This window comes from Eulemur rufifrons, chromosome 6, assembly GCF_041146395.1.
Source record: "Eulemur rufifrons isolate Redbay chromosome 6, OSU_ERuf_1, whole genome shotgun sequence".
In the NCBI taxonomy this organism is placed as follows: domain Eukaryota; kingdom Metazoa; phylum Chordata; class Mammalia; order Primates; family Lemuridae; genus Eulemur; species Eulemur rufifrons.
In genome coordinates this window covers 16517182-16623872 of record NC_090988.1, presented here as the reverse complement: position 1 = coordinate 16623872, position 106691 = coordinate 16517182, and the positions used below count along the sequence as shown (strand labels likewise).

General features: G+C 47.7%; 7 protein-coding genes, 1 non-coding gene and 1 pseudogene across 20 annotated transcripts; 6 read left to right on the top strand and 3 right to left on the bottom strand.

The window, feature by feature from the left end:
- The first annotated feature begins 20004 nt into the window (after positions 1–20004).
- On the top strand, positions 20005–22355 carry UPK2 (uroplakin 2). Its single transcript, XM_069468865.1, has 5 exons — positions 20005–20134; positions 20571–20702; positions 20888–21026; positions 21251–21321; positions 21881–22355. Exons 1-5 carry the CDS (start codon positions 20059–20061, stop codon positions 22015–22017), a joined length of 555 nt encoding a protein of 184 aa, XP_069324966.1. The 5' UTR covers positions 20005–20058; the 3' UTR covers positions 22018–22355.
- Positions 22356–29913: 7558 nt separating this feature from the next.
- FOXR1 (forkhead box R1) lies at positions 29914–35001 on the top strand. Its single transcript, XM_069468864.1, has 6 exons — positions 29914–30074; positions 32495–32569; positions 32672–32919; positions 33157–33383; positions 34229–34467; positions 34930–35001. Exons 1-6 carry the CDS (start codon positions 30014–30016, stop codon positions 34956–34958), a joined length of 879 nt encoding a protein of 292 aa, XP_069324965.1. The 5' UTR covers positions 29914–30013; the 3' UTR covers positions 34959–35001.
- A 10196-nt stretch (positions 35002–45197) lies between these two features.
- On the top strand, positions 45198–60441 carry CENATAC (centrosomal AT-AC splicing factor). Of its 2 annotated transcripts, XM_069470804.1 has the most exons (12): positions 45202–45262; positions 45784–46345; positions 46464–46627; positions 47045–47143; positions 56439–56505; positions 56585–56647; positions 56991–57055; positions 57207–57312; positions 58317–58347; positions 59657–59746; positions 59829–59961; positions 60046–60203. In XM_069470804.1, exons 2-12 carry the CDS (start codon positions 46208–46210, stop codon positions 60107–60109), a joined length of 1020 nt encoding a protein of 339 aa, XP_069326905.1. In that variant the 5' UTR covers positions 45202–45262; positions 45784–46207; the 3' UTR covers positions 60110–60203. The 2 variants fall into 2 exon arrangements, with proteins under 2 accessions (XP_069326906.1, XP_069326905.1); XM_069470805.1 differs by having other exon boundaries at positions 45198–46345; positions 60046–60441.
- On the top strand, positions 51590–51654 carry LOC138385562 (U6 spliceosomal RNA; annotated as a pseudogene).
- RPS25 (ribosomal protein S25) lies at positions 60205–62156 on the bottom strand. Of its 2 annotated transcripts, none has more exons than XM_069470806.1 (5): positions 61914–61932; positions 61721–61842; positions 61092–61275; positions 60365–60463; positions 60205–60272 (listed from the first exon to the last, which is right to left on the bottom strand). In XM_069470806.1, exons 1-4 carry the CDS (start codon positions 61921–61923, stop codon positions 60369–60371), a joined length of 411 nt encoding a protein of 136 aa, XP_069326907.1. In that variant the 5' UTR covers positions 61924–61932; the 3' UTR covers positions 60205–60272; positions 60365–60368. The 2 variants fall into 2 exon arrangements, with proteins under 2 accessions (XP_069326907.1, XP_069326908.1); XM_069470807.1 differs by lacking the exon at positions 61914–61932 and adding an exon at positions 62067–62156 and having other exon boundaries at positions 60213–60272; positions 61721–61816.
- A 352-nt stretch (positions 62157–62508) lies between these two features.
- On the top strand, positions 62509–66194 carry TRAPPC4 (trafficking protein particle complex subunit 4). Of its 6 annotated transcripts, none has more exons than XM_069468860.1 (5): positions 62509–62736; positions 62897–62942; positions 64183–64286; positions 64954–65080; positions 65340–66194. In XM_069468860.1, exons 1-5 carry the CDS (start codon positions 62562–62564, stop codon positions 65416–65418), a joined length of 531 nt encoding a protein of 176 aa, XP_069324961.1. In that variant the 5' UTR covers positions 62509–62561; the 3' UTR covers positions 65419–66194. The 6 variants fall into 6 exon arrangements, with proteins under 6 accessions (XP_069324961.1, XP_069324962.1, XP_069324959.1 ...); XM_069468861.1 differs by having other exon boundaries at positions 62897–62964; positions 64238–64286; XM_069468858.1 differs by having other exon boundaries at positions 62897–63071.
- A 936-nt stretch (positions 66195–67130) lies between these two features.
- SLC37A4 (solute carrier family 37 member 4) lies at positions 67131–73582 on the bottom strand. 3 transcript variants are annotated; one of them, XM_069470801.1, is made up of 9 exons: positions 72001–73582; positions 70951–71183; positions 70374–70617; positions 69724–69882; positions 69372–69457; positions 68734–68847; positions 68460–68525; positions 67967–68105; positions 67131–67846 (listed from the first exon to the last, which is right to left on the bottom strand). In XM_069470801.1, exons 1-9 carry the CDS (start codon positions 72146–72148, stop codon positions 67680–67682), a joined length of 1356 nt encoding a protein of 451 aa, XP_069326902.1. In that variant the 5' UTR covers positions 72149–73582; the 3' UTR covers positions 67131–67679. The 3 variants fall into 3 exon arrangements, with proteins under 3 accessions (XP_069326902.1, XP_069326903.1, XP_069326904.1); XM_069470802.1 differs by lacking the exon at positions 68460–68525 and having other exon boundaries at positions 72001–73579; XM_069470803.1 differs by lacking the exons at positions 68460–68525; positions 69724–69882 and having other exon boundaries at positions 72001–73580.
- Positions 73583–77398: 3816 nt separating this feature from the next.
- LOC138385503 (U5 spliceosomal RNA) lies at positions 77399–77512 on the top strand. Its single transcript, XR_011233738.1, has one exon. It is a non-coding gene; the product is annotated as a U5 spliceosomal RNA (small nuclear RNA).
- A 14249-nt stretch (positions 77513–91761) lies between these two features.
- On the bottom strand, positions 91762–103408 carry HYOU1 (hypoxia up-regulated 1). Of its 4 annotated transcripts, none has more exons than XM_069470799.1 (26): positions 103341–103408; positions 102271–102368; positions 101954–102047; positions 101689–101767; positions 101389–101543; positions 101188–101264; positions 100718–100899; positions 100360–100475; positions 98980–99172; positions 98628–98762; positions 98412–98494; positions 98157–98289; positions 97789–97976; positions 97372–97510; positions 96770–96830; positions 96551–96630; positions 95994–96179; positions 95682–95854; positions 95436–95523; positions 95194–95316; positions 94903–95036; positions 94703–94787; positions 93818–94058; positions 93675–93725; positions 93378–93431; positions 91762–93251 (listed from the first exon to the last, which is right to left on the bottom strand). In XM_069470799.1, exons 2-26 carry the CDS (start codon positions 102359–102361, stop codon positions 93190–93192), a joined length of 3003 nt encoding a protein of 1000 aa, XP_069326900.1. In that variant the 5' UTR covers positions 102362–102368; positions 103341–103408; the 3' UTR covers positions 91762–93189. The 4 variants fall into 4 exon arrangements, with proteins under 4 accessions (XP_069326900.1, XP_069326899.1, XP_069326898.1 ...); XM_069470798.1 differs by lacking the exon at positions 103341–103408 and adding an exon at positions 103205–103334; XM_069470797.1 differs by lacking the exon at positions 103341–103408 and adding an exon at positions 103260–103334.
- Positions 103409–106691: the final 3283 nt, after the last annotated feature.

The window sequence follows — 106691 nt, the reverse complement described above, 5'->3', positions numbered from 1 at the left end:
TTGCCCCCTCTTCGAAGCCTGCCCCAGGGCCTGGCACCTGCCTCACACAGCCTGCTGTCCAGTTCTGCCGGCGTCCCGAGCACTACGTCCATCCCGGGGCGGGAGACGCCAGGGCCACCCTGGGGTCATGTCCTGGGATGGGGTCGGCGCCCTGCAGGTCTCAGGGTCGTCCTGAGGAGTGTGGCTCTACCAGCGCCTCTCGAGGATTGTGGGACCCACTTGGCCCCCTCCAACTTGAACTTGGAACTTGGGAGCCAGTAGAGGTGGGGCTAGGGGGCGCAGGGGCCAGGGTCAGAAAGGGGAAGGAGTTTAGAAAAGGTGCGGGGGCAGGAAACCGGAGGCTGGGAGAGGGGGCCGGTAGGGGCAGAGGGGAGGGACTCTTATCCTGACAGGGCTCCCGCCTTCCCCGACTGGAGGGTTTGGAAAAACTGAGCAGGCAGCCAAGGCTTGGCTGGAAATCCTGCAGCCCACCCTCCTGGGGACACAAAGCTGGAGGGCGGGGGCAGGGCGAGGGAAGAGAGCACGACCCCGGGGAGGGCAGGGCCTCTTTTGGGGCTGGGGGCCCAGGGGCCAGGTCCCTGGGGAGGGGGTTCCTGGCGCTGTCTCCCTGCAGTCTGCTTCCCCCTTCTCCTTCTCTGCCCCCTCCGCTTCCCCCTCCTCCCCCTCCCCGGCTCCAGTCTTGCAGATTGCGGGCAGACTTAACTCCTTGCGTGCCAGCCCGATGGACTCTGAGTGGTGACGCCGTGAGGGAAGGAAGGAGGGAGGGACTCCAGACCCCACTCTTACGCACGGTTTAACACTCTGTGGCCCGGAACGCAATCCCGGAACTCGGGCTGGTCAGATCTCTGAAAGGCTCTCTCGTTCTAGAGGAGCAACACGCAAAACAGGGCACCTGAGCGTTGCAGAATCCAGTCCCGTCTCTTGCCCAATCGTCGCTGTCTACCCTCCCCACCCCCATCCTCTGTGTCTCTCCCTCTACTCTTTGGCCATCCCTCCCACCCCAGGCTCACCCCCACACCCACGTTGCAGCCAAGGCCCTTGCCAGATAGAAGGCTGCGGGGAGCCCGGAAGTCTGGGTTCTGTAGCTGCCTCAGCATTCTGTATATCCCGCCTCTGAGGCCCAGCGCAGGTGACCACAGCCCATGTCTCTAGAGGGGCTCCTTAACCCACCTGAGGGGCTAGCTACCCAACTGAGGCAGGGAATGCTAGCCTCTCACAGCTCCAGCTAGGACAGGGATCTGAGTAGCTGGAAGCCCTGACTTCACCTCTACCCTAGCCCTCCCCTAGCCAACATTCCCTCCCCTGTCAGATTTGGCCCCCTCCCCCCCGCCCCAGTTCTGCTGTGAATGCCTCTGCCTCAGGGAGGTACCGCAAACTAGGCAGGAAGGGGTTAACGGAGCTACTGGGCTGTACGTGGGAGCCAGGTGAGGCACCGCCCATCTTGGCCTTCAGGTGTGTGTGTGGGTGGGGAAGGGAAGGGACACTGACCTTAAGGGCCGCTTTTTGCCCCCTGGTGGCCAGATTTGGCTTAGCAGCCGCTGGCAAAAATAAGCTCACGTGGGGATTCGCGGAAGAAAGACGTTGGTGACAGTACAGTGCTCCTCTTTCGGGAACAGCACCTTCCGAGGGAAAGAGATCCTTCTGGGAAGGCTGGTGGAAGGAGGGAGCTTCCACAGTCCCTACCGCACCATCGCCACTCACAGGCTGCCTCAGCCACTTCCAGATCCTTGCCCTAGTGACTCTGCTTATGGGTCCCAAGTGCCCAGACACCTGGTCCTCCCAGGGTCTCCATACAATAGAAGGGGTCAGTAGGAGGAAGCTGCCTGCACCTCGTTTTCTTTCTGTGCCCCAGGCCTTCCCAGAGCTCCCATTCCCTCCGGATCCCAGTGTCAAACACAAACATCTGGCTAGGCTTCAAAGCTTCTGCCAGCTACCCACCTCCTCCCCAAACACACCTTTACCTTCTCTCCTCTCCAGCCAAGCTGCCTTCTGGATTTCTCCCATAAAAAGACCCCACTTGAGCGATTCTAGGTGCTCACAACCACTTCCTCTTATCCTCAGCATGGCTGAGACCTTTCCTTCCGTCTACCCAGAAGCCTTCCCAGGTTAGCAAATCCAGCAAGCTGGAAGGGCTCCTTCCCACCCCCTGTGCTTTCAACTGTCTTACTTTTCTCCCTCTCTTCATTTCTCACTACTTTCCAGCCAAGACTGCCTTTTGCATAGGCAGTTCACCCAACCAGGGACAATTCTGTCCTCCTTGTTGGGTGTGATACTGGACTCAACATTTGCCTTTTTTGGTGAGCAAGGTGACACATGCCTGTAGTCCAGCTACTCTAGAGACTGAGGCAGGAGGATCACTTGAGCCCAGGAGTTCTGGGTTGTCATGTGATATGCCAATTGGGTGTCCTTGGGTATCCGCACTAACTTTGGCATCAATATATGGTGACCTCCTGGGAGCGAGGGACCACCAGGTTGCCTTAGGAGGAGTGAACCCACCCAGGTCAGAAATGGAGCAGAGAGGTCAAAACTCTTCATGCTGACAAGTATAGGATCACGCCTTTGGTTTGTTTTTTTATTTTGTTTTTGTTTTTTTTTTTTTGAGATAGAATCTCTGTTGCCGGGCTAGAGTGCAGTGGTGTCAGCCTAGCTCACAGCAACCTCAAACTCCTGGGCTTAAGCAATCCTTCTGCCTCAGCCTCCCGAGTAGCTGGGACTACAGGCATGCGCCACCATGCCCGGCTAATTTTTTCTATATATATATATTTTTTTTTTTTCTTTTTTAGTTGTCCAGATCATTTGTTTCTATTTTTAGTAGAGACGGGGTCTTGCTCTTGCTCTTGCTCAGGCTGGTCTCGAACTCCTGACCTTGAGCCATCCTCCCTCCTCGGCCTCCCAGAGTGCTAGGCCTCCACCACGCCTGGCCTCGGATCACACTTTTCAATAGCCACTGCCTACCACCAGCCTGGGCAACACAGTGAGACACTATCTCTTTTAAAAAAAAATTGCCTTGACTGGGGCACAGTGGCTTACACCTGTAATCCTAGCACTCTGGGAGGCCGAGGTGGGTGGATCATTTGAGCTCAGGAGTTCGAGACCAGCCTGAGCAAGAACAAGACCCCATCTCTACTAAAAATAGAAAGAAACTAGCTGGACAACTAAAATATATATAGAAAAAATTAGCCAGGCATGGTGGCGCATGCCTGTAGTCCCAGCTACTCGGGAGGCTGAGGCAGGAGGATTGCTTGAGCCCAGGAGTTGGAGGTTGTTGTGAGCTAGGCTGATGCCACGGCACTCTAGCCTGGGCAACAGAGTGAGACTCTGTCTCAAAAAAAAAAATTGCCTTTTTCAAGGGAAGCCTTCTCTGACCAACCCCACCTACTTATTCATTCAACAGATCTTTACTGAGGACCTGCTATGTGCCAGGCACTGGACTAGACACCAGGTATATGTTGGTGTCTACTCCAGTGATAAGATAGATGTGGCCCTTGCCCCCCCACAGCTTACAGCCTGGTCAGGGTCAAGTGAACAGGCGATTTTAATTCCGTGTGATGAGGGCTTGGGGCATGCTTAGGAGAGACAGATACCTATCATGGACTTGAGAGTAGGGGAAAGTTTGCTGCAGGGACCAACACCTGAGCTGAGACTTCCAGCTTCAGGTATGGTTCTGTCCAGGCAAACAGTGCATCTCACTGGAGGTCTAAAGATAGAACAGGATCCCCGCAAGGGAGCTCCACCGGATGTTCTGAGGGCCCTCTAAGGCTTGCATTCTCAAACAACCCATTTCTAATTCTCCAAGTCCTCAAAGAAAGAAGACTGGCCTGAAAGTCCAAAGTCCAGGACCTTGGCCTAGTCACTCCCTATCTCTGGGCCTCAGTTTCTTCAAATGTAAAACAAGAGGGTTGGGTGAATTTATCTCCAAGTTCTTCTTTATCCTGAAGATAGTGATTGAATAGCAGGCTTGTTGGAAGAAAAAGACCACAGAGGAAGGGGTGGAAGCTAAAATGAATAAACAAACAAACAAATAAGAGAGAAAAACACTCACTTAGCTCTGATCTGCTTGAGCAGAGCCGAGTTCATAAACCCAGGAGCGGCTATCAGAGGCAGAGCCCCAGAGAAAGCCGCAGCCAGTCACCTCCTGTTTCTTGCTGCCCAGCTGGTCTGGCAATTTTTAATTCTTGCCGTTAACTGAAGGGAAGAGCCCTGTGAGATTGTTGCTGGAGTGGAGAGCATTGGAGACAGCACTCGCAGAATATGTTTAGTTACTGCGTTAATTTGCTCTTATGTGTAGCACTATAGGACTGTTATTTTTAAGAGATGGAATGTTCTCAGGTGAGGAAACTGAGTGGTGAAGGCCCAGAGTGGTGAAAGGACTTTGCCTAAACTCACATGGCTGGGGAATGGTAGCTGGAAGAGGTACCCAGGCCTCCTAATTCCCCATCCAGACTCTTTCCACGACACCACTGCAGTGCTTGTTTCCAACTTTCCATTGGACTTCTTCCTGTGTCTGGCTCATTTCCCTGTGAGGCCATAAGATCTGGGAAGGCAGGCTTGGCCTCCTTATCTGGACATCCCCCAGAGCCTGGAAGGGTGCTCCAAACCCGCCCTCCCCCAGGCCCCCCTTTTCTCTCTCATCATGACCCTATTTATATTTATGTGGCGCTCTTACTCATTCCAGAAAGGCATCCCTGGATTGTGGACAAAGCCCTGGACCAGGCATAGTCCCAGTCCCAGCCAGACCTAAAATCTGCTCTGTGACTTCAAGCAAACTGATTAACTTCCCTGGGCCTCATGTTCTTCATCTGTCAAGACCCATAGCCTATTCTAATTCCTAGGGCATTTGTAATTCCAGATCTGAAATCTCAGATCAGGAAGTGTTTTCAAAAGAGAGCTCTGAGGTAAGGGAATAAGCCTCATGTTTCTGTCTTCCTGCGGGATCCCGCAGCCTCAGGACCACCTCTGCTCCATCCGCAGGGACTGGGGTGCTGCTTACTGGAGCACCTATACCCTGTCCCCTGGCACCATGCTGGGGTCCTGTGAAAATGACAGGACATGTAAATATATTCTGAGACCTTGCAACCCAAATACCAACAATAATTTCAAAAAGGAATTCCAAATTTTATATGTATCTCTTGAAGGTGATCCAACCTTCATAACCCACAGCAACACTTGTTTTTGGTTTGGTTTGGTTTTAATTTTTTTTTAAAGGCTGGTCAAGTGAAGCGGTGGGAGTGCAACACTTGTTACGATTTCCTTTCCTCTGCTGTTCTGCTCCACCTCGCAGCAGTTACAGTCACTCTGCAAACCCCAGATCAGCCCCTCTCTGTTCTCTGCGGTCCAAAGAACTTTTCTGCCTCTCTTTGTCCACTGCCATCTCTTTGTTGTGTGGATTGGAGTGGCCCACTCAGGTTTCATTATGTTCCTTTTTCTTCACCCATTACTCAGATTCTCCCTAACACACAGCAAGTTGCCCTGCTCCTGCCTCCCCAGTCTTATCTCTCACCTCCTGTCCTCTCAGTTCTGCCTCACAAAAGCCCTAGGTCAGAGCAGGCCAAGACAAGATTTCTAACAACAGGAGAGGGATAAAATTATCTTGGGGGCTGGGACCAGTCAATGATTGAGTTTTTCTCCTGTCATAGATAATACAGGTACCTGCCCTCAAGGGGCTTATAAGATGAGGACAAAGAAAGAAAAATAAGAGATGCTAAATAATTAAAAGATATTAGGCTGGTCCGATGGTAGTGGGTTATCAGAACTTATTAACATTAGTGTCACTAAAGTTGGTATTCAACCCCCCACTGCTAAATTTGACTAGCTTTAAAAAAAAATAATGATAATAATTAAAAGATATGAAATTTATGCAGTCAGTGCAGGTTGCATCTTCAGGTAAACCTGGTAGAGAAAGAGGAAACTAACTGGAGCCTGGAAGGACAGGCCAGGTACAGGGGTGCACAGAAGGCTTGGTGAGAGTCACAGAAAGAGCAAAAGCAGGAAGAATCACAGTTCTTGATGGGAACGGATCTCAAAGAGCACCACCTAGTTCAAATTCTTTCTGATGCTCACCTCCCTGCCAATATCTCTGGCAAGTGCATCAGCATCTTCTTAAACACCTCCAGTAATGAGGAGCTCACTACCTCCCATGGCAGCCCATTCCATTTAGGAACATCCGTTTTTCCTCCCTCTGAGCTGAACTCGATCTCCCATCTCCACTGTACTGAACTCCACTTTGAGCCGAACTCTTACCTCCTGGTGGCCCATGAACTATCTACCCAATGGGGTCACACAATGTAAGTCTAATTGTTCCTCCCCATGATAGCCCTTCACGTATTTGAGCTTTAGTGACTCCTGACTCTTCTCTTCTTTGGCCTAAAATTTCCCAGGTCCCTAAACAAATTACTCTCCTGATGACACCTGGCCAACTTATGACTAAAGCAGGACTAGCTATCTTTTCTTTTGTTCCAAATACTGTATCTCCAATAATATAATTTAAATTGAATTCACTCTTGGCAAAAACGTTATGCCGATGACTCAGATGGAACTTATGAAAACCCCTGACTCTTTTTTACCTGAACTGCTTCTAAGCCATGTCTGGCCCATTGTGCATTGCTGAGGTCTTACAGAGACCCCTGATCATTTTATCCTGTTAGGGTTACCCTCCGTCCTCCCCATGGACATGATTTTTTGGATCCTTATCCTGACTTTCAATGTTTACTGTCCCTCCAGGCTTCTATTTGTGAAATGTGATACTAGATTTTCATATAAGGCTGTTAATAGAAATATTTAACAAGACAGAGATGAAGACAAAACCCTAAAGCACACAAATAAACGTTCTTCTGGTTGAAACCAATCCATGTCACGTGGAAAAGGAGCAAGATGCATGGTTCTGTAGATGGGATGGAGTCAGATCATGAGCCTCAAAAGCCTAATGAAAGAATGAGAACACAGGAAGGTTCAGAAGGTGTTTGAGTATAACAGTCATGTGGGGAGCAATCTGGTATAGCAAAAAACAAAGCAAAGCACTAACTTTGGAACTCTACAGATCTGGATTTGAATTCCAGCTCCATTGGCACTAGCTGTAGAACTTTGGGCAAACTAACCACATGAGCACTGATTTCTTCTCCTATAAAATGGGATAATACCTACTTTCTAGATTATTGTGAAGATTAAATGAGATAACATATGTGAAGAGCCTAGTACATAATAGGTGCTTAAGAAATGAAGGAAAGGAGGAGAAAAAGAAAGCCATGTTTAAGACAAGTCTGGTTTCTGAAGAGGAACTGCATTTGTGGTAGCCCCAAGCGGAAGTCCACCTCTGAGGCTATTGCGAGGGGCTAGAATGACCTGCTGGGCACTTAGTCTAAGGTGACATATATGTAATGGCAAAGGGACAGAAGCAGATATAAAGGACATATCAAAAGAAGGACTGATACACCTTGAATTCTAGCTAGGTATAGAGGACAACAGAGAGGAGTCACAGATAATACCAAGGTTTTTACACTGAGGAGGGAAGTACAGAGAGGGGTGATGGTTTGGGAAAGATGGTTCATTCTTACAGAGGTTGAATTAGGCATGAATAGTCGAACACCCAGTGGGTATGACCAGTGAGGAGGTGGAGAGATTTGATTGGAACTTTGCTTTTTTTTTTTGTTTTTTTTTTTGAGACAGAGTCTCACTCTGTTGTCCAGGCTAGAGTGCCGTGGCATCAGCCTAGCTCACAGCAACCTCAAACTCCTGGGCTCAAGTGATCCTTCTGCCTCAGCCTCCCGAGTAGCTGGGACTACAGGCATGTGCCACCATGCCCGGCTAATTTTTCTATATATATATTTTAGCTGTCCATATAATTTCTTTCTATTTTTAGTAGAGATGGGGTCTTGCTCTTGCTCAGGCTGGTCTCAAACTCCTGAGCTCAAACAATCCGCCCGCCTTGGCCTCCCAGAGTGCTAGGATTACAGGCGTGAGCCACCGCGCCCGGCCTGATTAGAACTTTGGAGGGAGAGAAATCAGAGCCAGAGTTAGATTTTTGGGAAGTACCCCATGCTGGCGGTAGCTGTAGACACTGGGTGAAGTCTTTGAAGGTGAGTTGGGAAGTGAACTAAGGACAGTGCCCTGCAGGACACCCCAGAGCCATACCAATTCTGACCTAGGACTGGAGAAGAAATTGTCCAATACTGTTTTCCCTCTACACCATTCTCTGCCCCCTGGTCAGAGTTGAACAGATCAACCCATGCTGACACCCACTCACCCACCCACTGAGTCACTGAAGGCAGATCCCTGTCGTGAGCCCACTGGGACCCAAACCCTGTCCCTCCAGGACTCTCTGCTTCTCTGTCCTGATTTTGGAAGGGACACAAATTCTCATCTAACCAACAGACCCCAGCTTGTTGCTACAATTGTGGACTTGAAAAGGGAGAGCCAGGAGGGAAGCTGTAGAGAGAGAGATTTGGGCAGAGGCAGGCAGGGACTCATTAGAGCAAGAGAGAGGCAGCTAGGGATAGAGAGAGGTGCATGGGCAAGTGCGGCGAGTGCATAGCAAGGCAGACTGATACAGGGGGAGAAAAGAGAGGTTTAAGGAGGGGGCAGAAAGATTTGCAGAGAAGCTGATGAAGTGCAACTGAGAACACTGTTGCCATGGCGATGGGTCCAGAGGAGGGCGTAGGAATATAAATCCGATTATGAGTTGGGGGAGTCTGTGTGTGCCGGGGGGTGTTCAAGACCCAGAGGCAGTCCCCACATGCCAGGCCATTCCCCCCCAGACCTTGCACCCATGAGGAACACGTTCCCCAGAGGTCTACCCTGGGCCAGACCAAGGAATGCGGTGAACAGAAGCATTGGAGGGGCCCAGCGCTCCCTCCTTCCTCTCCCCTGTAAGCTGCAACAGAATAGAGCTGCACCCCCACCCCCAAGGCACCCTGTAGCCTCTTGGAGAGCTCTCTCCATGGACCCAGTTTCTCTCATTCTACCTCTTCATCAGAGCCCCAAAGAGGGGAGAGGGAGGGAAGTTGTTTTAAGCACCTACCATGTGCCAAATAGTGTTGGGCACTTCACACCTTGTTTCCTTTAGTCCTCACCAGGGCTCTGTGAGGTGGTATTACCTACCATCTCCACTTATAGACAGGAGGCAGATCAAGGTCGCAAGCTGGAAGGTAGCAGGCAGAGAGGGTGTAGCCCTGGCCCACGCAGCCGCTCTTAAGCCCATTCTTTCTCCTCCAAGCCCTCAGCCTGCCAACTGCGGGCTGGCTGTTCCTGCACCCTTAGGGCCTGCTGGGCCTAGGGGGACCCACTCTGGGGGTGGACTAGTGTGAGGCTCCTACTTCACTCTTAAGATGAAGAGAAACGGGGAGACCCGGGCAAATGTGCCATAGCCAGGGAGACTCCGGCCAAGGTGGGAGGCCCAGGGGACACTGAGCTCAGGGCTGGGGGAGAAGGGAGGAAGGGCTGAGGTCAGAGGCCCCGTGAGGGTAGGGGAAGCTCCCAGGCTGGGCCATTTCCGGCAGAGCTGAGGAGAAACTCCCAGGTGGGCCACGTGGGGAGCCAGGGAAATGGCAGCACTCTGCAAGTCTGCAAGTCTGGCTGGGGAGGGAGGGTGACAGGGCTTGGTATTTGCCTGCAGGTCCCTGCAAGTGGAAGCGGCTGGAGGGAAGAAAGAGGAGGGAGCATTCTCTCTTTCACCCTCCCTTTGGGCTTCTGTACAAATAACAGTTTTGCGAAGGGCAGGTATCTGATGTGCATATCAAACAGGGCCTGGGGAGGTGGCTCAGGCCAAGAGTTCAGAGCTGGGATTCTGAAGCATTCCAGCCCCTCCCGTCACACTTTGCTGCTCCTTCTGGTGGCCACCTTGAAATCTCTCTGTTCTCTCAGGGGATTGGCTTGAGCCACACCCTAACCCAGAAGTCCCTGTTGGTGGGTGGGGGATCTCAAATGGCTGGACTCTGAGAAGCGTTCAAGGTCACAGTGCTGCTGAGTCCTTTGGGCACTAGACTGGAGATGCAGGTCTTGGCCCCCCACCCTTCTAGAGAGAACTAGAGCTCCTTCCTCCCCAGGCCTGTAGGAAAGGGTGCTCCAGGACCAGCTCACTCTCACAGCTTTCATCTCCTCCACACTGCACCCATATCCCGGGAAGGCCCTTCTCCTCGCCCCCTGCTAGCAGAGATTCTTCCACTCACAGCTCAGGAGGGGCCCCAGCAGGAGCCAAAGGAGTCCAAGGAACTGTGTGAGGGGGCTGGGGGAGAGGAAGGCCCTTCCCTCTCCTGCCCTCCCTGAGCTGCCCAGTCTCAGCCTTTCACTAAGTCCTGGCCCCAACTCCACGCAGCCATGTAGTCCTTCAACGCCTTCTTGCCTAGCCCAGGCCCACGCATTCACACACCCTCCAACTGGAATAGATCTCCAATGACTCCTACTTGCCAAGTCCACGGAGCACATTTCAAATCTCTGCAGTTACCCATGGTCCTGATGCTGCTGAACCCGCCTCCCGCTAGTATCGTGGGGCACCTGGGATGCCACTCGCTCCTGGCTCTTTGCCTTTTTCCTTTAGGGAAGCTTCTTGGTCTCCTTTGCAGGCTCTTCCTTTGCCCATACGTGCTGGGATTCCCCAGGCTCTGTCCTTGACCTTGTCTTCTCAGTCGTGTGCTCTTCTCCAGAGCTTCAGCCTCTTCTGTGCTGGCAACCTCTTCTGTGCCCCAGACCACGCAACCAACCCCCTTTCACATACCTCCACCTGGGGGTCCTTCGGGCACCTCAACTAAGTAAGTTCCAAACTAAAATATCTCCACCCCAGCCCCTCCCCATAATCCGTTCCTCCCACCTGCACTGTGCTCCCCAGCTAGTGATAGTGCTGTCCTCCACCCTGCTGCCCAGGCCAGGACCTGGGAGGCATCCTCCTTAGTTCTGCTCCTCCCTCGGCCACAGTCCTCCCAGTCAAACCGTCACCAGGCTCTTCTGTCATCTTTTCCCTAGAATCTCATCTCAACAGCCTCTGAAATGTCTCAGCTGTCCATCCAACACAATCTCTACATTGCAGCAAGAGTCATCTTTATAAAATAAAAATTCAGTCATCACATTCTCCAGTTTAAAACCCTACAAGCACCTCCTTTTATCCTCAGGATCAACATTAAAATTCCTTAAAGGGACTTTAAAAGCCCTTCAGGCTGGGCACGGTGGTTCACACCTGTAATCCCAGCACTTTGGGAGACTGAGGAGGGAGGATCGCTTGAGGCCAGCAGTTCCAGAGCAGGCTGGGCAACATAGTGAGAACCCGTCTCTATAAAAAATATAAAATTTAGCCAGGCATGGTGGCATGTGCCTATAGTCCCAGCTACACGGAAGGCTGAGGCAAGAGGATCCCTTGAGCCCAGGAGATCGAGGCTGTAGTGAGCTATGATTGTGCTACTGTACTCTAGCCTGGGTGACAGAGTGAGACTCTGTCTCTAAAAAAAATAAAAGCCCTTCATCCAGTCCCAGCTACTTCTCCAGGGACTCCCAAGTTCCATTCTAACCTTGCAGTGGGTCCATTGTCTGACCCTGAGCCTTTGCAATTCTCTCAGCCTAGAACAATCTTCCCTCCCACTGCTCACCCCTGCTCAACTTTCAAGTCTCCACTAATTCATCACTTCCTCCAGCAGGCCCTTCCAGACTACCCAGCTCATGTAAATTGTCCCTTTGGTGAGGAGCCTCTGTGCCTTTAACTTCTCTGTGCCTTAGTTTCCTCTGTAATAAAATGAGGGTAATGACAGTACCTACCTCACAGAGCTTGTCATAGAGACTAAGCAAGAAAATATCTGTAAAGGACTTAGCACAGGGCCTGGCAGGTAAGCACTCAGTAAGTAATAGCTGTTATTATTGGTTCTTCTATCAAAATCCTGATGTCGTATAATAGGGGACCCTTCTCAGCGTGTTCCACTAGACCGTAACGTCAGTGAGAGCAATGTCTTACTCACCAATGAATGTCCAGTGCTTAGCATGGTGACTGGCACAAAAACATTTAATAAACATTTATTGAATAAATTAATTCATGTCATTTTGGTCCACTGTTATTTCTTGTATGGATTAGCTGTCCTTGAGGCCTGAGGACAGACTTGATGACCCCAAAATCAAGCCTTCACCTACTCTTAGAGTAATCTTTCTATAACCGAACTTAATTATCACTTTCTTGCTTAAACCCTGCCAGAGGCTCCTCATGTCTGCAGAAACATGTGGGCCTGGCCTTTCCAGGGCCATTGCTCCTTTGCCTCTTCCACCCCACCCCATTCCATTGCAATCCCTCCTTCCCAGGGCTCCGCTGGCTGGCTACAGTTGAGACCCATGTTGCTTCTAGAACCCTCCAGCCACTCTCTCCTCAGCCCCAAATATCCCTCCTTCTTGCTCACCCAGCAAAAAACCCACTCCCCTCCCAACACCTTGTCCCAGAGGGTACAACCTGGGGGCCATCTGATGGCAAAGCTGATCTTGAAAATGCATTTTTATAATGTGTGTTAGTTGCAAACTTGCAAATAAGGGCATATTGCCTAAAAATCGAGATTTCTATCCCTTAGAAAAATGAGGAGGAGCGGCCACACCAGGTCCCCCTTTCTGCAAGGCAACATTTCTGGAGCTGTGTGGGGTGGGGGGGCGTTAGACAGAGCTCATGCTGCTATACTCTCTCCAGCTGGCCTGGCCCCTGGAGGCAACTGGGTCTGCCGCCCCTGTCGTGACCTCACAATATTTTGATCCACCCATCTGCAGTGAGGACCTTGGCTTCTTCTCCTCAGCAGCCACCTAGCTGGCTGCCACTCTTGTGCCCTGTCCCCTTTCACACACTGCTGCTCTTCCATGTCTCTCACACCTTCCTTCTGCCCTGACCTCACTACAAACCCCCATCCCTCCGTGGCCCTCCCCTCACACCTGTCACTCCTGTTCATGGGTAGCCTAGATCTCTTTCTCCATCCCTTCACTCTTGGCAATACTCTCACCATTCTCTGCCTTGAGAACCCCAACCCTGAGTCAAACAACCTGACAGTTTGTTTGTTTGTTTGTTTGTTTTGTTTTTTGAGACAGAGTCTCACTCTGTTGACAGGGCTAGAGTGCCGTGGCATCAGCCTAGCTCACAGCAACCTCAAACTCCTGGGCTCAAGCGATCCTCCTGCCTCAGCCTCCCGAGTAGCTGGGACTACAGGCATGTGCCACCATGTCGGGCTAATTTTTTATATATATATTTTTTTAGGTGCCCAGCTAATTTCTTTCTATTTTTTTAGTAGAGACAGGGTCTTGCTCTTGCTCAGGCTGGTCTCGAACTCCTGAGCTCAAACAATCCGCCTGCCTCAAACCTGACAGTTTTATCATTTTATCATTTATCTTCACTCAGGCTGTTGAGTAATTTGAACAACTCCCAGTCTGTCAAGGTGGATATGATAACTATCACACCATTAACTAATTTTACGTGTCAGCTTAGCTGGGCCACAGTGCCCAGGCATTTGGTCAAACATTCTGGATCTTTCTGTGAAGGTGATTTTTGGATGAGATTAACATTTAAATCGGTGGATTTTGAGTAAAGCAGATTCCCCTCCATAACATGGGTGGGCCTCATCCAATCAGTTGAAGGCTCTACTAGAACAAAGACTTACCTCCTCAGAGAAAGAAGGAATTTTGCCAACAAACTGCCTTTGGACTTGAACTGCAAATCGTTTCTGAGTCCCTAGCTATCAGATTTTGGACTCGCCAAGCCTCCGCAATTGCATGAGCCAATTCCTTAAAATAAATCTCTCTGCATATACACATCCTGCTGGCTCTGTTTCTCTGCAGAACCCTGACTACTATAGTCGGTGCCCCTGCTGACCAGCGGGGCCATCACCGCCAAACACAGCCTTCCTCGAGGCTCCTTGTGCTGCTCCCTCTTCCCACAGGAGCTATTTCAAACTCTTGCCCCTCCTCAGCTCCCAAACTCTCTCCCCCCTGAATTTGCTATTTTGAAGAGAAATGCAGAAGTCTCTGAGAGGGAGCTCCCTTAACTAATCTCTTCCATCTCCCTACCTTTCCCATCCCAACCTCCTAAAAAACAGCATTTTTCTTTTATTTTCTTTCTTCTTCTTCTTCTTTTTTTTTTTTTGGAGACAGTGTCTCACTCTGTCACCTGGGTTAGAGTGCCATGGTGTCAGCCTAGCTCACAGCAGCCTGAAACTCCTGGGCTCAAAGCAACCCTCCTGCCTTAGCTTCCCGCGTAGCTGGGACTATAGGTGCATGCCACCATGCGTGGCTTATGTTTTCCCTTTTTTTTTTTTAGTTGCCCAGCTAATTTTTTTTTTCTATTTTTAGTAGAGACGGGGTCTCACTCTTGCTCAGGCTGGTCTCAAACTCCTGATCTCAAGCCATCTGCCCGCCTCGGCCTCCCAGAGTGCTAGGATTACAGGCATGAGCCACTGTGCCCGGCCCAAAACAGAATTTTTCTGTATCATTGTCCTGGTTCTTCTCTCTGCTGGGAAATGTCACTCCTACGGCCAAAGGCTAATACCTCCACCTCTGATGTGAACCCCAATTTCTTCCTCTTTCAGAAGCTTCTCCAAGACATTTGTGTTAGTTATCTATTACTGCATACAAAATTACCCAAATTTTAGTGGCTTATAAAAATGAACATTTATTCTGAGAGTCAGGAATCTGGGAAAGACTTAGCTGGGTGATTTCAGCTCAGAGTGTCTTACAAAGCCGCAGTAAAGATGTCCACCTGGGCTGCAGTCATCCGAAGGCTTGCCTGGGGCTGGAGGATCTGTTTCCAAGATTGCTCATCCACGTACCTATTTCCCGAAGCCTTAGTTCCTCACTGGTTGTTGGCAGGAGGTCTCAATCCCTTGCCACATGGACCTCCCCATAGGGGAACTCCTATGTCCTCCAGAGCAAGCAACCCAAGAGAGAGCAGGGAGGAAGGTGCACTGCCTTTTATGACCTAGCCTCAGAAGTGATGTATCATCATTTCTGCTGTATTCTGTTGGCCACAGACCGACCCTGATACAATGTGGGAGGGGACTACACAAGGTCACGGATTTAAGGAAGCAGGGATCATTGTGGGCCATCTTTGAGGCTGGCAGTCATAATACTTCAGACTCAACAGATCCACAAGTGAACTTTCTTCTCTCCACCCCTCCCTTCAAGTCTGCTCCAAGCCATAAATCTGGAAATCATTCTTGATGCTTCCTTCCTTAAACTTATTCTGCAGGCCGGGCACGGTGGCTCACGCCTGTAATCCTAGCACTCTGGGAGGCCGAGGTGGGAGGATCGCTTGAGCTCAGGAGTTCGAGACCAGCCTGAACAAGAGCAAGACCCCTGTCTCTACTAAAAATAGACAGAAATTATCTGGACAGCTAAAAATATATGTAGAAAAATTAGCCGGGCATGGTGGCGCATGCCTGTAGTCCCAGCTACTCGGGAGGCTGAGGCAGGAGGATTGCTTGAGCCCAGGAGTTTGAGGTTGCTGTGAGCTAGGCTGATGCCACGGCACTCTAGCCTGGACAACAGAGTGAGACTCTATCTCAAAAAAAAAAAAAAAATAAAAATAACTTATTCTGGAATCAGTCACTGATTCCAATCAATCTTTCCTTAAAATCGCTGCAGGCTTTCTGCCTCTCTCTACTCTCATGCTTACTGCCTGGCCACATCCTTTGCCACCAGGATCATTTTGCTTCTCACCTGGTCTCCCTGCTTTATGTCTTACCTGCTGCCAACCCATTCTCCACACTCTTGCCAGAATGATCTTTACACAATCAAAACTTCTCCAAGGCCTTCTGTTTTCTTTAGGGTAAAAACCAAGCCCCTTGGCATAGGATACAAAGCCTCTGGTCACCCAGCCAGTGGCTATAATTCTCACCATGCCCTTCTTTGAATACTGTGTTCTAGCCAAGCTGTGTCAGTTTCAGTTCCCAGAAGGCGGCAGCATGATTCACAACCCTGGGCCTTTTCATATGCTGCTCCCTCTTTTTCGAATATCCCCTTCCCCTTATTGAATCAGGCTAAGTGTGATTCATTCTTCAAAACTCAGCAAGTTGAGAGCAGAGATTGTGTCTTGTCATCTCTGTATCTCAGCACCTATCAGGGTACCTGCCACAGAGGATTGTTCGACAAATGTTTAATGAGTGAATGAATGACCAGGCAGTTCCTGTGTGCCTGGTACCCCCGTGGCATGCTTAGCACACAGGAACAGCAGACCCATGTCTCAGTCACTTTCCCCTTGGACTACCTTTTCCTGCCCAAACCTCTCCCCTTGCATTAATGACACGGCTGCAAAAACACATTCTGAATTATATCCCCCCTCATTCCCTATCTGCTCTGTGACCTTGGGAAAGTCATTTGTTGCCTCTGATCCTCTACTCTTCATCTGCAGTAAGGGTTAATAAAAAGGAGAGATAAGATGAATTGCTTAAATTAATATTTATTGAACCATATACTGTGCTAGGCACTTGTAAATAAATTAGCTTGAGTGATAGTCACAAGATCCCATTGAGACAGATTTTATACCCTTTCTATAGAAGAGGAAACTGCAGCTCACAGCAAGTCCCTAACTTGGCCAAGGTCACAAACCTGGAAGAAGATTTGGGGGGAGTGGTTATATTATAGCCTGCATTTTTTTTAGAAAAGGAGGATCCAGGTCCCTTCCAACCCTGAATGACTGGGATTTTCTAATTCTTGTTTTGGTCATCTCAGTTTCAGAGGGATCTTCTAATCCTTACAGGCTTTTCCAGCCTCAGCTCTTAAGGATAGAGGCACCACCACTTCCCATCAGGTCAACATTTGGTGAGCACTGCATCTTACCCCCAGGTCCAAACCCCCAGGGTTCCCCGCCCCCTCTACAGATTGTAACAATGATCTCCAGCATTTCTTCTACACCTTTATTTTAAAGCATTTTTACACCTGTCATGTCTTGTTAGATCTTCTGAGTAAGGAAGGAATGAGTCTTTCCATTTTAAAGGTGAGAACATTGAGGTTCAAAGCGACCTACCTGGCCAGGCAAGGTGGCTCACACCTGTAATCCTAGCACTCTGGGACACCAAGGCAGGAAGATCTCTTGAGGTCAGGAGACCAGCCTCAGCAAGAGCGAGACTCCATCTCTACTAAAAATAGAAAAAATTAGGCAGGCGTGGTAGCTCATGCCTGTAGTCCCAGCTACTCAGGAGACTGAGGCAGGAGGATCACTTAAGCCCAGGAGCTCAAGGTTGCGGTGGGCTATGATCACACCACTGCACTGCAGCCTGGGTGACAGAGTCAGATTGTCTCAAAAAATAAAATAAAATAAAATAAATTAAAAAAGTGATCTACCTAAAGTGCTATGGCATCTTATCAACAGACGGACAATAGTTGCCATCAGAGGCTGATGTGCCCATGGAGCCAAGTGGACATGTTTTTCTAATTGACTGGGAGCCAGAAGAGTGGCATTGTAGAAAGAGAACCATGGCATGTCAGACAGACCTGGGTTCTCATCCCAGGTCTTCTGGGTACAGAACCACTACAGTTCAAGGGAAATTTTAAAAAGTACCACAGTCCAGAAAGAGCAGTTTTGTTTTAGGAAATAGTCTTCTAGGCTGGGCAGGATAGAGCTATTAGGAATTCCTTGAGAGCAGAAACTTATCTTACCTTTGTATCCTTGGTGCCTCATACAGTTCTAAGGACATACTTGGTACTCGATAAATGTCTGTTGGCTTGAGTAGGAGATTTGGAAGAAAGGAGACAGGGGAGGGAACTTGAGAGAGTTTAGAATTAGGAATCCAAGGAGACAGCCTAGAAAGAGTGGGTCCAACAGAGAGACTCTAGGTATATGCAGCCCTGGTTCCCTTACTCCAAGTTACTGGGAAATCCTCCAGAGGAACAGGGTGCTGTGGCTTTAAATGACTTCAGCATTGTCAATGAATCTGCTCTGCTAAAAGAGTTATCCTCTTGCTCCTGCGCTTGGCCTCCCCCTCCTCTCAGTTCCCCAAACCCTTCTCGGCCGCTGTGATGGGATAATTAGATGCGAGAGCTCAGCACAGATGATGCTCCAGTTGCTTAGCAACTAATGGTTTCCATGGAGACCGCAAAGCACAGCCTCCAGAGCAGCCAGTGAGCAGCTCGGCAGGGCAGGGAGAAGACGCAACTCTCTGCTCCTCCAGAAACCTGGGGAGGGCCGGGGTGGGAAGGTGGGGGGGATTGGAAGGAGAAAGGAGGGCTTAAAGGCACAGGGTCCTCTTATCCCTTTAAAATGTGATCAGAGATTTGCCCTCCCCTTCCCTACTCTGTCCATCTCATAATTTCAGATAGGGATGGGGGCTTAAGAGTGGACCCAGTGCAACCCACCCTGCAATAAACTCTCCTCCTTTCTGCTTCCTGGTTGTGACTGAAATGGAGAGAGACACCTCTCAAGTCCAAGTGTAAACATCCTGTGGGGTGGGTGATGGGATCTGGGGAGTTCCAGGGAGAGGCCCTGGCCCTGGCATTCCACCATTAATTCTGTTCCTTCTCTCCCAAGTTCTCCTTAATGTGCAAAAGATCCTCTTTGAGTTTGTAGGATATGATCTAAAAGGTGCAGGAAAAGCAGAATCTAATTCTTCACCCAAAGGCAGCCTGTCCTGGCAGACTGGGGAAAAACACCTGCCCCAACTCCATGAAAGCGGATCCAGCGGTGGGGGGCAGGGGTACTAGTGCAGAGCAGCGGCAGCTCCAGGTGGGGGCCTCTCAGACCAGCATCATCAGCGTCCCGGAAGCGCGCGTGTTAGAAATGCAGAATTTCAGGCTTCACCTTAGACCCACTACCTCAGAAACCGCATCTTAACAAGATCCCTGGTGATTAAATTTGCACATTAAATTTGGAGAAACACTGGCCTAAGACCCTCTTACCCTCTGTTTGGGCCCATGAGTTTTGTCCTTACTGTCATTCCCCACTCACACCCCAAACTTTGAGCCTACCCTTCTCACCCTGGGGGTAAGGACACAACCTCCCTCACTTTCCTGCCAGGACCCTGGCCCTTCTCTGGGAGGGGCAAGATGGAACGGTTCAAGGAGCAAAGAGATGGGCAGCAACAGTCTCTGTGGAACTCTCAGCCTCTGTAGAGGTCTACAGCCTCTCCGGACAAAGCATTCTGCTTTCCACAGGTGACTCTGTCTGAGTCTGTTTCCACTTCCACACAAGGGAGCCAATGACATCTCCCACCCACGATGGCTTGTAGCACTAAGTGTGCTGGAGCAGGCAGGGCCCCTGCCCGGTGCCCAGAGCAGGAACTGACTCCACATCTCCCCTCCCCCTCTCTGCTCAGAACTTCTGAACTTCTCCACTTCTGTCTAATGGAGCCCAGGGTGTTGGGGGGGGGTGCATTTAGGGGTGGGGGATGTAGTTAGAAAATCGTGTCTCTTTTTCATGTTCTTTTACCAGGTCTCTTTCTTGTCTTCATGCTCAGTTCAACAAATGGTTGCTGCCCAAGGCTGACTGTGACCACCCCCACCCCTGCTGGCCTGGGTCAGTGTCCACCTCTCTGGTCTCTCTGGAAGTCTTCCCTGTCCTTCCTTGTCCCCACCCTCCAGGGGAATCTGAAGCCCTGTGTGCTCCCTGGCACCCCTGCCTCTCCCAGAGTGGCAGTACCTGGGCCTTAGTCCACACCAAGAACTGAACCCCTTGTTCTGCTGCCCCTACCTCTACTGCCAGTCTCTTTCTCTCCTATTCTTACCCAGCCAAGGCCCTTTCAGGACCTTCCTGGGAAGACCCCCACCACCTGGGAGAGCAGTCGCCTACAGGCCAAGCTCCAGACGCATGTGCACACAGGAACACTGTGCCTTACACGTGGGAGTCTCAGAAGAAGGGGTGATTTCTACCACCATCTTAGCTACCCTGCCCCCTGCAGCTGGCTAAGCCACCAGGATCCAGCCAGGGCATCCCCTCTCCTGGCCTGAAGGCTAGCTCCCCATCCTGAAAAACCTGTCTGCCCCCCTCCTTTGAGGCTATAGGGCCCAAGGGGCAGGTTGGACTGGATTCCCCTCCAGCCCCTCCCAGCCCCAGGACAAAATCAGCCACCCCAGGGGCAGGGCCTCACCTGCCTCAGGAAGCCCTGGCCTGCCAGCACCTGCTCCAGTTCCCAGGCCAGCATGGCATTGCTGCTGCCCATCCACACCGTGCCCTTGATCCTGATTCTGCTGGCTGTCTTGGCCCCAGGAGCTGCAGGTCTCTGCCATCTCTGGCAGGGGTGGGGAGGTGCTTGGGGGCCTGGGCAGGGGGCACTGTGCCTTCCAGGGTTCTCAAAGAGGAGCTGGTGATGGCATTGACCAGGCAACAGACACTAGGCTCAGGGCACACTTCTGGTCCTCTTCCAGACCCAGGAGGCAGAGAGGTGTGGGCAAGGATCCAAGGCTGCGGGTAGGGGTAAGGTTGGGCGCTGCCCGGCTCCTGGCATCCAGGGTATGGCTCAGGGCCGTTTGGTGGAGTGTGCAGCTTCTGCAGCCCAAGCCTGCCACCTGGTGGTCACACTAGCACAGGCCTGGCTGTTCTGACCACAGACTGCAATGTGCATCCTTAGCGATAGCCCCAGGGAGCGGGGCCAGATCCGATGGCCAGGAGTGGGGTTGATCCTCATCTGAACTCCCTCTTGGCCTCTCAGCAGACTTCAACATCTCAAGCCTTTCTGGTCTGCTGTCCCCAGCGCTAACGGAGAGCCTGCTAGTTGCCTTGCCACCTTGTCACCTTACAGGAGGCAACGCCACACTGATGGTGCGGAGGGCCAATGACAGCAAAGGTCTGCTACCCCCTCCCGAAGTATCCCCCATGTCCCTAGAGACCTCTTCCCGGGACATCCCCAGCGTCCCTTCCCCCATCCGTGCCTTCCTGTCAACCCCTCTCCTGGGGACAGGAGAAGCTGCCCCTTCTCCTTGGCGCCTCCAGAAACCTGACCCTGCCTTTCACCCTCAATTCCCTGCCCAGTGGTGAAGTCCAGCTTCGTGGTGCCTCCATGCCGTGGGCGCAGGGAGCTGGTGAGTGTGGTGGACAGCGGGGCTGGCTTCACAGTCACTCGGCTCAGTGCCTACCAAGTGACAAACCTCGTGCCAGGAACCAAATACTAGTAGGTACCCAGTCCAGGCCTGGGCCACCTGTGGGATGGGGGTGCAGGAAGAGAAGCTGGTTGGGGGGGTATGGTCAGCATGGGGAGAGAGTGAGGCTCAGCTAAATGGTGTAAGAACCGGGCCCCTCTTGGAGGAGTGTACATATGGCAGGCTGGAGCCCTCTTCCCGTAAGACCCAGATACTCACTGAGGGTCCTCTCCTCTCTCTTTCCCCACCACAAAAGCATTTCCTACCTAGTGAAGAAGGGGACATCCACTGAGTCCAGCAGAGAGATCCCAATGTCCACTCTTCCTCGTAAGTAACACTCCCACTCCCTTTCGCATCTCAGGGTCCACAAAACCTTCCCTGACCCCTCCCACCTTATCCCCCAGTCTGAGTTAGCTGTGCCTCCCTGTGCCTGTCCCCTCCACCACCCCCCCCCCCCCCCCGGCACCTTTGCTTACCTCTATCCTAGCACTGAGCTCTTGGCATGGCAACTGCCTGGTGACATCTGCTGTACTTCTAAACTAAAGGCTCCTCGTGGGTAGGGATGTGCCCTGTTAACTCTGTATCCTCAGTGACTGACATAGGAGATGCATAAAAGTTTACTTGATAGATGTTTGGATCCGTCAGTGGATAGGTGGATGGTTGATTGGTTGGCTGGTTGGTTGGCTGGATGGCCGGTTGGCTGGATGGTTGGCTGGATGATTCGTTGGTTGAATGGATGGATGATTCATTGGTTGGTTGGTTGGATGGATGGATGGAAGATTGGTTGATGGTTGGTTGGATGGCTGGATGAGGGCTAAGGTGTGACCCTTGAGCAGGCTAGGGGCCCCTCCTGCCCACAAAGGCCTCCCCCTCTCTCTTCTGACAGGAAGAAATATGGAATCTATTGGGCTGGGAATGGCCCGAACAGGGGGCATGGTGGTCATCACAGTGCTGCTCTCCGTTGCCATGTTTCTGCTGGTTCTGGGCCTCATCATCGCCCTGGCACTGGGTGCCCGCAAGTGAGGAGGCTGCCTGGGGCAGTGGGCTCCTCCAGGAAGTCTAGGGCACTGCCCATTTTTCTCCCCAGCCCACCTCTTCCCAGGCCTCAGTCACTGGCCTTTGGCTCCTTTGCTGCCCTCACCTCTCCCTTCCTGCCTCCTTCCCTTGAGCCCCTTCCTCCCTCTGTCCCCCTCCTTTCCCCCAATGACTCACTTCCAACACTCCCTATTATTCCCCTCACCCCACTGCTACCAGAGTTGACTTTCTTCCCATTTTACCATTTAACTCCACCCCCCCCATAACAATCCACCCCTCCTTCAGTGAAGTAAGTCCCTACAATAAAGGCTGAGGCCATATCTACCGTGTGTGTTTCCTCTTAGTGGGCTCCACTGTGGCTCAAACCTATAGAATCTACATCCAGGCTGCGGGTGCTCCCGGTCCTCTCTCTGCCCCAGAGCCCAGAGTTGCTTTTCCCATGAGGCAGGCAGGGGCCAGATGAGATAAGAACCCAGGAGCCAGAGTTCTCAGACCCACACCTGGGCTGTGGGTGTTGCACCCTCTACAGCACACAGCAGGCCACCCAACCAGGGGCCTGGGGATGGGGGCAGAAGCTGGAGGCCTGAGGGCCTGGGGGTGGGGGAGTAGCAGAGCAAGGGGAAGTGCTAGGGAAAAGAGGAGAGGCTCTGTCTGGAAGAAGACAAAGACAGGGCCACCTGGGTGAGGCCCAATGACAGGACACAGCTAGGGGTGGTGGTGGGGAGAATAGGCTACAGGGGCTCTAGGAGGTGAGAGCAGAAGTAGAAGCACCCTGGCAGGAGGGGGACAAGAATGTACAGCCTGGCGCAGAGCGGAAAGGGCAGGAGTGCTCACCCTCATTTACTTTTGTCCTCTCCAATATATATTCCTTGTAAGGATCAGGGACCTTTGTGTTACTCTTAGGGCAAAGACCTTCAAAGCCAGGCCTGACTTAACCCCTAACTGTTCTTCAGCTCTTACCACATTCAATGTCCTGTGTTCCCTCTTGCCTCAGGGCGTTTGCACAGACTATTCCGCATGCCCAGACAGCTTTTGTGACTGCCCCCCCCCCATTCCCATTTGCACAGTTAGCTCACTATCCCTTCTCCAGGGAAGCCTTTTCTGACCTCCATTCCCTCCCATTAGCTTGGGTTTCCCTATCCTGTCTTTCACTGCATTACAATGGTTTATATATCAATAATAACTACGTGTTTGTGTGATTATTCGGTTGTCTCTCTATCGGTCTATAAGTTCCCTGACAGCAGCTGCTTTGCTCCACAGCTCCACACTGGGACACAGTAGGTTCTCAGTAAATGCCTGTTGAATAAGTGAACAAATGCACCAAGGAATGAAGAAGCCCCTGAAAAGGAGGGGCTAGGAAAGTGCCAAAAATTATGTAAAAACAATCAGAAATGATTCGCAGAATAAGGAGTTAGAAGATGCTGGAACAATGGCTTTGCTGACCCCTTTCTAGAGTAACCCAAGGGCCTGAGAAAGGGAGGTATTGGAAACAGAGGACAACAATCTTCATCCCACAAACACTGTCTGAACATTTATCACGTGCCAGGTGCCACTGAAGGAGCCAGAAATAAACTGTGAAAAGACACTGTTCCTCCCTCACGCAATTAACACGGAACTTAGCAGAAGGAATAGAGGCCCCCAAAACGTGAACAAGTAAATACAAAATGTTACACGTGCTGTGAACAGTGGGAGAGAGGAGTGGCCTTTCCTTAGTCTGGGTGGACCCACGGGAGCTGAGGCCTAAAGTCAGGAGGGAGAGTCAGGGAGAATGTGCCCCACAGAGAGAAGGCTTTGGGAAGTGCTTCCTCTCACCCTAACTGTACCAGCCCAGGGAGGTTTGAAGCTCAACCTTCTTGTGTTGTAGAAAGAGCATCGGGCAGGAAACCAATGATGCGGCACATTAGAATCATCTAAGGGGCTTTAAAAAATCCTGATGACCAGGTCACACCCCATACCATTCATTAGGATGAATGGTAGGAGCCAAGCAGTAGTATTTTTTAAAGATCCCTAGGAGATTCCAATACGCAGCAAAGTTTGGGAATTACTGATATAAACATGTTTTTATTGTGGTAAAATATACATAAGATAGCCAGGCATGGTGGCAGGCATCTGTAGTCTCAGCTACTCAGGTGGCTGAGATGGGAGGATCATTTGAGCCCAGGAGGTCAAGACCAGACTGGGCAACATCGTGAGACCCTAGCTCTAAAATAAATACATAAATAACTTAAAAAGTACTATTTTAAAGCATACATTTCAGTGGCATTAAGTATATTCACATTGTTGGCTGGGTGCGGTGGCTCACGCCTATAATCCTAGCACTCTGGGATGCTAAGTCAGGAGGATCACTTGAGCTCAGGAGTTTAAGGCCAGCCTGAGCAAGATCGAGACACCCCGTCTCTGCTAAAAATAGAAAAACTTACCTGGCCATCTTTTTTGCGCCTTTCCTTTTGCTCGCCCTTTGCTGCAACAATGGGTCCAGTAGTCATCTGTGGCGTAGTATCATGCTCTATAACCTATATCTTTTTTTTTTTTTTTTTTTTTTGTTGAGACAGAGTCTCACTTTGTTGCCCGGGCTAGAGTGAGTGCCGTGGCGTCAGCTTAGCTCACAGCAACCTCAGACTCCTCGGCTTAAGCGATCCTACTGCCTCAGCCTCCCGAGTAGCTGGGACTACAGGCATGCGCCACCATGCCCGGCTAATTTTTTTCTATATAGATTTTTAGTTGTCCATATAATGTCTTTCTATTTTTAGTAGAGACGGGGTCTCGCTCAGGCTGGTCTCGAACTCCTGACCTTGAGCGATCCACCCGCCTCGGCCTCCCAGAGTGCTAGGATTACAGGCGTGAGCCACCACGCCCGGCTATAACCTATATCTTGCTCTTGCTCAGTAATTCTGTCTTTCTCTCCTCAATAAACCTCATTTTCATGCTTGCCTTAAAAAAAAATTAGCTGACCATCATGGTGCATGCCTGTAGTCCCAGCTACAGGGAGGCTGAAGCAGGAGGATCACTTGAACCCAGGAGTTGGAGGCTGCAGTAAGCTATTATGACGCCACTGCACTCTACCCAGGGCAACAGAGTGAGACTCTGTCTCAAAAAAAAAAGTATAGTCACATTATTGTGCAACCATCATCACTATCCATTCCAAGAATTTTTCATCATTTCAAACAGAAACTCTGTACTGATTAAATAATAACTCTCCATTACCCACCCACTCCCTGGCAACCACCATGTTATTTTCTCTCTATGAATTTGGCTATTTTAGATACCTCATATAAGTGGAATCATACCGTATTTATCTTTCTGTGTCTAGCTTATTTCACTTAGCATAATGTCTTCAAGGTTCATCCATGTTGTAGCATGTATAAGAATTACATTCCTTTTTAAGGCTGAATAATATTCCATTGTATGTATTTACCACATTTTGTTTATCTATTCATCTACTGATGAACACTTGGGTTGTTTCTACGCTTTGGCTATTGGCTATTGTGAATAATGTTGCTATGAACATTCAGTTCTTTTGGGTGTATACCCAGAAGTAGAATTTCTGGACCATAATTTTTTGAGGAACTGCCACACTGTTTTCCACAGTAGCTGCACCATTTTACATTCCCACCAGTAATACACAAGCGTTCCAATTTCTTAAAAAAAAAAAAAGAGAGAGAGAGAGAGTTCCAATCCTTACCAATACTTGTTTTATTTTGGTGGTTTTTTTTTTAGTAGCCATCCCAATGAATATGAAGTGGTATCTCTTATAGGTATTTTTTTTTTTTTTACGCCATTACTGTCTTGTAGGTTTTTTTTAGAGTCTCACTGTGCCACCCAGGCTGGAGTGCAGTGGCTATTCACATAGGCAATCATAGCTCACTGTGGCCTGGAACTCCTGGGCTCAAACAATCCTCCTGCCTCATCCTCCCCACTAGCTGGGACTACAGGAGCTGTGCCACCCTGCCCAGCAACATTTTCTAATAAAACAAACATCTATGACGAAAAAGATTGAAAGAACATACATCAAAATGTAGCTGGTTGCGGTGGCACATGCCTGTATTTCCAGCTACTTGGAAGGCTGAGGTGGGAGGCTCCCTTGAGCCCATGAGTTCTAGGCCAGCCTGAGGAACAAAACAAGAACCCTCCCTCTCAAAAAAAAAAAAAAGGAATTAATTATTATTTCTGGGTGATACAAAGAATGATTTTTGTTTTGTTGTTTTTCCTTTTGGGCTTTCTGTATTTCCAAGTTTTCTGTATCAAATGTTTTTTTTTTTGTTTTTTTTTGTTTTTTTTTGAGACAGTCTCACTCTGTTGCCAGGGCTAGAGTGCTGTGGCATCAGCCTAGCTCACAGCAACCTCAAACTCCTGGGCTCAAGCAATCCTCCTGCCTCAGCCTCCCGAGTAGCTGGGACTACAGGCATGCACCACCATGCCCGGCTAATTTTTCTATATATATTTTTAGCTGTCCATATAATTTCTTTCTATTTTTTAGTAGAGACAAGGTCTCACTCTTGCTCAGGCTGGTCTAAAACTCCTGAGCTCAAACGATCCGCCTGCCTTGGCCTCCCAGAGAGCTAGGATTACAGGCATGAGCCACCGTGCCCGGCCCAAATGTATTATTTTTATAATTAGGGAAATTATTGTTAAAATTGTTATTGATATTAAAGGTAACGTTTTAGCAAACTTTTATTTACTTATTTATTCCTAGCAAACTTTAAAAAATGCATTTATTTATTCCTAGCAAACTTTATTTATTGTGTTCTGCTAAAACCTTATTTATTTAAAAAACTTTTTTTTCTTTTTGAGACAGAGTCTTGCTTTTTTGCCCGGGCTAGAGTGAATGCCGTGGTGTCAGCCTAGCTCACAGCAACCTCAAACTCCTGGGCTTAAGCGATCCTACTGCCTCAGCCTCCCGAGTAGCTGGGACTACAGGCATGTGCCACCATGCCCGGCTAATTTTTTTTCTATATATATTTTAGTGCGCCAGATAATTTCTTTCTATTTTTAGTAGAGGCGGGGTCTCGCTCTTGCTCAGGCTGGTCTCGAACTCCTGACCTCGAGCTACCCACCCGCCTCGGCCTCCCAGAGTGCTAGGATTACAGGCGTGAGCCACCGCGCCCAGCCTAAAAAACTGTTTAAACAATTTATTTATTGATGCACAATAGATGTACTCTAGCAGATTTTAAAAAGGAAGCTATTGTGCCAGGTGTGGTGGCTCATGCCTGTAATCCCAGCACTGTGGGAAGCCGAGGCAGGAGGATGGCTTGAGGGCCTGGGCAACAAAATAAGACCCTGTCTCTACAAAAAAATTAAAAACAACATTTATTTGAGGATCTTCTATGTACCAAGTACTACTCTTAAAGTTTCTGATGCAGTGGACAAGCAACAGGTAACACAATACAGGATGGGTGAGCTCTGACAGGGGAACTCAGGATACCATACAAAGGAACCAGAGGAAATTACCTCACCCACTAGGCAAATATGGAACAATTTGAGGATTAAGACAAATAATAGGCCGGGCACGGTGGCTCACGCCTGTAATCTTAGCACTCTGGGAGGCCGAGGCCGGTGGATCGCTCGAGGTCAGGAGTTCGAGACCAGCCTGAGCAAGAGCGAGACCCCCGCCTCTACTAAAAATAGAAAGAAATTATCTGGCCAACTAAAAATCTATCTAGAAAAAATTAGCCAGACATAGTGGCACATGCCTGTAGTCCCAGCTACTCGGGAGGCTGAGGCAGTAGGATCGCTTAAGCCGAGGAGTCTGAGGTTGCTGTGAGCTAGGCTGACGCCATGGCACTCACTCTAGCCTGGGCAACAAAGCGAGACTCTGTCTCAAAAAAAACAAACAAACAAACAAACAAAAAAACCCACCAAATAATAGGCCGGGCTTAAGCCCAGGTGTTTCAGGTTGCTGTGAGCTAGGCTGATGCCACAGCACTCTAGCCTGGGCAACAGAGTGAGACTCTGTCTCAAAAAAAATAATAATAAATAATAATAATGATGATGGGCCAGGCACAGTGGCGCACACCTGTAATCCTAGTGCTTTGGGAAGCCGAGGTCAGAAGATTGCTTGAGGCCAGAAGTTCAAGACCAGCCGGAGAAAGAGCGACACCCCATCTCTACAAAATACAGAAAAATTAGCCAGGTTTGTTGGTGCGTACCTGTAGTCCCAGCTACTTGAAAGGCCGAGGCAAGAGGATCACTGGAGCCCAGGAGTTTGAGGTTGCATTGAGTGAGCTATGATTGCACCACTGCATGCCAGCCTGAGTGACAGAATGAGACCCTGTCTTAAACAACCCCCCCAAATAATAGTAATGAATTATAATCCACTCTATAAAATAAGAATCCATTGAGCCCATACTTAGAACAAACAAATATAGGAGAAGAAAAAGCTCTTCTTTACAATAGAATGCCAACTAAATAAATGGAGAAAGATAGATTTAGAAAAATTATCATTTACAACTATCATAATAATGATTGATTCCAGCAAGAATCATAAATGAATGCTAATGAGTCCAAGTTTGATGAGGAAAAGGATTTTAGATAACTTCAGAGTATCTCCCCACAAATTACTTATTAATTAATTACAAAAGGGAAAAATTATAAATTTACAGTAGAGAAACCTGGTAGATACTACTCACCAAGTGATTGATGTTAACATCACTAATAAGGAGAATAAGTGACATCATGTGCCTCTTGTTGTGATGAATTAAGAAAAAAACATCACTTCTGTGGTATTCTTGCCAAAAATGCATAATCTAACTCTACTTATGAGGGGACACCAGCCAACCCAAACTACAAAATAAATGGCTTGTGCTCTTCAAAAATGTCAATGTTATCAAAAGAGAAAGATTTAAAAAACAGCTGGGTATGGTGGCTCACGCCTGTAATCCTAGCACTCTGAGAGGCCGAGGCAGGAGGATTGCTTGAGGTCAGAAGTTTGAGACCAACCTGAGCAAGAGAGAGAGACCCCCCCCACCTCCCCCGTCTCTACCAAAAAATAAAAATAAAGAAAAAAAGTCAATGTTATGCAAGATTACAAAGGCAGAGAGACCACTCCAGATTAATGGAGACTAAAGAGACATGGATATTAAATGTACTGCATTATCCTGAAGGGGGTCATAGACCAGAATAAAAATTTATATAAATGACATTATTAGGAGACTTGGTGAAATTCAAATAAGATCTTTATATTAAATATAATGTTGAATCAATGATACATTTTCTGATTTTGATAATTTTCTGATTTCTGATTTTCAGGTTATGTAAGCCAATATCCTTGTTTTTAGGAAACACTTAATTATTTCTGGATAAAGGGGCATGATCTCTGCAAATTACTTTCAGATAGTTCAGGAAAACATAATATATGTGTATTATATAAGGAGAGAAAAATATAAATGTGATAAAATGTTATTAATTGGTGAATCTGGGTGAAAAAGCATACAAGATTTTTTTATATCATTCTAGGGCTTTATCTGTAAATTTGAAATTATTAAAAACAGAATTTTAAGAATTAAATCAATCTAATGCCATCTCCACCATCTACCACAGATGTGATCTTGGATAAGCCATAAAACCTTTCAGAACTTCTAGAAAATAGCTATTAATGCTCTCACGGGATCATTGTTCCTTCTAAATAAGAGCTTTGTGCAAATGTAGAGGGGGAAGATGGTCTGGGGTACCTCTCTTCTGGACCCCCAAGGTCACCAAATCCCACAATGCAAGGGTAGGGGTGGAGGAAAGACTTCGGTGGTGGGTAGAGCCCAGAAGAGATTAAAGGCGTCAAATGGGACTCTCCACACCTGAGATGCCTCCAGCCTCATTCAATCAGAGCCCGCGTATTTGAGGAAGCGCCACCCAGGCCTAATCCTTAGTCTCACCGACTCTCCCACACGGCGCCAGTCTCTCTCTCCTCTCGCTAAAGGTGGACCTCAAACTCCGACATCTCGACTTTTGGGACAGCCTCCATGGCCAGGTCCCAGGATTGCTGGACTGGGACATGGGGAACGAGGCCTTTCTGGCCTTCACCACAGCGCACCTCCCCTTAGCCGAGCAGAACCGTGAGTGCCCGGGATGGGTGCGGTGGGGGCTGGGCGTGTCGGCGCCGGGTGGGGCTCGCGGGAGCCCGGGGCACGGGTGCCCCCAGCCTTCGCCCCGCTGCAGGAGCGGGGACCTTCGGGGCCCCCAGCCCCCGTGCGCAGTTCCCGGAGCCCCCTCCCCCCACCCACTCGCGGACTCCACTCGGGATGGGGGTTGGCTCCCGCCTCGACTGGAAGCCCCCAGAGGGCGGCGGTCTTACCCAAACACGGTGGTTTCGACTCAACCCCGGGAGCCGCTCAGCTCCCGGAACCTTCTAGGCTTCTTCTGGGCCTTTTCTCCATGGCGCTTATCGCCATTTGCCATACTATGTATTTCACTTATTTTTCTCCGTCTCTTTAAAAACATGTTTAATTATCAGTTTGGTTCATGGCTGTATCGTCACGTCTAATACGTTGCCTGACACATAGACGTGCTCGATATTTGCTGAATGGATAATTGGCCACCGTGGCCTTTTAAGTTTTATTTTTTCTCTTGCACTTCAGGTGTAGAGAGCTGAGGCGATCACCCCTGCGTTCACGGTACTCCTGCCATGGCTCTGGCAAGGTCCTTGGGTTAACTCGAGTCATTTTCCCCTTCAATGTCCACCCCATTACCTCCATCACCTACCCCACTCCTACATACCAACCCTAATCCCTTTATTCTCTTCTCTTCTTTTTTTTTTTTTTTTTTTTTTTGACAGAGTCTCACTCTGTTGCCTGGGCTAGAGCGCGGTGGCGTCAGCCTAGCTCACAGCAACCTCAAACTCCTGGGCTCAAGCGATCCTCCTGCCTCAGCCTCCCGAGTAGCTGGGACGACAGGCATGCGCCACCATGCCCGGCTAATTTTATATATTTTTATATATATACATATATATATTTAGTTGTCCAGCTAATTTCTATTTTTTTTTTTTTTTTTTTTTTTTTTTAGTAGAGACAGGGGTCTCACTCTTGCTCAGGCTGGTCTCGAACTCCTGAGCTCAAACGATCCGCCTGCCTCAGCCTCCCAGGGTGCTAGGATTACAGATGTGAGCCACCACGCCTGGCTGGCTTATTGTTTGTATTTTTATTTTTTGCTGATGGTGATTTTTACTATGTAGAACCTTTTAATTTTATGTATTATAATATGTGTATAAAATTTATAGATTAATTTGAGGGTGAATGGCATCTTTATAATATGTATTGCATGTCTTGGTTCAAGTTCTCACTTTTGTTTTTCTTTTTGTCTTCCTAACCACTAGATAACCAAGGATTATGTTCTTAAATAGTAGTTAACATGTTCTTTTCCCTTATAAAGGGCTAGTCCATTCTTTCATGGGTTAACTCCTGGATACTTCATAATTTTGGTTGCTGTTGTAAACAGTACCTTTTTATTTTTTGTTTTTATTTTTTTCTTTTATTTGATTTTTATGTTTTTGAATCTCATGAATCCAGTGCAGGTGCATATCTTGGCAACAGTACCTTTATTAAAAAATTGTATTTTTCAAGTAGCTGGGCATGGTGGCGCATGCCTGTAGTCCCAGCTACTCGGGAGGCTGAGGCAGGAGGATTGCTTGAGCCCAGGAGTTTGAGGTTGCTGTGAGCTAGGCTGAAGCCATGGCACTCTAGCCCGGGCAACAGAGTGAGACTCTGTCTCAAAAAAAAAAAAAAAAAAATTGTATTTTTCAAACTTGCTGTGCTCTTATTGGTTCCAATAATTTGTATATTGCTTTTTTATGATCTTCTGTGTTAATCATTTTTTTCCTACAAATAATGATAGTTTTGCCTTTTCCAATTTTGTAACTTGCTACTTTTTCCTTTTCTAGTTCTCTGTTGAACATTAGCAATGTAATGGGCATCCTTTCTAATTACTAAGCTCTCCAAAATATGTCATCATTTCCCAAACAAAAAATTACAGATTCATCTGTAATATGATGACTCTCAATGGGGACAGTGAGGGGAAAAAATAGTTTCTGCCCCAAACAACCAGTCGGATGCTGGTGCTGTTTGCTGAGACAAGGAATACAGGAGGAGGAGCAAGAAGATGGAATTCAGTTTTAGAAATGTTGAGTTTGAAGTGCCTATGGGTTACCCAAGTAAAGACAGCTTATAGGCAGTTCTACTTAAGGACTAGCAGAGAAGTCTAAGGCCAGAGGTAAAGACTTGAGAGCCCTAAATTTATAGATGGTGACTGAAACCACAGGCATGCGTGAGATCATTCAGAGACAATATATGTGGAGTGAGAAGCAAAAGACGCAGAGGAGAATGAGAAGGTCAGGGAGCTAAAAGGAAAGCCAGTAGAATATGGTGTCATAACCCCCCAGGCAGGACCCACAACCTTCTCCACGAGAAGCCTCAAGGCTCAGGACCAAGGGTCACAATCAAAATCCTAGGATGTTTTGACCCTTTTTTTGTCTTTTTGCCAGTTGCCAGATATAAACTCCGAGTAGTTGAGCCACCAAAATTACCCCTAGAAAAAAAACCCAACTGTGAAGATGATGGTGAGTAGTGACCTCCCCTACACGGCTCTGTGCCCTGGCTGAATACCAGGGACACCCAAAGCTGGAGTGCTGTGGTGCACAGTCTACTTTTGTTCTGCACAGGTCCGGATTTTGAGCCCAATCTGTGGATGTGGGTAAACCCTAACATCGTGTTTCCCCCTGGAAAGCTGGAGGTCCCTGAATCTAGCAAGAGGGAGGATGTGGCAAGCACACTCCCCTCCCCTCAGCCACCCCAGGAGGAGGAAGATGCCAGTGGCTCAGAGGCCACAGGGGTGGAATCACTGCCCCTTTCTTCCAGCGAGCAGTCTCCCCCTGAGAAGCAGTTTGCCTCTTCCCCCAGCAACCTGGAGGTATGGATCTGGGGTTGTAAACTGGATTTGGGCAGTAGGTGGGATGGGCGTAGGGAAGATACAGTGGATTTCTGTTTTCTTGGGGATAGCAAAAGGTTAATGGGTTCAGAAATCACCTACATCCTTGGGTTGGGGAGAAGCCCAGGTGATAGCCCTAGACAGCTACCCCTTCCTGCCATTGTACCCTGGAGTAGAGGCTGAGGAGTCAGGACCAGTTCCTACTCTGTGCTCCTCTAGCTCACAGAAGAGGAGGAGGCTGAGGACCAGGATGACAGCTCCTCTGTGGCTCTCCCGTCCCCTTACAAAAGGGCCGCCCTCCAGAGTCGGAGGCTTCGGCAAGCCAACAACCAGGCGGGGAGGCTCTGGTCCCGGCCCCCTCTCAATTACTTCCACCTAATTGCCCTGGCATTAAGAAACAGTTCCCCCTGTGGCCTCAACGTACAGCAGATCTACAGTTTCACTCGGTATGTGCCGGGGGCCCTGTGAGGAGGGAGAAGGGAGGGGGCCAGGGCCCCGGTCTGATGCCTTCCAATCTGTCCCAGGCCCTGGGCTGCTGACTCAGTTTCCCCCTCTGGGTCTGAGAGCATGAGCACATTCCCAGTCCTCTTTTCCCAGGTGCACGTGTGCCCACATGTATAGGAACATATCTACTCCCAACCCCGTTCACATCTAAAAACAAAAAAAGCCTCCACCCTTTTTTATGGCTTAGTTCTCTTTTAAAACACAAATTTACCTGGGTCAGGTAAGTTTCTCCCACCGTTCCTCTCTGGTTTCCCCAATAGTTCCCCACCTGCTTCTGCTAGGGCTGGACTGCCTGGCACAACTCCCTATACCCCAGGGGCCAGCAGAGCCCAGCCGAGAAGAGTTCCTTAGCTCTAATAGTCCTGGACACAGTGTGGGGGAGCGCTCAGACCATTCCCAGGTTATTAGGAGAAGAGCCCAATGTTTCAGAATATTAATCCTCAAGTGGTGTCCCTCCTTGACCAAAGTTCCTCTCACAGGAGCTAGTTAGCCTGATTCTGCTTTGTCCGTGCTGTAGCCCAAGTCCCGAGTCCTCAGAGGGAGGGCAGGCAATGGGACTGGGGCTGGGGGCAGTGAACTGGACTTAAAAGGCGGGGAGTCAGGAGAGCAATGCACCACGTGGTTTTGCCACATGTTGGGCTGGCAAAGAGCAGTTCCAGCCAGCTTACCATTATCCACCCTGAGCAAAAGGCTGAGGCTCCTGGCCCCTGGGGAAAAACATGCTCAAGAGTAGGGCATCCCCCAAAGAAACCATGCTTTCCTTACTTCTCTTCTTCGCTGTCCACAGATACCACTTCCCCTTTTTCCGGACAGCTCCAGAAGGCTGGAAGAATACTGTCCGCCACAATCTCTGCTTCCGGGAAAGCTTTGAGAAGGTGCCAGTCAGCGCGCAGGATGGGGCCAACACACGGCCTCGGTCCTGCCTCTGGAAGTTGACTGAGGAGGGAAACCGCCGCTTTGAGGAGGAGGCCCGCGCCTTGGCTTCCACCAGGCTGGAGAGTATCCAACAGTGCATGAGCCAGCCAGGTGTGAGGCCTTGCCATGTGTGGGCCCAAGGGGGAGGGGACCTGAGGATCCATCCCGACCCAAGGCTGAGTGTGCAAGCAGGTCGCATGCCATGGGGGGCTTCTTCTGTAGGAAGCAGGGAGAATAGCAGTGGTCTGAGACCCTTGAGTGATGCCTGAAGCGAGACCTCCCCCACAAGTGTGGGACTTGATGTACGAGGAATTGATCGGGAAACAACTAAGGTGCAACTGGCCCTACTCACAGCTCAGCAGCCTGGGGAATGGTGACCACACACTGTGAGAAGCAATACAGGTTGTGTGCAAAGGGGACTTTGTCTTTCCCTGGAGCAGTTCAGGGAGGCTTCAGAGAAGTGGTGGCATTGGAGCCTTGAGTGAGAAGACTACCTGCTATGAAAGAGCATCCCAGGCTTAGGGAACAGCAGCTACAAAGCACACTCCTTTGAACTCTCTTCTTTCCTTACAGATGTGATGCCTTTCCTCTTTGACCTTTAAGCCCAGAAGCAAGAGTCAGCCCATGCCTTATTAAAGTTAACCTTCAGCAGCCTTGTGTGTGTGTGTGTGCGTGTGTTTGTGGGGCGGAGGAGGGGAGAGTCTCTGACGATGGGGCTAAGGGTGGAGGTGGAGTTCAGCTCCAAGGGTGCCCTCGGAACTGATGGGTGATCCAGAGGCAATGGGGCAGTTGCCTGGTGTGTAGCAAAGGGAGTCCATAACTTCCTTTCCTCAAAGGAGGGAAATACCCAGCCCTCTTCAGGATTCTGGGCTATGGAGATGATCTTTAGAGATGTCAGCTGTAACAGCCAGCCCTACGAGCACCACCTGCCTACTCATTCAACTGCCATTCTTTAAGCAGCTACTAGATCCAAGCTCGGAGGATAGAATGCGGCCCTAACTCAGGGGCTGTTTCTGCCCTGCACTGTGGTAGCTGTAACGGTGGTGAGGGCCTGTACGAAGGGAACACAGCAGGGAAGAGCTTTTTTTTTTTTTTTTTTTTTTTAGGTTTAGAGGTGGTAATCTATTTTTGTTTCACTTTACTGAGAATTGCAAACACATCCAAAGTAGCAGAATATGGTGAACCCCTACATAGCTGTCTTCCAGCTTCATCCTCTCATGGAGAACCGGGTTTTATTTACATATCCCATCCCTTTCCCTTCCCTGGATTATTTTGAAGCAATTCCTAGACATGCTTTTTTCTCTGAAAGGACTCCTTTAAACATAGCATCATCATATCTAAAGGAGATTAGCAATTTTAAAAGTTTATCTAAGGCCAGGTGTGGTGGCTCACGCCTGTAATCCTAGCACTCTGGGAGGCCAAGGCGGGAGGATGGCTCAAGGTCAGGAGTTTGAGACCAGCCTGAAAAAAATCAAGAACCCTGTCTCTACTAAAAAAATAGAAATAGAAATTATATGGAAAACTAAAAATACATATAGAAAAAATTAGCCAGGCATGGTGGCACATGCCTGTAGTCCCAGCTACTCAGGAGGCTGAGGCAGGAGGATTGCTTGAGCCCAGGAGTTTGAGGTTGCTGTGAGCTAGGCTGACACCACAGCACTCTAGCCTGGGCAACAGAATGAGACTCTGTCTCAAAAAAAGCAAAAAAAAGTTTATCTGAATACTAGTCATATTTTCCCAACTTTCTATTTTATTAGCTGAAATACTTCTATAGAAAAAGATCTTCCTCTCATCCATAATTTAGTTTTTCTGAGGTACAGTTTTTACAAGAAGGGCAAGAGTACCTAATTCCTTCCCTTGATATGCTAGTCTTAAAAACTAGCAGTTGGCCAGGTGTGGTGGCTCACGCCTATAATCAAAGCACTTTGGGAGGCTGGTGGGGAGGATCGCTTGAGGCGAGGAGTTCAAGGTCAGCATAGCAAGGCCCCACCTCTAGAAAAAAAAAAAAAAAAAAAACAGAAAACTAGCTGGCATGGTGGTGCACGCCTGTAGTACCAGCTTCTCAGGAGGCTGAGCCAGGACGATCACCTGAGCCAGGAGGTGGAGGCTGCACTGAGCTATGTTGATGCCACTGCACTCCAGCTTGGGTGATAGAACAAGATCCCATCTTAAACAAAAGACAAGTTGGCTCCCTAGCAGCGAAGACGTAGCTTTAGAGTAGTCTTACAGCCTAGACAGGAAGCAGGTGAATGAGAAGTCCGGCAGGGGAAGACAGGATGGCATGCAGAGAGGAGTGGGAGGGATAGGAGCAGGCTACACAGGTACGCAGGGGCCAAATCGCTGTCAGCCGTGGGGGGCTCGCCCACAGGTGAGTGACTCAGTTGTATTTGTGTTTAAGATTAGAAAGAGTGCCCAGCTGTGTTGTGGATGGTACACAAGAAAGGGGAAAGGCTGGAGAAGACCAGTTAATTGCTGATGGAATGACTCGGGGGAGAAGTTCCTGCTCTAAGACGGGTGGAAGGCATGAGGGGAGGAAAGGGATCCCAAAGTTTTAGGAAGTACAATCTGCTCATTGGGACATGTAGGGAGAGGGAGGAATCCCAGCTGATTTGGGGACTTTGTGGGGAGTAAGAGATACAACTGGAAAAAGGGCTAGAGGATGTTTATGTGGTGAACATGGGAATCCTGTACACCATCCTAGCGGTGGTGGTTGCCGCCATAAGCAGTTGGAGGAGAGTCCAAAGCACAGGGAAGAGGTAGGGACTACTGGGGTAGGTTTGGGGTAAGCTTCAGATGAAGCCACAGCTGGGGCTAAGTGAAGAGAAGCCTGGTATTTATGGGGCAGTTGAAGGAACTACACAGGAGAAAGGAAAGAATTTCTTGCAAGAGTAGTCAGGCTCAAGCCTCATTTCCCCATTTAACCATTGTCAACATTTAATCTCACCTTTGCATCAGGAGTGCTGAACATTTTTGCTCAATTTTAGCAGGGATTAATGGGGGGAGAAGGACAATGAATCACTGTGGGGAGATCAGGGCCTGAGACTTGTTACTCTTCCCTGTGCTGGTCTCTAGCACCCCTTAGGAGAAGCCACCTATGGAACAAGAGTCCTGGAGGCTGCAGGTCCCAGCTGGGCTGCTGTGGCCTTCCTGGATGCAGAAGAGAGCTCCAGAGAAGGGCCAGCTGGCAGCCTCAGGTCTGAGGGGAAGAGGGGGAAGCCTGGGGACGAGAAAGGAGTGAGGTTTGAGTTCTACCAGGATCCCAGAGACACTCAGTGCTTAAAGTCAATGCTGGATCTCCCACAGGACTGAGATGACAGCTCTTACTCCCTCTCCTGCTCTTCCCTCCCCCACAGTAGGCCTGCACAGAAACAGGGCTCTGACCTCAGAGCCACCGCTGCCTGCCTGGGTGTCACTTTTGTCCAGAGGTGGCAGTGAGTGGTGCTTGACTCTTGAGAGTAGCTCCCAGGTCTCTGCAGCTGGCCGGGGTTAAGAAGTCTCACTTTTTCATCTTTCCTCCCTGCCCTCCTTGCTGGTTATACATTCTGATGTAGCTCCTGCCTCATCCTGGAAAAACCTACCTCAGGCAAGGCTTTCTCTTTGAGCCTCAGTGTTCTAATCAGGAAAATAAGCTGATGCCTTTCTTAGTATCAGGGTGGGAAACAAATGGGATGAAATAAGGTGCCTAATGCAGAACTTGGTTCATGGTGGAAGCTAAGTATTAATAAATGGTAACTATCTTATTATTCATTGTGACGTCTAGGTAGGAGTCTCCTCCCCGTTCCAGGAGACTGGTGGACCCATAATGGTCTGCACCTACTTTAAACACTCCAAAACTCTTAGTGGTAGCCCAGACCTTGCTGTTGCTTAGAAACACTTTGATTTTTCTGTCCTTGACTCTCAGCTCTGCTCCCTCCCAGCAGATAACTTGTCCTCTACCAAACTGTGTCATCTTTAGTACAAGTTTTCTTAACATTTCTAAACCTCAGTTTCCTTGGTATGTAAAATGCGAATAATGAAAGCACATAGACATTTGCTTTGAGATCTAAAGATAATGGAAACTGTGTAGTCCGGCATATTAACATTTACTGAGTGCTTATAATTGGACCAGACATTATTCTATGTACATTTGCAGACTTAATTCATACAACCCCATTAAGAAATAGGTACTATTCTCTTTTTTTTTTGAAGTGGCATGTTTTGGAAGAGGTACTAGTCTCATTCTGCCTTTGAGTGTGGTGGCCATTAAATCTGAGGAGTAGCCTTCATTTCCTGTCCACTTATTCAACCCTTAACACCTTGCCACCTGGCTTACTGTGAAATCCAACTGCCTCCTCCCTGATCTCTGAAACATGCTACTCCGGCTGGGTGTGGGGACTCACGCCTGTGATCCTAGCACTTTGGGAGGCCGAGGTGGGAGGACTGCTTGAGGTCAGGAGTTCAAGACCAGCCTGAGCAAGAGCCAGACCCCTGTCCCCATCTCTACAGAAAAAATTAGCTGACACCACTGCATTCTAGCCAGGGCAACAGAGTGAGCAAGATCCCGTCTTTAAAAAAAAAAAGAAAGAAAGAAAGAAAAGAAATGAAACATGGTACTCCTGAAAAGCACAACCCATGTCCTACCAGACCAAGATCTCTGCATCTTGGAAGACAGGCCTCAGTTTGCTTGATTTGTACATTTTTGTGACAGACATGAAACCCCCACCCTGCCCTGTCACCTCTCCATCACCACCACCTCTGCTCTTCCCACCCCCCAGCCCGGCTCCAGCTCCTTTATTTCTAAACATGCACGACAGATTTAGTAGTGCTAGGCCGGGGCTCTCACTGAGACTGCACAGACCCCTAGAGGGCACTACAATTGCCAAAAATTTGGGAGTGCCATTGCTATTGGTAGTGAGGCCCAGGAAAGTCAGATGTCCCCAGTGTAGGAAGACAGTCCCTCACCTCGAAGAATTGACCCCTAGATCACAAGCCATTTATAATAAATGAGCTGTGCCAAGAGCTTAACTTGGTTTTACACCTAAGCAGAAAATATTTGTTGCATCATTTTAATAGACACTGAATTTTCCAGGAATGCAACTATTACGTTAAATGAAGGAAGACTGTACTTTTTTTGGTTTGGAGGTTTACCAAGAGTTGTTTGCCATTTTGGAAAATCACGTCACTGACAGCAGAGCTGCTCTGGTATTTTCACATGCCTGTACCAGTTTGTGTTTGTATCTATGGCACTCAGGGATTCTACGTGTATAAACAAATACACTTATTTAGCTGTTATTTCAAGGTAGCTAATATAAAGAAAAAGTATTTTTAATATTGATTTGAATATCATCTCTTAAATCTAAGCTATTCATAAGTATGCAAATTTTCAACTATCTCATGTCTTCAAGTATAGTTTGTCCACTGGAAAACATTTTATAAACTTTTCTCCCCTTCTTTTTCTGTTATTATAGTTAGAGCATTACATTGATCTTTTAAAAGTTATATGTGTAGGTCAGTTATTTTATCAATAAGATTCATTTCAGGGTAGTGAAGATGGCCTTGTAAAGTATTTGTCCCATTCCTAGGTGTGAAGGCTGACACGGTAAAGAACCACTAAACCAAGCAACGAATGAGATGCAGCCCCCATCCCACAGGGGCTCGCTTAGCGGTGCTACTGGCAACCAGGGAGAACAGCACAAAGGAATAAGTGATGCTCACGCCCAGACCCCTAGAGCCCAGCATGGGACCTGTTAGGTAATGTCTTAGTCTGTTTTGTGCTGCCATAACAGAATATCACAGACTGGGTAATTTATAACGAATAGAAATTTATTGGCTCACAATAAACAAAAAATTAAAAAATTAAAAAAAGAAAGAAAAAGAAATTCATTGGCTCACAGTCCCGGAGGCTGGGAAGTCCAAGATCCAGAGGCCGCAGCTCATGAGGGCCTTCTTGCTGCATCATCCCATAGCCCACAGTGGAAGGGCAAAGAGGGCAAGAGAGAGAGAGAGAGAGAGAAAAGGGAACCAAACTCGCCCTTTTATAAGGACCTCACTCCTGTGATAACAGTGTTGAGGTCAGGAGTTCAAGACTAGCCTGAGCAACAGCAAGAGCTCCACCTCTACAAAAAAATGGGAAAAAATTAGCTGATGCCACTGCACTCTAGCCAGGGTGACAGAGCAAGCAAGACCCTGTCTTTAAAAAAAAAAAAAAAGAAAGAAAGATGAAACATGGTACTCCTAAGAAGTACAACCCATGTCCTACCAGACCAAGATCTCTGCATGGGGGCAGAGCCCTCATGGCCCGATCACCTCTCATCAGGCCCCACCTCCCCAACACTGTGGCATTGGGGATTAAGTTTCCAAAACATGAACTTTGGGGCACACACTCAAACCATAGCGGGCAGTGAGGCTGCACTGTTTGCCATGAATTATCACTAGTCACGTCCATAATAGGCAGATTCCACGTTCCCTGAAAGCACAGAGGAAAAAAGCAATTAGCTCTTACTGAAGTAGCTGGGGAAGGCTTCTCACAGGAGATGCTGGAACTTGGTATTTTTTTCAGGTCTGGAAAACGACAGCTAGTCTTTCTTCACAAGTGCCCAAAGCCATCCCTGGTCTGTGGGAACTGCTGATGCTCCAAGGAGGCAGAAGTGAAGGCTGGGGAGGTGGGGAAGATCAGGGGTAGGATGGGAAGAGACTAGTGCCAAGGAAAAGATGGGACAGACATTTGCACATGCCCTTTCCCTAATCGACTCACTTTCCTCTCCTGGACTGCCTGGATGCTAATTTCTATCTGACAGCCACTGGACGAGTGGGTGGGGGGACCAGGCCAGGTCACTTGCTCTGAGCCCACCCAGTGCTCTTGTGCAGCCAGAGCCCCTCATCTACCACCCTAGTCCATCCAACTCCCAGGAAGGAGCAGGTCCTAAGCTCTGCTGTCACCTGATTTCGCCACAACTGGTCCGCCTCATCTGCACTGTGTGCACATCCTCATCACTGTCCACATTCCTGTCAATGTCTAGTTTAAGGTGCAAGTGGATCCCAAGAGGCAACAGGTCAGAAGAAAAGAACACAACCATATAGCCTTTGTGGAAAAAGTAGCACTGAGAAAAATCTGCCTTTGCCCACATTGCTCTCTAATAAAATATCATATTCAGCCAAGTGCGGTGGCTCACGCCTTTAATCCTAGCACTCTGGGAGGCTGACGCAGGAGTTCGAGACCAGCATGAGCAAGAGCAAGACCCCGTCTCTACAAAAAATAGAAAAAAATTAGCTGGGCATAGTGGCACATGCCTGTATTCCCAGCTATTCAGGAGGCTGAGGCAGAAAAATCGCTGAGCCCAGGAGTTTGAGGTTGCAGTTGAGCTGTGATGATGCCACTGCACTCTAGCCTGGGTGACAGTGAGACTCTGTCTCAAAAAAAACAAACAAACAAATAAAAGATCATACTCTTTTTCTTTATTCAACAACTATTTGTTGAGCATTGCTATGCCAGGCCCTATGCCAGGTGTTAGGGATACAGTGAAACACAAAGTGGTTCCTCCCTCACGGAGTGTTCGGTCTAGATGGAAAGGCAGACGCCATAGCCACAGCACTCTAGCCCAGGCAATGGGAGAAATAGCCAAAGGTGAAATTAGGGAGGGAAGCAGGGACTAGACCAGGTAGGCTTTTCTAGACTATGAGAAAGGATTTGGATTTTTTTCAAGTATAGTGGAAAGTAACTTTAGTAACTGATATAACCCATTTGTTGTTGTTTCTGTTGATCATGATCAGCCACTCACTGAAAGTGGCTTGTTGGGGAAAGCCAAGATGGAGGCAGGAAGATCCATTAGGAGGTAACTGCAGTAATCCAGGCGGGCTGGGGCAGCGGCAGAAGAGACGGAGAGAGGCAGATCAATATGACGATGTCTCTTGAGGGTAGAAAAAACAAGTCAATAGGACTGACTGGATGCAGGAGGAGAAAAGACAAGGATAACACCAAGGTTTTTGGTTTGAGCAATTGAGTGAATGGTGAGGAGAGGAAATATGTTGAAGCAGCAGGTTTGAGCAATTCTGTGTTTGTTTATTTATTTATTTATTTTTTTGAGACAGAGTCTCGCTCAGTTGCCTGGGCTAGAGTGCCGTGGCATCAGCCTAGCTCACAGCAACCTCAAACTCCTGTGCTCAAGCAATCCTCCTGCCTCAGCCTCCCGAGTAGCTGGGACTACAGGCATGCGCCACCATGCCTGGTTAGTTTTTTCCTATATATTTTTAGTTGTCCGGTTAATTTCTTTCTATTTTCAGTAGAGACGGGGTCTCGCTCTTGCTCAGGCTGGTCTCGAACTCCTGACTTTGAGCGATCCTCCCGCCTCGGCCTCCCAGAGTGCTAGGATTACAGGCGTGAGCCACCGCGCCCGGCCTGTGTTTAGAATCTATGAGACAATCAGGGTGGTTATGTCAAGTAGATAGTTGTTTAGAAGAGAAGCCTGGGTTGAAGATGTAAATACATTTGAGAGTCATAAGTATATCCACAGTATTTAATATCATGCTCTATGTAGGACATAGAAAGATATTCACAATACACTGGGTGTGGTGGCTCACACCTATAATCCCAGTGACTCAGGAGGCTGACGTGGGAGGATTGCTTGAGGCCAGAAGTTCAAGATCAACCTGGGCAACACAGTGACACAATCCCTGCACTTGAGGGGCTTTTCAACTATTGGGTTTTCAACTGACTTACTAAACAAAAATGAATGACAGGATGAGCAAAAGATCTTGGAGCCAAGAAATTAATTCTACAGGGACAACTCTGGAAGGCTTCACAAAAGGAGTGACATTCCATTCTTTCAATAAACATTAATTCAAAGATTACCACCAGATAAAGTCACCAGCTTCATGGAAATGATATTCGAGTTCATATTTCAGAAAGAATAGTTCGGGACTTGCCTGGGCCACATGGCAGGGCACTGTCTCTACAAGAAATTTAAAAAATTAGCTGGGCATGGTGGCATGTGCCTGTAGTCCTAGCTACTAGGGAGGCTGAGGCAGGAGGAGCCCAGGAGTTTGAGGTTACAGTGAGCTATGATTGGGCCACCGCACTCCAGCCTGGGCAACAAAGCAAGACCCTGTCTCAAGACAAACAAATAAAACAAAACTGGAAAGAAGAAAATTCCAGGCACAGGAAACCAAGGGCTGGAGGGAGATGCTAAAATTCAAAGGAGCTATAGGACTATTGGAATATTGCTCACAGGAGGGGTGGAGGTGGTCAGCCAAGGGTAGAGAAGAGCCAAGGAAGTTGGGAATCATACTGTAAAAGGCTTTGAATAGCTTGTCAAGGGAGTTTAGATTTGTCCTGATGGCAATTTAGGGGTATTCAATTAATCAGGAAAGTCATTTTGTAGACTTTCTTAAGACCACAGTGTGGAGGATATATGGAGCAGACACTTAGAAACCAGTTAGAAAGGTTTTACATGAATCCAAGCAAGAAAGGAAGGAAACTGAGACGAGGTACACTCAGAGTATAAAAAATGGAGGAAGACTTTAAACATCTCAGAGTTCAACGAATAAGACAACTTGAGCAGGGTGGATATGGGGTTGAGTAAAAGAAATGTCAGGAGTGTCAAAGATAACTCACTCCAAACCTTAAGGCTTTACCTTAGTGGTATCGTTCACTGGGAGGATGAAAACAGGGGATGTCTTGAAGAGGAAGATGTTGAGTTCCATCTCACACTAGCAGAGTCAGACAGCAGCTGAATACTTGGTGGTAGAGAACTTTAGTGAAAAGTTTCACGAGCAAAATTGCAGAGGGCTAAGGAGTTACCAGAAGTTGAAGCAGATAGTATAGATTACTCTGAGAAGCATTGAAAACATGAGGGAAATGTATGCCTGGGCTGCTCCAGCGTTGGGGTTTGACAGAATGAGAGGTCTTGGAAGGTCAAGTGAAGTAGGGAGTTGCCTTGAGAGTGTAGCTGAAACATGGCTGGGATCCAGTGAGTAAAGTGAAGCCAAGAGGACCAGACCTAGACCAGTGCCTCTCAGACCTGAAGGAGCATCAGAATCCCCTCAAAGGCTCATTAAACCACAAACCAGTTTCCGATTCAGTAGGTCTGGGGTGGGACCCAATAATTTGCGTTACTGACAAGCTCCCTGATGCTGATGCTGGGGCGTGGGGGGGGGACACTTTGAAAACCACAGGCAGAGAGCAAAGCCTGTGGCAGCAGGCAGATGTTGAATAATTTTCTATGTGAAAGGATAAAAAGTCAAGTCTCCTTCAGGAATGGAGGTCCCTCTGCAGTTAAAGCCTAGATTGAAGGTAAGGCTGCATGGGAAGATGGAAAGTGGTAGTCAGAGTAGAACTTCAGAGTTCGCATCCACAGAAGGAGCAAAGTCCAGGAATGACCCTGCCAAGGCAATGACGGGAGGTCAAGGAACTGAGTGTTAGAAGGGTCATCAAAAGGAATCACATCTGGCAGAGGCTAGAGTCCAGAGGGCAGCTCCAACAGGAAGTCAAGATCTTAAGGAGAGGCCGGGCGCGGTGGCTCACGCCTGTAATCCTAGTACTTGGGAGGCTGAGGCGGGAGGATCGTTTGAGCTCAGGAGTTTGAGACCAGCCTGAGCGAGAGCGAGACCCCATCTCTACTAAAAATAGAAAGAAATTATATGGACAGCTAAAAATATATATAGAAAAAATTAGCCGGGCATGGTGGTGCATGCCTGTAGTCCCACCTACTCGGGAGGCTGAGACAGGAGGATCCCTTGAGCTCAGGAGTTTGAGGTTGCTGTGAGCTAGGCTGACGCCACGGCACTCACTCTAGCCTGGGCAACAAAGTGAGACTCTGTCTCAAAAAAAAAAAAAAAAAAAAAAAAAAATCTTGAGAGTCTGCCTACTCTCTGGGCCTGAATCCTGTAGAGTTGACCCTGTACAGACCCACAGACACGGTAGCCCATCCAGGTCAGTGCACCAGAACTAGTAACAAAATCCAAGGGAAGTTTGAGATTCTGGGCCAACTCTGTCTACTTATCTTGTAAGTAAGGTCTGGGCTAGGCCCCAGGTTTTCTGGGGGAGTCTCTAGGGTGGAGATTACAGGCTGGGGACTCCAGCCTTGTGATGGAGCAATTCAGCTTAGCCCCTAAGGTTTAGGGAAGCAGGACCAACAGGGAGACTGCTGATTCTGGGAGAAGGGGCTTGCAAAGAATAAAAATTCCACTACAATTGCACTTTGACAGATTAAAAATGACGACTAACCCTCAGCAATGTTGCTGCACGCTTTACAGCATACCCTTTACGGCTTTACAGGAGCCGCGGTCAGAACACCCCTGGGTGGCTGTGATTAGGTGTTAGATCACGGTCACCTCCAGCAGGTGTTTCCCAGCAGCCTGCCGGTACAGAGCACCAGAGCTAGAGGTGCTGACTCCACTACTCCACATCTGTGCAACCTTCCACAAAGTTCCTTTACCTCCTCCACCCCTCAGGTTTCCAGCTTGGAAAATGCCGGTAAGACAATACACAGCGTTACTGGGAGGATTCAGTGACGTCATTAATGTGAAGCTCTGGACACACAGCGCTCGCCTAGACATACCAGTTACGATTTGTTAGGTTGTCTAATACGGGTCCTTGCCGATGCCACAGACGTGCGTATCCTGTGACCCTCAGTTTGCGGCGCGCTTTCCCGCACATCTGTCTGGCTCTGCTGACCTTTACTCGCCCCACCGCATTTGGGAACATCGCTGACTCCGCTGAGACCGGCGGCGGTGGACGGATCCGCGCAGCCGCAAAAGGTTTGCAGTGTCGTCTGTCTGCCGCTGGGGGCCTCGGGAGCCGCTGGGTTAGTCCCGCCCCAAGGGGTCAGAGGTCAGGGGTCACCGGTTGGCGAAAGACCGGCTGCTGGTGGCGGAGATGCCCGGTCCTGGACCTATGACGCCGGCGCAGCGCTGTCCTCTGTGCCGCCAGACCTTCTTCTGTGGTCGCGGACACGTCTACAGCCGCAAGCACCAGCGGCAGCTGAAGGCAGCTTTGGAGCGGCTCCTGCCCCAGGTGCGGACGCGAGGCTGGAGGGGGCCGGGGGTGCGGGGCCGTGCAGGGCGGACCTGAGGGCGCGTGATTTCCGGTCCCCTTCGGGGTCCTACGTGGCCTCTCCCCCTCTCCCCCGCAGGTGGAGGCCGCCCGCAAGGCCATCCGCGCCGCCCAGGTGGAGCGCTACGTGCCCGAGCACGAGCGATGCTGCTGGTGCCTGTGCTGCGGCTGCGAGGTTCGGAAACATCTGAGCCACGGAAACCTGACGGTGCTGCACGGAGGGCTGCTGGAGCATCTGGCCAGGTGATAGCCGAGCTGAGGGCCTCCGCCAGCACAGACGCGTACATGAGTGGGAGAAGGGTTTGGGGTGGGTGAAAGGAAGGGCGGTTTTGTGATTGGATCAGGATGGATGGGTTGAGTCACAGGCATTGCCAACCTTGAGGGGGTAGGGGTCTTATGGCTGCCATGGTCCCAGTGGTGCTAGTGGTCTGGCTGAGAAAGCCAGCTTGGTCACCGCCCATCACCTCCCCTCAGATTCTCACAATTTTATTGGAAGAGGGGAGGAGACTGGAGATCTTGAAGAGACTGGTAACTGTGTTCCTCTCTCAGCCTTGTCCCAGGCAGAAACCCAGATCTGTTTGCATTACTTAATGAATGCTTAGATATCTGAGTAATACTTTATAATCTATTACTGAGATTATTCATCCTCTTCATTCTCAGCCCAGAGCACAAGAAAGCAACTAACAAATTCTGGTGGGAGAACAAGGCTGAGGTCCAGATGAAAGAGAAGTTTCTGATCTCCCCCCAGGAGTATGCACGGTAAGTCACTGGTTATGAAAAATGAAGTAGCGGAGTGAATTCTCTGTATCTTTGTCAGGTATGGGAGCTTCTTCTATTTTTGGAAAGTTTAGCAGGGCCTTTGTAAGTACCTGCTCTCTTCATAGCACTTAGTATTCTAGGCACTATATTGGACACAAAAGAAGTGTGACAGAGTTCTTGAGATTTATAATCTAGTTGGGGATGCCATTTAGCAAAAAGAGAATGGTATATAGTAAAAGTTGACTATAATCAACTACGTAAATGTGTGGCACAGAGAATACTGAAGTCCTTTAGGAATAGAAGAGGTTGTTTATAGTATTCAAGAAACTGGTGCTCACCCAATACCCACTTTTTGTAGTTTTGGACTCTATTTGAACTGGACTCTGGAGCCTGAGAAACTGAAGTGCAGAAAGCTGGTCAGTATCAAGGGAGTGTGAGCCCTGAACTGCTTCAGGAAGAGAACACAGGCAGCCTCACCATGCCACTTTTCATTGGGACCATACTAAGATTATGGGTTGTGGAACCCAAGAGGATCTCAGAGCCAAGTGTTACAGAAAAACTTCTGGTATCATTCCTACCTACTCAGTGTGGAGAATAATGAGGGGACAGTAAGAAATGCCTAAATTCTACTACCTTCCAATCTGTGGTTCAGACTGGGAGGAGACAGGAAATTGAGGACAAAAAGCAGTTACTCCTCACACCCTGACCCAGATCCATATGGTTTTTGGTGGGTAAATAAAGGATAATTAAACAGAAAATTATTGAGAATTATGAGGGTAGACCCTTTGATCTTATGGAGTGATTGCCAGGATATTTTAAATGGAAAAGCAAAGTATAAAAGAACATATGAAAGAAAATAAGAAAAAAAATACATATATACACACACACAATTGACCCTTGAACAACAAGGCGGTTGTGACCCCCTGCACAGTTGAAAATCTGTGTATGACTCCCCAAAACCTTACTAAAAGCCTACTGTTGACTAAAAGCCTTACCAATAACAGTCAATTAACACATATTTTGTATTACAATAAAGTAAGCTAGAGAAAAGAAAGTGTTATTAAGAAAATCTTTGGGACTGCAAACTAGTACAACCTCTGTGGAAAGCAATATGGAGATACCTCAGAGAACTGCAAGTAGAACTACCATTTGATCCAGCAATCCCATTACTGGGCATCTACCCAAAGGAACAAAAGACATTGTATAAAAAAAAGACATTTGCACCAGAATGTTTATGGCAACACAATTCACAATTGCAAAGATGTGGAAACAACCCAAGTGCCCATTAATACATGAGTGGATTAATAAAATGTGGTGTATGTATACCATGGAGTTCTACTCAGCCATAAAAAACAATAGTGATCTAGCACCTCTTGTGTTACCCTGGATAGAGCTGGAACCCATTCTACCAAGTGCAATATCACAAGAATGGAAAAACAAGCACCACATGTACTCACCATCAAATTGGTATTAACTGACTTAACTGACCAACATTTAAGGGCACATACAGTAGTAACATTCATCGGGTGTTGGGCAGGTGGGAGGGCGGAAGAAGGGTGGGTATATACAAACCTAATGGGTGCGGTGCGCACCATCTGGGGGATGGACACGCTTGAAGCTCTGACTTGGATGGGACAAAGGCAATATATGTAACCTAAACATCTGTACCCCCATAACATGCTGAAATGAAATTAAAAAAAAAAAAAGAAAATCTTAAGGAAGCTGGGCATGGTGGCATGGAACTGTAGTTCCAGCCACTTAGGAGGCTGAGGCAGGTGGGAAGATTGCCTGATGCTTGAGCCAATGAGTTTAAGGCTGCATTGAGCTATGATTTGATTGCCCCACTGCACTCCAGCATGGGCAACAGAGCAAGACCCCATCTCTAAAAAAGAAAGAAAAAATCATAAGGAAGGAAAAATGTATTTACTATTCATTAAGTGGAAGTGGATTATCATAAAGGTCTTCATCATCATCATCTTCACATTGAGTAGGTCTGAAGGGGAGGAGGAAGAAGAGGAGTTGGTCTTGCTGTGTCAGGAGTGGCAGAGATGGAAGAGGTGGAGAAAGAAGAGGAGGCAGAAGAGGCAGACACACTTGGTGTAACTTTGCAGAAGTACATTGTAATTTCTGTCTTGTGTTTGGTTTCTCATTTTTTTTTTTTTTTTTTGTCTTGGAGACAGTCTTGCTCTGTCCACTTGAGTAGAGTGCAGTGGCGTCATTGAAGCTCACTGCAGCCTCAACCTCCTGGGCTCAAATGATCCTCCTGCCTCAGCCTCCTGAGTAGCGGGGACTAAAGGTGCATGTCACCACACCTAGCTAATTTTCTCTATTGTTAGTAGAGACAAGGTCTTGCTCTTGTTCAGGCTGGTCTCGAACTCCTGAGCTCAAGTGATACTCCCTCTTTGGCCTCCCAGAGTGCTAGGATTACAGGCATGAGCCACCATGCCTGGCCTCTTGATGATTTTCTTTTCTTTTTTTTCTTTGACTATTTTTTTTTTTTTTTTTTTTTTGAGGCAGAGTCTCACTCTGTTGCCCGGGCTAGAGTGAGTGCCGTGGAGTCAGCCTAGCTCACAGCAACCTCAAACTCCTGGGCTCAAGCGATCCTCCTGCCTCAGCCTCCCCAGTAGCTGGGACTATAGGCATGCGCCACCATGCCCGGCTAATTTTTTTCTATATATATTTTTAGCTGTCCGTATAATTTCTTTCTATTTTTAGTAGAGACAGGGTATTGCTCTTGCTCAGGCTGGTCTTGAACTCCTGACCTAGAGCAATCCTCCCGCCTCGGCCTCCCAGAGTGCTAGGATTACAGGCGTGAGCCACCGCACCCGGCCATCTTGACATTTTTTTAAGCCAAACCTCTTTATAAAATTATCAAGCCATCCTTTGCTGGCATTAAATTCTGCAGTTTTAGATCCTTTACTTTCCTTTTGCTTTAAGTTGTCATACAGTGACTTCACTTTTTCTCAAATATAGGTATGCCTTATAGCAATCATGTACCCATGTAAAAGCTGCATTTTCAATACAAAATAAAAAGGCATTTTGCAAGAAGTACAAGGTTTTTGTACCTTCTGGAGTAGCTGCATTGACAGCTTCACAAGTTTCACCTTTTCTTTTTTTTACAATGGTCTTTCATTTATCTTGAAATGGCAGGCAACTGCAACTGGAGACCTCGATCTACAGTACTTACCAAGCAATTCAATTTTTTCTTATAATGTCACTTATTTATTTTTTATTTCCCACCCTTCCCTATTTTATTTTTATTTATATTTATTTTTTTATAATGTCACTTATAAGCACTCATGGAAGTGCTTCTTGGGAGCACTTCCAGCATTACTAGTGCCACTTTGTGTACATTCCATGGTGTTATTCAAGGTTTACAGTATCACACTAAACATGAAAAATACATGACAACTGTGAGCGATCACTTTTTATTGTGATATGCAGTTACTGGAGAGACAACTCAGACAGAGATGATTAGTATCACATGGCCTTTTAATCAGATACTGGCAACACTTAAGCTCACTGCAATAGCAACAGGAGGTGGCTACAAAATTATGATAGTAGTAGCACAGTATGGAGTGTAGTTGATTTTAAGCAGTTATGATTTAATAACTGCATCTTTAAATTTGTTTTCATTTATCTTGACTGTGAATGGCACCATGTATGGTCTGTAAGTCTGTATAAGTTTTGATAAATTTTAACTTTTTATAATAGTGTATATTTTATGGTAGTAAATGATAAAATAGACTAGTATCTACATATATGTTATACATTCATGACATACCTTTTTCTTGACTTTTTTTTCCATATGTCTAGTTTCTAATTGTCATAAATGTCCAAAAAGTTTTGGAAAAAAATCTAATCCATGGGCCAGGCGTGGTGGCTCACGCCTGTAATCCTAGCACTCCGGGAGGCTGAGGCGGATGGATCGTTTGAGCTCAGGAGTTCGAGACCAGCCTGAGCAAGAGCAAGACCCCGTCTCTACTAAAAATAGAAATTATATGGACAACTAAAAATATATACAGAAAAAATTAGCCGGGCATGATGGCACATGCCTGTAGTCCCAGCTACTTGGGAGGCTGAGGCAGGAGGATGGCTTGAGCCCAGGAGTTTGAGGTTGCTGTGAGCTAGGCTGACGCCACAGCAGGCACTTAGCCTGGGCAATAGAGTGAGACTCTGTCTCAAAAAAAAAAAAAAAAATCCAATCCATGTATAAGTGAACCTGTGCAGTTCAAACCTGTGTTGTTCAAGGGTCAACTGTATTTGCTTATTTTTTCAAAAAGGATTACATAAAGGATAATCAAGAAACTACTGAGCTGGATATATGACTCACATCTGTCATCCCAGCACTTTGGAGGCCAAGAGGAAGGACTGCTTGAGGCCAGGAATTAGTGACCAACCTAGGCAACATGGTGAGACCCCGTCTCTACAAAAAATTAAAAAATAGTGCTCACTTCAGCAGCACATATACTAAAATTGGAACGATACAGAGAAGATTAGCATGGCCGCTGTTTTTTAATTAAAAAAAAAAAAATAGCCAGGCGTGATGACACACACCTGTAGTCCTAGTTACTAGGCAGGCTGAGGTGAGAGGATTGCCTGGGCCCGGGAGTTCAGGGTTACAGAGAGCTATGATCACGCCACTGCTCTCCAGCCTGGACAATAGAACAAGACCCAGTCTCAAAAAAAACAAAAAAAACTAATGAAACTGATTAGCTGTCAGTATACCAGTTAATAGGTCAGTGGAACAGTGTAGAGGTGATAGGAATAGAAATAAGATTTCTGAGTATACTTTTTAAAATGTAGTTTTTACATTTCATATTTTATTAGTTGTTTTTTTTTTGAGACAGAGTCTCATTCTGTTGCCAGGGCTAGAGTGAGTGCCGTGGCGTCAGCCTAGCTCACAGCAACCTCAAACTCCTGGGCTCAAGCGATCCTCCTGTCTCAGCCTCCCGAGTAGCTGGGACTACAGGCATGCGCCACTATGCCCGGCTAATTTTTTCTATATAGATTTTTAGTTGTCCATATAATGTCTTTCTATTTTTAGTAGAGACGGGGTCTCGCTCTTGCTCAGGCTGGTCTCGAACTGCTGACCTCGAGCGATCCACCCGCCTCGGCCTCCCAGAGTGCTAGGATTACAGGCGTGAGCCACCGCGCCCGGCCCAATATAAATATTTCTAATTAGACATTTCCATGGCTACAGATATTTGGTTGCTTGATTTATAAGCACAGAAAGAAACGGTTGTCATAACTGTAAAAAGCAGTACTTATGAAGTACTTTTAAATGATTGGAACAGTTTTCCTTGAATATTATAATACTGCTTATTGGAAACTAGGTCACCCTACATGATGTTTTGATTTTTTTCAAAGGCATCATGAATACTATGCTTATTCTCATTCTGTATTTTTAGTTTTCTAGTTGAGCTAGTGACCATTTTATCAGAAATGGGTGGTGGCTCACGCCTGTAATCCTAGCACTCTGGGAGGCCAAGGCAAGAGGATAGCTCGAGGTCAGGAGTTCGAGACCAGCCTGAGCAAGCGTGAGACCCCGTGTCTACTAAAAATAGAAAGAAATTATCTGGACAACTAAAAATATATATATATAGAAAAAAATTAGCTGGGCATGGTGGTGCATGCTGTAGTCTCAGCTACTGGGGAGGCTGAGGCAGAAGGATTGCTTGAGCCCAGGAGTTTGAGGTTGCTGTGAGCCAGGCTGACGCCACGGCACTCTAGCCTGGGCAACAGAGTGAGACTCTGTCTCAAAAAAAAAAAAAGAAAAAGAAAGAAATCATTTTAGCATTGTAATTTTAAAAAGTTCTGTTAAGGGTAGATTATGATTTTCACACTTTTTTCACATTTTTTTTTAAAACAGGGTCTCGTTATGTTGCCCAGACTGGTCCTGAACTCAAGCTCAAGTGATCCTCCCACCTCAGCCTCCCAAGTAGCTAGGATTACAGGCATGCACCACCACCCCAGGCAGCAGACTTTTTATTAAAAAAGTATCCAGGCCGGGCGCGGTGGCTCACGCCTGTAATCCTAGCACTCTGGGAGGCCGAGGTGGGCGGATCGTTTGAGCTCAGGAGTTCGAGACCAGCCTGAGCAAGAGCGAGACCCCATCTCTACTAAAAATAGAAAGAATTATATGGACAGCTAAAAATATATATAGAAAAAAAAAATTAGCCGGGCATGGTGGTGCATGCCTGTAGTCCCAGCTACTCGGGAGGCTGAGGCAGTAGGATCGCTTGAGCCCAGGAGTTTGAGGTTGCTGTGAGCTAGGCTGACGCCACGGCACTCACTCTAGCCGGGGCAACAGAGTGAGACTCTGTCTCAAAAAAAAAAAAAAAATAAAAAATAAAAAAATAAAAAAATAAAAAAATAAAAAAGTATCCAGAGATTCTGAATAGGCACAAGCATACTCAGGGTAAAGGAAACAAAATAATAGAGGACCCTGATAAAACACAAAGCTTTCTTCTGGTCCTCAATGCCTTCAAATAAATATATATAATTTAAAATCCCACAGAATTAAAAAAAACCAGTTTCTTCCATTTTCTGGAGAGTCAGTTTCCAGGATCAACTCTCAGGGTAGGAGATCAGTCATCTGCCTTCCAGGCTATCCTACAGAAAGTCTAGTTGTGCTCCACTGTGTTCTCCTTGGCCTGCTCACTCATGTGATGCATTCAGATGATGTTCATCGTGAAACCTTGTTTTGTAATGTATTCAAGTGGACCCAGAGAGAAACTTCCTGGTGATAATCACAGGATCCAAAAGTAAAGCAAAACTGGGAGTCTCTAGGTGCCTCCTAGGCTGGGCACAATGGCTTACACCTGTAATCCCAGCATTTTGGGAGGCTGAGACAGGATGATTGCTTGAGGCCAGGAGTTCAAGATCAGCCTGGGCAACTCTGTCTCATTAAAAAAAAAAAAAAAAAAAATTGAAATGCCTTCTAGTAAGAAATGGACCTTGCCTTGGTAGTGATGGTTAATTGAGTTGTGAGGAGAGCCACTGGAGTAAGAGTACTTAGAAAGGTTCTGTGTACTAGATAGCTCCACAGCTTCTTCAGAAATATCCAAAGGATTCAAAGGCTTAGGTCACTTAGCGAATCAAAGTCTCAGTCTGGTAAAAAATCTGTTTCTTTCTGAAGCCCATCAAATTCCCTAAAATCTAGGGTTAAGGTCAACTCTTAAGTGTTTAAAAAGTTGAGGACACATCAGAAAAGACATCCATCCCAAGCAACGAAGTATTGCCTTGAGGGTATCAAGCTGTGGGCAAGTCCCTGCCAAACCATAGCTCCAAGCATGGGATACCGGTAACAGGTAATGAATCAATGTGGTTAGACAGATTGTGTATAAGTGTCTAATTTTTTTTTTTTTTTTTTTGAGACAGAGTCTCTTCTGTCACCTGGGCCAGAGTGCAGTGGCATCATCATAGCTCACTGCAACCTCAAACTCATGAGCTCAGGTGATACAGGTGCACGCCACCATGTCCAGCTAATTTTTCTATTTTTTGTGGAGACAGGGTCTCACTCTTGCTCAGGCTGGTCTCAAACTGCTGGCCTCAAACGATCTTCCCACCTCAGCCTCCCAAAGTGCTAGGATTATGTCTGAACCACTGCACCCAGCCTACTTTTGAGCATTGTAAATTGTCAAGCTCACACACACAAGGCCAAGACCCAACTAATTTGACTGGTAAAGACACAAGATGACACTTTGAGATTTAGATGGTTTATTAGTTATGTAGGACGGTGAAGAGGAGAGTAAGATCAACGTGCCAGTTTCCCAGGTCCTTGTTTCACACACCCAAAAAGACCACAGTGAAACAAAAAGGGCTGGATGACTACAGTGTGAGTTGTGGGATACCCTGTTGCTGGGGAGCCAATTCTAGTCTGCAGCTAAGTGAGGTTTTTTTTTTGCTTTTAAATTTTATTTTTGATAATTTTTTAAAACTAAGTGATTTTATATTCTGTAGCTGTAATCCAAGAGGGATGGAGCAGAAAGGCTTAGGTCTTATCAGAACCTGGGAGTTGATGAGAAACTGCCTCATGACAACCTCTCAGGGGAGATAGGGAGGCGAGTGGGAGCTGGCCTCCTAATAACTTAATACAGGCCTCCCATCCTCTCGTGTTCCAGGAGGGTCACACAAGGCATTCAGCCAAGACTCTGCTAAGTTGTTGTTCAAGCCATTGAAGGACATGTGCAAGTTCTAAACCACAGATTACTTAAAATGTGCCTTTTTTTTTTTTTGAGACAGTCTCACTCTCTTGCCCGGGCTAGAGTGCCATGGCGTCAGCCTAGCTCACGGCAACCTCCAACTCCTAGGCTCAAGCGATCCTCCTGCCTCAGCCTCCCGAGTACCTGGGACTACAGGCATGTGCCACCCACCATGCCCAGCTAATTTTTTCTATTTTTAGTTGTTTGGCTAATTTCTCTCTATTTTTAGTAGAGATGGGGTCTCTCTTTTGCTCAGGCTGGTCTCAAACTCCTGAGCTCAAGCAATCCTCCCACCTTGGCCTCCCAGAGTGCTAGGATTATAGGCGTGAGCCACTGCGCCCGGCCTAAAATGTGCCTTTATAATGGCTAAGTGGTCATGCTTGGGATTGGTAACGAAGAGCCTAACAGTCTTGACACTTCATATGCCTCCTGAAGTGAGGCAGTGGGAGTTTTGTCAATGTGATATTCCTGCCAGAAATGTTTAACCTGAATCTTATCACAAGGAAACTGAAGAATTACGAATTTGGGATAGTGTGCAAGATCTGGCCTGGATTCTTCAAAGGATTCAAAATTATAAATACAGAAGGAAGCAGGACTGCTTCTAGACTGAAGGAATACTAGAGAACTAACAACGAAATTCCACGTGACCTTTGGTTGGACCTTGGGATTGGGGGTGGAGGTAGAGAAGGCATAATGTACATCAAGTCTATAGACATATATATGTCTATACTCACTAGCCAACTATGGGACAATCTGAACATCAAAAAGAATAACTGATTTTCCTAATTGTGGTAATGGTTTCATGGTTGTATAGAATGTTTTTGTTCACAGGAGATATATGCTGAAGTATTTAGGTTTAAGTCGTATGAAGTTTAAATTTTTGTTTTGGCAAAAAGTTAATGTGTATCTGTAGAAAAGAAAGAAGAGGAAACCAGTATGGCAAAATGTTCACAGTGAATCCAGGTGAGGGGTACACCTGTTCACTGTACTATTCTTGTTTCTAAGTTTGAAATTTCTCAAAATTAAAAAAAAAATCTACTGGGGAACTTTTTATGGGTTCTGAGCTGATTTGCCCGTTTTCTCAATAGATTCAAGAAATCCATGGTGAAAAGTTTGGATTCCTATGAAGAAAAAGAGGACGAGGTGATCAAAGAGGTAAGTTAAAGGCAAGGCCTCTGAAGGACCCAGCCCCCATGATCATCCTGTACCTGTCTAAGCAGCCTCTCGCCCACAGATGGCAGCTCAGATCCGTGAGGTGGAGCAGAGCCGGCAGGAAGTGGTTCGGTCTGTCTTAGAGGTTGGTTCCCCTCGGAGGATCCAGAGGAGTATCCAAATCCGCTGATCCCTGGCTTTCTCAGGTCCAGCATTTCATGAACCAGCTCTTCTAAGAGAACTCTCGGACTCCATTCCTCATCTGCTTGGCCTGAATTCCCTTACCTGTCTGCCAGCAGGCAGGCCTAGGCAGTGAAGATGTGGACAGGGCAGGGCTGGGAGGGAAGGACGAGTTTGCAAGATGGGCAGTACCCCCCATATGCCAATTTGTTGCCTTCCTGTGATACTGGGGCCTGGAGGGTGGGGGCATAGCCTAGGCAGGCTCTTAAGCATCCTAGACACATTTATTTTTCCTGAATCAAACTCAGCCTCAGGCAGTGCCAGACCCAGAAGAGGGCTCTTCAGCACCTGGAAGCTGGAAAGGGACAAACAGGTAAGATTTTTAGGGAATCTCTTGTTGGGAGTTTGACATCCTAGAGCTGTCTGTAATCTTTTGCCTGGGAAATGGGAACAGATCTGATCTTTACCATCCTCATGGCTCAAGGACCTCATCTGCCAGCCTGGCTCATGTTTGTCTTTTTCAGCCATGTAGCCTCCAGCTCACAGCAGCCCTTATACTTGGATCTGCCACCAGCTCCAGAGCTTGACTGGATGGAGACAGGACAACCTCTGACATTCATTGGTCATCAGGTACAATGGATAAGCAAGCCAGAAAAGGGCTAACGCCCCCTCAGATCTCAGGACACCCCTCTCTTCTGATTTTCCTACCTATTCTCTTGGTCATTTCCTGTCCTCTGCAGGCTTTTCCCTCTTACTGCACTGTTCCCTAAATGTTGTGCTCTCAGACCTCTTTTCTGGCCTTCCATAGTGGTATTATCCACACCTGTTGCCATCATTGCCATTTAGAGAAGTGGCAACTCCTAAATTTTGCCATCTTCAGAACTTACAGTTCCAGCTTAATAAAGGGCATTTATACTTAAATATCCCACAGGCACCTGAACCTAACCCCTACCACTCTTGCATTTCCAGTCACTATAAATGCAGATCTTTATCTCCTCCTCTTTCATTTCCAACAAGTAGTCAATTTTACTTCCTGTCTGCCTCTGTTCAACCCTGGACAACTACTCCCCCTGCAATCCCGCCCCAAACACACAGAAAATGATTGCATCACCTGCAACTTCATGCTCCACACTCCAGCTGTACTGCGTTGCTCCCTGCCTTGACACAGTTGCCACTGCCTAAAATGTACTTTGCTTCCCCCTTTCCTCATCCTCTAGTTAAAAGCCTTCAGCTCTTAGCTCAAATGTTACTTTTTCATAGAAGGCTCACCTGAACAGGTCATCTCTATTAGAAGTGGGTGTAGCACCATGTAAAGCTGCAAATGTAATTTGTGTAATTTATGCTTAACTCTCTTCCTACGTACGCTCTGTGAGGGCAAGGTTTTGTTCCGCTGGCATGTAGTAGGCACTCTACTTTTGGCCATCTCCACTATTAAGAGTGTGACCCGCTTGAGGACAGTACTATCTTTCGGTGATTTATTGTGCTCTTAAGATTTAACATCAACTGGGGAGAATTAGCATTGTGGCAGCAGTCACACCCACCTCCTTTAAAGTTGGCTTTGTCTCTAATTATGAGTGTCCTATCATCTCTTGGCTTTCTTACTGAGGATTTTTTCCCCCCATTTCCAACTATAGGATATACCAGGACTTGGTAACATCCACTCAGGTAAGGTACAATTATTCTTTTTAGAGAAAAAAGTTGACTAAGATTAAGCATATGTATTTGATTAAGGACGTACCCAGAATATATGAAGAACTCCCAAAACTCAGTAAGAAAACACCCAGTAAAAACATGCAAATAGGTGTTCATCATTAGGGAAATGCAAATTAAAGCCATGATGAGATACTACTATATACATAATCAGAATGACTAAAATTAAAGACTGATCATACTAAGGGTTTGGCAATGATGTGGAAAACTGAAACCCTTATGCCCTGCTGGTGGGGATGTAAAATAGTACAATCACTTTGGAAAACAGTTCAGTATACACTTACCATAGTATCCAGCAATACTCCTGAGTATTTTACTCAAGAGAAAAGCCTGTGTACTTGTACACAAATCTTCAGAGCAGCTTTATATCTAGCACTCCAAACTGGAAACAATGCAAATGTCCACCAACAGGTAAATGGATAAATAATGGAATAATATTCAACAATGAAGGAATTAATACATGCAACACAGATTAATCTCAAAATAATGATAATGGCCAGACACACTTCCCCCCAAAGTATACACATTCTTATAGAAAATCCTAAAAAATGCAAACCAACAAAAAACAGGTAAGTGGTTGCCTTAACAGGGGGAAGGTATAGGGAGAGGTGGGATTTTGATGGGGCACGGTGATACCTGGTGGTGATCGTTTCACTCAAAATTTATCAAATTTAAATGTGTGCAGTGTATTATATGTCAGTTATTTTTAAAGCTATTTTAAAAATAAAGCATATCGGCTGGGCGTGGTAGCTCACGCCTGTAATCCTAGCACTCTAGGAGGCTAAGGCAGGCGGATTGTTTGAGCTCAGGAGTTTGAGACCAGCCTGAGTAAGAGCGAGACCCCGTCTCTACTAAAAATAGAAAGAAATTATATGGACAGCTGAAAATATATATAGAAAAATTAGCCAGGCACGGTGGCGCATGCCTGTAGTCCCAGCTACTCGGGAGGCTGAGGCAGGAGGATCGCTTGAGCCCAGGAGTTTGAGGTTGCTGTGAGCTAGGCTGATGCCAGGGCACTCTAGCCCGGGCAACACAGTGAGACTCTGTCTCAAAAAAAAAAGCGTATCACACATAAGTAAGGTATGTTGCTTTAAATTAGCTCAGGGCCTTCAATTTCCCAAGCTCCAGAATTCCTGGGTTTTGCTTTTGAATGTTTCTAGTTTTTAATTAAGAGGCAAGTTAACAGCTAGAGCAAGTTTCACAATAGTCCAAAGTTAAAAAAAAAAAAGCCTTAATTTCTTATTAATGGGTCTTCCTTTTCCAGGTGCCACACCTCCCTGGATGGTCCAAGAGGAGGAATACATCTCTGAGAACCAACAAATAGGACCTTCCTATGAAGAATTTCTTAAAGAAAGTAAGTAAACTAATTCAAGATGGGCAGAAAGTTCTTTAATAGTAATCTTCACTCTCAAAACTGTTTCCTTATCATTATACAGAGGAAAAACAGAAATTGAAGAAACTGCCCCCTGACCGAGTTGGAGCCAACTTTGACCACAGCTCCAGCACCAGTGCAGGCTGGTTACCTTCTTTTGGCCGAGTATGGAATAATGGACGCCGCTGGCAGTCCAGGTATGGGTCCAGTGCCAGGTCTCCAACCTACCACCCATTTGGAGATCTCATCCTTTATCCTGTTAACCCTTCATCTCCTTTTAGGCATCAATTCAAAACCGAAGCAGCAGCAAGGAACAAACAGCAATCACACAAAGAAAAAAGCTAATTGTTGCCCTGTTCCCTGTAAGTCTCCAAGCAAAGTCAACACATCCTTACCCACTATTATTCCCTCCACCAAATCCTTTGTAATTGCCTTTCTTAGGAAACAGACGTACCCATTCATTTGATTTAATAAAGTTTTATTTTTCCAAATATACAGTTTGTTTGACCTGTAAGAAAATTAAAAAAAGAATCAGAACTATAAAGCCTTGTAAAGGGGATGTGTACTTCCTACACCGTGAGTCCCTGGGTTCTTGCTCACCTGTTCACGCATCTTCACCAGCAGCTGGGGCATCTCCACCCTTGGTATTTCTGGTGTAAATTACTTGAGCTCTGTGCTTTGAAACCAGCTTGATAAGTCCTAGGGAGAAAGGACAGAGGTTTTCAGTATGCTTCCTCCCTTTCCAAAAAAGAATTGCTCAATTTGAAACAGTTTGGCAACAGAGGTAGATACACCTAAAGATGATCATCTATCTTCACTTACCCTTTAAATTAGGGGCCCATCACATGCTCTTGTAATAACCACTCTCTAGCATTTTGCTATAACTATCAGTCACTATAGTTAGTCTTCATTAATGTGAAATCATGGTAATTAGACCTGCTATCAATTTCTAAATGAAACGCATCAACAAATGTTTTCACTGTAAAGATTTTAAAGTAAACATTTTTTAAATTATTGTAATTTCTTGAGTTATTTAAAAAATATTGTTGCCTCTGCAATTCTGTGCTTTTATTCACTTGAATCATACAGGATCCTTGGGCTTCACTATTCACTGAACTGCCATAGGAGATACATGCCACAAAAGTGGCTTAAGAACCTATTTCCGGAATAAAACATTAGGATTATATCACTAACAGCCAATGGTCAGGCTATATACCTTAAAAAAAAAAAAAATTCCAACCGCTTTTCCTGTGAAAGCACTTAAGATTGCTAACATGGTTAAGACAATTTAACCTGCAAAAGCACAGCAATACAACACACTCCTCACCTTTACTAAGGAGCTCCTGAAGGGCTGCCCTGGCCAGGGAACCTCGAATCTTCAGTCTCTCAGAGACCACAGCTGGGGTTATAAGCTTATAGTTGGGAACTTCCTTACAGAGCTTGTCATACGTAGCTTTGTCAAACAAGACTAAATTGTTGAGCTTGTCCCGAACTTTGCCTTTAGACCACTTCTGCTCACCAAACAAAACAATAAGTTAGTATTCCTGGCAGAAGCACCCCTTCCCTCCCAACAATCTGTGTCAGAAAAATCGCTCCCATTATCAAATATACGTTATAGATTACAAAAACAAACGATACATCTTTGGGGCTTTGGAATATGGCCCAAGCCCCACAGGATCTGTTAAAAAATAACGTGCTAGGCACTGGAGCACTTTATACACACTTGTTTCATTTCCATAACCTTAAATAATATATACTATCTCATCCTTCAAATGAGAAAAAAAAAGAATGAATTCTGATCCCACAGAGAGTAGACAAAAAAAGAATGACGACGGTAGGTTAGACTCTAATAATCTCTGATTGTAGAACCCCCAACCTGAAAGGCCCCTGCTATATTAAAGGCCAGGAGAGGGCACCCCCAGTCTCCCTCACTCTTAGAGGGAGATTCAATTCTACCTTCTTTTTGGCCTTGCCCCCAGATTTGTTCACTGGGTCTTTGTCTTTCTTGGCCGACTTTCCGGCATCCTTCTTCTTCTTGTCGTCCTTGGGCGGCTGTAGGAATTGAGGGGGAATGCAGGCTGATCACAAAGTAATCCCAAGCTCCCCTAATACGCCCCAGCCCCAACCCCAGCCCCGCAAACGCCACTACCAGAGCACATGTGTGAAGACTAAAGTAACACCCGCGCCCGCCCAGAGACTCAGCCCGGCAGTCCAAGGAGCCCTCCCGCCCACGGTGCCCCCACTGAGCCCTAGCATCAACCCCACTCTCAGAACCCCGCCGAGTCGCGCCCCGGATGCTCACCATTGCGAAGCTTGGAGAAGCGCCGCAACTGCTGCAGCCTCGTTAAGATGTCGGACAAAAAGGAAACGCTACTCACGAACAGGACCAGAAATCTCCGCCCGCCGTGAGTACTTCCGGGGCAAGGGGCGGAGCCACGCGCCGGGCGTTCTCTCGCGAAGAATTCTTTCTAGCCAGAGAAAGGGTGGAAATGGACTCCAACTCCTAAGCCGCGCCTCCTAAACACTGCCCTCAGCTTGTTGCACTTTGTCGCTAGTTGTGAAGCAGTACTATAGCGCTGTCTGCTAGCACTGAGACAGGAAAAGCAATTTACCGGGTCCCAACATCTACCTTTCTGGCATTGCTAACGACCAGGCATGTCGCTCCAAGTGCGCAAGCGCCACAGGGGGCGAGGCGGCGGTGCTGGGTGGAGAAACGTAGGGTGGGGCCGGGGGCGGGGACTGTGAGTGCGGTTCCGGGGCGGGGCAGCATCCGAGTGCCCCGGCGGCGGCTGCAGCAATGGCGATTTTTAGTGTGTACGTGGTGAACAAAGCTGGCGGCCTGATTTACCAGTTGGACAGCTACGCGCCACGGGCTGAGGCTGAGAAAACTTTCAGTTACCCGCTGGATCTTCTGCTCAAGCTACACGATGAGCGTGTGCTGGTTGCTTTTGGCCAGCGCGACGGCATCCGGGGTGGGCTAGCTGGGGCCTTGGGGGCGGGCCCCGGTGCTGCGAAGTGGGCTGGTGTGTAGGTGCAGGGCTGGGGAGGTATGGGGGTCAGCCCGGGTCCCTTGTCCCCTCGGCGGAATCCCCAGGACTGGAGCTTCGCTGACCGTTAGCTTCACCCTTGCAGTGGGCCATGCAGTGCTGGCCATCAATGGCATGGACGTGAATGGCAAGTACACAGCCGACGGTAAAGAGGTGCTGGAGTACCTGGGTAACCCTGCTAATTACCCGGTGTCCATTCGATTCGGCCGACCTCGCCTCACCTCTAATGAGAAGCTCATGCTAGCTTCCATGTTCCACTCGTAAGTCCCCCCGTCTCCTGAGCAGCGGTGCTTATCTTTCTCTGCTTCCTCTTAAGTCGTCGGTTCTTGTGATATGAAAAGAAAAACGACTGATCCAGTGTGTATAGGTTTTAGGTAATGTTGGCAGTGATGTGATCTTGCTTAAGTCAGCTTCTCTTCTCTGAGCCTTAATTTCTTTAAAGAAAACCAATTGAACTAAATGATCTTTTTAATATTTTTTACTTTTTACCCAAAGGCGTTGCTCTGAGTGAAGAACAACAAGATTTTTGAAAAATTTTTTCTGCTGCCTATTATGTTATGAGATGTGCTGGCCTACACTTAGGAGCTAGATAAGCATGGCACATATTCCCAGAGTGTTCATTTTATCCAAAGTTGAGTTTATTTATAATATATAAAGAGGGTCTTACTGTTGCCCTGGCCGATCTGAAACTCCTGGTGTCAAGGAATCCTCCCATGCCAGCCTCCCAAGTGCCTGGGATTACAGGCACCACGCCCAGCTCCATTTACCCAAACTTTTCCATGTAAAATGTCATATAGTTAAAGCATGTAATGTAAAATAAATGCAAAATTCAAATGAATTTATTTTATTTATTTATTTATTTTTGAGACAGAGTCTCACTCTCTTGCCAGGGCTAGAGTGCTGTGGCATCAGCGTAGCTCACCGCAACCTCAAACTTCTAGGCTCAAGCGATCCTCCTGTCTCAGCCTCCCGAGTAGCTGGGACTACAGGCATGCACCACCATGCCGGGCTAATTTTTTCTATATATATATATATATATATATATTTAGCTGTCCATATAATTTTTTTGTATTTTTAGTAGAGACGGGGTCTCACTCTTGCTCAGGCTGGTCTCGAACTCCTGAGCTCGAACAATCTGCCCACCTCGGCTTCCCAGAGTGCTAGGATTACAGCCGTGCCCGGCCAAAATTCAAATGAATTTAAAAGAAATGTTGACACTGCTGCCAAACAGCTCACACTACCTTTCCTTACTGTCCCAGGCTGTGATGTGAACTCCTCAGCAAATGTTGTCACTTCATTGGAAAAGTTTATGAGGCACTCTTCCCTTACAGCAGTGGGGTGCAGTCCCAACTTTGCCTTCTTTGCATATAGGCTCTTTGCCATCGGCTCCCAGCTGTCTCCTGAACAGGGAAGCTCAGGCATTGAGATGCTAGAGACAGACACATTCAAACTGCACTGCTTCCAGACACTGACAGGTATGCATCTCCAGGTAGGCCAGAGGGATGCAATGGGGCAGGACGGGGGAAGGGATTCACCAAAGACAGCTTTGATGAGCAAGTACAGGGGTGGTGTTGGCTTTTGCTGGGACAGTTCTACGGACACATCTGTTTGTTTGTTTTGTGAATACAAAGCCAATATTTACTCTGAAGCTGATTTTGTCCACGTCACCCAGCATGCTCAGCACTAGTTATCTGTGTTCAGATAAAACTCACCTTAACGCATTTCACATTGCACACATTTTGGAAAGTGGTGTTCCAAAATGAAATTTGAAAGCCAAGTGGAAATGGCCTTTGGATAGAGAGTATCATTGCTTCACTCCCTTAATTTAGACTATTTAAAACTGCCTGAGTTTGTCCCCATTGTTTCTGCTGAGGGACTCCAAAATAGGAAGTACGTGGCAGAGCTAGAACTTAAAGCTTAGTCTCAGTCTGCTGGGTGACATGGTAAAGTCACTTGATTTCTCTAACATCTCTAGTCTCATCTAGATTCAAAATCTTGCCTTTCTACATTATGTAGCAACAAGGATAAAATAAAAAATGGGCGTATGAAAGTGTTTTCTGAAGTTGAAACCGCTGTACAAGTAACAAGATGACATTATTAACTGCATTCTGAGCCTTCAGTTACCATTCCTGGTCTCTACAGGGATCAAGTTCGTGGTACTGGCAGATCCTAGGCAAGCTGGAATAGATTCCCTTCTCCGAAAGATTTATGAGATTTACTCAGACTTTGCCCTCAAGAATCCATTCTACTCCCTGGAGATGCCCATCAGGTAAGTGGCCCCATTCCCCAGATACTGATCAAAGCCTCCTTGCCCCTCCCTGTGTGCTTAGCCCAAAGTCATTTGAACTGTAATAGAATATTACTTGTAAATAAGACAACAGTGAATAGCCATTTATTTATAAATAGAGCCCAGACTTTCCTTTGGGTTCTGGGGCTCATGTCCGTCTAGGAAAGTTTCCCCTGGCTTCAGTGGAGAGAGAGCCTCAGGCCTCACGGTTTTTTGTTATTGTCTCTTGGGCCTGGCTTAGGTGTGAACTCTTTGACCAGAACCTGAAGCTTGCCCTGGAGGTAGCAGAGAAGGCTGGGACTTTTGGACCTGGGTCATAGGCCAAACCTGCCTTGGACCCCAAATTGTGAGAGTTCCCACAGCAGGGGTCCTGCTGTTTCCACTCCAATGGAGATCCCAGCAGCCTTGTTAGTGCACTTGAAAATGAATGCCGAGCCTGATAACATGTACTGATCCCTGAGCGTTAACACTATGCTCTTTCCTTCTGTGTATATCATGGTCCTACTTTCCGACTCTGTACAGATTTATTTATGGAGGAGGTAGGTCTGTAAATGATGTAATAAATATTCCTTTGATCCCAGTGTTTGCTATCCTAATTGATGCTTCTCAGGGAAAGGCACAGGAAGAGAGACCGAAATGGTTAGAGAATTCTGGAAAGATGATATTATGTTCTAGTGGAAAATGCAACAAGTATGTGTTCATTAAATAAATGAACATAAAGCCTATGAGTTCAAGGTTGCAGTGAGCTGGGGATTGTGCCACTGTACTCCAGCCCGGGCAATATAGCAAGGCCCTGCCTCAAAAAAGAAGAAAAAAAATAGGCTGGGCATGGTGGCTCATGCCTGTAATCCTAGCACTCTGGGAGGTCAAGGTGGCAGGGTTGCTTCAGCTCTGGAGTTTGAGACCAACTGAGCAAGAGCAAGACCCTGTCTCTACTAAAAAATAGAAAAATTAGCGGGGCTTCGTGGTGCACATGTGTAGTCCCAGCTACTTGGGAGGCTGAGGCAGGAGGATCGCTTGAGCCCAGGAGTTCGAGGTTGCTGTGAGCTGTGATGACGCCACTACACTCTAGTTGGGGTGACAGAGCAAGACTGTTTCAGAAAAATAAAATAAAAAAATAAATGAACATAAGACTTTGAATGTCTGGTCCCAGAATTGCTGCTGATTTCCTGGGGCCTTGGCAGGGGGTGGGGGTGGGGGTGGGGTGGTGGTGATGGAACATTTATCAAGCACTTAGAGCCAGGCTTTACTGCTTTATCTCACTTAATCTTTACCTTAACCCCAGAGGGGTCAAGCTTTAGCTTAAGATTTAGCAAGGTGCAAACTGTCTGCTTCAAAGTCTTCATGCTGGTTACTGACAGCCTGAGTTTGAACCCAGGCTTTCTGACTATACATTCATCGAACCACTGTTACACTGCCTCCCTCCATCAAGTTATTTAACCTGCCCAGAACCCAATAGCTTTATCTCTAAAATGATCATTCAACGATACAGTGTTCAGTTGAAGACAGAGAAGGCATGAACTTAAAAAAGTCTGTCTACACTTTAGCTTTCCCATCCCAATGAAGTCTCTTCCTTTTGGGGTAGAAAGAGCAGCTCTTTTTTTTTTTTTTTTTTTTTTTTTGAGACAGAGTCTCACTTTGTTGCCCAGGGTAGAGTGAGTGCCGTGGTGTCAGCCTAGCTCACAGCAACCTCAAACTCCTGGGCTCAAGCGATCCTCCTGCCTCAGCCTCCCGAGTAGCTGGGACTACAGGCATACGCCACTATGCCCGGCTAATTTTTCTATATATATATTTTTAGTTGTCTATATAATTTCTTTCTATTTTTAGTAGAGACGGGGTCTCGCTCTTGCTCAGGCTGGTTTCGAACTCCTGACCTTGAGCGATCCACCCGCCTCGGCCTCCCAGAGTGCTAGGATTACAGGCGTGAGCCACCGCGCCCGGCCGAAAGAGCAGCTCTTGCAGTATTTCCCAAGAAAGCTGTCTCTGGCTTATAGTAGCCCTTTGAAAGAATGGATCACGGACAGTGTTTAGTATCAAATCTAGTTTTAATCTTTTATAACAAGTCATCTTTCCCTCCCACCCATGCCCCCCAGCTGTGCCCAGGGTATTCGAGTAATGGCCTCCTCTCTTCCCCTGGAGTCTGAGGTATTGGCAATAGCAATTGCCCACTGCTGAGAGGACTTAGGGCAGAGCAGAAGTCACGGGCCATTAGTGTCTTGTAACTGCAGGGACAGCCTCACCTCAGGTGGGGATGGGGTAGGATGGGGCAGGATGGGGCAGGACAGGGCCCAGGAAAGGAAAAAGGGTACAGGAGGCTCCCTGACTGTAGAAGTTTCCTGTTTGTCTAAAGGCAGGAAATAGGAGCTAATGGAGTCCAAGGACAAAAGTTATCTTTTAAATAGAGCATAGGATGGGGAGCTGGGACCTCATTAGCCACTGCTAACTTCCAGCACCACCTGGGCAAGGGAAAAGGTGCAGAGAGGGAAAGTTGAAGGTTCAGTGCTAGCTGAGCAGCCCCCTCCCTTCCCCCACAGTGTGCAGGGGGATGGCCAGGTGGGACGGTACTCCAGAGCCTCACTCTTCACTCAGCCTTCTTGGGCACTCGACCCATCTTGGTGCGGATGTTTCGCAGGAGGAAGAAGGCAGCCGTGCTGGCTGCACAAATCACTTCAGCAACCCAGAAGGCTGTGCTCCAGCTGTAATGCTTGGCAATGGTGCTGAAGGGCAGCCCAGCAAGAAAGCCGCCCACTGTGAGGGAGAAGGGGAAGAGCCTGAGCCGTTTTGAGGCTAGAGCCAGTGGTGCTTGCTCTGGCCTATGTGCAAGGCACAAGTGGGAGTGAGGCAGACATTCTAGAAGGTATCACTTACCATTGGCCATAAGTCCCACAATGGCATGGGAGGTGCCACACAAGTTGGGAGGGGCACTCTCATTGGCTATGACTCCAAACAAGGCAATGGGACCATAAGAGGAGAAACCAAACACAGCTCCCAGCACCAGGATCCAAAGCTGCAAAAGCAGTGTGGAGTGGCATTCAGAGTCAGAAAGCCTATCTACCTACCCACCCCTGCCAGAGGAGAGAACAATGCTTGGTCCCCAGGAACAAACAATAGTAGTAGAAGGACAGTAAGTGGCCTTCCTCACCCAACTCGCCAATAAAACTGAAAACATGGGGCCACAGTAGTAGATTCCACACTGAGCCAACCCAAGGGCCTAGGTGGGCGAGGGAATGAAGCACAGAAGTCTTCTGAGTTAGTGCTATCCTCAGAATTTATGCAAGCTGGCCTGCCTGGGGGCCAGGCAGAGGGGGCAGGACAAAGGTGAGACAGACCAGGAGAAAAACCAGAGATATCTTTAAGGCACCTCATGCTCCGTAAAGCCTGTGAGCTCAGCAAGAGGGTGAAGAGCTGGAGTCCAGAAAGCAACATCCTAGAGGAGCACAGGGAAGAGAAGAAAACCAGGCCTAGAGTGGAGGAGGAGAACCGAGAAACAGGAGAGGAACCACAGTACAAGCAACTGAAAAGGGAAATGTGAGAGGCAGAGAAAGGGCTGGGCCGGGCTGGAGCCAGGGAGAGGGAGTCAGTGGCCCATGCTTTCTCTCCTGTGCTCTGCTGCTGGCCAGGCCCTCCTTAATTACCTTGGGGGAGTCACTGGTCACCGTTACCCGGAAGAGGTACATGGACACTGTCATGCCAGCCATCATGAACAGCAGCAGGCCATGGCGAGGGTTCCCGTAGATGGACAGCCCTGCCTATGGAGATAGTCCCAGCAATGTCAGGCCCTCAGAACAGGGCAGAGAACCCCCACCCCTGGACTCTGACACATTAGGGCCTCTGCTGACAGGTCTTTGGCAACCCCACCACAGATCTTGGCTCTGGGCAGCTCTGGGAGGCCCTGGGACCTGCCCATTATGTTCTGAGGCCAAACTCCACAACATCCCTTCCTCCACCCTGGGGCAGGCCTGGGACACGTGCTGGGGAGCTGCACCCAGTCTGTTCCTGCCCCAGTTTTCCTGGGGCTGTGGAGAAGGCTATAGCTAGGCTGAGAGGAATCCCGGCTCTCCTTGACATCACTTAAACCTCTTCCCGCAAGAGCCTCACCTTCCCATCCCCAGGAAAGCTAAGAATAGCCTGGAATCATACCCACCTCACCCTGTCTAAACCAGCACATGCCAACCTGCCTGTGCCCCAGGTCTCCCATCTCTCCAGTGCCTGTCCAGCCATGCTGGGAAGATTCAAGGGACCCTTCTCCTTCCTGTCCCTTCTGCCCACTCACCTTTGCCATGGCCCGGTCTGACAGGTAGCCAGCTGCGATGCTGCCTACAAGGCCCCCAACCTCCAGGGCACTCATGTAGGAGCTACCTGCGGTGGGGAGTTGTGGTGGGAAGAGGGAAGGGAAGGATGGAAGGGTATTACACTTTGGGGTTGTCCCACAGTGGCTTAAACCCAGAGAGGTACAGCCTCCCCAAGGGTGACTGGCCTGAGTAGTGCCTGGCCTCAGGGAAGAATAAAGAGTTAGATAAACGGAAGCAGCCTTTCTCCCTAAAGGGATAAAGCCTGACTTTCCCATCCCCTGCACTGGTTCCTTCCTGCTCCTTATGCCCACCCTGTCCCAACACTCATCTTACCCACAAGGGCTGACTGTCCTTTCTCCTGGATAAGGAAGAACTGGCCCCAGTCAGTACAGCAGGTCTTTACTCCAAACACTACAAGGTAGCCAGTGGAGAGCACCCACAGGTAGGGGGACAGCAGCAGCTCCCGTAGGGTGCTCTCATCCTTCATGGAGCCTGGAGATGGGAAGAGGCCAGTCCTCAGGCTCTGCCCTTGCTGCCCTGCCCCCACCTGAGCCCCCACCATTCATTAACCAGCCACGGGGGCAGAGTTCATCAGCACAGCCAGGATCAGCATGAAGAGTATCCCCTCACCCCACTGCTCTCCTCTCCCCCACTCTGCTGCAAGCCTCAATGAATGAAAGAGAAACTGAGGGCCAGGGTGGAGGGCACCCAAGTGCCACTTAAGCCGAGGACGCTATCCAGGACAGGGAAGTCTATGCTGTTGTGGGATATAACATGAGTCACAACACTTGACCCTGCCACTTGTCTGGTACTTAACTGCCTCTTGGGATGGAGTTTTGTTTACTCCCCTCCTGCCCTCCCCCTTCCTTCCCCTACATCCACTGGCTAGCACAGAACCAGGCATACATCTAGCCCTCAGCAAAACTCTGCCCAGTGAATGATGAATGAAGGTGCCCCCGTGGTCGACTTAGGTGGGGGCTCACCCTTCTTGCTCTTCGAGGGGGTGGGGTCCAGATTGCGGAGTCCAACATCAGCAGGTTCATTGTGGATGAGCAGGAGACAGAGGAAGGAGACAGCCACACACAGTGCCCCAGACAGGGCCAGCGTACTGCGCCAGCTGTAGCTCTGGGCGAGGATGGTTGCCAGGATAGGGCCCAGCCCTCCAGCCAGGTTCATGCTGGTTGACAGGATGGCCCACCAAGTGCCAAACTGAGATGGCTCAAACCACTGTGGGGTGGGGGGGGACAAAGTAGGTACTCAGCCTAGAGCCCATGTCATGGTGAGGGTGGGGATCAGGTGAAGCAGACCCAGAAGATCACATTACAGGGATGAGAGGGCGCTTCTACTTGGCAGGGCAATTCCCTCTTCTGCCACCTGATCCCACCACTCTCAGACTCCTAAAATATCTTGACAAGCAATAGGAGCTGACCGGGAACTCCTGAGGAACCTGCTATGAGTTGGGGGTGGAGGTGGCGGTTAAGAAGGGGTGCTCCCACATGCTCACTAGGCATCCATCGCCTAGTCTGTGCCAGTCCAAACAGGCTCTTTGAAAGCACTCACCTTCCGCAAGACCTTCCCACATGGGGGCCAGCCCAGACCCTGGGCCAGGCCATTAAGGAACCAGAGAGCAGCAAAGACAGGTACGGTGGAGCTCCAGGAAAAGACTATGTTGACCAGGCCAACCAGGAGCAGCCCAGAAGAGAAGAGCCAGCGAGCACTCATCTGGTCGGACAGCACCCCGCTCACAAACTTGCTGATGGCATAGGCTGCCGACTGGCTGCTGGTGATGAGCCCTGCAGGACAGGGGAGCAGGGAACAGGACACTTGGGGACTGAGGGCCAGCGCAAAAGCACAGGAGGGGTAGAGGAAGGCATGGGGTCAGATGTGTAGGGGTGCCTGGCAGGTTGAGTCAGGTTCCTTCCCAGAGGAAGAGGAAGAGCCTGCAATGGCAATCCTGACATTCATGGGGCCCTGTTACGCCTGCTACCTCTCCTGCCTCACCATCAGCACTGGCCCCAGGCTGATGACTTCTCAGCTGCAGCTGTCGGGGGACAAGAAGGGAGCAGGACATGGCAGCTCCCCTCCCTAGGATTTGCATATGCCTGATTTCCCACCTCATCCTGGGTGCCAATCCAAGGCTTCTAGCAGTTCTGTTGCCCCACCTCTGAACATGGGGCGAAGCGTTCAGGATTGGGAGTCAGGGACCTTGTCTTTCCTGAAGAGTAGCATGCCAGGAGACATGAAGTCACTGTGCCAACTTCCCAGTCCCCAGTAGTCACAATGTCAGAAGCCAACACTCACGCCTCAGTGTGCACTCACACAGGTGTGAAAACCATGCTCAGAACCCACCCAAACACACTCAGAATAAACTGCTTCTGAGGGCGCACACACACATCAGATAAGCAGCCTTTGTTAGCCTTCACCTGCACACGCCCATGTACATGCATCTCAGAGCCTCTTCACCCTGCACATGCAGACTGACCCCCGGCCTCTGCTGTGTAGACACTCCACACACACTCCACACCTGTACACAACACACAGCATAAACACCCAATGTGTCCTCTTGGTTTTGTGTCCCTTGGCCCATTACCCTGCCCTTCCAGGGCTTACCCAAATCATCCTTGTCCAGAGAGATCTCTTCCACCAATAATGGCATGACAAAGGAGAAAGTCTTGCGGTTGAAGTAGTACAGGCTGTAGCCCCCAAACATGGCCGAGAAGATCACAGCCCGGTAATAGCCATAGCCTTGGGCCGCCATGGTAGAAAAAAGCAGGCCCTATGAGCTGGAACACAGAGTCTCCAACCCACAGTTCTTGCTTGCGGCTCTCACAGCGTCCAGATCTGCTGAGTTAGGTTTTCCTCCGTTCCCTCCTCCACCCAGCCTCCCAGGCTCCCTTTATAGCCACCTTCTGGACAATCATTAAGCCTGGGGCGGCTCCTAGGGAACCCAGTGTCCTGAGGGAGACAAGAAAACAGGAGATTACTGAGAGCCAAACTGGGGGTGTGGAAGGGGTCTCAGAGGGAGGCAGGCCTATGAGCAAGGCCAGCACCCGATGTCCCCAGGATTTCTGCTTTTCCCTCCTCTTCCAGGTCCGCCCTGCGAACTAGCTGTGATTAAAGCCTCAACCTAATTACTTTTGTCTGCATGAGCCCAGGGGAGGCAGGGGTGGGATGAGCAGAGCTGCCCTCTCAAGCCCTGCTCCCTCAGTTACCAAACCTTCTCATTCATTCATGGAAGGTTTATTAAGAGCTTACTGGTTGCCAGGCACTGCACTTTGTACTATGTTAGTTTCTACATACACAGCCCCCCACTCAATTAGACAATACTCCAACCACCCCACTTAAAAGCCTTCTAGAGCTGACCTCACCCCTGTAACTCCCAATGCTCAGCACACAATGAATATAACTGTTTCTTATAGTGGCAGAATTGTAAGCTAGGGGGAACCACCTCCCTTTCGGGTCCCACAATGTCACACAGAAAGCCCCATTAAGGGCTGAGGTCCCGATGGGGCCACACAGAGCTGCCTCTGGGTCCCCATTACCCTGCGACGTCAGTCTGGGCTTCCATCTGGCCGGCTGGGGGCCGCAAGGTCTGGTGTCCAACCTGGGGGACGTTGACAGGGGCCGCAGCCAGAGCGACTGGGCGGCCTGTGGGCGGGAAAGTGCACAGGCGGGCTTCGGGCTGCAGTGCCGAACCGTCCAGCTTCCCAGGGCCCCGGCAACATGCCCCCGGCTTTTCCGCTCAATTGGGAAAGCAACTGAAGCAGAAAGCGTAGGCTCAAGTGGAGCAGGCGACCGCACGTAGTCTCCCGGAGGCCATTGGCTTCTGGCACCCAGAGGCTCAGGCTAGCAGGGTAGCATCGGGCGGCGGGAGGGGGTAGAGGCGGCGGGCTTGGGATCTTGGCACCTGCCCAGCCCCTGTGTCCTCAAGCTACCCAGGACACCCGACTCCGGGGCTGGGAAGCACGACGGGCAGGGGTTTAGAAGCTGCAGAGGTGCAGAGACCACAGGGCTGGAGCGACATAAAGGAGGTGGCATGTGCTGGTCACGGGCAGCGCCTCGGTGGCCCCCAGACCCAGGAATTGCCCCCCTGCAGCTGCAGGAACGGCTCCAGGTTGTATCAGAAGGTGGGGTTCGCGGACAATGGAGCCCCAAGACCTGACACTCCCACTCCAGCCCCGCCCTAGGTGAAGCCCCTACCCCGCAAACCTCCCCCTACCTGAACCGAGGCGGGAGCCCGACTGGGGCGGGGCGGAACAAACCGGCGGGCGCTGCGCATGCGCGAGGGTGGGGGCGGGGTCTCCGCCTGCTGCTTCTGGCGCCCGCGAGCGGAGTCCCGCCCCCCAGAGATGTAGTCTTAAATCTTGCGGGTCGCGCGGCTCCTCGGACGATGACAGCGCCCCTTAGGGGCTGGACGCGGCATGTCCACTCCTTACTGGGTGCATTCAACAAACCAATTTTTAGTGAGTGCCTTCTACTAACACACACGGAATACTGACGTCATAGTTGTTCCCGAGGTGCTCACAGTCTGGAAAAAGTCTCATAATAAAAGAACAGAGTATTTTCTGTGAGAAATTAATGCAGTCCTCAGTAAGCACAATTTGAAAATTTAACTGTGGTCAGACTATTGGGGGACAGAGATAAACCAATATAGCCAGAGTGTTTAAAGAACGGGGCCCGGAGTAAACCTCAAATTCTAATCCTGGACCCATTACGTGCTAACAGTGTGACCTTGGGTAATCTCTGTGAGCTCCAGTTTCTTACCAACGTCATAGTTCTCTGGTAGGACTCAACAGATGATTTAGATAAGAGCTCAGAAAATTTAGATAAGAGTTAACAACAACGGCTTTCGCTGATCCCAGGGAAGAATGGCTGAAGGAATTGTAAATGTTCCAAAATTGAAAGCAAAGATGTTTTACACTAGGGAAGGGAGCAAGTGAAGATGAGATAAAATGAGACGACAGTGTGGCTGCTGAACTTTAATTAATTCAACAGGTATCTACTGCGCAGGAGTCTCGTGTGTACCAGCCACTGTGCTTTCAGCGAGGTGGGTCAGAGGACCAGGTAAGTTTCTCCAAAAGCAAACCAGGACAAAGAGTCCCTGCTGTTATGGGAGTGGTAAGCCATTAAGTCCCCTTCCTCCCCTTTTATTTGTAAGGTTTAACACACACACAATAAAGTACAAAAAGCGTATGAGGCCGGGCGCGGTGGCTCACGCCCGTAATCCTAGCACTCTGGGAGGCCAAGGTGGGCGGATCGTTTGAGCTCAGGAGTTCGAGACCAGCCTGAGCAAGAGCGAGACCCCATCTCTACTAAAAATAGAAAGAAATTATATGGACAGCTAAAAATATATATAGAAAAAATTAGCCGGGCATGGTGGCGCATGCCTGTAGTCCCAGCTACTCGGGAGGCTGAGGCAGAAGAATTGCTTGAGCCCAGGAGTTTGAGGTTGCTGTGAGCTAGGCTGACGCCACGGCACTCACTCTAGCCTGGGCAACAGAGTGAGACTCTGTCTCAAAAAAAAAAAAAAAAAAAGCGTAAGAATCTTAAATGTACAGCTCAATGATTTTTTTCTTCTTTTTTTTTTTTTTTTAAGACTGGTCAAGCGGAGCAGTGGGAGTGGAGAAGGAACAAAGGAATCTGTAACTGGTTGTGATAAATTAGTTATAAACCTCAATGATTTTTTAACATTGAATTTTTACTTTTAACGCGTCTGTAACCACCACACAGATTAACAGTCCTATCATTTTATTTTAGAAATATTCAAACCTACAGAAAAGTTGCAAAAATACTCTTCAGCTCTGAACAAATGTTAGCATTTTGTCATGTTTGCCTAATCTCTCTGTATAAATATACAATTGTATTTGTTTTTGTTATTGAACCATCCAAAAGTTAGTTGCAGACATCATAAAACTTCACTCCTATATATTTCTGCCTGTATTGCCCCAAGAAGGATGTTCTCCTATATAATCACAATACAATTATCATGCTAAAAGAAATGTATTTGCTAACGTATAGTCCATATTTAAATGTCTCCAATTTTTCCAAAGACGTCTTTTAGACCTTTTTTAAAATCCAGAATCCAATCAAGGATTATACATTTCATGTAGCTATCATAACTCTTTGTTTTCTTATAATCTGGTTTTAAAATCTTTTTGGTTACTTTAATATTTTTCAAGATTCAGGTCAGTTGTTTTGCAGAATGTCCCTCAATATGGATTTGTCTGATTGTTCTTGCAATGATAAAGATCAGGTTAAAAAATTTGGGCAGAAATATTATGTAAATGATGCTATGTCCTGCTCAGTATCCCAGGAGGCATGTGATAAGTTTGATCTTATGCTTAAAATGGTGTCCACCTTACTTCTTTTTTTTTTTTTTTTTTTTTGAGACAGAGTCTCACTCTGTTGGCCGGGCTAGAGTGCCATGGCGTCAGCCTAGCTCACAGCAACCTCAGACCCCTGGACTAAGTGATTCTCCTGCCTCAGCCTCCCGAGTAGCTGGGACTACAGGTATGTGCCACCATGCCAGGCTATTTTTTTCTATATATATTTTTAGTAGTCCAGCTAATTTCTTTCTATTTTTAGTAGAGATGGGGTCTTGCTCTTGCTCAGGCTGGTCTCAAACTCCTGAGCTCAAATGATCCGCCCACCTCAGCCTCCCAGAGTGCTAGGATTACACGCATGAGCCACCGTGCCCGGCCTCCACCTTACTTCTATACTGTAAAGGTACTTTTTCCTCTTTGTAATTAGTAAGTAACCTATGGCATGATATTTTAACACTTTGTAAATATCCCGTGCCAACAATCTTTCACTCAAAGGTTTTAGAATTCATTGATGATTCTTGCCTGAACCATTTATTAATACAGTGGTTGCAAAATGGGGACTTTTCTCATTCTATCATTCCTTCTATATTTACTAGTTGGCATTCTTCTGTAAAGATCTTGTTCCCCTCACCATTCCCCTTAAAAAAAGATTAGTATCAGTGACGATTCATGGATTTTTTGTATTCAATGTATAATCATGCATAGCTTAATGATGGGGATACATTCTGAGAAATGGGCTGTTACATAATTTCTTCTTTGTGCGAACATCCTGGAGTGCACTTACACAAACCTAGGTGGCCCAGCCCACTACACACCTAGGCTATGTGGTATTGCTCCCAGGCTGCAAACCTGTACAGCATGTTACTGTACTGAATATTGTAGGCAATTGGAACATAATGGTTATGTATTTGTGATCTAAACATGTGTAAACATAAAAAAGAGTAAAAATACAAGATAAAAGATTTTTTAATAAGGTCCATCTAGGTGGGGCAATTACCATGAATGGAGCTTGCAGGACTGGAAGTTGCTCTGAGTGAGTCAATGAGTGAGTGGGGAGTGGATGTGAAGGCCTAGGACGTTACTGCGCAGTACTTTATAAACACTGTACACTTAGGTACACTAAATCTATAAAAAGAGTTTTCTTTGTTTACTAATAAGTTAAACTTAGCTTACTTTTTTACTTTATAAACTTTTAAATTTTTTTAACTTTTTTAATTTTATAAGGACACTTAGCTTAAAACTCAAACATATTGTACAGGCTGGGCACGGTGGCTCATGCTTATAATCTTAGCACTCCAGGAGGCTGAGGTGAGAGGATTACTTGAGCTCGGTGTTTGAGACCAGCCTGAGCAAGATGGAGACCCCCATCTCTACTAAAAATAAAAAATTAGCCAGGCGTCGTAGAGTACCTGTAGTCCCAGTTACTTGGGAGACTGAGGCAGTAGGATCATTTGGCCCAGGAGATTGAGGTTGCAGTGAGCTATGACGATGCCACTGCACTCTACCCATAAGCAACAGAGCAAGACTATATCTCAAAAAAAAAAAAAAAGAAAGAAAGAAAAGAATAAAAGGAAAACCACTAAATTGTCTCTGGATGAGAAAATACTTTCCAATTTAAAAACAACTGAAGAAATCACCAAAGAAAAGCACAGTACATTTGACCACACTAAAAAACAATAATAATCATACTCTGGTTTCTCTTCAGATCATATAAATCTTTCACCTTTTACTAAAAATTTCTGTGAAGAGGAACAACTCTGAGTCTTAAACCAATTTTTGAGGCCTTCTTTTGGGAAGTCTACATTTATCTGTTAAATAAATAATAAAAAATAATAGTAACACAGATAATTCTGACAAGATGTAAATAGCATGGGCTGCTGGCTTCCAGCTCCAACCCAAGTCCAGAGTCAGAAGTAGGAAAGAGGGTGATGAGCCTGTCAAATTAACATCAAAACATGGAGGCACTCCTAGAAAACAGGTAATGGAAAACAGGTGTGTTAGAGTAGGGGCGGAGGGTGGTAGAAGGCAGCCCAGAGTGGCAGGGAGCCATGCACTGTGAATTGGAGATAGGGCAGGAAAGAGTTTTTAGGTCTGCAACTCACTGTCTCTCAGCATTACCTCGGACAACCCATTGCTTGCCCTTGTTACTATTTAAGGGCAGAAAACAGCAGCCAACTGAACATCAACAGGTTGGGACATAGGTGAAACGTGGCCTTACTAATAACCTATATAACAGGAAAATAAACTATCAAATGGAAAGTAAGGGAAGTAAACTCACAACATATAATTGTCCCTTTGAAGGAAAAACTCACAACTAACCCCTTTGTTGTTTACTTAAAACATCTGTAGCCAGGTGTGGTGGCTTATACCTGTAATGCTAGCACTCTGGGAGGCTGAGGCAGGTGGATTGCTTAAGGTCAGGAGTTTCAGACCAGCCTGAATAAGAGCAAGACTCTGTCTCTATTGAAGAGAAAAAAACTAGCTGGGCATCGGTGTTCACCTCTAGTCCCAGCTACTTGTGAGGCTGAGGTAGGAGGATTGCCTGAGCCCAGGAGGCTGAGGTTGCAATGAGCTATGAGATGCCGCTGCACTCTAGCCAGGACAACAGAGCAAGACTCTGTTTCAAAAACAAAACAAAACAAAAACCCAAAAGAACAACAAAAAACCACCTGTGGCCTAACTCATCATCTCTAAGAGTTTCATTTTTTCAGCCGTGAAGAGCCCTAAGCAGACAATAGGGATGCAAGCTACCCACTCCAACTCTCTGCCTCAGTTCCTGCTAGAACCAGATTCCAAGGACTTTCATACAGTCAGCTTTACAGAGAAAAAAATAAAGAACATCTACAACAGCTTTGCAGCTGCTTCTGTTATCAATCTGCTGAAAGGTAAACCCACGTTTACCCTTTACAGATGCCAAGCCATTTGGCCTTGCAGCCGGCACTTCCTTCCTTCCTCCATGTGCTGTGGCCACTCCTTTCTTTTCTCTCTCTTTCTCTTTCTCTATCTCCCTCTTTCTTTCCTTCTTTCTTTCTCAGGAAAATAAATAAACGTTTTACTTTTATATATACCAATCTCTGTGTGAGAAATCTTTCTCCACCCAAGCGTGAGCACCTACTGAGCTTTCCACTTTTACAACAGGTATAGGCAGACTGGCTGGATCCTAGCATTTACTACACTACCACAAAACCTGAAAGACAAAGTGTTTCTAAGTGTGGGAGGGAGCTCACAAGATGAGAGCCCTGCTTCCTTGGAGGATTTTAACATCAGAAAAATCTCTACTCCACATCTCATACCCCTTTTCCAAACACAAACCTAGTTCAACAGGAGAGGCACATGCTAGGAACCTGGGTTTTAGCCCTTCCTCGCAAGTCTACCAGCCGAGGTGGCAAATACCCCCAGGGGAATATGAGCTCAAGGGGGGAAAGTCTAGACATCTCCAGAAAGAAATCATTATAAGATAAAGACAAATTGAACCGCCTATAATAGACAAGGCAGATTGGTGGGCTAAGAAGTTAAAATCAACATATTAATATCTCAGAAAGATAAAGGAGGATTCATGAAAATATGAAGAAAGTCACCAAACATTTTTCTTCTAGTAATATCAGACTAGCTTGTTTCAGACCAACCCTCTTGCCAGTAACAAATAGAAAAGCTATGCCGGGCGCGGTGGCTCACGCCTGTAATCCTAGCACTCTGGGAGGCCAAGGCGGGCGGATTGTTTGAGCTCAGGAGTTCGAGACCAGCCTGAGCAAGAGCGAGACCCCTGTCTCTACTAAAAATAGAAAGAAATTATCTGGACAACTAAAAATATGTAGAAAAAATTAGCCGGGCATGGTGGCACATGCCTGTAGTCCCAGCTACTCGGGAGGCTGAGGCAGGAGGATCGCTTGAGCCCAGGAGTCTGAGGTTGCTGTGAGCTAGGCTGACGCCACGGCACTCTAGCCTGGGTAACAGAGTGAGACTCTGTCTCAAAAAAAAAAAAAAGAAAGAAAGAAAGAAAGAAAAGAAAAGCTAGTCAAAATATAAAACAAGTATTTGAAGGTATCAGAGAGCTACCAAAGCAGCAAGTTATTAATGAGCTTTTGCAGTTATATTACAGTATAACAAAATGACTCCAAAACTTACTCATTCAAAACAATAATAAGGGAGGAGGACGAGAGGAGGAGAAGGAAGAAAAAAATAAAATAAAACAATAATAAGCATTTAATTATGGCTCACAAATCCATACGGCAGCTGAGGCCAGCTCTTCTTATCCAAGCCGGGCTCAGCTGATGTGTGTGCAGTCAGGTTGCCTGGCAGCCGGCTGGTCTACGATGGGCCCAGGTGAGACGACCCCTCTGCTCCACGTGGTTTTACATACTCCTGTAGAGTAACCTAGGTTCATTCCCATGGCAAAGGTCTGAGAAAGAACTGAAACAAGCAAGACCCCTGAGGCCCAGCTCCAGAAATGGTACGTCATTGCTTCTGTTGTCTTCTACTGGCCAAAGCAAGCCACAAGACCAACCAAGATTCAAGGGGTAGGGAAGTAGACTCCATCTCTTGTCGGAAGCAGTTGTAAAAATCACATTGCAAAAATTGTATATGAAGAATTGCAACCATTTTTTTGCAATCAATCTACCACAGGGGTCAAGACCCCAAAGTGAAGAGAAGCCCTGAGAGTTGAGCCCAACATTTGGTATAATAGGGCATTACCAAGGCAACTGCCTGTTCAAAAGAAGTTGCTGAGAGGCAGAGAAGCTCAGCAGAACTTTCAGAAATCTCCCAGAACTGAGGAAACAACCATCAGAGTTCAAGGCCAAGGAGAAGGCATTCTGAGAAATAGCCCAGGCTTTAAGTCAGGATGACCCCTGAGAAACTATACCCTAGGAATAAGGTTAACATGAAATATATTAATATAAACCTTCATAAAGGCTGCAGTCCAATCAAATCAGCTCAAACTCTGGTTGGATGAAGGTGGTTTCTCAAGATGTGATCTTCATACCCATGGGGGTCTCTTTAGGGGGCCAGGAAGTCAAAACTATCTTCATAATAATATAGAGTCATAATTTGCATTTTTTTAGCATGTTGACATCTGCAATGATGGTGTAAAAGCAGTGGGGGATTAAGCTGCTCATCCTTAGCATGAATCAAGGCAGGAGTGGCACCCAACCCTATTAGTAATCACTGTATTCTTCACCACCACACACTCAAAGTAAAAAAAAAAAAGCCAATTTCACTTAATGATCCTTGATGAAGCAGGAAAAGTCATTAATTTTGTTAATTCTCAACCCTTGAGTACATATCTTTGTAGTATTTCATGTGATGACATATGAATTATGCCTAATATACTACTGTTGTTTGTGGATGTATGATGCTTGCCTCAAAGAAAAGCACTTATGCAGTTGTTTGCGTTGGGAACTGAGCTAGCCTCTTCTCTCATGGAACATCATTTTCACTTGAAAGAATGACAGAAAGACACGCTATGGCTATCTAGTCCTGAGTATTTGTCAGATATTTTTGCCAGAATGAACAAAGTAATCGAGTCATTTCAAGGAAAATGACTGATGGTGTTTGTTATCAATAATAAAATTTGAGTTTAACAACTTCCCACGATTTTAACACTTTTCCAGTGGGACCAGTGGTGATATTACCAGACAGAATTTTTTGGTATTGTGTAATGAAATGCATTAACATTTGGAAGGCCTGCATAATTCAGTGAACCACCATTTTCCAAATGATCAATGCATGATGTTAAGAAATCGTGCATGGGAAAAACATCTATTGAGGTTCAGAAAACGATACCCCAAAATGAAGGCCTCAGAAGCAAAGTCTCTGTCTGACCTTGCCCTGCCCTCGTATCTCTCGCCCCTCATTCTCCCCCAAGGCAAGCCATAGAAACCAGAATCCCTTTTCCCCAAGGTAGGTCATATCAACTAGAATCACAAATATCTGAAAGGCCAGCCATAAAGCCTCCTGCCCTTCTGTGTAACAGCTGGCCTTAAAGAAATTAAGCCCTTCGGCTGGGCATGGTGGCTCACGCCTGTAATCCTAGCACTCTGGGAGGCCGAGGCGGGAGGATCATTTGAGCTCAGGAGTTCAAGACCAGCCTGAGCAAGAGCGAAACCCCATCTCTACTGAAAAATAGAAAGAAATTATATGGACAACTAAAAATATATAGAGAAAAAAATTAGCTGGGCATGGTGGCACATGCCTGTAGTCCCAGCTACTTGGGAGGCTAAGGCAGGAGGATCACTTGAGCCCAGGAGTTTGAGGTTGCTGTGAGCTAGGCTGACGCCACGGCACTCTAGCCCCGGCAACAGAGTGAGACTCTTGTCTCAAAAAACAAAAAACAAACAAAAAAATAGAAATTAAGACCTTTGTTCCAGAGGAGTCCTGCCCCTTCCCTGGAGGAAGAAATGCTACAAGAGAGAGGCCAAGAAGAATCTGAACAGACAGACCTTGGTAAGTTTCCCCACACAGTCAATTTCCATTAGCTCATATCCTTTTGGTCTGATTACATTTCTACAAGGTTGTGTGCTCTTCATCTAATCTAAGCGTAAAAGGGACAGTTTTCTCTGTATCTTTGGGTTCTCATTCTGAAAGTTCTCATGTACCATAAAACTATGAATACATTTGTTATGCTTTTCTCTTGTTAACCTGTTTTTTGTTACAGGAGTGTCAGCCGTGATCTTTATCAGGAGTGAGAAAAGGTATCACCCCTTTCCTCCCCTACATATTCACTCAAAGTGCAAGATACACCAATAGATTGTAACTTAACAGAATATTAAAAGTTCATTGAGTTAGTTTCAGATTCCACATTGCAACTTATCAACTAATCTTTTTTTTTTTTTTTTTTTGGGACAGGGTCTCGCTCTGTTGCCCGGGCTAGAGTGCAGAGGCATCATCGTAGCTCACTGCAACCCCAAACTCCTGGGGCTCAAGCAATCCTCCTGCCTCAGCCTTCCAAGAAGCTGAGACTGTAAGTGTATACCACCACAGCCAGCTACTTTTCTTTCTTTTTTTTTTTTTGTAGAGACAAGGTCTTGATATGTTGCCAGGCTGCAACTAATCTTTAAGAAACTCCTACTTGTGTAGTTTAGTATAGTATCAAAAAAGAATAGTCATAAATATCTGAAAAGTTTATTAAACTAACTACTCCTTTTTCCAACTACATATCTGTGTGAGGCTGAAAGTTCTTCATATACTTTAGCCAGAAGAGCATATGCAACAGCTTGAATGCAGAAGGAGATATGAAAATGCAACTGTCTTCTTTTAAGCTAGACATCAGAGATGTTTGCAAAAGTGTAAAACAAAGCCACCATTCTCACAAATATTTAAAATATAATTATTTTTTCATAAAAGTGTGTTTACACTGACATGTAGTAGTGAGTTTATTAATATTACTTTAAAATGTGAATTTAATAATTTGATTTTAATTTAATGATTTAATTTACATTTAATAACTATATATTTAAATTTTAATTTAAATAAGTAAATTTTAAAAATATTTCTCTTAATATTAATATTAATCTTATAATGTGAAAAATAAACAATGGCTCTTCGGAATCCTCAAAAATTTTTAAGAAGGCGAAATGGTTCTGAGATCCCTGGATTGAGATGATCTTCCCCTCCCCTCACTGCCTGCGGTAAGCAAACGGAATTTCTCTCTCTCTGAAGAAAGATAACATCATCCAAATCCTCAAATTATCTCACAATTCTTTATACACAATACTTGCCACTCAAAACTAAATAAACCAACAGGCGTGGGAAAAGACAAGAATTAAATTTTACCGTCAAGAAAAATGTACCAAATAGAAATACACCCAAAGAGCATCAGGATAATGGAATTCTCAAACATAGCATTTTTTTTTTTTTTTTTTTTTTTTTGAGACTGAGTCTCACTGTTACCCAGGCTAGAGTGCCGTGGCATCAGCCTAGCTCACAGCAACCTCAAACTCCTGGGCTCAAGCAATCCTTCTGCCTCAGCCTCCCAAGTAGTTGGGACTACAGGCATGTGCCACCATGCCTGGCTAATTTTTTCTATATATATTTTTAGTTGTCCAGCTAATTTTTTTCTATTTTTTTTTTAGTAGAGATGGGGTCTCGCTCTTGCTCAGGCTGGTCTCAAACTCCTGAGCTCAAATGATCCTCCCTCCTCGGCCTCCCAGAGTGCTAGGATTACTGGCATGAGCCACCACGCCCAGCCTTAAACACAGCTTTTAATGTACATGCGGTTAGTATGGCCAAGAAACCAAATGACCAGTAGGCAATGGTAAACTAGAGAAGAGACCCACTGAGGTTTTCTGGAACTGAAAAGTACAATAACTGAAAATTTGAACTTACTAGCTCACACACATATAGGAAAGATTGGGAAGTAACTAAGTTCACTTTTGTCTAAAAAAACAAGAGCTCCCCTAAAAAGCTATATTCATAATTGTGATGGTTAACTTTACATGTCAACGTGGAGGATGTTTTTCAATGAGATTAACATTTAAGCTGGTGAATGTGGGGTAAAGCAGATGGCCCTCCATACTGTGGGTGGGCCTTGTCCAATCAGTTGAAGGCCTGAGAGGAGCAAAAGGATGATCAAGAGACCAAGGAAGAGGGGATTCTCCAGCAGATGCTTTCAGACCTCACCAGTACCGTGGGCCCTCCTGGGTCTCAAGCCTGCCAGCCCACACTGCAGATTGTGGACTAGCCAGCCTCCATAATCATGTGAGCCGACCCCTTATAATAAATTGCTCTCTTTCTCTCTCTACATATATACACATCCTACTAATTCTGTATCTCTAATGCAATAATACAATAATACAAACCTAATACAATAATAATGCAGAAAGAAAATTACAAATGATATCAACATGGGAGCGGTAACTAGAAGAATTAAGACTAAGGAATTTACCTTGTTGAGGGGGATAATATCAATTTTGAAAAGCTTGAGGAATTGATAGAAAACATAAACGTAAGTATGGGTCTTAATAATTAAAGAGTGACCATCAGAATAATAAAAACAGAATGTGTGCCTTTTAAATAAGCAGCAAATTTTTAAAAAAAAATCAGTTTAGAGAATGGAAAGTAGGATATGGTTTTAAAAAAAAGACTGGTGAAACAAATCTAACAGCCTATAAATGTAATAATAATAAAGGTAAATTTGGCTTAAATTCGCTTAACAAAAATAAACAAAACAAAGACTCTTAGTATGGTTAACAAAAATAAAACACAATCTCTTGACATTCAAACAAAAAACTGCTCACACTGCTACTCCAGAGAAGGGAACTGGATAGCTGGGAGATGGGAGAGGAAGTATAAGAAAGATTTTTCCCACATCCTTAAGTACCTTTATAATTTTGAATTTATTATCTGTTCAAAAGAAATAAAATAAAATCGTACTCTGAAATAATCTGTCGATAGAAGAAGAAATCATAGATAATGTGTATTAAAAACTTGTGGAGGCCAGGCATGGTGGCTCACGCCTGTAATCTCAGCACTCTGGGAGGCCAAGGTGGCAGGATCACTTGAGGCCAGGAGTTCAAGCCCAGCCTGGGCAACATAGCGAGACCCCATATCTACAAAACATTGAAGAATTAGCCAGGCATGGTGGCATACACCTGTAGTCCCCACTACTCAGGAGGCTGAGGCAGGTGGATCACTCGAGCCAAGGTGCTTGAGGTTGCTGTGAGCTATGATTGCACCACTGCACTCCAGCCTGGGTGACAAAGTGAGACCTGTTCTCTAAAAACAAAACAAAACAAAACAAAACACATATAAACAAAAAGTCTTGTGGGCTACAGTAACAGGATACCTGAAGGAAAAATTATAGACTTACATGTGCTTTGTTTTGTTTTTTTAAAAAGAGAACAGGGTTTTGCTATATTGCTCAGGCTAGATTTGAACTCCTGGACTCAAGTGATCCTCCTGCCTCTGCTTCCCAAGTAGCGGGGACAACAGGCATGCCCCACTGTGCCAGCTCGACTTACATGTTTATATTAGAAAGGTGGGTGAAATTAGTAGCTAAGTGTCCAATTTAAGAATTTTTTAAAAAGAGGATAAATCCAAAGAAAGTCCAAAAGAAAATCCATAGAAATGCAAAGAGCAGGAGTTAATGAAATACAAACAAACAATGCAGTGTATCAATGTCAGACTCGGAAAAATTTACAAATAGATGTTCTGAAAATACTGATCAAGAAAAAAATGGAAAGAAATCACTACTCTGCCCCGAAACATTACATATATTGGTGTCCCTATTTATAATATGACTATAACTAAAAACAGAACACATTTTAAAAATAAGAACATTGTGTATGTATTTTAAAAATCTGAGATACTCATATCCTATAAAATTCACCATTTAAAAGTGTATGCTTAGCACTCTGGGAGGCTGAGGTGGGAGGATTGCTTGAGCTAAGGAGTTCGGGAGTTCAAGACCAGCCTGAGCAAGAGCGAGATTCCATCTCTACTAAAAATAGAAAAATTAGCCGGGCGTCATAGTGCACACCTGTAGTCCCAGCTACTCGGGAGACTGAGGCAGGAGGATCGCTTGAGCCCAGGAGTTTAAGATTGCAGTGAGCTACGATGATGCCACTCTACCTGGGGTGACAGAGTGAAACTCTGTCTCCAAAAAAAAAAAAAGAAAAAAAGAATGAATAAATATAAGTGTATACTTAAGTGGTTTTTTAGTACATTCCCAAGAATGTGCAACCATCACCACCATCTAGTCTGAGAACATTTTCTTGGCCCCCAGAAGAAACCTCATGCTCACTAGCAATTACTCCCTATCCTTCGCCCTACCCTTGGCAAATACTAATCTACTTTTTTTTTTTTTTTTTTTTTGAGACGGAGTCTCACTCTGTTGCCTGGGTTAAAGTGCCGTGGCGTCAGCCTCAAACTCACAGCAACCTCAAACTCCTGAGCTCAACGATCCTCCTGCCTCAGCCTCTCGAATAGCTGGGACTACAGGCGCGTGCCACCGTGGCTAATTTTTCTATTTTTAGTAGAGACGGGGTCTCGCTTTTGCTCCGGCTGGTCTCGACTTCCTGACCTCAAGTGATCCTCCTGACTCAGCCTCCCAGAGTGCCAGAATTATAGGCGTGACCCATCCCAGGCCAGCCTTAAATTGTCTGAGACAGGGTCTTTCTCTGTCTCCCACGCTAGAGTGCAGTGGTGTCATCATAGCTCACTGTAACTTTAAACTCCTGGGCTCAAGCGATCCTCCTGCCTCAGCCTCCCGAGTAGCTGGGACTACAGGCACAAGCTACCATGCCCAGCTAATTTTTCTATTTTTCGTACACACGGAGTCTCACTCTTGCTCAGACTGGTCTCGAACTCCTGGCCTCAAAAGATCCTCCCGACTCGGCCTCCCAGAGTGCTAGGATTATAGGTGTGAGCCACCATGCCCAGCCATCTATTTTTTTTTAATCACATGCTTTCAGTGTCACATTTATGAAACCATTTCCAAATCCAAATTCCCCTATGTTTTCTTTTAAGAGTTTTATGGTTGTAGCTCTTAAACTTAGGTCTTTGATTAGTTTTGAGTTAATTTTTGTATATGATGTAAGGTAAGGGCCCAGTTTCATTCTTTTGCACGTGGATATCCTGTTTTCCCAGCACTGTTTACTGAAGAGTGTTCTTTCCCTATTGAATGACTTTGCACCCTTATTGAAAATCAATTGACCCTGTATGTGAAGCTTTATTTCTGGGCTCTCAATTCCTTTCCATTGGTTTATATGAATATTTGTATGTCAGTACCACACTGCTTTGACTACTATAGGTTTATAGTAAGTTTTGAAATTGGGATGTGTGAGTCCTCCAACTTTGTTCTTTTTCAAGACCATTTTGTCTATTTGGGGTCCCTTGAATTTCAATACAAATTTCAGGATCAGATTATCAATTTCTGCAAAGAAGCCTGCTGGAATTTTGATTGGTACTGCATTGAATCTCCAGATCAATTTGGGAAGTATGTCATTTTATTTTATTTTATTTGAGACAGGGTCTCATTCTGTCACTCAGGCTGGAATGCAGTGGCACAAGCATAGCTCACTGCTACCTTAAATTTCTGGGCTCAAGCCATCCTCCTGCTTCAGCCTCCTGAGTAGCTGAGATTACAGGTGCATGCCACCAGTGCCTGCCTAACTATTATTATTATTATTATTATTATTATTTGTAGAGACGCCTACCAAAGTGCTGGGATTACAGACATGAGCTACTATACCTGGCCAATACTGTCATTTTAGCAATATTAAGTCTTCCAATCCATGAATGTGGGATGTCTTCCCATTTATTTAGGTCTTCTTTAACTTTTTTCAGCAACATTTTGTAGTTTTCAGTGCACAAGTCTTGTGCCTCCACAGTTAATTTTTTCTAAGTATTTTATTCTTTTTGATGCTATTGTAAATGGAATTTTCTTAATTTCCTATTTGGTTTGTTCATTGCTACTGCACAGAAATACAACTGATTTTTGTGTGTTAATTTTCTATCCTGCAGCTTTGCTGAATTCCTTTATTAGTTCTAACAGTTTTTTTGTGGATTCTTTGGGGTTTTTACATATAAGATCCAATCATCAGTGAACAAAGATAGTTTTACTTATTCTTTTCCATTTTGAATGCCTTTATTTCTTTTTCTTGCCCAATGGCTATGGCTAGAACTTCCAGTACTGTGTTGAATAGAAGCAGCAAAATCAGACATTCCTGTCTTATTTCTGATCTTAGAGGAAAAGCTTTCAGTCTTTCACTATTGAGTATGATGTTAGCTGTGGCTTTTTCATATACGACCTTTTACCATGTTGAAGACATTTCCTTCTATTCCCAGTTTATTGATTTTTTTTTTGATCATGAAAGAGTGTTAGGTTTTGTCAAATGCTTTTTCTGCATTACTTGAGATGATCATGTGCCTTTTTTCCTTGAGCCTATTAATGTGGTGTATTACATTGATTTTCTTTTCTTTTTTTTTTTTTTTTTTTTTTGAGACAGAGTCTCACTCTGTTGCCCAGGCTAGAGTGAGTGCCGTGGCGTCAGCCTAGCTCACAGCAACCTCAAACTCCCGGGCTCAAGTGATCCTCCTGTCTCAGCCTCCCGAGTAGCTGGGACTACAGGCATGCACCACCATGCCCGGCTAATTTTTTCTCTATATATTTTTAGCTGTCCATATAATTTCTTTCTATTTTTTAGTAGAGATGGGGTCTCGCTCTTGCTCAGGCTGGTCTCGAACTCCTGAGCTCAAACGATCCGCCCACCTCGGCCTCCCAGAGTGCTAGGATTACAGGCGTGAGCCACCACGCCCAGCCAGCATTGATTTTCATATATTAAACCACCCTTGCATCCCAGGGATAAGTCTCACTTGGTCATCGTATCCTCTAATAGGCTGCTGAATTTGGTTTGCTAGTATTTTGTTGAAGATTTTTGCTTTTTTATTCATAACCAATACTGGTCTATAGTTTTCTTATCTTTGTCTGCTTTGGTATCAGAGTAATGTTTGCCTTATAGAACGAGTTAGGAAGCATTTTACTCCAGTTCAATTTTAGGAAGAATTTGAGAAGGATCAGTGTTAATTCTTCAAATATTTGGTAGAATTCATCAGTGAAGCCTTCTGGTCCTGGGTTTCTGTTGTTGGGACGTTTTGATTACTGCTTCAATCTCTTTGTTTCTTATAGGTCTATTCAGATTTTCTATTTTTTCTTGAGCAGTTTTGGTAGTTTCTGTGTTTCTAGGAAATTTGTCTATTTCATCTAGATTATCCAATTTGTTGGCATACAGTTATTCATAGTATTCTCTTATAATCCTTTTTGTTTTTGTAAAGTCGATAATGATGTCCCTTCTTTCATTTCTGATTTTAGTAATTTACACCTTCTCTCTTTTTTATTTTAATCAATCTAGTAAAAGATTTGTCAATTTTATTGATATTTTCAAGGAACTAATTTTTTTTCCTTTTTTCTGTTTCATTTATCTCCACTTTAATCTTAATCTTAATTTCCTTCCTTCTGCTACATTTAGGTTTAGTTTGCTCTTCTTTTTTCTAGTTCCTTAAGGTGTATATTAGTATTTCTTTTTAAACGTAGGCATTTACTACTGTAAATTTCCCTCTGAGTACTGCTGTCACTGAATCCCCTAAGTTTTGGTATGGTGTTTGATTAAAGTAGACTTTTTAAAAGAGCAGTTTGAGGTTCACAGCAAAATGGGGTGGAAAGTACAGAGCTCCCATTTACCTCCTGCCTCCATACACCCACAGCGTTCTCCACGATCAACACTGCACCAGAGTGGTACCTTTATTAGGTGTGGGGAACTTGCAGCCTCAGGGCCACATATGACCCTCCAGATCCCCAAGTGTGGCCCCTCAACTGAATTCAAACTTCGCAGAACAAGTCCCTTTATTAAAAGGATTTGTTCTGTAAAATTTGGATTCAGTCAAAAGGCTACACTCAATGGCCGGGCGTGGTGGCTCACGCCTGTAATCCTAGCACTCTGGGAGGCTGAGGCAGGAGGATCGCTCGAGGTCAGGAGTTCAAGATGAGCCTGAGCAAGAGTGAGACCCCGTCTCTACTAAAAATAGAAAGAAATTAGCTGGACAACTAAAAATATATAGAAAAAATTAGCTGGGCATGGTGGCGCATGCCCATAGTCCCAGCTACTGGGGAGGCTGAGGCAGGAGGATCGCTTGAGCCCAGGAGTTTGAGCTTCTTGTGAGCTAGGCTAACACCATGGCACTCTAGCCCGGGCAACAGAGCAAGACTCTGTGTAAAAAAAAAAAAAGGCTCCACTCAAGGATCCAGAAGGCCACAGGTTCCCCACCCTGATTTGGATAATAATGAAGTATAGGTTCATTGATTGTAACCAATGTGTACCACTCTGAGGGATGCTGAGTACATGGGGGCAGGAAGCAGATGGGAACTTTTGTAACTTCTGCTCAATTCTGTGAATCTAAAACTGCTCTAAGGCCGGGTGCAGTGGCTCACGCCTGTAATCCTAGCACTCTGGGAGGCCGAGGCAGGTGGATCACTCGAGGTCAGGAGTTTGAGACCAGCCTGAGCAAGATTGAGATCCTGTCTCTACTAAAAATAGAAAGAAATTATCTGGCCAACTAAAAATACATATAGAAAAAATTAGCCGGGCATGGTGGCACATGCCTGTAGTCCCAGCTACTCGGGAGGCTGAGGCAGAAGGATTGCTTGAGCCCAGGAGTTTGAGGTTGCTGTGAGCTAGGCTGACGGCAGGGTACTCACTCTAGCCCGGGCAACAGAGCGAGACTCCGTCTCAAAAAATAAATAAATAAATAATAAAACTGCTCTAAGAACTTTTTTTCACTTCCATGTTCAAAACTTGTCTGACCTGTTCAACTTTCAGAGAAGAAAAAAATCTTCGTGGTCATTACATTTATATTCAGTTGCTTAGACATGTACATGATTAATGACAAGAGAGAGATCCTCCTTTGGTAAAATATGGCTCCATCCTAGCTGATGAGCAACTCAAACTGTGCTACAAACAGCGAATCTTTATCGACACATTCCTGTGGCAGAGTGTGGAAAGAGCAGGGGCTAATGCGATTTGAACAACGAAGTTCAAATCCTAGCTGAAGCACCTAACACTCTCACTCCTTGGACCAATTCCTTAATTCCTATGAACCGCTGATTTATTTGTAAAACAGGGTTGCTACTTTAAAACTGATGTTACTTAAAAATGCCTGGAACATAGGCATCCACATGATGTTAAAGCAAAAATAATACCAAGATATTGTTTCCCTGAAAAAAATTACATATACAAACCTCAACTAAATATTAATAGTCTTTTGGCTGTAATAGTATAGGTAGTTATACTATTCAAACTTCTATCTTCCAAATTTCCTTTACTAAATATTATTTCCTGAACATTAGTTATGTTCGGGAGATAAACACATTTAAAAAAAATCACAGTACACGACCAGGCGTGGTGGCTCATGCCTGTAATACAGGCACTTTGGGAGGCTGAGGTGGGAGGATTGCTTGAGGTCAGGAGTTTCAGACCAGCCTGGACAATAAAGCGAGACCCCATCTCTAAAAAAATAAAATCACAGCACCCAAACTGTAGAAAAGAATATTTTATTGAAACAGTTTCTCAATTAACAATGGAGCAAAGTACAATTTGACTCAAACCTGTCCAACCAGCTTCAACTGCTAATAAAAGAACTCAAACATACATGGGGGTGGAGAGGGTGGGGGTGGGACCCTTAGGTCCCATCTCTGCCAATGTGGCAAAAAAAAAAAAAAAGAAAAAAAGAGAGAGAGAAAAGACAAAATGACTGACACAACTAGGTTTGCTCTTGTCCTGGAGCTGGGGCGGCAGCCCTAGCTCCTGCTACAGATGGAACACTGGAGGACGGGCTCCCTGGACACCGGCATGGTGGGTAGGGGTCCACCCCCCATCCGAGCAGAGCAATGGAAGGCCAGCCCTAACCTAGGTTCTTTACCCACAAGGCCTGCCTCAAAAAGAGGTGGCATTTTTACATTCACACCGTGGTGGTCTCTCCTTCCCCCAGGGTCTTGGGATAGAGGCTCACAGTAGAAAGCACATTTTGGTCAGCCCAGGGGGGCAGGGGATGTGAGAAAGCTCTGTCTGGGAAAGGCAGGACAGCAGGAGATAGGAGGGGGCTGCCAGGCTACTGGAAGATGCAGATTTTGACAGAGCCTGCAGGATGCTGGCATCCCGCACCCACCATTCCCGGTGGCCTTCCTGGGCCTGACAGCCCACAGGTGGGAGCTCCAGGGCTCTCACACATGGCATTCACTGGAAAGGTGGCAGATTCCCTTCTTCACTTTGTTCCTGCCCATTCTGGCCACTAGGGGTTGTATACACAGGTGAGAATACTTCTACATTGACTTCAGCCAGTCCAGATGGAAGGGCTTTGGGCAAGAGGCAGAGAGCTGCCCAACTCACACCAGGAAGCCAAGGCAACCATGGGAAGAGGAGCCAGATGGGATTGGGTGGGTGGGTGAGGGTGTTTAGGGAAAGAGAAGACCATGGAGGGGGAAAAGAACATAGATAGGCACCCAGAAACCAAACCTAGCAACTGAGGCCCTGCGGACACTGGCCTGAATGGGACGTTGCTCTCACGGTGGAAGAGGAAAGGAGGGGAAAAAGGGTGACCGGAGAAAAGCGAGGACTCCGCAGTATCCCAGGACATCCTTCCCACCCCCGGGTCTCAGTCAACCACTGACAGCCATTCTCTCGCCTACCCACAGGCAAAGGATTAAGACATAATAGTGATTTTCCCCAAATTTAGGGCCTAGATGGGCAGGGAACCAGGGGGTGGGACTGGGCAAGAGAACAATTTCAGTTTTTAACCACAGAACTACTTCGGAAGGAACCAGTGAGAGCTGTCCCTTCCTTCCCTTCCCCACACCTCCAATCACAGGTGAGAGAAAAGGACTCGAGCCCCTGAGGGCAGGACCACCCCCTCTCCCTACCCTGGATGTTTAATAAATAGCGGTGGTGGGAGAAGGGGGTGGAGATGAATGGGAAATGGGAGGTGGAGGTTATAGTTCATCGTTCTTCGAAGGCCGCTTCTGTCCTGCCGGCTGCTCTTTCTGTTCAGGTTCTGTTGGGACGTGGGGAGAGCAAAGCAAGTAACAGCAGGTGAAACAGAGGCAACTGGCCCAGTTCTTTGCAGAAATTCCCCTGAGACCCGGCCGGGCTTCCCAGCATGCCCCAGCCCCACCCTCACCTGCTCCGGGACCGCCTAGCTCCAGAGGCTCAGTGTCCACTGGTTCAGACCCTGCTGTGGGGGAAGGAATGGGTTAGTCCTTGCAGAAGGAAGAAGCTAAGGGAGGGGCTGGCCAACTTTTTCTGTAAAGAGCCAGCAAGTAAATAATTCATGACATAGGTCACATTTGGTTTATTTGTCTATTTTTTTTAAACACCCTCAGCTCATGGGCTGTCCAGAAACGGGCCGTGCCTGCCAGTCTGCCTATCCCGGGCCAGTGCAACATCCACGTTCCCAACCACGGTGTCCCCAACTCACGCGTCTCTGCTTTCTCGGGTTCTGAAATGGGCTTTGCATCTTCAGTCTGGCCTGGAAGGAAACCAGGAGTAAGATGTAGCCCCAGGAGGGAAAGGTGCCTTCTCCCTGCCCAGCAGAACCTGGAGCCAGGCACTCAGCCTCACCTGCTGGCGGGATGACCTTCTCCCCTTGGTCACTGGCACTGGCATTGAGGGGAGGCTCTGCCCGGGTCCCATTCTTGTCCTTGGGCCTAGGCCGGGGCTTAGCAAACTTGGCCTTATTGAGCAGATACTGCACCTCCCGGTCCAGGGCCATCATCTTGGCCTCAATGTCTTTTGAGAGCAACACGGGCTTCTCTGTGGCGGGAAGCTTGGCCTGCTCAGCCACAGTCGCATTCTTCCAGGCCTGTGGGTGAGACCAGGATAGGCTCCGAGCTAGCCGTGAAGAGAGCAGACACCTCTGTCCCAGATGGAATCACTCCCTCAACCAGCCTGAGGCTCCCGCTCAGACTGCAAATCACTCTGCCGCCCCTGGCCTCAGCCCGGGGGGTGGGCAGACTCCTCAGAGAGCATTCACAGTTTCCCACGGTGGAGTCCCAACCCAAGCTGCTCGTTGCTGCCTTACATCCTGCTACTCCACAGTGACTACATCTGAACAAACCCCTTGATTGTTCCTTTCTTGCCTCTAGACTTCTGAGTTCTGGCTCAAAAAAGGCCCCCACACATCCCAAGAAGTTTCTGCTTCACGTGACAAGTCCATCTCACCTAGCCAAACCCTGGCCCATCTTCTGAACCCAGCTCAAACCCCAGATCCCAAAGCAGCGTTCGCTCTTGGCACAGGGATGGGCTCTGTTGCTCCTCCGGTCCCATGACTCTCATGGCTAGGGCCCTTGTTTGGGACAAATCAAATGTGGGCTCAACTGCCTTCCCAACTAGGTGCTACGCTAGGAGGCAGGGGCTGCCATGGCTCCATCTTCACCTCTCCCGCACAGCCTAGGATGGCACAGGGCACCCGCTACCTATCCAGGTCAGTATCCACACGGTGATTACCCAGGTCTCATTGATGACTTTCTCCAGCGTTGTCATCTCCACCTCAGTGAAGATCTGGTCCATCTCTGGGATGAGCCGTGCCCCCCTGGAAGCCAAAGAGGAGAAAATCAGCCCCAGAGGAAGGAGCCTGGGGTGCAGGGAACGGGAGTCAGTGCTCTCGGCAAGACTGAATAAAGAAAGAGGACACAGGCGCCGCTCACTTGAGGAACATGCTGGAATGGTTGAGGAGATTATCGAGGGCAGACAGCCTTTCGGGCCACTTCTTGCGCTCTTCCATCCGAAAAAACAGCCCCTGGCACAGCTTCTTCAGCTCGCTCAGCTTCTCCTTCAACATCTGGTGGAAGGGGGATGGGGCAGAGGGGTTGAAGGGATGACAGCAGGGTCAGCCCCGCAGCCCTCTCTGTGTGCTCGTGTCCCCGCTCTCTCTCTTACCCTGGGAGAGGAAGGAGAGAGCTCCCATCCCACCCGCCATGTCCCGGGAAGCCCCTCACCGCCGTGGTGGCCCCAAAACCCTCATCCTCCAGCCAGGTGGACGTGGCACTGAGTTTCCCAGAGATCTCCTCGCGCTGTTCCTTGGTGGACACTTCCTGGTACTCGGGCTGGTAGAGCTTGTCCTAGGGCGGGATGCACAGACAAGCGCATGCATGCAGTGAGCCCGAGCACAAGGCTCACAGAGCCAGATGACCCAAAAGACAAGCCCCAGGCTGGGGGTGCTGCCTCCCAGCCTGCTGACCTGGGTCTCAAAGATGAACGCTTCCAAGCTGTTGGCAGCTTTCTCCCGTTCCTGCTTCTCCAGGTCTCGGTGTGTCAGGTCCTGAAGTCTGTGGGACAAAGGAGGGACAGGGAAGAGCGAGGGCAGGTTAGAACATGGACCCCATCAGACAGCTCTCTCCGTCCCAGGGGGTCATCCCACAGCCTGCCGCCCTACACACACACACACACACACACGTGTGCGCACACACTGGCTGTCTTCACTTACTTCTGCACCGAGACAGCCAGCTCATCCTCCGGCAGGTCAGGCAGGTCCAGAACCACCAGCTCCACGCTGATCTCCTCCACCATTCTCTGCTTCCTGGCAGGCTTCTGCTTCTTTTCTTCCTCTGGGGCTGGAGGGACGCCCTCAGGCCCTGCTGCCCCATTCTCACTTGGCTTCTGGGTGGGAAGAGTCAGGAATGTCAGGAAAAGCCTCAGCCCTTCCGGCCCTTCCACCTTCGCCACAGGGCAGGAAGTGAAGTAGGCGCCCGCTCCCTTAGCCTCTGGCTCCACGATGGCCTTACTGCCCACAGCTCACCTGGGCCTCAGCCTTGTCCCCATTTTCTTCTTCTGGGGCCTTTTCTCCCTCAGGGGCCGTGTCCCCCTTAGGCTCAGGGGGTGGGGGCTGAGAGGTATCCTTCACTGGGGCCTCGCCTTCCTCCTTGAGCTCCACTTGCTCCGCAGGCTCGTCCTTGCTCCCCTCTGCAGGGCTCTCTTCCTCCTCCTGGGAAGCAATCACAGGCCCGCGTGACAATCAGGCCCGGCCTCGGCAATGGTGGAGCCCCTGGCTCTGCTTTGAAGGTGTGCACCGCCCAGGATACAGCTTCGGGGTAGACAGGTGACAACTGCATGGAAGCGGTCAGCGGGCTGTGTGGACTGCAACAGTCCAGCTGGACATAGGGAGCGCACCTGGAGACGAGGGGAGTGGGCCTTGGGAGCGCGGGCACAGGGAACCGCTCAGAGCCCAGAGGAGCCCGAGGAGCGTAAGGCTAACTTGGCATGGGCTGAGAGGTGGGGGAGGCCCACCCCCACTCCCTGTCCCTGCTGCCACCACACGCCCTCCGCCATGCTCTTCTGGCTCCGTCCTGGGCTCACCTGGACAGTATCAGTGCCGTTCTCTTTGGCCTCTGGTGTGGTACCACCTCCAAAGAGGCTGGAAATGGTGTTGCCAAGTTCTAGGGGAGAAAAAAGCCCAGAGACTCAAAAGGGGACCATAGCAGTGACTCTGCCTCCCCACCCAGGGGCAATGCCCTGTCCACCTGCCCAAACTGCACACACACACGAGGACACACATCGTGCACGTGCTCATCTTACTGGTAAGGGTCGATTCCTCTTCTGGGCTGTCCTCCACCAGTGTCTCAAATACAGACTCCACCTGAAAACAGGTTCAAAGTGAAGAAACACACAGGCTAAGCCACCTTTTCTCCACAAACACCCTACCGAAGTAGGGTCTGCTCCTGCATACCTCATGCCTCGCAGCTGTGCTGGACGGGTCACACCTGACTTTTCTAAGGACTCATGGATGGTCGCCCACCTGCTTTGACTGTGAGCCCTCGGAGCACAGGATCCTAGCCCCTCTTCCCCTCAGAGCTCTTCGCTTCTCCACCCACTAATAGTCAGAGCTGTCACTTCCCACAGTTTATTCTAAAACACACTAATCCCCAGAACTGTTCTTCAAAAATGGGTTCCTCAGCCATTCTATATTCCCTCTAAGAAATTTACAATGCCCATAAGCATTTATGCCCTATGAGGTGGCCCACACCAGATCACTGCTTAGCTCTGGTTAGAGCCAAGATTTATCTGATTCCCAAACCCTTTCTGGTGATCATTTCCTAATATCACATGGAACTTGCTTTGGAAAAGGCTGGCAGGGCCTAGGCCCTTGCCCTGCACCTGGGGTCCCCTTTTGTGCTCACCCTGTCTAGACTGAGCACACCACTCTCATCCAGGTTGAAGTGAGCCTTGATGCCCTTGGACTCATAGTCAGGATGTTTCTTGAAGCTCTCACCCACACCTTTTAGCTTCACTGTGGTCAGATTTTGGGAGCCAAATACCCTGGTTGGGAAGGAAAGAGGAATTCAAGAAGACCCACCCAGCCCATCTCCAACTCTAGACTACACAGATGCACAGATGTCAGGCACCTCCCCCAAGACACACTCAGAAGGATAGAAGCATTCTTCAAAGAAGCTGCTTACAACCTAACCCCAACCCTGCAGCCCACTTCCCCTGTTTTAGCCCTGTGGGCCCCACTTCCTCCCTCACCCCTTGGGTTATCTGGCAACCACGCCTCCCCCTCCCCCTGGAGCTCCCACCTTGCCCACTACCCGCCTCACCGAAGATCCTCAGGCCCCAGGAAGCCCAGGTCACCATAGTTGATGTGGAAGTTGAAATCATGGCTATAGCGGTTAAAGGTGATGACTTTGCGTTGAGGGTAGGGCCCCATCCGGGAGAAGAGGACACGTTTATTGTGCTTCAGGCTGCGAACCCCTTCAGGCTCCTCCACCTCCCGTGTGAACTCCACCTGCACCGCAGGCAGAGAGAAAGCACACTGGAGAACCAGGGGTTCTCTGGTTCTCTCTCTCAGGTGGGGGACAGGGGACATCTCTTAGCAGAAAGATAAAGGCACGGGCTAAAGCAGAAGGGAAGATCCCACTTGGAGAGGCAAAGGCAGCTTGTCATCTGATCAGTCAGGCTTACTCACCAGGATGGGGTAGACCACTGCATCGCGGACTACAAAGGGCTTCACCTTGAAGGCTTTGCTGAGTGCAGCTGCCTGGTATACAGCCCCCATGGCGGCTGCTTCATCTGCGTTGATGTTCTTCCCTAGCTCCTCCCTAGGAAAGTCCCAAGCTTCAGCACCACCCACCCTGGAGTACCCAGCCTGGACTCCCTCCCCTCAGCTCTGCAGCCCTGCCCCAGGCAGAACTAGGCCTGACGCCCCTACCCCCACACTCACTTGCCCACGGCCTTCAGCAGCACCTCCTGAACTTTGGGGACTCGAGTGGCCCCACCTACCAGGATCACCTGCTCAATCTCATCCTGCAGAGGAGGTAAGAACGAGGGGTGGGACAGCACACAGTTAACCCTCCTCCTCAGCACCGACTCTTTGACGTCCTGCATGTCTCCTACCCTGTTCCCCACCGGGCAGCACCCCCTCCCCCTGCCCCCTCACCAAACTCATTTCGGCACTCTGGAGGGCCTGCTGCACCGGCCCAGGCACCCGCTCAAACAAGTCTGCACACAACTCCTCGAATTCCACTCGAGTCACTTTTGCCTTGAAGTCTACGTCGTCCATCAGGCCCTCAATCTAGGGGAGGAAGAGGAGTGTCAGAGAGTTCTCACCCAGGTCCTGCTCTCTGGGTGGGCAGGACAGAAACCAAGGGAATAGGACTTTGGGAGGATGGCAGAGGGACACGAAGAATGGAATTGGCCATGTCAGGCACAAGCAGCCCAGCTGATAGATAGCAGCGTCCTCCACCCTCTAGGTGGGACAAGCTTGCCCTCAAACCAGCACATGCGGGCACCTGTGCCATGTGGTCGGCGTTGGCACTCAGGATGGTTTTGAGCCGATTGGCCTCACGCAGCAGCTTGGCCATCGCACGAGGGTTCTCCCGCACGTCCTTTGCCCTCTGGTCCTTGCGCTGCTCATTGAAAAGCCCAGCCAGGTGCTCACGTAGCCGGAGCTCCATCTCTAGGCCTCCCAGGGTGCGGTCAAACCTGTTCAGAAAAGGGAGAAGAGAAAAAGGTGAGGTACACATAGGGTCCCAACATCTGCACAGGAGCCTGACTCTAATCCTCACATGGCACCTTTCTCCTGCTTTGGGGGACCTTGTTCACCCCAATGCCCCAAGTGTGGACACACACTCTGTCCTTAACTCATCGCAGCACAGCTGACATCTCATGGTGACGGTTCATCCACCCAATCATTCAACAGTATTTACTGAGCATCAGTTATGTTCTTGTCTTTGGGAACACAAATGTGGCTGGGGGAAGTAGGGACAGACAGGGTCCCTGCTGCCAAAAAGCTAAATAACTATATAAATGTGAACTTATACCCACCCCGTGAATTATAAAGGTGTGGTAGACAATGCTGGTAGAATACATGCATGGGAGATTTGAGCTATTGAGGGATGTCCAGGGAAGCTTCCCTGTAAAAATGATGCTTGAACTGAAACCTGAAGGATGAGCTGGAGTTAACTAGGTGGAGAGGAAAGAGCGTTCTGAACAGAGGGAACAGTGCTTGTTAACAGTCTGAGGTGGGAAAGAGGACAGCAAGTTCCAAAGGAGGGCAAGTATCGCCGGGACTCAAAGAGCAAGAGGGCTCAGGGCTGGAGATAAGCTGTGGGAGGCAGGGCTGAGACAGGTGCAGGGAAAGTTTTGGAGTCACTGAAGGGTTTTTAAAGAAACAGGTCATGATCAGATTGGCATTTTAAAAAGAACCCTTTGGCTGCAATATGGAGAAAGAATTGAAAGCAGACATCACTAGCAATAGAGAGATCTTTGCTATTTCTGCAGGTAAGAGACAACAGTAGCTTGGACAAGGATAGTAATGGTGAAGACAGACAGGAAAAGATGGGTTCAAGAATTAAGACAACAATCACAAGTCATTTAAGTAAACTGTAAATGACAGGAGATCAAAAAAGATTGAATCTGACACCCTACATATGGCCTGCAGCCTTGTGGATTTCCTTAAGTTCAAGAAGTTCCCTGCCTTTCAATCTTCCCAAACTGTCCTCTTCTCTCCAGCTTTCCCTTAATCTTTGAGAGTGGTCCCCCGCGATGACTGATGCTTCATCCAGGAGAGCATTCCTGCAGGGAGCAGGAGAGTGAAGCATTCGCTCCCCAAGAAGAAACCACTGAGCCGAGGGTCTTAAAGAGAAGCCCTCCTCCCAGCACCTGCTTACCCCACTCCCCGGATCTGCAGCTGTGGCTGCATCCCAGCTTCCTTAGTCTTCACGGTCTGGTAGGTCACGATGGTACACACGGTGCTGCCTGAGCCCATGTCATAGAACATGATATTCTATAGAGACATTAAAGCAACTGTCACAGGAATCTTATCAAGCTGCAGGGGGCATGCCTGGCTCCAAGGGGCTGCCTGCCTCTCAATGTAAAGCCGAATAGCTACAACAGGGGCTGAGAGGAGACTGCCGCTGCATTTTTCCAAGGGCCAGCCATGCAAACAAGATGCAAAATGGGTCTCGTAATCTCCATCCTCAGACTCAGCCAGCCTGTATGTCTGGTCAGGAGGCCTCCCTGGCTCACCTGGGCAGTGGTGTTGATATCTTTCCGGCGGAAGACACCATAGCTGAGGGCGGTGGCAGTGTTATCATTGATGAGCTGCAGCACTTTGAGGCCAGCCATGCGAGCAGCCTGCAGCACAGCCCGGCGCTCAGCCTGGTTAAAGAAGGCTGGCACGGTGATCACTGCATCCTTGATGGGCTGTTCTACAGAGGACAACAGAACAGGGTCCCACCAGCTCCATATCTTAGATGAGGGTTTCCAATCTTGACACTACTGACATTTGGGGGCAGATATTGTTTTGGTTTTGGTTTTTTTTTTGGAGACAGGGTCTTGCTCTATCGCCCTGGCCCACTGGATGCCCCAGTTGTTGCAACCAAATATGTCTTCAGACATTGCCAAATGTTCCCTGAGAGGCTAAACTGTTCCTGTTTGAGAATCACTGCCTTAAATCCTGGGGAGCCTGGACACCACTGGCTGACTTGCCCACTCACCTGCAAAATCTTCAGCCAGGGACCGGGAGTAATTGAGAACCATGCCTAGCACCTCCTCTGCTGAGAACTGCATCTGCCTGAGGGGAGAGAGGGTAAGTGGAGACAAGGACAGCCAGGCATTAAGGCAGAACAATCATGAACACAGGGCAGTAACGAGCACAGCAGGGCTGCTGAGCCCGCCTTCTCCAACAGAACACTCACGAGCTGATCTGGAAGTGCACAGTCTGCCTCTGTGGGTCAAAGCTTAGCTCATGCTCCGGGAAACGGGCCCGGTAAAGGGCCACGTGGGGGTTATCTGCCTGTTTCCCCAGGAGGTGCTGGAAGTAACGTAGCGTAGCCTTTGGATTCTTGATGGCCTAAGAGGTGAAGGAGCAGAGTCTTAGGCTGCCAAGCCCACCATCACCTATCTCTTACATGAGAGATTGATAAGGAAACAGACTTTGGAGTCTACCACCTCCTCTCCTCTGCCCACCACTCTGGGAAGGGGAGCTGCTAGCTTACCATGCCCGCTGCACTGTCTCCAAAGAATCTTTCATTTTCTTTGAGGGTCACAGTCACTGGGGTTTTCCTCCGGGATTCCCTAAGGAAAAGGGACATTGGGCCCAGATGCCTGCAGCAAGGTGTGGATGCAGGAGCCTCAACACACACACACACACACACACACGCACTCAGACACCAAAGTCAGCTGTGGGTCTATGAAGAGCACACACCCACCTGGAGCCCAGACTCCCTCATTGCCCACCCTTGACACTGGGGCCACCCTCACTTGTTCAAGACAATTTCCATGGGCACTCCAGGCTTGACGATGGCCACCTTCATGGATTCACTGCCCAGGTCCACAGACATCACTGCCAGCGTGTCTGGAGGAAAAAGGTTTATCAATTAGCCCCCTTTCCCTACCTTCCTGAGGCCCCGCTAATCAAAGCATACCACTTTCGGTGGAGAAACTAAAACAGAAAAAGGCAAAGAAGAAAGCCTGCGCACAGCAATTCAAGAGACTTCTGAGTAGGAGCCTCATGCCCCCTTTCCCACCACGTATCACTCGCTCATGTATTCTTTCAATCCTTCTGCTGGGGTACGTACCACTCAGTGCCAGCAGGTCTGCCAAGAGCACAGCTATCACGGCCCAACAGGCTAGCCTCCTCGGCCTCTGCCTCCTGACTGTGGCTGCCATTGTGCCCCTGGGGGAGAAGGAAAAAAACACTTGTAACTGGATGCCCTTAGAGAAGGAGAAAGAACCACATCCCAGAATGGAGAAGTGGTAAGATTCATACCTACCCCATCCTCACACAGGGCACAGCAGCCTACACTTCCTTCCCTCCCTCCTGATGAGAACCAACCACTCTCTAATCATCCCCAAAAGTGCCCACACAAAGGCCCAAGCGAAACAGCACGGGTCCTCAGCTACATCACATCCCTAAACAGAAAAGGTACCAGGACAAGAGACCAGTGCCTTCCGTCCACTGCACAGGCAGTAAGTGGCACACAGTAACACTTAGTCTGTCCTCAAGACACCTGGGGTGCGGCCAGGGTTCCCCGCCCAGGGCTCAACTACTCCCCACACCTGGAGCTTCTCCGCTGGTGGGGAAAGCCAGGCTGGGCCTGGACGGGAACTGAGAGGTGATGACGTTGGGGGTGGCTGGGATGGAAGAAGGGCCTGTCTCCTCCTCGGCATCCCTGCGGGTTGTCCCGCCCACTCCCCCTTCCCCAGCCCGGTTGTCCACACAGACACTGAGCCGGGAGCAGTGAGGTTCCTCACGGGAAGGGTATCGGGTACCCGGCGTTCACCTAAGCCTCACCTGACGAAGGCGGCGGCTCCCACTCCCGGAAACGGATCCCAGCCCACCCCTGGCGCGTGGGGCCGGCCTAAGGGCCGAGCTGCGGGGCCCACAGTGCGTGGCCAAGCGCACCGGCGTCCGTGCGGCCCTCACTCCCGCTGCCGACCAGCCCCCGGAGCTAGCACGCTGTCTCCCCTAGGAAGGGTGGCCGGCCCCATCTCCATCCCCACCGCCGCTACCTCTTGCCTCCGCTCCTGTGGCCCCGGCGCGGGGACAAACGCGGCGCGGACGTACCCACGAGGCCGGCAGCGCGCCCCACAGCCTGCGCCCTTCACAACTCCCCTCGGTTTGCAAACTGTTACATTAGCCACCAACCTCTCGGCGGCGTCTCGCGCACCAGCCGGCCCCGGACGCGGCGCGCGCTCATTGGAGCCTCCGCCGCCGGGCCCTGCGCCGCGCACCCGGCCCCGCCCCCGCCGCCCGGCGCGCGCTCCCATTGGGCCACGTCCTGGGCCCGCCCCCTCCTCTGGCTGCGGCCCTGACTCCCGGGCGGCGGGGGCCAGGCCGCCAGTTGGGAGAAACTGCCGGCGCCGGCCGGGCATTGGACCACGTCACGGGGCCGGCGCATTCCGCTCCCTCCTCCCCAGCGCCGGCCCCAGGGCGTCCGCGGGACCTTTTCCGGCCTCAGTGCTGGATGCATCACTTGCCGGGGCTCGGGAGTGACCCGCGCCTGAAGCAAGTGCGGCGCACGGTCAGTCCCACAATCGCGTTTCTTCTTCCGGTCACCCAGGGAATCCCAGTAAGGAATAGGAGTGATGGGCATCCCGTCCGCAGCCACGAGAAAGGGGCGCTTGCTAGCTGGTTGATACTGAGCTGCCCTTGGCTTTGGATAGACAGAGAATGGCTGCGGTTCGAGCCTGGTCTGCCCCAACCGCCCTCTGTTTCATTAAGGAAACTTAAGTCACAAAAAAATGTTCGCCGATGGGTCGGAGATAACCAATGTTTTAGTGGCAGAATTTGGCCTGGACTCCATACTCTAAGCCCTTTTTGTATGAGAAAGAATATTCCAAACTGTACAGTGCTACAAAAGATACTTTTGTGAGGCTATAATTGGTGAAGCATATGTGCACTAGCTCCTATTTCTGTTCCATTAGACCTTGTATACCTTCCCTTCTCTAACTGCTCCTGTCATGGAGTTAAAGCACATCACTTGCTCCCGTTACCTTACAGCTCCATAGAAATGTGCGCGGTCCTTGGAGAACGCACTTTTCTTAAATGTGAATGGACGTCAGTCGCCTGTTCTCTCTCTCCCTAAATCGATGCCTTGGCCTCCCTTCACGGAAGGCTCTCTTGAAGGCCCTGGCTGGCTTGGCCTGGAGTTTGTCAAACCCAAGCTTGTTTAAGGAACTGTAATTTGTTCCTTTCTCTACATTTTTCATGATGGGTAGGTGGAGAGATAGTTGGGTGTCTGTGCTTAGAAAGGAAGCTACTGGCAGTACCAGCGAGAGTCTATTGTTCTTTCTTTTAAGAATATTTAGGCCGGGCGCGGTGGCTCACGCCTGTAATCCTAGCACTCTGGGAGGCCGAGGTGGGCGGATCGTTTGAGCTCAGGAGTTCGAGACCAGCCTGAGCAAGAGCGAGACCCCATCTCTACTAAAAATAGAAAGAAATTATATGGACAGCTAAAAATATATATAGAAAAAATTAGCCGGGCATGGTGGTGCATGCCTGTAGTCCCAGCTACTCGGGAGGCTGAGACAAGAGGATCGCTTGAGCTCAGGAGTTTGAGGTTGCTGTGAGCTAGGCTGACGCCACGGCACTCACTCTAGCCTGGGCAACAGAGTGAGACTCTGTCTCAAAAAAAAAAAAAAAAAAAATATTTAGGTAGCAGAAAAGTTGGTAGAAATAAAGAGAAATTCGCTTAAAATTTTAACACAACTTAATTACACAAATAACACACACATGTAATCTCAGAAAAAAATTCATTCTAGATGAAGCTTAATCTTGACACCAACACAACCTCCCACTCTCTCCTCTGGAAGTAATTGTTGTTATCAGAGTGGTGTGTAATCTGTCAGGCCTTTTCTTTTCACACACATAAATATCTCTCCAGAAACGTAGGGGGTTTTCTTGTTTGCTGTTTGTTTGTTTGAGACAGAGTCTCACTGTCACCCCAGCTAGAGGGCAGTGGGGTCATCATAGTTCACTGCAGCTTCAGACTCCTGGGCTCAAGCGACCCTCCTGCTTCAGCCTCCGGAGTAACTGGGCACATGCCCAGGCACATGCCAACACACCCAGCTCACTTTTTCTATTTTTAGTAGAGATGGAGTCTCACTGTTGCTTAGGCTGGTGTTGAACTCCTGAGCTCAAGTGATCCTCCCGCCTTTGCCTCCCCAAGTGCTAGGATTACAGTTGTGAGTCACCGGCCCGGGCAGAAACAGTACCTTTTATGTGGAGATGGGAGGATTGCTTGAGGCCAGGAGTTCCAGACCAGTCTGGGCAAAATGGTGAGATCTCACCTCTACAAAGAAACTTAAAAGTTAGCTGGGTGAGGTGGTGCGCACCTGTAGTCCCAGCTACTTGGGAGGCTGAGGCAGGAGGATCACTTGAGCCCAGGAGTTGTAGATTACAATGAGCTATGATTGTGCCACAGCACTCCAGCCTGGACAACACTAGCTCCCTGTCTCTAAAAAAAATAATAATAATAATAATAATGGCTTTTATCTTTTTTTAAACCATAAAATGTTATACAATTATTGTTTGCAATTTGTTTTTTTTTAAGTAATAATAAATTATGGAGCATTTTCCATGTCAGTGTGACTCACCTCCTTGTTTACTGCTGTAAAGCGTTCCAAAGCATGGGGTTTGTTTAGCCATAATGGTGGACATACGAGTTTTCAGTTCAATTCCACTGAGAAAGATTTTGTTTCTTGGTAACTGACTCTACTTTTGGCCAATTATCCAGTAGATTCTTCCCATCCATTTCAAACAGAGAGTATGCATTCTAACATTGGGCTGCTGTGATACGCAAGTACTATGCTAGGTGCTGGGAATCCAGAGGTGGGCATGGGCTTGTCCTTACCCTCAGAGAAGTCACAATCTGTTGGAAAACAAATATTTCATAGTTTCAGGTACTTATTAAAAACATATTGGATGACTTCAGATTGGGAGACTAAGAAAGTCAGTCTACCCTGCTCCTAAGAGAGCTCTCAACCCCAGAATACTCCTGGTGGGAGGATGGTTTACTACAGGTGCAGTTCTCAGCCTTGGTATCTGTCCCCCTGGGAGGTGCAGCAGGTGCAAGTGCTCTGGGGAGTCACCTGTTTTGCTCTCTGACCAGACAGAATAGTTCACAAGAGCAAGTTGTAGAACAATGGGAAAATTTTAATGTAAAACCCCTGATTTAGATTAACCTAGGCAGGTGAATTCACTAGTTCTTGCCCAGAATAACTACGTGATGGGCTGAGGGCAGTGTTAACCAACTTTCATCCTGGGCCGGGAGAAATTATAAAAATTGCCACCAAGCAACCCCATCCTTAGGTTTATACCTAACAAATGTCTATATATGTTCACCAAGAGACTGTTGGTAACAGCTTTATTCATAACAGCCCCAAATTGAAAATTACCCAAACGCCCACCAACAGCTGGAGGGATAAATGAATTGTGGTAGATTCACACAATGGAATTCTATACAGAAATGAGAATGAATGGTCTATTATTGCACAG

Excerpts from the sequence above, each read along its gene's own strand:
- UPK2 (XM_069468865.1), top strand. The coding sequence starts at position 20,059 with ATGGCATTGCTGCTGCCCATCCACACCGTGCCCTTGATCCTGATTCTG. Across the intron at positions 20,135-20,570 it reads CTTGGCCCCAGGAGCTGCAG|ACTTCAACATCTCAAGCCTT; the intron begins GTCTCTGCCATC and ends GCCTCTCAGCAG. Across the intron at positions 20,703-20,887 it reads GAGGGCCAATGACAGCAAAG|TGGTGAAGTCCAGCTTCGTG; the intron begins GTCTGCTACCCC and ends TTCCCTGCCCAG.
- FOXR1 (XM_069468864.1), top strand. The coding sequence starts at position 30,014 with ATGGGGAACGAGGCCTTTCTGGCCTTCACCACAGCGCACCTCCCCTTA. Across the intron at positions 30,075-32,494 it reads CCCCTTAGCCGAGCAGAACC|TTGCCAGATATAAACTCCGA; the intron begins GTGAGTGCCCGG and ends TCTTTTTGCCAG. Across the intron at positions 33,384-34,228 it reads CAGATCTACAGTTTCACTCG|ATACCACTTCCCCTTTTTCC; the intron begins GTATGTGCCGGG and ends CGCTGTCCACAG.
- CENATAC (XM_069470805.1), top strand. The coding sequence starts at position 46,208 with ATGCCCGGTCCTGGACCTATGACGCCGGCGCAGCGCTGTCCTCTGTGC. Across the intron at positions 47,144-56,438 it reads TCCCCCCAGGAGTATGCACG|ATTCAAGAAATCCATGGTGA; the intron begins GTAAGTCACTGG and ends TTTTCTCAATAG. Across the intron at positions 57,056-57,206 it reads AGCTGGAAAGGGACAAACAG|CCATGTAGCCTCCAGCTCAC; the intron begins GTAAGATTTTTA and ends TGTCTTTTTCAG.
- RPS25 (XM_069470806.1), bottom strand. Across the intron at positions 61,276-61,720 it reads GGGGCAAGGCCAAAAAGAAG|AAGTGGTCTAAAGGCAAAGT; the intron begins GTAGAATTGAAT and ends TTTGGTGAGCAG. Across the intron at positions 60,464-61,091 it reads TCAGGAGCTCCTTAGTAAAG|GACTTATCAAGCTGGTTTCA; the intron begins GTGAGGAGTGTG and ends CTTTCTCCCTAG.
- TRAPPC4 (XM_069468858.1), top strand. The coding sequence starts at position 62,562 with ATGGCGATTTTTAGTGTGTACGTGGTGAACAAAGCTGGCGGCCTGATT. Across the intron at positions 62,737-62,896 it reads CCAGCGCGACGGCATCCGGG|TGGGCCATGCAGTGCTGGCC; the intron begins GTGGGCTAGCTG and ends TCACCCTTGCAG. Across the intron at positions 63,072-64,182 it reads CTAGCTTCCATGTTCCACTC|GCTCTTTGCCATCGGCTCCC; the intron begins GTAAGTCCCCCC and ends CTTTGCATATAG.
- SLC37A4 (XM_069470801.1), bottom strand. The coding sequence starts at position 72,148 with ATGGCGGCCCAAGGCTATGGCTATTACCGGGCTGTGATCTTCTCGGCC. Across the intron at positions 71,184-72,000 it reads TCTGGACAAGGATGATTTGG|GGCTCATCACCAGCAGCCAG; the intron begins GTAAGCCCTGGA and ends CCTGTCCTGCAG. Across the intron at positions 67,847-67,966 it reads TGTGGGACTTATGGCCAATG|TGGGCGGCTTTCTTGCTGGG; the intron begins GTAAGTGATACC and ends TCTCCCTCACAG.
- HYOU1 (XM_069470799.1), bottom strand. The coding sequence starts at position 102,361 with ATGGCAGCCACAGTCAGGAGGCAGAGGCCGAGGAGGCTAGCCTGTTGG. Across the intron at positions 100,476-100,717 it reads ATATCAACACCACTGCCCAG|AATATCATGTTCTATGACAT; the intron begins GTGAGCCAGGGA and ends ATGTCTCTATAG. Across the intron at positions 98,763-98,979 it reads ACGCCGACCACATGGCACAG|ATTGAGGGCCTGATGGACGA; the intron begins GTGCCCGCATGT and ends TTCCTCCCCTAG.